A 144179-nucleotide genomic window follows, 5' to 3' on the forward strand; every position below is an offset into this window, starting at 1 on the left:
ACCACAACATAGGAGTAACTCGAGGCCTCGTGGATTTGGAAAGGAATGGTAGAGGATGTTTCGGGGTTGGGCTCGCAGTTAGACAGAGGTTGAAGAAAGGCCTCGAAGTCTGCTACAATATAGGCAGGATGCTTCACCATAGCACTGTGCATGCGAAAGCACTCTACTGCACCAGGTTCGGGCAGGATAATTCGTGCAGGCTTGTTGGTACCACAATAGAGCATGTGGCGAGCTAGCTTCTCAGCAGCAATGTTGGGTCCTCTGATGCGCCGGTAATCCTGCTGTTCTCGATTATGAAATATAGACAAGCACCTGCGACATACCTCGACGTGGCGACTATCACTGCTCCGTTGGGTCGAAACAAGCCGAGAGAGGGAACGGATAAGGGTGTAATGGTGATGGGTCTCGTCCTTGATGAGCAGGAGGTTGATTTCTCGTACCTCGTTGTTGTTGCTCACGTTGCTCACCCGGATGGGGTGGACCTCATTTTCGTTCTCGGTGAGACCGTAAACATTGATGGCTAATTGCAGGCCCAACAAGTCACGAGCACGAACCTCAAACTTGCGAATATGCGAGACTTCTACAGGGTAGGCAATCCCGGCCATTGCAACCTCCAGTTCCGACTCATACTGCGTGTAGTGGTTAACACGGCGTGGATTGTTTTCCCTAGGTATAGGGTGCAATGCTGCCAGCACCGACCAGAGGAAGCATTTGGTGTCTTTGTTCTGAATATTGAGAACAGCTTTCCTTGCTTCAACCTCGGGTGGCAGGGCAATATAGCTAGACCCTGCCAGTGGCAGGGACTTGCTAAGTTTCAGACGAAGTTCGTGGGGGTCGCCACACAGCGAACCGCCCGAGCCTTTAGCCTGATGCTCCTCATGCTTTGCCACAAACTCCTCGACAAACTTGTCGTAGATGCTGTCGAGGTCAGTGACATCTGCCTGATGCAGTGTTTTTGCTTTTGTGGCATGGAAGAATTTATATATTTCATCAGACGGTTTCTTATACTTGCAGCATAGCACAGCATAGAATTTAGTGGAGTATGTAGCCAATGCATCGTTGAGGATGGATATTATCTTAGCTCGCTCGCTCTCCAGAAAACTACGCACATCGCAGAAGCTGTCTGATGTTATGTTAAAGTCTTCTAATAAATGCTCAAACGCAATTCGGTCTGCTTTCTTCGTCAGCTTGACGCGTTTGGTAGGTGGCGATGCATCGAGGGAGGTTACTTCTACCTTTCGCTTGGAAGGTTGCGGTAGAGATGTTCCAGTGCTCTTGCAAGTAAGCTGGTGTCGCTTGAAGTTGTCAATAGAAAAATTTATTCCACACTTAGAGCACAGTTTGGTCGCACATATTCGCTTTCCCGGCACACAAGTACGACAGTGTCTTTGAAAATGTTTACTTGACACAGCAATTTGGCACGTAGGGCAATTTTTTTCAGAACGCATAATGCAGAGATTTTTTTGGGGGTATGTTATTTAATACCTAATGCTGTGCAATGCAAAATATAATTGTTCACTTTTTTTTTTAACTATTTTCTATGACCTTACTTGGTTTTTTTTTTTTTTCGCCAAATTATATGCTTCTAGTCTCCTATACAATACAATATACGTACAATATTGTCAACAGTATCATATTTGAGCAGGTCGCTTGTCACCTAAACACTACAGCTCACAGGTTGGGAAAATCTGACATGAAAGCAGATAATACGCTTATGCCTTATTTATATATAATTTTCACGGGGCGTTCAATATTGTCAACAGTATTACGTATATTTGAGCGGGTCGCTTGTCACCTAAACACTACAGCTCACAGGTTGGGAAAATCTGACATGAAAGTAGATAATACGCTTAAGTCTTATTTATATATATAATTTTCACGGGGCGTTCAATATTGTCAACAGTATTATATTTGAGCGGGTCGCTTGTCACCTAAACACTACAGCTCACAGGTTGGGAAAATCTGACATGAAAGTAGATAATATGTTTATGCCTTATTTATATATAATTTTCACGGGGCGTTGAATATTGTCAACAGTATTACGTATATTTGAGCGGGTCGCTTGTCACCTAAACACTACAGCTCACAGGTTGGGAAAATCTGACATGAAAGTAGATAATACGCTTAAGTCTTATTTATATATATAATTTTCACGAACGTACAATATTGTTAAGAGCGTCAGTTTCCGTAGAGCTCTCTTTTTCCATCTTCCCTCTATACAGTGAAGCTGTAGAAGACACAATTAGCTAACCTAGCATACAACATACTTTCCTAATTAATATGGATATTGTCACACATTCCTCTTATTTTATACTGTTGTAAATGGAAAAGATTATGTACGGTAAATGTTTTGTACATTATAGGGAAAAAATGCAAAATATCCCCCAACTTTAATTCGATCCACCTCTGAATCGAATTTTTTACATATTTTCACGCCGCCATATGTTGTTCTATTTTGCTTCTTTTACTTGCCTTGCTTAATTAACTCTCGCTAATTAGCATTTTGTACACGCAAACATTCACATGTGCTTTTTATTATTTTGTGTTCGGTAAGTACAAGTATATTCTTACATAAATTATTGTTTAATTTAATAAATTGTAAACTCGGAGCCTGCTATACTAACATTCCTTCTGTCTATTGAAAGCAAATGTTGCATACATGCGGAAATAACACAGAAAAAAAAGCGGATGGAAGCAATTTAAAATCAGTAGAGCAAGGTTAGTATTACGAGAGCGTAAAAACATGTGCTTTCATTCAACTTCGAAAAATAAGAATAAATATATGCATACAGAACACATATGCTTTCTTTTCACAGTTGTAAAATCATATAAATTGTACATGAAGTAAGTTACGGGAAGGCTCTCTCTTTTATGTCTGTGTATATGTTGTACAATTAGGTACAAGTATTGTACAATTAGGTACAAATTGTTGTACAATTATTTTCCCCAGTTGTCCAGTTGGAGTTGGGGGCATAACACTGGTACTATTTGTAATCACAGTGCTTACTCATGTATTTTGTTTAATATTTTATTTCAAATTCACTGTCAGAAACTAGTGTTGCCAGTTCCTGGATGTAGGTTTACCTACTCTGTTGGTTGTCACTGTCAAGCTTCCAGTATTCGTACAGCATAAAAAAGCTATAACCCCCCTCTCAAAATATATACATTGTATACGCCAAGATGCTCAATAGCCTAGCAACACATCATGAAAAAACATGCCAAGAGAACCCAATGGGTTTATAAGTCAGTGCTGCCAACTCATATTTGAGCAGGTCGCTTGTCACCTAAACACTACAGCTCACAGGTTGGTAAAATCTGACATGAAAGCAGATAATACGCTTAACTCTTCCCTCTCTTTCTCTCCTCTCTCTTTTTTTTTTTGTAAAAAGCTGTAGGTAGGCTGTCGGTTGTTTAACTCTTCCCTCTCTCTCTCCTCTCTCTTTTTTTTGAAAAAGCCATGGCAAAAGTACCAGTAGGTTGGCAACCTTGCTTTAGGTTAGGTTAGACAAAAAAAGCTGTAGGTGGGCTGTCGGTTGTTTAACTCTTCCATCTCTCTCTCTCCTCTCTCTTTTTTGTAAAAAGTTATGGCAAAAATACCAGTAGGTTAGCAACCTTGCTTTATGCACTGTAAGGCAAGCCTCAAGCAAGGTTGCCAGCTCCTTGCTTTAGGCTAGGTTAGACCTGGTTAGGTTAGGTTAGGTTAGGTTAGGTTAGGTTAGAGTAGGTTAGGTTAGGTTAGGTTAGAGTAGGTTAGGTTAGAGTAGGTTAGGTTAGGTTAGGTTAGAGTAGGTTAGGTTAGGTTAGGTTAGGTTAGAGTAGGTTAGGTTAGGTTAGGTTAGAGTAGGTTAGGTTAGGTTAGGTTAGGTTAGGTTAGGTTAGGTTAGCCAGTGAAAGATCATATAGTAGAATTTTTGTAGAGTGGGTTGGCAACACCGACGAGCATCAAATAATGATTTCAAGCCTCAAATAATAATTTCGAGCCTCAAAAAAAGGAACATCCAATAAAATTGCCAAATATAAAAAGGGGGCAATAAACCCCCCCCCTCATAAAAAGCTACAGTAAAAACCCACAGTGTCGCCAACACTAGGCCCCCAACAGTATTGCCAGACATAAAAATACATGGACCCCTCAGGTCCTTTTATGAAAATTTACAGTGAAAAAGCTTTCATTTTTCATGATGTCAAGAGCATCTACCTCTAGCGCAGGTTGCTTGTTGCTGACTTACAGACTGATAAGAGCTTATGCAAGAGCACCCTGCTTGGCGAGCTGTAGAAGCCACAATTACCTAACCTATTTTTTTAAAAATATATTTGTAAAATCCATCTAATGTCTGAATTTAAAAAAAATATATATTATATTTGTTAACTGTTTAAGGAAAATTTTTGCAAAATACCCCGACAACGTTTCAGCTACTAGGACCTCATTACCATGAGCCTAATCCTAGTAAGCCACATACACACCTGTTCTTCGTATCGCATATACTAGTAAGTCAGATGACATCATGGGAGAATCACATTTCCCCCAAGAAGCCCACCACAACAAACGTCGCACATGCTAGAAGAAACAGGATCAGGATATTTTATGCTAAATTTACGGCTGCCTGTATGCAGTTATAGGCAAATCATTAAAAGAGCGCTCTAATATACAATGATTTCTCCTACCATGTACCCTAACATACAATTTAACATAACAAGTAAAATTTCGATTCGTCTATATATACCCAACAAAACTCAGAAACTGTCATACGCGAGAGCTAATATTTTGCAACAACTGTAATTACACAACACTAGCAACAAGAACAAAAAAAAATATATCAATTATTTGTATAATATTAATTAGTAACTTTAGATAATATTAATTATTAGTTTTCAGTTGTAATTAATTTTAAAAAACAATTAATAACATGTTAGGTGATGATAACCAAGTGCAAAAAGCATTGCATTTTTTTTTACACACAAACAAAACACCACATAGTTCACAAAACCTCTAACAGATGGCAGATAGTTACATGGTTCTAGTTAGGATGATTTTTGGGTTGTTGGATTGGGGTTGAAGAAGACTATTTGTTGTAGTGACCTCAGTATTGTTTTTTTTTGTGTGTGTGTGTTTTCTGTTCTCTTACGAGAATTAATATAGGTTGTCATAGAACCCTCCAATTCATGACTTAGGAAAAATCTGTTTGGTGATTCATCACGTACACCTATATGTGAGAAAAAGTATGAATAGTGGTAGTGTTGCCAGATGTAAACAGAGGGCAATAGACCCCCCTCAGAAAAAGGCTACAGTAAAAACCCACAGTGTCGCCAACACTAGGCCCCCAACAGTATTGCCAGACATAAAAAATACATGGACCCCTCAGGTCCTTTGATGAAAATTTACAGTGAAAATACCCAGTAGGTTAACAACACTGTCAAAAAATCTACGGTAGTGTTGCCAGATGTAAACAGAGGGCAATAAACCCCCCCTCATAAAAGGCTACAGTGCCCCCACAGTGTTGCCAACTCTGCCCTCAAAATATACATCATAAAAGGCTACGACGAGCGCCACAACCTTGGTGATTTTTTCGGGTAAGGAGTTGGCAACACTGCGCCTTACGAGAGAAATCCATTAAGGCGATCGAGCCCCACGAGCCCCAAATGATGATTCAGTACCGGGCCACTTGTACTACTCTTGTTTAATTTGATGTTAATTAGTTTGGGGTTTAGATTAGACATTGGAATGCCAATGTCACCGGTTGCTGGAATACCAGCATACCATATATATATATATATTTTTTTAAATTACTATCTATTTTAACCTGGCTTCCGCCACTCTCAACAAATAATCTTTGTGCTTTTCCCCTAGCATCCGAACAGGAAGAATTCTTCTTCTTTCTGCGGCTTCCCGTCTTCCAGTTGATACCACGTAGTGCCTTCTTCTTGATACAGTTGGTGGTGCCTCATTGTTCTTCATCATTCTCTTCCTCCTGCTCGAGGGCCGGGGTGATCCTTTGTCTTTGTATTCTCGTACTTCTCCTAGGTTCTTCCGGTGTTTGTTGGCTGTTTGTGGGGGCCGTGTTACGGTGTCGTGGGTTGAATTTCTTCTTTTCTTCTTTTGAGACTTCGTCAGCCAAGATCTTCAGATTTTGAATTTGCTGCTCGCATAGAAGTGTTCTAATATCAAACATAGGAAGTTCTCTTCGCAAAGTTTTGATCCTGTCAGTTGTTTCCGGGCAGAAGAAGACTTTATGCTCGGGAGAATCCTCCGTAGCTCCGCAGTAGGTACATTTCGGTTCCAGGGCACTGCCAATTCGGTGAAGATATTTGCCATACGGTCCATGTCCCGTTAGAAGATGCAACAGGCCCCCTGTTTAAAATATTTTTGTCTGTGTGCTGCTTCGGACATCCGGGATAAAGGTATATGTCCGTCTCCCATTTTCGGCATTGTTCCATTCCTCTTGCCATCTGTCCAACAGGGATTTTCTCATTTCATGCAGGGTTGGGGTGAAGTTTCCTATGCAGGAGATCATTTTGTCTTCATTTCTTTTCTTAAAAATGTATCTACCCGCCCTCCATTTTACTTCTAAATCTAAAGGGAGATGTCCAGTCAGGGTTAGCAATGCTTCTGTGGAAGTTGTTCCAAACGCGCCTGTTGTTCTTAACAATATTCTTCGTTGAGAAGCCCTGAGAACTCTGACGTTCTTTTTCAAAGCTAGACTCTCAAACCAGGTAGAGGCTGCGTAAGTCACAATGGAGTAGTATATTGCTCTGATATATACTTCGATTGTGCTTGGTTTCAGCCCAAACTGTTGGGATGCCACTCTGGTGAGTTTACCCATCGCCATTTCCGCCTTTGCTGTAATGTTTTTGATATGCTCTCCGAATTTTATACCCTCTCCCATGGTCACGCCGAGGTATTTAAAGTTGACCGATCTCTGTATAGCTGATCCCAGTATCCTAATGGATGGATTCCTGCTGGTGCTAAGATGGCCTTTAGCGATAAGATATTTAGTCTTCTCTGCCGAGACAGTTCTAGTTTAGCGTCTCTGCACCAGTCTCCCAAGGTTTTTAAAGCATTGTTTGCCTTGCGTTCCACCTTAGCTCTCGAGTCGTCAGCGCAGACCAGGACGATATCATCCGCGTAGGCTATAACTCTGATCACGTCCGGATTCTCACCCAGGGTACGAAGACAAGGTTCTAAGTTAATATTCCACAGGTGAGGACCCAACACTGAGCCCTGTGGGCATCGCTTCGTCGTGGTTTTTGTTAGTTTGTTATCGCCTATCCTCAGGGAGACCCTGCGATTTCTAAAATAGTCCTCCAAAATTTGAAACAGTGTGCCTGGACAATTTATTTTCTTTAAAGTCTGAAACAGGTTAGGCCACCAGAGGTTGTCAAAGGCTTCGTTTAGAATAGCGAACCTCTTTGCGACCGTTTCATAGGGAAAAATCCTGTCTGCGAGCATAGGCGCCGACTCCATGGGGCTTAGGGGGGCTAGAGTCCCCCCAATGTTAATGATGTGGGGGCAGAGCCCCCCCAAATAATTTTGCTTAACAGGATCTAATGTATTATTTTGCTTCTTATAAAGTTTACTGTGAATTGTGCCACATGAACTTAACTTTAAATACACATTTGAAATGTTCTAGACCATCAACTTTGGGGGGCTGAGACCGCTAAACCATCAACTTTTGGGGGGGCTATGACCGAAGACAGCAAAGCACATGATTTATTACTATATACTAAGTATATAATTATTATTTACTATTATATATATATATATATTAATCAGAGACATATTGAATTTAGCCAACAACTTGTTAAAGACTGTTTAGGAATCCCCTAAAGGAATGCAAATATTTAGGAATATTATTGATGTAAATGAGAAGGCTGGCCATACTGGACTGCGACCACTTTGCCCTCGTCGGTGGACGTTGAGAGCCTCCAGTATGCAACAGATTACAAGAAACTATGAAAATCTTCTCAATTTTCTTGAGAAATTTTCTGAAGAAGATTCTATTGACGCAACATCAAAATGTGCTGGATACCTGGAGACAATGCTTCACTTCAAGACATTTTTCTTTCTCTCCCTCTACTGCCATGTGATGGGTTCAATAGAAGAGGTAAACTGTAAGATTCAGTTTCGACGCATGGGTGCCACAGAAGTGGAATCAAAACTAAAATACTTGACTGACATCTTTCAAGAAAAGCGAATGTGTTTTGAGCAGTTCTGGCTCAAATGCACAGAGGGCAAACCCAGCCTCGTTGATGAGCCAGAATTGCCCCGGCAACGTCAAGTCCCTAAGAGACTTGAAAATCCTGATGTTGCCAAACATCACAAGTTCTACACTCCAAAATAGTATTATAAATCAATATAGACTGACGTCTGTGACTCAGCAAAAATCATGTGTTAAACAAGGACATGAATCTACAGGACTACTAAAAGGAACAGCCGTAGAGAAAGAATGCATCTCAGCTGTGAACAGTTGCACAACAAACTTTCAGCAAACGCGAGAATTCTTTCAACAAGATTTGGATGCCGATAGGCTCTCCTTACACATGTCCATAATTAACTAACTAACTAACTCTCTAGCCTTCTTAAACCCGAAGGTTCATGGCTGTAGCAACACAGGCCTTCCATCTGTCCCTATCTTGAGCAAGATCTATATATTCTTTTCCATTCCTACCGATTTCCTTTAGGTCCATCTCAACGTTGTCCCTCCATCTTCGTCTTGGCCTTCCTACAGGTCTCTTACCATCTGGTTTCCCAACAAGAATCCTGTAAACTCCTCTTTCCTCTCCCATTCGTGCCACATGGCCTGCCCACCTAAGTCTTATTGATTTAATTATTCTAATTATATCTGGACATGAATACAAATTATGTAGTTCTAAATTATGTAACCTTCTCCACTCACCTCTCCCCTCATCCCTTTTAGGTCCAAATATTTTCATAAGGATCTTATTTTCAAATACTCTCAATTTATGTTCCTCTTTCAATGTAAGGAACCAAGTTTCACACCCATATAATACTCCAGGCAAAATTACTGTTTTGTATATTTTAACTTTTAGTTTCTTAGATATTAAACGAGAAGACAAAAGTTTATGAAGAGAGAAGTAACATGCATTTCCTGAATTAAGCCTATTTTTTATTTCCTCTTTAATATAATATACATTTGTTAGCATTCCTCCTAAGTATTTGAATTTGGAAACTGGTTCAAACGAGTTGTTATCAATAATTAGATTTTGATTATTACCTAACACTTGGTTTCGGCCTGTAAGCATATATTTAGTTTTCTCTTCGTTAACTTCCAAACCTATCTCTTTAGCAGTTTTGAAAAATATTTTAGCATTATTCTTAATTGTATTTATATCATCCCCTAATAAGTCTACATCATCTGCATATGCTAACAACTGAGTCATACCATTTAATTTTAGTCCTTCGTTAGTTTCTTTTACCTTCCTAACAGCATATTCTAAGGCAAAATTAAAGAGCAATGGAGATAATGCATCTCCTTGTTTTAATCCATCATGAATTGTAAATTTGTCAGACACATTAATACCCACACGAATTTTACTTTCTGTTTCACTGGTGCATACTTTTATCATACTAACAAGCTTCTTATGTATTCCAAACTAGACTAATATATTATATAATTTATCTCTTTTGACTGAATCATATGCTTTTTTTAAATCAATGAATAGCTGATGGACATTTTGATTATATTCCCACAATTTTTTTCAAATGTCTGTCTCATGTGAAAAATTTGATCTCTAGTTGATCTGTTACGTTTAGATCCACTTTGATAATCACCTATAATTTCATTAGCATATGGGGTTAGTCTTGTTAAAAGAATGTTAGATAATATTTTATATGTTGTTGAGAGTAGAGAAATTCCACGGTAATTATTGCAGTTCATTTTATCACCTTTTTTAAACACAGGAACAATTATGGATTCTTTCCACTGTTGAGGGATTTCTTCTTTATTCCATATTAAACAAATTAATTTATGAATTTGACATATCAACGAATTTCCACCATATTTAATTAACTCAGCTGGTATTAAATCAATGCCAGGTGCTTTGTTATTCTTTACACATGTCCATGCTTGGTGATATCGCCAAACAGAAGAAAGTGGTTCTAACTACCATGCGTGACATAGGGAAGTTTCTTTTGGAAGACAGCACCCTCCAGTAGACAAATTCATGATGATCCTTCGCACTGTGCCAGTGACGACAGCCACAGCCGAAAGGTCATTCAGTGTTATTAGCCGACTAAAGACATATTTGAGATCTGCAATGAGGCACAATAGACTAAGCAGCTTAGCGGTACTCCACATACATCAAACTGTGCTTGATAATTTGTACCTGAGACCGCTCGTTAATGAGTTCATAAAAAAATAACCCACTGCGAAGAGCAACTTTTTCTTTATTTTTAAATCGTGTTCATATGTTTTTGTTGTGTATGTCACTTTATATCTTAGTGTACATGCTATTTTTTTATTATTGCAAAATTAAATTTAAAAAGTAAAATATTGTAGCAAGAACATAAAAGTAAAACTATTTTCCTGCGATTTGTGTTATCATTTATGTAATGAATTAAATAAAACTGTTAAATATTGTAAATATTCGTTATTTTATGGGTTATTTGCAACTCATCACATGTCTGTTGCGGACATTAAAACACACCAACGCCCTCGCCGGGACCCGAACCCGAGACCTCTGGATCAAAGCGAGTTGAGTCGACCACCCAACACGCTCGGCTACAGAGGCCGGCATAAAACTGTTAGGTTGGTATGTTAATGTAAATACATACTTTTCAATAAAAATGTTAATTGTTATCTAAAAAACAAATGAGCAGACACAAAAGACATAAAGAGACTTTGAAACATTTTCTAAACGTTTTTCATGTTACATTTCATTTGCATGAGGAATATAATAGCTGCTTAAAAACTGCTATACGAAGACGTATTTTTTTTTAGAAAAGGGAGGGAGTGAGTTATTCATTCCTTTATTTCAGTGATCAGAGCCCCCCCCAAATAATTTTGACAAGTCGGCGCCCGATGAGCTGATTTGAACAATCACTGGTAGAAAACTTTCCACTCTGAAATGTTCACTAGGCGAGAGATGGATTTTGAAGTTCATTTTCATAGTCAAGAGGATTCAGTCAGACGTTTCTCACCCGCTGATGTGTGTGTTCCTTATTGTACTCTTCTGAGCCACTTTTTCTGGCTATCTCCTCATATTCAGAAACGAGTTCCTTTTTGATTCTACGAACTTCTTTAAAGATCTCAAAATGTCAATGGCAGACTGAAGAACTAACCTTGGATCCTGTAGTGTTTTGCTCGTAGCATCAAATCTCTCTAAAATGTCATTCCAGAAAACGGCTAACAATGCGATTTCCAGGTACGAGATCTGCCGTGAGAGTCCATTCGCTTCCCTTCTTACAATACACTTCTCTTCTTTGTCATTGCCTATTTCGACAAGTTTTTCCTTACATTTTTCGTAACCTTGGACTACCGCTTTTGTGGCATCTGCTCTAAATGCCCACCGTGACTCACTTAAACTCTTGGGAACATAGTCGGCTATTTTCCTTCTGCTTGTCTTAACTTATCCACCAATGTTTGATAACGGTGAGATGATGCTGTGAAGAACACATAAAGCCGTTGTACAACATCGAAGAAATGAACATCTGCAGGATATGCATTGATTGAATAAGTGTGCCTTATTTCCACACGACAGCCAAATCAATCCATGGTATAAAGTACACTTAGCTTCCGTTATCTACAAACAGATCGACTGAGAGCTGTGCTACAATTGGATCCAGAGGAGTGTAGACATGCGACAATATTGAAGTTCTTTTATTTTTAAAATACAACTTCTTATTTAATTTTTACAAGCATAGCCAGTTGAAAAAAATATTTTTTTCGTGGAGGCTTTCACAGCTTCCTTTTGGTGGGGGCCCCGGGGCAATAGCCCCAGTTACCCATAGGTTAAGTCGGCCCTGCTTATACCATAGACCTTACGACTACAAAAGACATAATTCTACCCGATACTCACTTCCTTCACCTGTAGAAAGTAACACAACACAGCCAAGGATAATAGATAATCCTTGACACAGCTGCTCCCGGTACGTAAACAGGAGATGCCTGTGCTCTATGACAAATAAGTAAATCGCTCTAGAATGAAAATTTGGATCATTTTGCACTTTTGGTCACTGAACGCTTAACATACACAATCCTGAAAGTCGATCATGTGACATGGTTGATCCCAGTCTTTACGTGTTGCATTGCGCTGAAATATCTCTCGATAGAGCACGTTGTAGCCGGTAAATAAAGTCAGAGTCACTGCATGCTTTTCGGCAGTATCTGCAGAAGGCTACATTGAAGCGGTATTAATCACGTTTTTTCAATGTTGACGACATGAGGGAATCTTTGCTTGCATTGGTCAACTTAAAAAAAAACAAAAAAACAAGCTTGTAGCCTCAGCCTCCAGGTTATTGAGTATGTAGGAATATACAGTATTCAATTTTGTTTCCAACATGCTGTACTCGTCGAATGACAATAGTCTGAGGTATTTTGGTTTGATTGATTGATTTAGTTTATTTTACTTCGCGTTTTGTGCCTCTTGGCTAATTTGCGAAGATGGGGATGAGTGATGACATGATGAAATTGATGAATGGACATTCACAAACAACCAAGCCCGACCGGGATTCGAACCCGGGACCCTTGGCGTCGCAGCGCGATGTGCTAACCACTCGGCCACAGGGTCGGGCTGAGGTATTTTGGGATGATAATGAAAAATTCCCGACAATGCTGGTTCTCGAGTGAATATCATAGATCCAAGGCAGCAATAAAGGCTTGTAGCTAGAGGGGGGCGGGGGGGCAACTGTCCTCCCTGAGAGCCTGCTTTGCCCCCCCCCCCCCTGTGAAAGATACAGAACACATTCCTATCTGTAATTCTCAATAATCTTTACAATTATATCATGTGATACTCTAGCAACATAACAAAGACACTTATTGATTTTGTGATTTATTACGGTGGGATGCCGTATAATGTCGTACCAGGATTGGGGTAAGAAATTTCCTTCCAGATTCAGACTTCAGGAAATGATTTCTCAATTTTCAGTATCTAGAACCATTGTGACATTTTGAGTAGTCTTGTATTAAAGGTGCCTAATGTGTTTGGATGTGTTACTATGAAGTTTGAACTGCTTAAAATTTTTGTTTCCCAAGTCTAACTTTTGATTGATTAATTGATTGACTTTGTTTATTTTACTTCGCGTTTTGTGCCTCTTGGCTAATTTGCGAAGATGGGGATGAGTGATGAAATGATGAAATTGATGAATGGACATTCACAAACAATCAAGCCCGAGCGGGATTCGAACCCGGGACCCTGGGCGTTGCAAACTTTTTTTTTATTATTATTATTTATTAAAGGTATACATACTCGTATTCGGCAGTATCCCCCGTCATTCACACATTTTTCACAATCTTTCACACATGTCAAGTTTCACTGTATTCACATTGGTTCTCATTATTCGGACAAAGGCAAACATCCAAGCCCGAACGGGATTCGCGATGAGCTAACCACTCGGCCACAGTGTCCGGCAAAGTCTACCATCTGGTAATAGTGATTCATATGGTAGAGGGAGGTTTTTTTTTTTTTGTTACTTAGCGTTGCTTTTCAGCCACTTCTAGCTAATCACAACAATGAGTGATGAAGTGAAATTGATGAAGAGACAATCATACTGATCACATAACCCCCACCTTCGGCCGTGATCAAGAAAGTGTGTGGCCCTAACCCCACACCCCTATACGCCTTCATGGCACAAGGGGAACACTGTACCTTTTTTTGTACTTTTGTAGTTTCAAGATATCATCCCTTTTCTGTTACTTATCTCTTTTGGGGGAAGGGGCAAGTACTACCTCTGTGTACCCTGCTATATGTGCAATGTGACACAAAATATTAAAAATTTGCCCCTCTAGGATTGACTTCGCACCCCCCACAAGGAATTCCTGGCTACGGGTGTCTCGTGGTCTTCTATCTCTTAAAAAAACTTCCCTTAGTCAACAACATACTTTATTATCACAAGACCTCTACAAGCAATCTGTCTGCTCTCTCCGATCCACACCTTCACCCTCAGCCATCTTCCTCTGACAGTGCTGCCAGTTCCCCCCGACTCAAGGCACTGTAGATTACACATATGTTACATCTTCCCCTTTACAATAATTCTTTATACACAAATTACTAAACATAATCATGAAGTCTGACTGGCTGTTTTACAGTTCGACCAGACCTGGTTACATACATATTTTTACTGCTGTTTGTTTCAGTCTCAGTTCCACTTTTTACAGAGTTTGGAGATTCTACTGACGTTCTGACATTACAAGGTTCATATGTTGGACACACTACAGATGTCTTGACATGACAAGGTTCATCATCTAAGACATTTTTAAAAATTGGAGCATTGTTAGATTTTCTTAAATGTACCTTATTTCTTCTAAGCAATTGATTGTTTTCATCTCTAACCATGTATGACCTTGGAGAATCATGACTTGCAACTACCTGACCTGGTACCCACACCTTATCCCTCTGAATTAAACAGTTTTCACCAGGCTTAAACTTAGGTCTTTCATGAGCTGACTTATTATAGTAACTCCTAGATTTATCCTGTTTTTCCTTTAGTACTTTTTTTACATTCAACTGTACTTCCGGATTTAATAATTCTTTATGAATAGGGGCTATCCACCGGAAGGACGTGCCTTCGCGCGGACGCCATACTTGTAGCACAACAACTTCCGGTTCGTAGGCTCACAACATGCCGCTAAAGGGAGCTGAGATTGTGTCATGTATGAAAGGAACGAATGAGTGTGTACAAGGAGGATGTAAACTACGATCAGGGCTAAATAATCTTTCATGGATCTCTCTTGATCCATTTCCTCGAGATCTAGGCGCCAAATTATTGCATTCAAGCTGTCAGGCGTGAAAATTGGAAGGCCATTAGCAGGAGTAGACACCGCAGTAATGACAACGGATGTGCAGGAACCCAAAAAGTCGGGACCTGAAAAACAATCCCGTTCCGATCCAGGCTTCGGAAAAAATGATGAGTTCCCTACATATTTTTTTTGTACTAAATGTCCGAAATTTATTGAAATTAGCAGTTTTTATTCCAGAAATGCAAAATAAATCATCACCCGAGGGTGAAATTGTGTGTATAATTATTATTATTTTTCTTTTAGTATCGGGTAATGTTGAATATTTTCCGCTCCTATAATCTCCCAATTTAGTTGGGAAATAGCATTATTTTTCCCGTTTTGAACGTCAGGACTTTAAAAATATCCCGTCCTGTTTCCTTCCCAACCAAAAATTTTGCGTCCCGCACCACTTGCACTTCATTAAAAGTAGAAGAGAAATCATTCAAATCTCGATTTTCTCTCTGTTTTAGTGATATGAGGAAAAATATTACTTTACCTTTCAAAAGATTCTCGGTCATGGCCAGATAGGTTACACTTTAAGTTCTTGAAGTACACACGAACTGTATTAAATTTTTGTGTAACCAGATTTTTTTTGTGTGTGTGTAACCAGAGGAAATAAATTTTTGTGCAACCAGAGGAAATATTTTTTTGTGTAGCCAGAAAATTAAGTGCGGGTACTATTATTAATTTTCGTCTTTTGCAATGGAAATCTTTTCAACATTGATAGATAGAGTGCCTCCCCGATGGCGCAGTGGTAGCCTCGTCGCCTTGTAATCAAGGGGTTCCGGGTTCGATTCTCGGTGGAGGCATATTGTGGTTCGGATCCCAATTTAAACTGTAGGTCCAGTCCCGATTAGCCTTACTGTGCACAAAATGGGCTTAAAACACCAACTCAATCAATCAAATCAACATTGATGGAGAAGAGGTCCTAGGTTTGAACACCGTGGTGAGGCAATGGTGTGTCATTGTGTTTGTCCCATCATTAATTTTTCCAGTTTATTATTCATCTTCATCGTCATGTTTAACACAAATAGCAGAAAATTGACTTAAAATAACAATGAGCGTTTTGTATTTCTGCGTTCAAACGAGAACGAAACCAGCAAGTGTTCATTATCGCATCCCTCTGACTCGTCCTGACTGAAGAAAGAAGAAAAGAAGCTCCTTTTTCCGTTTTTTATATGTCCGTACATCTCGCACTTTTTCACTTAAAACATAAATGTATGCATTTAAGCGCTCTCGCTCTGTAGGAAAAAATACTTTCTATTTAATATGTAGGCTACAAATATCGCCAATGAAACGACGATCAGCAAAAGGATCTCATCTTGGAATAATGCCGTATTACTTCCTAGTTGCTCATCCAATTGATATGCAAAGGCTTCTACTTTGCCCTGATATATCTTATTCTTCTCGTCGTCAAGTGCTTTTATATGATCCATTTCATCCGGTATACAAAACGAGAAGAAATGCCACAAGTACGCGCTTGAATTACCCGGCCGCCGTGAACCGGAAGTTGTTGTGCTACAGTTCGATAATCGATTGTGCCGTTCGATATGTTTTTGTTTACTCGTGGATAGCCCCTATAGGCAACCTAGTTCTTACTCTTCGACTCATCAACATCTGAGCTGGTGTTATATCTAAACCAGCTACAGGAGAATTCCTGTACTCTAGAAGAGCTAACAACACATCACTGTTTTGTTCATTACATTTTTTTAACAATGACTTAGCAATTCCTACAGCTTTCTCAGCAAGTCCATTTGATTGCGGATACCTGGGACTGCTGGTTATAAAATTAAAATCCCATTGTTTTGCAAATTTTTTACACTCTAATGATCCAAAAGGCATATTATCACCAACTACAACTTGTGGAATCCCATGAGTTACAAATATAGACTTCAGTTTATCTATTATTTCTGTCGATGTTTTAGACTTTAGTGGCCTAATTTCCAACCACTTAGAGTAATAATCCATAACTACTAGATAAGATCTACCTCCATACTCACAAATATCTACCCCTAACCTTTCAAATGGCAATTCTGGAATCGTATGCGAGATTAATGGTTCTTTACAATTTGACCTCTGATGTTTTTCACATACTCTACAATTTTGGACTAAATTTTGAATATCTGTTGCTAGCCCTGGCCAATATACCACTTTTCTTGCTTTCAGTTTAGTTTTAGCAATGCCAAAATGACCTTCATGCAGTAACATTAGAACCTTTTCTCTTAAGTTTAATGGTACAACTACTTTATGTCCCAAAAACACTAATCCACCTTCTACATGAATATCACTACGTAACTTGTAGTACACTTTTACTTCATCTGGCACATATTTCTTTTCCACTGGCCAACCATTTGTATGGTACTCCATTATTTTACAAAGAGCTGGATCTTTTTTGGTGTGTTCACAAAATTCTTGTTTTCGTGATTCACTGATTTGCAAATGGTTGGTTACACTATGGACAACTTCTGCTAAGAATGGATCACTCTGTACTTTGTCCTTTATGAACGACCTAGACAACAAGTCTGCAATGTGCATATTTACACCTGGAATATACACCACATTCAGATTATACTTCAACAATCTCACCTTCATCCTTTGTAACCTATTTGACATAACATTTGCTACATATTTCTGCATTATAGAGACTAATGGCTTATGATCTGTATGAATTTCAGTTTGCCTACCATAAATGTAATAATGAAACTTTTCTACTGCAAACACAATTGCTAACATTTCTTTTTCTATTTGAGCATATGACTTTTCAGTCTCTGTTAGACTACGAGAAGCATACGCTACTGGTCTACCTTCTTGCAATAAGCAACACCCTAGCCCTTCGCTAGAGGCATCGCACTGAATGACAACTTTCCTTTTGTCATTAAACACGGCTAGCACTGGAGTTGTAGACACCTTGTCTTTTAACTACCGTAATGCTTGACTATGATGAGGTAACCATTGCCAATGAACTTTATCTTTAAGAAGTTCTCGTAGTGGAGCTGTTACAGTAGACATACCTGATATAAACTTACTTAAGTAATTCACCATACCTAGAATTCTTTGTAATTCTTTCCTACCTCGGGGTTCCTCAATGCTGATAATGGCTTTGACTTGTTCTTGATCTGCCTTTACACCTTCTTTGCAAAACACATGACCCACATACTTCACTTCACTGACCTTGTATTGTACTTTTGCTGGATTGAATTTTATATTCAACTTTCTAGCTCTATCTAACACTTGTTGCAATATTATATCATGCTCAGTCTCACTTTTTGCAGCGATTAACAAATCATCAAAGTATATACTTACACCTGAAATATCACCAAAATTCTTTTCATTGATTTTCTGAAAAACCTCCGGTGCTATTGACAAACCAAATGCCAATCTAGTAAACCTGTAGCACCCAAAAGGAGTATTGAAGGTACACAATTTACTTGAATCTTCATCTAACTCTACATGGTAAAATCCATCTTTCAAGTCAAGTACTGAATAAAGTGACTTGTTACTTAGCCTTGCACTTAACTCTTCCACTTGCTGCAAATACAGCAGTAACACTTAACACCTCACCACCACTGTCTGACGTGTCATCTTGCAATTCCACATTTTTTACTTGTTTCACTTTACACCCAACTGCAAAATGATTATACCTATTACACTTTTTACAACGCTTACCAAATGCTGGGCATGCTGCTTTTTTATGCTTATAACCACACCTCTTGCACTGATATACTTCCTCTTCATTTTTCTTATTCCTGTTCGTCTTATTCTGGTACGACTTATGAGGATTTACCATACCTCCTACTGGACGAGTTTCTTCTTCCTTATGGGCTTTCACGACCATCACAGCATTCATACCTGGATTCCTATTCTGAATCGTGGTTGCTTGTTGCTTGCTTCTTTCTGCTGAACGTCCCATTTCCACAGCTTTTTCGAGTGACAAGTCTCCCTCTCGTAACATTCTTTCTTGTAGGCTTCTGTCATGAACACCCAAAACTATACGATCTCGGACCACGCTATCTGCTTGATCACCAAAATTACACGACTTTACCAGTTTTTTGAGATCAGTTACAAAATTATCGAAGAACTCTCCTTCACTTTGTACACGAGAGTTGAAAACATACCTCTCCACCACAGTATTTTTTCTCGGATTTGCGTAATTTTCATATGCTAGCAAAACGTGTTCATAATTACTCTTGGACTCTTCCGACAAACTAAAAGTACTCAACAAGTCAACAGCCTCCTCACCTATTACATTAAGTAATATGGCAACTTTTACGTCACTAGACTTCGTGTTATGCCCTGCTGCTTTCATATATATTTCGAAGTTCTGTCGAAAGCGACGCCAGTTTTCACTTAGATTACCCGAAAGCTGCAATTCCTTGGGAATCTTGGCCGATTCCATGACGGCGAACAAAATTCACACGTAGGCACTCAACTCACCCGTTCTTCCGCCTGTCTGAAGCCGAAGTTTTATTTTCGGTTCGCAACATTTCCACACGACTGCGCCATGTCTCGTGGTCTTCTATCTCTTAAAAAGACTTCCCTTAGTCAACAACATACTTTATTATCACAAGACCTCTACAAGCAATCTGTCTGCTCTCTCCGATCCACACCTTCACCCTCAGCCATCTTCCTCTGACAGTGCTGCCAGTTCCCCCCGACTCAAGGCACTGTAGATTACACATATGTTACAACGGGCCTGCAGCAAAAAGTGAATCGATGTATGGCACAAATATTTGCCGACGAAATAACTCTTCCACATTTTTTGAGTTTAGGTTTGACTTGGTGTTATAAGTGCACTTTATGCACAGTAAGGCTAATCGGGACTGGACCTATAGCTTTTAAAGTGGGATCCGAACCACTATGTGCCTCCACCGGGTATCGAACCCAGGACCCCTTGGTTACAAGGCGACGACGCTACCACTGTGCCATCGGGGAGGCACCACATTTTTTGATGAGTACCTAATTTTCACGATAATGTTGCCATGAAGTGCAGAGAGATCATGTTGATACGACATCAATGTGCTCACAAATTTGTTGAATTCGAACGTATATCTCTGAAGAATAGTCCATATGTACTAAATAAAATAGAACACACAAAATTAAAACAAAGGTTTTTCCATTTTGAAAAATGTACCTTCATATTCCATATTTTTTTGACAATCTGCTACTGTAGAGGGATGCATAAGTATTCCTAAGAAAACTGTCCCTCACCATGTTTATTCCATTTGTTTTAACAAAACGATACGTAAAACTTCAAACAAGATGCTGGCAACCTCTGCACCTGCATACGTATAAAAATCGATGACAGTAAACCCTCGTTAACACAAACTCGCTTAAGACGAACACTCGGTTAAGGTGAACAAAATATTGGTCCCGGCAGTGATGTATTATATTTTATAGAAAGTTTTATCGGTTAACGCAAATTTCGGTTACCACTAATTACGAACTGTTTTTTAGTCCGTTACGTCATTAGATCTAATTTAACACCAACTTTCAAAGTTTTTCATATTTTTTTCTGTTGTTCCTCTGCTAGGTATGTAAGAAATCGCTCAACAATCTCTATCATCTTGTCAACAATCAACTTATACAGTATTGTAACCAACATATTCAGATCAACAATGTGTTCAAATGTGTTTTTTTCTATTCTTTAAAACATAGCCAGTACGAGTAACATCAAGTTGCAAGCAGTAAGATGGGAGTCATGGCCAAGAGGAAGCAGACAGGTATAGATCTGAAAACAGAACTGAGAATCTTAGAGGAAGTAGAGCGTGGTGCATTGAACAAAACGACAAATGCTGAACAGTATGGATTTGCCAAATCTACATTATCTACAATACTTAAATACATAATACGTATTGTAAATGGTTAATGTGTAGAGAGAACTGTATTGCAACAATAAAATTTGAGTCCCCGTTTAGCACGATTTTGTTTTAACACGAACTTTTGATTTTTCGGTCCTTGGGATAATTGTTAACGAGGGTTTACTGTACATGTATCATAGTGGAATGCTCATATCCTTGAATTTATTCCAAAAGCTTCTCCAAGTCATCCAGGTTTTAATATCTATTTATTTATTAGAACCTTTGCAACCTTTTGGGGCAGTTCAGGAGCACCATTAGCACAGTGAGATCTTTATAGAAGCGTCTAAGAAACCCCCATTCCCATCTTACAAGCAGTACCATATATTATATGGTGTCGATCTCCATGGTGGAGCGGTTAGCACAGCGGTATGATACCTGGGATCTCGGGTTCGAATCCCGACATAGGCATGGGTGTTCTTTCAATCAATTTCAGCAATCAGCATATCATCAATTATCTTCATCATCACGATTAGCCGAAAGTGTTAGAAAGCGATGTAAAATAGATCAATCATTAATTGGATATGGCTTTGCTGGATAAGGATATGAGGAAATGAAAATTTTGATAGGTGTAAGAAAATGTTAGTGTGAAGTGAAATTATGAATATTAAATTATTTTAATATTTTCCCCGGCAGGGATACTTAACAGAATAATGATTATTACAAAGCATAGCTTTCGCCCGAAGCAGTGTTTCCACAATCTGTAAGCACAATTTCCCTTTCCAAGGGGTAAAATTTCCCTTTTTCGCCCATTTTTTCCCTTCATCTAAAGAATTATTATTATTATTATCAATAATAATAATAATAATAATTAAATATTATCGTTGACCCATGTTCGTATGTATGTATAAAATGTTAATCAATTCAACTTTTAAATGCTACGACGCCAGGGGTACCGGGTTCGAATCCCGGACTGGGCATGGCTGTTTGTGAGTGTCCATTCATAAATTTTATCATATCATTACTCATCCCCATCTTTGCAATTAGCCAGAAGTGGCAGAAAAGCGAAGTAAAATAAACCAAATCAATAAACAATAAAATCAATACCTTTTAAATGTTTTGGAAGATTTAGATTTTATTTCTAAACCAAGCTAATTTTTTTTATTTTGAGATGAAAGCTAAAACTATGTTATAGTTGGCAACTGAAGATTTTCATCAGTAAAAAGCAAAACACACAAGCAGAGATTGGATCGGAAGAAAATTAAAAATATTCTACACAAAATGCTGTTCTAGTAAGGGCGCACATATGAAGAGTTTGTGTGGAAAATCACATTTTTGCCTCCCCATAAAAATGTTAAGTTCGGCGCATGGATATACGCGTTTTATTAAAAAAGATATATAGTACATAACCTGAGCAAATGTTCTATTCTGGTAAATTTCACATATTAGGTGGAAACTTCTAAAACACAGCAAGTTTTTTTTATTAAAATTTAATCCATTGTTGGTCACTTCTTGCCACTCTGCACGGAATTTTTTAACGTGGTGTTTTTTTCATCTTCCGATAATTCTCCACGACGTTTTCTAATATATTCTGGAGTTGCAGATAGTTCCCTTTGCTTCCCTTGTTCTCCCGTCGTCCAAGACGGACACAGCCTTCCACCAAACACTCGCACACGACGAATAACCCACCCAGTGTCCAATGAAGACTGAAGTAAAGATAGGTTTACGACAAAGATAACTTCATTTTTTGCACGTGTAATGTTTGAGGCAAAATTCAGAGACCAAAGACCTCCGGCCCCAAACGGTAGCCAGATGTGGGTCAACCCAAATTCCACCCTTCCTCTCAGAACAAAGTATACGACAAAATAAAAAAAATAATACGTTCTCATTTTCAAAACTGGAATCTGTTATAATGTTTAATATAATTAATGTTTAGTTTGTCTTAAAATTTCCCTTAAAATTCGCTATTTTTCATCGAATTTCCCTTTTCACTTAAAATTAGCTCCAAATTTCCCTTCAAAAAAGGGAAATTTCCCTTCATGTGGCAACACTGGCCCGAAGAGCAGACGACAAACCAGCTATTACCTAAATAATGACGTATTAACATGGCGGATCGTGTTTTGAACACAACGCTAATATGTACCATTTTTCTATGATGTAGTTTTAAAATCGCTGTAAAAAAGGTTAATGTCGGTCTTATTCCATGATTTAAATAACAGACAGACACTACTAGAGAGTCAACCTAACATTCGACGGCCAACACAACATGACGGAATGATAAAATGCGACACTGCAGGAGTTAACAGTTCTCGGTTGAAGAAAATGGGTTTTCAAAAAGGGGTGCTGAAAATTAAGGGACTCGCAAGCATTCCTTCGCAGCCGCCTTGGCGACGCCCCTGGCAGACAGGCAAAGGAATGTCAAGCCTTTATATTGTAATCTTTATTCATTGGAAGTGGCAACAGTGCACACCAAGTTTGTGACCGGAAGACGTTTATTTGAACAGTAAATCTAGTTTCACGTTGTTAATTTATATGTATATATTGTAAGTAGGAAAACACGAGATTCTGTTTAATATTAAGTAATTATCAAATTGAACGTGCAAAGTTAATAAAGAATTGATTATCTGGTTTTTATGATGAAGTGGTTATCTCCTTATGAAACACTTGCACGAGTTATGGATATTGTAATGTTTTTAGCAAAACCAACAGACCACGGACTATTTGGAAGTTAAATAGTTTTAAAATGGCACACTCGGTTTTTGTATTAGTTCGAGATCGTTGTTCAACGAATGGGGAAGTTGTACAATAAACAAGGCACATGCAGCGCTACTTAACGCGTCTTGAGTGTCGAAGATGGTTCTGTAGAAAGTAGGAGGAGTAACGAGAAGACATGAAAAGTCCTAGGCTGTTTTCACTGTTCCTTTTCTTGAAACTTTCGTCTGTGTTTGTGGTTCAGACAGCTCATGTTCCAGATGAGTATTGGCAGTCGCTGGAAGTAGCTCACAAATTGGCATTTGGCTATGGCCACTTGACGTGGGAATGGAAGGAAGGTCTTCGAAGTTATTTGTACCCTGCAGTGATTGCATTCCTCTACAAAACTACTGAGTTTATTGGACTTGACACAGTCATTATTTTGACTTTGCTTCCTAGAATTCTACAGGCAGTCATTAGCAGTATTGCAGATTACCATTTTTGGTTGTGGATTTGTAAACAAACAGGAAGTCAGGGCAAATGGGCTGCATTTAGTGTGACAACATCATGGTTTTGGTTCTACTGCTCATCGCGGACTCTTACTAATACATTGGAAACAGCATTCACTACTATCGCTCTCTACTTTTATCCATGGCAAGGAAGAGTGAGAAGAGGGTCTTTCAGTTTCTTATGGCTAGTCGGTTTCACCTGTGCGTGCCGTCCAACAGCTGCAATTATCTGGCTGCCCCTGTGTGGATGTCACATATTATTCTCTCAGGATAGATGGAAACTACTACTTACAGAGTACCTACCAATCATTTTTGTTGTAGCTGCTTTAACTACATTGGCTGACTCTTATTTTTATGGAAGTCTTATTTTTACTCCATGGAATTTCTTGAAAGCAAACATTTTCTCAGGTGTAGGATCATTCTATGGATCATATCCATGGTACTGGTACTTTACACATGGTGTTCCCACTGTCCTAGGAATACATTTAGTGCCTTTCCTGCTTGGGGTATGGAAGGTTGTTGAATCAAGAAAAGTCCTACCAGAAATAGTATTATTATCAGTCATTGTTTTCACAGTATTCATTTACAGTTTGCTGCCTCATAAGGAATTCAGGTTCATTTTACCTTTGCAGCCAATGTTGCTCTATATTTCGTCTGGTTGGTTGTCTCGTTGGAGTCGAACTGCTAGCAGGTTGCTGTTTTGGATTGTGACTGTGGTGTTATTTGTTGGATTTTTGGTACCTGCTGGATATTTTGGGGTTTTTCATCAGCGGGGAACTCTTGATGCCATGTCTTTTCTTGCCAAGGAAAGTGCAAGTAATGAAACCAACACCAGTATTCTTATCCTGACCCCCTGCCATGCAACTCCACTGTATAGTCACTTACATGTGAATGTTCCAGTTCGATTTTTAACGTGTGAGCCAAACTTGAGTGGAGTTGATGATTACCTGGACGAAGCTCACATTTTTTATCAGGATCCGAAAGCTTGGTTGAAGAAAGAGTTTTCTACAAAGACATCTGTTCCATCCCATGTTGTTACCTTTGATGTCCTTCAAGGACACATGGAAAAATTTTTTGCTCAACAAAACTTTACTTTGGTAGGAGAATTCTTCCATGCCCATTGGCCAGATGGCAGATATGGACAGAAAGTGTTAGTTCACCAGTTAAGCAGGCAGTAGCAAGTTTAACACATTAAGTGCTGTAATACAGTTGAAGAAAATCTCACTGTATAAGTATTTCTGTGTACTCATAAGGGTTTTTAACAGTTCACATTACATCAGAATACCAAATTTGTTCACTTGTTTAATTTGTGTTTATTTTTGCAATTGTATGGAGAACTATGTAAAGAACTAATAGGCAGCTATCGTTTCTTTGCTTTCTGGATAGAAAGTAAAATCTTGTAATTTTTAAACAGAAATGTAATGTGTACTTTTCAACATGTTTACTATTTTCATTATCAGGATGTTGGAATGAAAAACTTGTAGATAAATGTAATTGAAACTTAAAAATAACAACAACTAGAATAAGATCGTTCAGTTTATCCGCAGTTGTAATTTTCGGTAACGGTTCCGATTGTTTTATGATTTCTCCTAGCAAAAAGACTAATGCCCGGTTCGCTCAACCATGTTTAAAACGTTTTTAACGAGTTGATAGTTAACGCATCACTAAAATCTTAGCAGCCTGTTAAACTTTAAATGTTTGCTGAAGCGATTTTATAGGCCCGTTAACTAACGACATGTTAGAGATGTTTTGCTTTGATGCCTTGCTATTTTCATACTTTGATATGAGAAATGCAACGTTTTCATTGGTTGCACCGTGGACAGTAAGCGGATTTGGGCTTTTTGTATGAAATCCCAGGAACAACAATAAATAAAGTAATGTGTAACACATAAATATATGTTTAAGAAATGAATGTTTGTTAGGTATTTACGTCCGCACACCGAAAATGGTATGTATTAGGATTAACAGTTACATTGTAATTTCGTAAGTTAGATTTAAATGAGTGCCTACCGACTGCCAATACACGATCGTAAATATATAAATAAAAACTACTGTTCTAGGTTAGGGTAATCTGTTTGAAGTTTGATAAATTTAATTATATTAAAATGGCATTGAAAGAGAGGCCTAAAGCTGGAAATGAACGTGTGTTTGCTATAATAATTTTCCTCAACAAAAGAGAACATTTCACGAAATGTACACCATGCATAACTTAACTTACTGTGCCATGGCAATTAAATAATATGTAACTATTGCAAGTCACTTCTTTTGGCATTGATGTGAATGTGGCATTGCAAACAAGAAATCTACTGTTTCCAAATAATCACTGACAAAAAAAGAAGGCACGTAAAATGTTTACCGTTCATGCATATGTACAAGGGACGTTTCTGAATGGTTGTGTTTTTGTTTCGTACAAATATTTTTTAAAGAAAAAATATATATAGTTCTACTATACGATATTTTATATTTGATTTATCATAAATGGTAAAAAGAAGGACAAGTACACTGTTAGACAGTATCCTCACCACTTGTACAAACATACCGTGCGAAGAATAATTTCCGAATGCATGGTAGTGTGTTTTACAAACAAATATGCATACTTTTACAATGTCCATGCACGAAACTACATTACCAGAAACAGCTTAGGATTAAGCTGTTTTCTTAATGAAACATAGGCCTACATGTGTAGTACGGTACTTTACATTATGTTTGGTTATTCATTATGTGATGAAATTGTAGTCATTCAGAAAATGTACCTTGTACATGGAACGGTTGATTAGTACGATATTTTACATTTCATTTATCATAACTGGTAAAAAAACAAAAACAAGTGCACTGTTAGACAGTACCATTACCACTTGTACGTATGTACTAGGAATAATTTCCGAATGGATGGTAGTGTGTTTTTCAAACAAATATGTATACTTTTACAATTTCCATGCACGAAACGACAACACCTGAAACTGCTTAGGACCTGAAGCTTTTTTCCTTAACTCTTTCGCTGCGGAATTCTCTGGCACACAATATCCCTTGGCTGTGTAATTAAATTTGAAAAAATATTTTTTTTTATAAACAAATAGTTTTCACAATTACATTGAGAGAGAACTTACAAAATTCATTCTTGCACTGGAAAACCATTCTGTAGTCCCTGCTGGTATGATATTTTGAAATATTTTGAAATTTTGAAAAACAATTTTTAGAAAGAATAATTTTAAAAAAATACATTGCAAAATATGTTATAGAGAAATTACAAAAGTCATTCCTTGCACTGGCAAACCATTCTGTAGTCCCTGATGGTATGGTATTTCTCAAAACACGGGATGACACAGAGTGGTGGAGTGGCGTGGAAATTCGTAAGTAGTATCAAGATACTGGGTGGTGAAAACTTCAGTTTGTTCTGCTGTGTGTTCAAATACTGAGTGGGGGAAATATTTGATAAAACAAGAAAATGGTGTGCTAAATACTGTACTGTCACCAAGTAACTTAGCACTTGCCTGTGTCGAACTTCCAGCACCTAGATCAATGCTGCTTTGCACTCTCCTCCATGATGTTACGGACGGCGGTACAAATTCTTCATCAGACACTACACAATCACTGTCACCAATTGAAGTCTCATAAAAACTGTCGCTATTATCGTCACAATTTAATTCACCTTCTGATTCAACAGTTGAGTAACATCATTATCAGACAAGTGTTGACGACTTGACGAAGCCATGTTGTTTACATTCGAACATGCATTTGAAACTGACATGTCAGAGCACTCAACGCTCGTATTCTAAACGGAGGCGTAATTAGCGACATCATACGGATATAAACAAAACTACAAGTTCAAATAGTTCCAAATAGTATCTACAGATGTCTGAAGGCTACTAAAAGCGACGTACTGCAGAAATGCGACACCCGCATCGAGTGGAAGTATGAACTCGCAATAATGCGACTTCCACAGAGCAAGGCACCTGGCGTGCTGTGCATAAATGCGACGACCGCAGCGAAAGAGTTAATGAAACATAGATGTGTAGTACGGTTCTTTACATTATGTTTGGTTATTCATTATGTGATGAAATTGTAGTCATTCAGAAAATGTACCTTGTACTTGGAACGGTTGATTAATATGATATTTTACGTTTATCATAACTGGTAGAAAAAAACAAAAAAAACAAGTGCACTCAGAATAATGTGTGATGATCACGATGCCATTATTGACAAAACTTTAAAAAGTACATTGATACAATATTTCTCATTTAACTTACATGTGATTTCTGATTTGCAGTTCGAATTTATAATATGAAATACGAAAGGGGAAAATTATTTTTGCTGTAGAAAGACATGGTATGGAGATAATGTGTTCAAATCGGTTTGGGATAACATTTCAACACAACAGCTGGCATACGCAATTTCCCCATCTTATTTCCGACACAACACAACGTGCTGTTAAGCACTTTAATGAAGCAAAAGAGTGCCTTTAGATTTAACGACGACATTAGAGGTCTGTTAGCCTTAACCAAGGTTGGAGAAATGCCTCGATGTGCTAATGTAGCGTTAACTTGATTTAACGCTTCTTTAAAATTTAACGCACGTTGAGCGAACCGGGCATAATTATCATAGAGTTTTGGAAATCATTGTCACACGAAATTTGAACCTTCCTTAAAGTAATGAGCACTGTTTGGACTCGAAAAAAGTTATTTATGTTGAAAAAAACAACTTGAAAATTACCTTACGCACTTCTCATGCACAATATATTCACAGTCGACAAGCGATAGTAAATATCGTAAAAGCGTGGGAATGAATGTAGAAGTAAATCGGAACCTTAGAATAATGCATTTAGGGACTTTATTTTAATGCCAAGGGAACCAAACCTAACCTGCCTAACCTAGCCACGAAAGCATATATTGAACAAAATATTAAGTAATATCGCTAAAACTCCGCAGTATGTGTTAACAGACATACATTGATATCGAACCATGTAAAAGTTGCATTCGTAGCATGATGAAATCGCAATAAAACAAAAGGAACTTGGGCCTAATCTTCGAACATAATGTTGCAAGAATAGTGCATTTTATTGAACAAAATTCATTATCTTCATGTTGTACCCACCAAAGGCCAAGAAAAATTGAGTTCATGTAATTCTAACATTGCCTGCCCCAATAAATAATTTTAATTATGTGTGAATATTTTTTTTTAAAATTAACTCTCCCTGGCAGCAGAGGGGTGGCCACGGTGGCTCAGTCGGTAACGCGTCTGACTACCATGCTCAAGGTCCCGGGTTCGATCCCCGGCCGGTTCAAATCCGGGAACTTTTCTAACGGTGGAAGCGGCCCCGGTGCCTACCCAGCGTCGAATAACATGGGTACCTGGGGGAAACCCTGGGGGGTAAAGGTGGTCAGGGGCGTGATGCTGATCACATCACCCCCATTCACGACCGGATCAAGAAAGTGTGGGGCGTTACCCCCACACCCCCTATACGCCTTCATGGCGTGGTGCTATGCACAGGGGAATACTTTACCTTTTTTTTACCTTTACCTGGCAGCAGAGGCCTTTAAATACCACCTCTATTCTGACATAATTTTAAATTAAATTAACATAAAATACATGCAAGTGTTGCAAGTATATTTTTTCTTAGAAAATTTTTGGTTTCACATAACCACTTTTTGTAGATGCCCTACCATTATTATTATTTTTTTATATATTTTATTTTTCATGCAATGTTTCCTCGTGGTTTCCCAGAATATTCTCAAGCCAAGATAACCACACATGCAACACAGAACTTTACATTTCCAGAAGTGTAGAGTGACTAGTCATGTAAAGTTATGTGTTGTATGTGTGGTTATCTTGGCTTGAGAATATTTTGGCAAACCAGGAAGAAACAATGCATGAAAAATAAACACTGAAAATAACTGTGTATTATTTTGCATCAGTTGAAAATTTTGATTGATTTGGTAGATGTAATCATATTTCATACCTTTTTAGTGATTTTAATAGTTTTTCTTGTGTGATTAACATGATTTTTGACTATACCACTGTGTATGGAGAAAGGACTTAGAGGTCCAATATCCTTCTATTTCTGTGCGCTTAGCAATTCCTGTCATGAAGAAGATTCCTAATTATGTCCATATTTCATTTGTTGTGACATCTTTGTAGCTGCAATCTGGAATTTGAAGATAATGATTGTGTACTCAAATTCTCATGTGCATACAGATTTTCTTCTTTAGTAATATTTGGAAATATTGAAATGGATTATTTATGTTTGTAGGTCAATTTTGATTTCATAATCTCACATGAAAAGGATAATTGTTCGCACAATGTCACTATTTGTCCAAGTAATAAAAACATCAGGAGCAAGTTCATATATCCTCTGTCACTTTCATGTGATCTGTTGTAAGATATTTCATCATCTGCAGAAATTCCATTCACCACTTTTTCGATCCTGTAAATTGATCATCTGCTTTTTCTTACGAGATGCCATTCTCCTTCTATCTTGCCCTGCTGCGGACATGCTAACATGAAAACACCAACAACAAGATGGGACTTTTCCTTCTTGATACAATGACTAAACTGGTCCCAAGGTCAAGAACAACCTTCCCTCACAACACAGTGAGGGTTTCGCAGTCATACATTTGGTTGCTATGCAGAAAGCATCCAGAACAAACACGTGTAGCAGGACATCAAAACATGCTTATACCAGGTAATTGTTGGAATATCTTTGGTGTTATAACATGGTGACTGCAGAGAAAGTGTTACATGAAAGCAATGATACATGTTAAATACAAGTGAAAAAAATATGGAAATAAATGCATGTATCATTGTTTTCACTGAATTGTGATAAGGACTAACTTTTCAAATTCTTCCAGTAAAGTTCACATGTATTGCGATTTTCTGCGAAATTATTTACAAAATTATGAAATTATTTTTGTTGTGGAATTGTTACGAATACAGTTTTTGTACTGATTTGTTAGAACTAGATGGTGTGAATACTTGTACAGTTTCCTCATTGTTTCTAGTATGTAAGAAAAATGTACATTCAGTTCAATTATTAGACATTGTAATTCTCATGCATTGTGTAATGCATCTCACAATGTGATGATTGAAAGGAAGCAAAAATCCATAACATTCACATAAAAAAACCAGTGGACTCAGGTTGCTTGCTTCTCTTGACTGGAACATATTAACCCCATGCCACACGCGCGAGCAATTGTAACCGTGTCGCATGTGCGCGGAGTGTCAATACTTTCAATACTTTTGTTACGAGGGTAATTCTGAAAGTAACCCCCGTTTGTGGCGCTAGCAATGTGTGATTCAGTAAGCTTCCAGCTGTGCTAGTGAGAGCATCGTAGTGCTGCACATGTGTTGGTTATAACATCACAAAATGTGTGCTGCCATTGAAAATCCCATCAAATGCGAGGTACGCGGAGTAATAAGATTTCTTTGGGCAAAAAATCTGCCAGCAGCAGACATTCATCATGAATTGTGTGCTGTATACGGCCCAAAAATTATGGGTGAAGGTGTAAGTCAGTGGTTCAGATTTTTCAAAGCAGGCCTTCTGTGGTGAGTAATGATCTCGTCAAGAAAAGTGACTACTAAGTTCGTGAGAACAGTCGATTCACAATCTCGGAACTTTCTGAAAAAGGTCCGAACATTTCTTGGACTGTGTTGTACGAGGTTGTTACCAGAAAATTAGGCTACTGGAAGTTCTGTGCTCGGTGGGTCCCAAAAATTCTCTTGGATATCAACAAAACCAGTCGAATGGTCTCTGCCTTAGACTTTCTTTCCCTGTACATCACGGAAGGGGAGGAGTTTTTGAACAGAACAGTGACTGGCGATGAGACTTGGGTGGCGTATGTGAACGAAAACAACAGTCGATGGCATGGGGTCATATGAATTCTCCAAACAAGCCGAGGAAAGCCCGTCAAACTTTGTCAGCGAGGAAAATTATGGCCACCATGTTTTGGGATTATAAGGGAATCTTGCTTGTCGAATTCATGGGACATGGTACGACAATAACTTCTGAAGTTCACTGTAACACTTTTCAGAAACTGAGAAGAACCGTCCAGAACAAACGTCGCGGTCTGCTGACATCTGGGTTGTGTTCGTGCATGACAACACTCGCACTCACATTGCTCGGCAATCACAAGACCTTTTGCGCCAATTCAAATGGGACATTTTAGATCATCCCCCATACAGCCTGGACATGGCTACTTGATTTTCATCTGTTCACTCACATGAAGAAGTGGCTTGGGGCACAGCACTTCGCTGACAATGAGGATCTCCAAAATGCTGTGACAGGTTGGTTGAATTCCCAGGTGGCCGAGTTTTATGTAGAAGGGATTGGTAAGTTGGTGAAATGCTATGACAAGTGCTTGAATTTTCATGGCGACTATGTTGAAAAATAGAGGACAGCTGTACCTTTCAGATGTAAAGTAAAAATCTGTTGTATCTAAGCGGGTTTTTTATTTACAGCTAAATGGCGGTTACTTTCCGAATGACCCTCGTTTATAATATGTTAATATTCATGCAGTTACCATTCAACATATATTTAAACATTTCGTTACATATTTCACATGTTTGGGCTGTACATTTTCTATTTACAAAGTCATTACATTTTGTATACAAAGTTATTGTTTATGCTTAAAATACAAGGTGGCAGAAAAGTCAGGTTTTCCAAAAAGCACATTGATAATATGATAGTGCATGTGCTTCTTATGCTAAGTAATATTTTTTAGGTATACAGTTGGTAATATTGTTGTGTGACACTGGCAACAGTGCCCTCGTTATTCTTTTGTCGACAGTTGTCTCTGGCTTGTTGTAGTGTGGTTGTTTTGTTGTTAGATGACACATTTGAAGAGTTGACGCCGTGGTACCATTGATTGGCTTGCGCATTCTTGTGATTTGACGCCATGCAATTTTGCTTTGTGTGGAATTGTTAAGGATATGGTATACTCATCATCACCGGCAGATTTGATGCACTGAAAGACTCCATTATCAATGCGTTTCATGTCATCAACAATGATACAAGTTTACTTCATCGTATTTGCAATTCTTTTGTTGATCCTTGCACACAATGTATTGCAAACAATGGGGGACACTTTGATCAAAACCACTGAAACTGGAAGTTTGTGTATCTACTTGTATTTTGTATGTATACTTGAATTTGTATATGGGTAAACTGACCTTTGAGCCACCTGGTATAAATGAATATTTGGAAAAGACTAAATATAAGTATTACTACTAATAATTATCATGATAACAATGATAGTAATACGACAGGGTGGCTCAAAAAGTCACTTAACACCCTCGGTACAAGGCCATTGCAGCGTGCAACATGGAAATGGTGATGACCAATCGTTATCAGGCCACATTGACCACATTGACGCCACCCGCACGGTCGGCGGCCAACTTGATGTCCGCCATCTTGAATTCAACTTCAGAATTTTAAATGGGAAGGGAGTGATATGATATATCAAATCAGGCTAGAATTTCATGAGAAATGCAATGGTGAAGGTTTTTTTTATATATCTTGATGTAAAAAGTTATGACTGAATTCTTGTACCAATTTGCTTCTTTTCGAGGTGTTACAAAAATGCCTTAAAATTTGTTTAGCGCATTGGTAATGCTTCGAGATCAAAGTGATGTCTAGGGAGAGAAGTTCACATGCCATTGCGCACGATTTTAATCGGATACATCCACGAAGAGCTGCGCATTATGAATGGTTGTCACGAACAATTTATAGTGTGACGCTTCCATTGAATTAAAAGTCCTTCATAGTGACAAGGCTAATGTTTATGTTCGTAAGGAAGTTCATAAACAGAATATTCAATGCTTTTTATCTGATAACTCATTTTCGACAGATCAAAGCTGAATGGTTAGTGCTGGTAAGTTAATGGTGTGACGTGCTGTGTGGAACACGATTGGTTAGTCAATTTTTTCATCAACGGAACCTTAAATGCTTAGGGCTACTTGGATTTGTTAAATAAACAGGTTTTTTCATCCTTGCTTATGAAAGAAGGTACTTTTTAAAGAGTTTTTTTTTTCAATAGGGAGGAACACCAGAACACTATGGGAACGTTGTGAAGCAGTTTCTGTCCAAAGTTAGTTATCAGATGACAAGGGACGCATATTCTGTTTATGAACTTCCTTATGAACATAAACATTAGCCTTGTCACTGTGAAGGACTTTTAATTCAATAGAAGCATCACACTGTAAATTGTTTGTGACCACCATTCATAATGTGCAGCTCTTCGTGGATGTATCGGATTAAAATCGTGTGCAATGGCATGCGATCTTCTCTCCCCAGACATCACTTTGATCTCGAAGCATTACCGATGTGCTAAACAAATTTTTCTAACACCTCAAAAAGGAGCAAATTGGTACAAGAATTCAGTCATAACTTTTTGCTGGTTAAAGATACATCAAAAAAACCTTTACATGCATTTCTCGTGAAATTCTAGCCTGATTTGATATATCATATGACCCCCTTCCCATTTAAAATTCTGAATTTGAATTCAAGATGGCCGCCGACCATGTGGTTCCCACTTGGCCTGATAACGATTGGTCATCACCATTTCCATGTTGCGCGCTGCAGTGGCCTTGTAACGGGGGTGTTAAGTGACTTTTTGAGCCACCCTGTATTATAGTAATAGTAAAAATTAATAAAGCACAGGATACTGACAAAAATGAACCAACTAATTTCTTTTATTAATTATCTGAATGACAGTCCATTTCCACCCTTTGCATATTGTTATCACATTTACTGTCCCATATATATATATATAAACATAAATTGTAGAAAATAAAGACATGAACTAAAAATAAGATACAAAGTGAAACGTAACATGTCGCTCGATGTTGCCTTTGTGTAAAACATACCTTGAACGTGAAAGTTATACATGTAAGTGGACCAAAAGTTGCTTTGATAACTCTTGAAGCTATATTTGTACTTTAGTATTATACAAACTACCTCCAAATCGTATTCTGCCAAATACGATTCCCACTTATGGAACCTAACCTAACCATATGACTTATGTTTGCGAGGGGAATATAATTTAATGTAGACAAAAGAGGAAGTCCGTATAATACAAAAGTACCGCTATATTTTTTAGGAAACAAAATTTAAAAAAATGTATACTTACTTATTTCTATATAAAACCAATAAAACTGATGAAGAAACAAAAAATTACCTGATTTGTAGATTAGATAAATCACACGGAGTGAAATTCGGCAATATAAAATACACAGAGGCACGTGCGCGGAGCATCACTCTGCTTTCAAACTTATCGACACACTGTCAACTACGGACTGAATGTTTATTGCTGTCAGCTGCCCCAGTACCTTCGTAAGAGTAGGCCTCCTCTCAAACATGTTTTATTACACTTTATAAAACAAAATTTCCTAGTTGTGGAGTCTCACTCATGGGGTGTGGGTTAATTTCGAAGGCCTCTTGGATATAAGTTATGTCATGTCCATTTAGTTTATTTTAAACAGTAATGCTCCTAGTGGAGAATTAATTGTTATTTTGACTGCTTGGAATAAAATGTTAAACAGAGTGGTTAGGTTTTAAGTTATTTAGGGATGCATAAATTAACATAGCTCTTAGCTCTTACATTGCAAGATTCAAGAACTTGGAACAAAGTGCAAGAAAATCAACTGACAACCTCTGCACCAGCATTACAGCAATTCTATACCTGAACAACATATAGGATGTAGCAGAAAATGAATGAAAAAGCAATGAACAATTTCCCTGGTAATACTATATGTAGGAATGTGGCATATTAATCAGTATTCGCTGATACAGGGATATTGGTGTATCAGTTTATCAAATTTATCTATAGCAATCTACACCAATGAATTTATCTGTAAATAACTTGTAATTTAATGTAAAATTCTGCACTTTTTTTTAAAAATGAACATGTAATTCATAATCATTCATGACTTATAGGCATGGCTGTCGGCAAGGGGGGTCGCGATTGGTCGACCCCCCTTGGAAATTTCCATCTACTTTTTTTCAATTTATGGCAATTTATAAACGAAGTACTTTATTTCACTTCATTTTGCGTCATTGTTTAAAAATGGTCTTGAGATATCCAATTTGTTACGAAACTTTCATAATTTGCAACACTGAAACTCTGTTAATTTGTAACTTTCACATGTTTTGAAGCTTCTTATACTACTGCGTATGGTGCTGCTGCTCGTACTGCTACTAATGTTAGAAGCAGAGGCGTGGCGTGTATGTAGCCGGTGTTACCGCAGGTAACAGCAAAATGTAAAGAATTAAAAAGTTGTTTCAATAAAATGACAACATTGTTAAAAACGTTAATGAACATCGTTCCCGTCGAGTAGATATTGCCTAGGACATTTTTTCTGCAGCCGACAGAAGGGAAGAGGGAGGCTGTTCCGCTACCCTGAAGAGGCAACAAGGGAGAATATGCCAATGCAAGGAAAGAGCGGGGAAGGACTTTATGGGGTTATTCATATGCCTGTTAAGGGGCCCTGTTGCCGGTCAGACCTACCGGGGCAGCCAGTGTTGTCACATCGGATTGGCAGAAAAGAGCTGAATCCATCCTAAAATAGGAATACAATTTCTGTGAAGCAACTAGAGGTAGACTGCAGAGCCAAGGCTGGATTAAACTACAACTGAGACCAGTTAGATAATAGACGAAAATATAGTTCCTTGGTGTGATTCGTGATTTGGACAAACCTTGCTCCAAAATACTAAGTTGGCAACAGTAGTACGTATACAGCTGGGCTTCCTTTCCACCTTTCCACAAAGGAGCGGAGTTCTGTCATCTGCTCAGTGCTCACCACACAAACGTCAAACTGACCCGAGAAAAGTGTGGTTCTTCTTCCCCTTCGCAGCTCATTTCAAAGAAACTGAGACATGAAGAATTGACAAAGGTCTACCACTATTCATTGGATTTTTGTGTTAACTGTCTCGTGAGTGGTAGTTCTTTCTAGGAGTGTTTGTGGCTACATCACTGGGCTGATTGCAAAACAAGAATGAAATGAACAAAAATCTAGCTCGACGACATGTTTTCTTTACCAAAAAAGGGGGGGGGGGTGTAATAATGTCTAGCAGGCATAATTGTCATACTGATTGGTAGCCGGTAACACTTTTTAAAAGTCACGCCACGCCACTGGTTAGAAGTAACTATTATGTAAACTTGGTTGTAACAAGTACTATATTATTCATATAATAAACTTATTGGATGCTAAAATAAACTAAACTAAAACTACTACTGCTGCTACTACTAGTAATAACAATAACATAATTTAAAATACCAATAATGCAATGATTTTAAAAATGAAACCCTATTTAACAAACTTCTGCATATACCGCTGGTCTGTATCACAATATTTTTGAAGGGAGGGTGTGGTGTGTCCTTGACATCTTCGATTTGACCCCCCTGCCAGGAAAATTTGTGGCGATGCCCATGCTTATAGACAAAACCTATTGCATAAGAAGATCAATGAATCAATTTTTTAAAGGAACATTTGTAATTTTATATTGCTGTTTAGACTATCAGTTGTATCAGTAAATTTTGCATAGGTATTTTTTCAGATTTACATAGGCATTTTTTCAAAATTGACATAAATGACATAAAATTATATTCTTAGCTTTAGCCTTTATGTATTCTTAAAAACTGAAAATTATGAAATATTTAAGGTATTTCTGGCCCCCTTTTTTCCTCAAAGCTCCCCAAAACTGAAAATTTTGAAAAATGAGTAACAGAACTGAAGATTTGCTTAAATGTTTGAAAAATGCTAAAATTACGCACATGGCTAATTCAAATTGGCAATCATAGCCAAATGCATTCCTGAAAATTCCAAGATGTTGAACACCTATAGATTAGATTATTAAGTGCATAAGTAATTATTTAAAAAGTAATGGTGAATCAAGTTATTAATTTATTGGCTGAGTTGGTGCGTCGAATGACTTTTTTTTTAATAGAACAATATCCACTCCTTTCACTATTTTGTGGTATACTTGACTGCAGAGACTGCTTTTGTTCTTCAATTCATTTTATGTAGAAAAAACACATGCTCTACATTAACAAATTCTCTTCTCTTTCACAGAGTCCTTATTTTCCCGATTCTTAAAACACACTCTTGCCAATGACTGTCCGCAAGAGAAATGCTGCCAAAACTGAGAGCGAGGGATCAACTGAACAAGCTGCATCTCCAAATGATGAGGTGACCAACAACACATCCTTCTGTTTAAGAAGCACATATGACTGGAAAGCAGACGAAGAACAAAAATTCTTTGATGATGGAACTATGACATTTTTTTGGTAAGTGGCTACATGATAGAGGTGGTAGTATTGAAATAAATTTTCAGCTTTGATACCCTGATGTTATTTCATGCCAGTGCTCACACCCAGAGCTGTCAAAGTAAGGAAGAATATTAGATTTTGCCATATCATACATACATATAGTGTGGCTCATTCTTACAAATCAAGTGTTTAGTTCTGAAAGTTCTATCATGTAATTCTGTTGTTATAATTTCAAGACACTCATTTTTATGCTGAACATGAGTCATATCGTTGGTCATGTGACAAGTAGAAGTAATTACCCTTAACATTATTTTTGTGTTTTGTTTCTTTGAATTAAGTTCTTGGAATTTATGTATAGAACTTATGTATCCTTATTTATAGAAACAAGGGCTGAGCCGATACTGATACTTAAAAATTGTTCAATATATAGATTAATATTAGTATTTAAGTATGCATCAATTTACCAAGATATTTGCTTTAAGTATTTGTGAATTATGAAATATTAAATTACATGTTAACGTTAACGCAAAAATTCAGTTTTTCCACATAAAACTGGTGCAAAATCCAGAAACTTCGAAAGACCAAAATGCCGGACAAGTATCGTCAGGTATCTGTAAATAATTTCTAACCGATACTCCAGCTGATACTTTTCCAGAATTTTAGTATTTCATGTGCTCTGCAAAAATGCCACATGACACTTTCCTGGAAGTTATGCAAAATTCAGAGTTCCTTTTTATTTTGCATTAGTATTGTGTGAAAGCAATTAATTTTGTGATTACATAACATGTAATTTAATATTCTGATGTAGTTTGTGAATATTTAAAAGCAAAAGTCTTGGTCATTCTATGCATATAATTAGAGTGGAATATTTCCACACTAGTATTAATCAATATTTTGAACAACTTGTAAATAATACAATTTTCAAGCATCAGTATCAGTTCAAAGTGGTATTGGGGCATATTACATTCATATAATCACAGATAGTTTCAAAAAATCGTCAGAAAAATGACGTGTGCCACTTATTTGTAACACATCTGTATGTGTTGTTTATTGTGAGAAACAGTCAGTATGAAAATAAAAATTTAATTTTGCTATTCAGTATGTAAAACATGTTAAAAGGAACATTTTTCCTAGTTGGTGCAATACAATTACCTGAATGAGCCATATTTTTATTTGTCTAAATGCATGGCATATGTTTTTACACCAAACATCCTGTTTGCTGATGTCTTTCTTCTTCCCTTGCTGTAGAAGAAAAAATTGGGATTGATATTTCATATAGAGCAGTTTTATTCAAACTGTGAGGCACCAAAGTTTCGCAGGGGAGATGCGAGAATTCTGGAGAAAATATTATTTTATTATGAAAGTTTAAAATATGTTAATAAAAAAATACCAATTTCTTCTTCTGTATTACTGCAACTCACGTTGGTTGTCTATCGGTAATGTCATGTCCCATGTTTTTGAACTGAAACAGAAACTTCACTCGTACTGTGCCTTGTAGAACAACCATGCAAATGCTGAAAACCTAATTGATAGTGCTTTTGAACAGAAATTGGCATACCTTTCTGATATTTTCCACAAATTGAATGTATCTCTACAAGGTACAAGGGAATCCTGCACCTATTAGGCAAGGTGCCAGCCTTCAAAAGGAAGTTGCTGCTTTGTAAGAGAAAGATTAAAGATGAAAGCATTGACGATTGTTCTCGTGCATGAAGCATGTTAGGAGGAACAGGACTACAATTAAATGAAGAAATCCAATGTTGCTGCATGCCTGTTTTTAATATTTATTATCCAGCTTTTCTGTCTGTATTTATCCTTTTTATCTCGTGAATATCGTATTGCTGAACGAAATGACACCAGCTTATAAACATTAAAAATTGCACCTCACTTGTATTAATCACGTACATTATATTTTCATTGTAAATAAACACATGAAGATATTTTGTGTTGATCTTTCATGGTCACTCACATCACATGTATTCATCTAATATTATTTAGGGGAGGCACATATAGATTTTGGCAGCGGAGGGGAGTCAAGACAGCCAAAAGTTTGAAAATCCCTGGTATAGAGAGAAGTTATTAGACATTAGACTTTAGAATGGAAATGAATGTCTTCGTACAAATACAGTTCTGAAACTAGAAACAGTAGACTTTTAACATTTTGCCTAACAGAAATTAACATATGTGCCAGAGGGGTGTAAGGGGCGACCTTCTGATAAGGTGCCCAAAAGTCAACCTCACTTCCACATAGTACACCCTAGACTGCATTTGAAGAACTAGGCTCTGGCGACTGGCACCGTGGCCAGTATAATTCTGTGTGTTGTCCTGTGTTTGGTTGCTATATGTACTGAGTGCCTCTTTACAGCCTCAGCTTTTAACCAAGGTAAGGATATTTTAGTTTTCAGACACAATTTTATTTTTGTTATGATAAGGGGCTGGACCCCGCATAGTGTGACGGGTGCAAAATAGCCTTAGTGCTGATGCACCCAATTTTTAATTTCAAATTCAAATTCATATAATATCTGCCAGACAGTTGTTCGTCACTTCTGACCTAAAACTTCCTTCAAGGATGGTTGAAATGTTCAAGCTGCAGCAGTACTCTTCAATGCACTGATTGTATTTTATCTCTTTCTAAACTACTAATATTATTGCCCTTACAGGGTTTTCACCCTTCCCATATGCAGAGTAAACATCTGATTGCAAGATCGTAAACTGGTAACATCATCACCTTGTCATCAAGGGGTCCTTGGTTTGATACTCGGTGGAGGTACATAGTGGTTTGTTCAGATTCCATTTTCAAATGTGGGTCCAGTCTTCCCTACTAGCCTATCTATGCATAAAAGTTGGCTCAAAACAAAACTAAAGAATGTAAACGGTCAACACATTCGTTGATTTATCCTGAGTCTTATGTTCCTACCTACAATTTCAATTTCCGATATATGAATATTAACTAAAGTTGGTACACTCCTGTTCAGATAAAGTGACACATACTTTAACTGTCCATCCTTATAAAATGTGCCACTTTACGTGAACAGGAATGTACATTTAAACTGGTATCACAATAAGTAAAGGTCTGATATTTAATTCGATTCCAGTCATGGGCGTCTGGAAAGGGGGCAAGGGGGGGGGGGCATCCCCTTCCCCCCTGGAAAATGGAAGTCAACCAAAAAATATGTACTTCACACATATAATTTCATTTTAGCCACAATAATATGTGTTAATTATTGCATGAACACCATAAATTCAAATTTTAGCAATGTTTTTTAGGGAACAACACTATTTTTGGGGAAAATTTGCCTTCCTTTCCCCCCTGAAAAAAATACCTTCCTTGCCCCTCCCTGGAAAAAAACCCTGCGGACGTCCATGATTCCAGTACTCAAATTTCTTTCTTCCTCTGATAGAAGAGAGAATGTTTTGTATGGTACAGTATTGTATTGTTCTACTGTAAGAAAATAACATGTAAGCATTATGAGTTTTAAGTTATTTTCTTGAAATGCTTACAAATCTACCACACCCTTTCTCTTTGTTATTACATGTGAATAACTGTTTCTCCTAACATATGGGGCACATAAACTAATTTTGCAGCTTGTATATTATAAATGCTAGAAAGATTGTGCCATTGGGATTCTAGTAAATAGTGATAATTATCAGAACCGGTTTAATTTTTTCAGGGGACCAAGGCACAAAAAACTTGAAATGTGGGAAAATGTAAAATCCATAAAAATAAATTATTGCACGGTGTCTACAAGTCAAGAATGTCAAGATAGGTCAATAAATTCTGCCTTTGGTCAAGAATAATTGCTATTTTTTTTTACAGTATAGTGAACTTCCATTGTTATATACCTGTACTGGGATTTGATAAAACTGAATATTTGGAAATCTCAAATTAAATTGAGTTGTGGTTAAGGTTTGTTCACTTTGTGTCTTAACAATTACATTCTTGTAAATACGGAGAAACTGCTACTCACTTTATCTGCGAAACTGTTTATTCTTCTTCGTTCTATTAATTTCAGTGGCCACTGCCACCATCCTTGTTGGATCTTGCTGTACTGTTGCTTGGCGTGCGTTTTTTGTTTGTAGTTCTCCGGCTGCTGCTAGGTGCGCTGTTGTTAACTGTACGTTTGCATCCATGTCATCTGCTATTTCCCAGTGTTTTGTAGAGGGGAATCCAAGTGTGGTGTACCTCTCCGCTATCAATGTTTAGCTCGTGCGGGAAGTGCATTATGGCATGTTTCTCCTTGATTTTGGTGTCTATGAGTGTGTGTGTGTGGGGGGGGGGGACAGTGTTTGACTTGTACCTTTTGAATTTTATGGCTATGGTATTTGATGTGTTTGGCAAGACCAGTAGTGGGTTGTGCTTTTTTTCGTATCTGTTAGGTGCTGTTGGATTCTTTCATTGACAGATCTGATGGATCTCCAATGTAATGTACCTTGCACTCGCACTCTGCATCGTTTATAACTGGGTTATCAAGTAGAGGAAGTACCGTTGGTGTTTGTTTAGTTTAACAGCTATTTTGGCATTCGGTTTGTGTGCTACTTTGATGCCATATGGGAGAAGGGCTTTGGATATGTAGTTGGATGTGGTGGGATGGTAGGGGAAGGCAAACATTTATATTGGTTGTTGGAGGTTGATTGTGGCTGGGTTGCTTGTGGCTGGTTAGGGTGCCTGACCTGTATTTCCACTTTACTGCACCAAGTGGAAATTGTGCTTCTGTGTAGCCATGTTTCAGGGCTATTTTAGTGACGGTGACTATCTCTTCTCGTAGATCCTCTTCTCTGCAACTGTAGGAGAAGGCTCTGCGATAAAAGTTCAGCCACACATTAGCTTTTGTTTGGGGGGATGGCTAGAGAGAGTGTGTATGTACTGGTTGCTTGGATCTGGTTTTTTGTATATAGTGGTTATGAATTTCTTAAGTGCACGGCTGATTGTGATGTCCAGGAAGTTGATCTTACCATGTTTCTCTTGTTCTACAGTGAAGTTGAGCCTGGGATGGATGCTATTTAGCTTGTTCACTAGAAGGTGGAGTTCTTCTGCCCTTTTGTGCATGACTATTGTGTCGTCCGCGTACCTTCCATATCAGATGTATTGCAGTTCTGGAGTGTGTAGTATCTCTTTTTAAGCCAGGTGCATGGCAATGTTGGCTAAAGAAGCTGATAACGGATTGGCCATCGCAAGGCAATTACATTCTTGTATGCATGAAGTTTTGTAAAAAAAAAAATATTAAATTAAGTAATGTGGCCATTCCTCATCCAGGATGAAATCTGAAAGCATTAGCCTTTACATGCATTAATAAATAAGGCAAGTCTAAATCTCTTGTTAAAGTACTGCTTCAGTTTTCATCGTAGCTGGCATTCTGGTAGGGGTTTTTCATTGAATAAAAATATCTATTTTCTTAATTTTGCAACTATACCTGAGTAGGAGGCAATTAAATAAATGTTTAGAAAAAAAGGGGGGGAATCAAGAATTTTGGATTTGTTGTTTTGGTAGACACCCTACCCTGTCTTGGGACCATGAAAATGCAGGAAAACCTAAAATCTGGGTAGCACTGTATTATCATCAAAATAGGTAAGAAAATTACCAGTCGTACATCAGAATTAATGAATATCTTGCTTCTTCACTTCACCAGTGCAGTGTATTTTGCTGCTTGTATTCTGTATCGTGTCCCCAGGTTCATGTTCAGCCTTTGGTTGTTATCATAGGGTTATTGCAATAATACTTTTTATAATCAATATCTAGTAATGTATTTTGTAGTATCAAATGCATTTGCATTTTAGTATTTTTTATTTTATTTTGTCATTCCTGGTAATGACTTGCATATCCAGAACAATAAAACTGCTTGATCAGTGTTCATTCTTTCAGTTTTTTTAAGTTTTAGAAGTTGTTTTGGGAATCGTGTTTTACATGGTGCTGAAATACACAGTATCCTTACTGTACAGATAAATACAGGTTATATTTGTAAAATTGTTTTAATTTATTTTATTCATTTAGTTTATTTTAATTCATTTTTCTGCCACCTTTGGCCAATTGTGAAGATGAGGATGAGTGATGATATCATGAAATTGATGAAAGGATAATCACTAGGAACACCCATGCCCAGAGCAGGATTCGAACCTGAGACCATAACTGTTTAAATGAAGATGAATGACATTGTACATAATGTTAAGTTTATATTGAGTCTCCTTTATGAGTATAGTCTAAATCGGAAGCAAATATTCCATAAATCATTATTGGTAACTAATTACCACAACCACTAATGCTCATAACCCTAATATGAAAATAATTATAAATCATTAATAGTAACAGCAAATTGTTATTTATTGCATGCATCATGGTGGTTTGAATTTCAATTAATTTTATAACGTTTTCTTTCAGGAGAGCCCACACGCTTACCGTTCTTTTGATTCTTGTTTGTGCCCTACTGTATGTTGCATTATTCGAATCTGTTACATCTGATTCAGAATATAACACTAAGAGGTAAGAAAATGTTTGTATTCTCTTTACGAACGTAGCATGTAAAATAAATTTTAAATTAACTAAATTTCTTCATTTTCTTAGGCAGAACTCATTGAGACTATGTTCTCTACCAACTGGGAATACTGAAAATTTTGCTTGAAATTTTTTGGGCCAGGAATTCTGCATGAATTGAGAAATTACCATATTTTAAGGCTTGGCTGGACCTTTGACCAACACCAGCAAATCCATTTTCAAACTTCCGTCTCCTTTCAAAAAACCACTATGATATTCTAAATTCTGAAAAATTGCATATGCTTTGTAATTACTTCTGTAGCATTCACGTGAATCTTTGTGTAGTTTGCTTTCACTGTTGTCTATATATTTTCAATAGGTTCATGTCGATGTAATCCTACTAAACTATTGAGCATATCTAGAGAGTAGTGAAAGCATAGCACATGAAGATTCACATGAATGCTCTGGAAGTAATTCTAAGAATATGTAGTTTTTCAAATTTTGGAGTGTCATAGTGTTTTTTTTTTCAATTAGAGGAAAATTCCGAGCCTTAATTGTAATTGCATAGTCGTTGCTCTATCTTTAAGGAAGGTTTTATGTTATTACTTTCAGAGAGTTACAAAAAAGTGGAGATGATGGTTATTTACTCTTTCTTACTGTGGTGCAATAACTCTGAGAGCAAGTAGTCCACATGTGCTCTTTTTTTTGCCCCATACCAATTTTTAAAATGTTTTGTAGGTTTGGTGCGTATTACTCACAATTCCAGAATATAAAAGGACGTTAAAAAATTAATGTTAAAAACTGTACTTATGTATGCGAGTATGTTGTTCCTATTTCTCTTTCTTTAGAAATACGTTTCGGAGATTAACTATCCCCTTCTTCAGGTTCGTATGTAAAAAAACTAGCTACTTAGCATAGTACCACGTCGAAATGTAATATAAGGATTGTGGACAAGGGTTCACGATAAAACTAACTAACTAACTCTCTAGCCTTCTTAAACCCGAAGGTTCATGGCTGCAGCAACACAGGCCTTCCATCTTTCCCTATCTTCAGCAAGTTCTATATACTCTTTTCCATCCCTACCGATTTCCCTTAGGTCCATCTCGACGTTGTCCCTCCATCTTCGTCTTGGCCTTCCTACAGGTCTCTTACCATCAGGTTTCCCAACAAGAATCCTGTAAACTCCTCTTTCCTCTCCCATTCGTGCCACATGGCCTGCCCACCTAAGTCTTCTTGATTTAATTATTCTAATAATATCTGGACATGAATACAAATTATGTAGTTCTAAATTATGTAACCTTCTCCACTCACCTGTCTCCTCATCCCTTTTAGGTCCAAAGATTTTCCTAAGGATCTTATTTTCAAATACTCTCAATTTATGTTCCTCTTTCAATGTAAGGGACCAAGTTTCACATCCATATAATACTACAGGCAAAATTACTGTTTTGTATATTTTAACTTTTAGTTTCTTAGATATTAAACGAGAAGACAAAAGTTTATGAAGAGAGAAGTAACATGCATTTCCTGAATTAAGCCTACTTTTTATTTCCTCTTTAATATAATTTTCATTTGTTAATATTACTCCTAAGTATTTGAATTTGGAAACTGGTTCAAACGAGTTGTTATCAATAATTAGATTTTGATTATTACCTAACACTTGGTTTCGGGTATAGGGTTCACGATGAGCTTTTTATATATGTCTGGGGCAGGGATATAATATCTTAAATGTATCCACACCAACCCTTGTCCACAATCCTTTTATTACATTCCGATGTGGTACTATTCTAAGTACTAAGTTTTTTCATATGAACCTGAAGAAGGGGATAGTTATTCTCCGAAACGTAGATCTAAAGAAAGAAAAATTGGAACAACATACTCACATACATAAGTACAGTTTTTAGCGTTAATTTTTAATGTCCTTTTATATACCAATTTTAAATTATTGCCTGTTGTCTCTTGCAGATTGCCTGTGTGGCCGTTTTATAATAAATACCCATGTAAAAAAAAAGTACTTTTATGGTTGAAGGTATTCTTATTTGTATATCTCTTACGTGACTTTCTAAGTCAGAATGTAGCATATCTGTTTTCAAGTAGCGTTGCAAAATCAGGTCATTGTCACAATTGTGGAACTCTCACTTGGGGTCAAACCTGAGACCATTCATGCCGAAGGCAAGAACAGTGACCATTCAACTTTGCTGGAGTATAAATCACCAATCAGCAATGGGAAATTGTATTGAAATCTAAAGATTTCATATTGATCCACTCCCAGAATATATTTTATCAGGAACTTGGAGGAGAAAGGGTGAGTGATTTTTCTTTTCGCCCTTGATAATGTGTAAGATTTATACTCCAGCAAAGCACAATATCCCAATAAAATCCTATCCTGAGAGCCTTCTTTGACTATAAACTTTGTTTTCTCACATACAGTTTGTCACATTCACCCTAACTCCTCACAAGATTCTGATATGTAGCTTTGCATACGTTGAGCAGAGGTATGAAAAATATTTAACATTTGACAAGTACACTCAGAAAGTGGTGAAATTCACCCACACAAAAAAAAAACCACTAAAAATTCCACTTTTATTAGGGTTGACTGAAATGTACGGTCCTTAGTTGTAAGAGTGTATTTAGGTTACAAGTTTTATATGTAGAAAGGAGGTTCAAAACAACAGCAACAAAAATCTCCTGTAATGTATATAAAAAAAAGTTTTACAGTGTTATTATTTCAGATTTGAATAACTCAAACTTAACATTTTTTTTTTCAATTGCAGAGGTTTGGTGGCGTGTGTCCTTGTTTTCATTCTTCTTGGTGTTACCGTCACACCAGATGGACCATTTAAGCGACCTCATCCTGCACTCTGGAGATTCACATTTTGCTGTAGCATAGTGTATGAGCTGAGCCTTATATTTGTTCTTTTCCAGGTATGTAAGTGTGATTTGAATTTCTTAAATGTTCATTTGTTCCTGCAAAAATAATACTTCATAATTTCTTCTTAGCTTTCACTTGAAAGTGAGTATGTGTGTCTAGCTTATGTACATACGAGCATAGGATAATTTTCAATATGAGGAATGAACTGGATGTTAGATCACCACAGAAAATGATGTACAGATGATTAAGCTGACCCTCATGGCAGAGTGGTCAGCGTTGATTGATTGAATTGGGTTATTGTACGTTGCTTTTCTGCTACTTTTGGCTAATTGCGACGATGGCAATGAATGTTGATGTGATGAGATAGATGAAGGGACAATCACAAACACATATGGACGTCACGACACATGTCCTACAGAGGATTGTACTGACTGCAGGCCCAGACACCAGAGCCTCGTTAGACTGCAAAATTCAGTCCAGGGTGTACTATGTGGAAGGGAGGTTGACATTTGGGTGTCTCACCCAGAGGGAGAGTGGTCAGCATAATGTGGTATGAAGTCAAAGATCCCAGCTTCAAACCCTGGTCAGACATTATATGCCACATCATCAGTTCAACACCCCATCCTGCACTGTGACTGCATGTTCTAAGCTGTCATGCGTTAGTCTCCGGCTAATGGACATATGAAGGTTCGATTCTCCTGAGGGAAGTCTGAGATTTCAGCCTGTGTATGGGACACAGATAACCTGACATATTTCTGTGCAAATCCATGTTTTTATTGCTGATTTTATTGCTTCCTTACATGTTTTAACAAAAATTAAAGTAAATGGAAGCACATTTATTTATCTTCCTCATTGGTTAAGTGTATTGAGTGCTGGTTTATCAACGTTTCATAACGTGGGGATGGATCTCCTTTCTGAGTGTCCCATCATCAGTTTCACGGAATCATCATTCATCCTCATTATTGTGATTAGCCTAAAGAGCAATAAAAAAGCATGTAAAACTAATAATAACATTTTGCATATTTGATATAATTTGTCATGATTCAATTAAACCAAAGCATATGCCTTCACCTAGATTGTGTCATTTTTGCTTCTAGACAAAAGAAGATGCCAGGTTGTTGCTGAAGCACATTGATGGAGATCTGGGCAAGCCCTTGGTGGAAAGAAGTTATGGAGGAAATTGTAGAATATATGACCAAGATGTTCCAAATAATCCTTTTCATAATGTGTGGGTAAGGCGAGGCAATAATGTATTTTGTGGAGAACTTGGAGTCTTTATATGTTGTCATATCTTGTACCTTTATTTCAGGACACTGCAAATTACATTTTCATGTTCTCCATAAATGAAGATTAATATGTTGTAGGGATAGGTCCGATTAATCGGTACTCTATCGGTATCGGCCGATATAAGCATATCGGTGTATCGGTAAAATTACCGTTTATTTTACCGATCTGATATATCGATTGTTATCTGATAATTTAGTGCAAAATTCTGCCATTTTGTTGTAATTTTTATGGATAATATCCATGCCCTACTTTCTAAAAAAGTAAATGTCTAAATATGCAATTTATCTTGCACTGCAGTCACCTTGAAACACACATTTATGAAAGAGGTCAGTGAACCTTTCAGCTTCTTCAAGGACCATTTCATATTGACCCATCCCTAATATGTTGTTTTGTGGAATAGTTGCTAATCTTGACATAAACTAACATATTTGTGAGGAATTCATGCTATTGTAATTTACTGTAAAAAATGTATGTACTTTGTGGAAACATCCACGTGCCCCGTGTGCTCCTCCCCTCCCCAAAATACACCCATACCCAAAAATATGTGGTGATTCTTATAGAACCGTCCTGATGCAGCAGGTGATGCATATAACAGCTCACAATTATGACATAACAGTCCGTGGGCTGTGCTGAGTCGAATGGTGTGCAAATGATGTGTGCAAGGTTAAAGGACACCCAGTGGTGCACATACGAATGTGTTTACAGTGTCCAGGCATGAGGCCCCCAAGACCCTACCAGCCCAGATTTTTTCTTGTGGGGTTTACTGAAGGACAGGGTGTATGCAAACAAACTGTGTATGTTACAAACTTTAAAGGACAACATTTCGGCTGAAATCAGGAACATCACCGTGTGGCAAGTCACGCAAATATGCAAACATGGGTGGAGGCGTGCCTTCTTGAAAACAGCTGACACTTTCAACACATGCTCTGATCACAATGAACAATCAAGGGCACACTACCCAAGGTACATCATGTATAAATTACATTAATATCTGTATGGTATATTTCATATTACAGCTCATTTTGTTGAGCCGGTTCTATAAGAATCACCCTGTAGAATAGAACTTCAATTTTACAATTTCAAAGGACAAAAAAATACATATAATAATAATAATAACTGCAGTGAAATCTAAAATCTGTGAAAGTTTTGTAACATGCTTTATTGGGGCTGGGAAGACAATGAAAAATGTAAATTGTATATGCCCAGGGTATCATGGTACAACACTGACAGCGTTCACAGTATCTAGAAGACATCAGGGTGAACAACCTTCCTTTATAGGAAAAGTTAATGTGAACATTTTTGTTCAACCAGAGATCAATCAGGGTGATCTGTGCCAATGCTGTACCACTGAGCTATGAAGCCAACCTCTTGCCTGTTCACAATTTTAATTGACTTTTTCAGTAAATTGGTATGTCTTCTGTGTGGTGTAAACTATTGCAGATATCTGGTTCAGTTACCTTTATAACAATTTTCCTAAGGCAGAGCAGATACCCTTATCGATTCTTGCCGCTTTTGTTCAACAGGAAGGAAAATTGCAAAGAGCAACCGTGCTTCTGCACTGCATTACATAAAACTAAAACTAAGCTCCATTGTGCAACATCCCTTGAAGGCCCAGGACCTGCTAGTGTTTTTTTCATTGGGTGATGCATGGTCAGTGCACCGAGTTGCATTGCCACTGTTTTCTGTCTTTCGTCACCATAGCCTGCTGCTTCTTTTCAAGTAGCTATGATAAAATATGACATTTTCAAGGCTCGTAGCGTCAGAACTGGCATTCGTTATGATGAAAACTTGCTAGCCAGAATGCACTGTATATGTTATGAAGGTTTGTTAATGATATGCAACAATAATTTCTATGTTTCATTTGACTTTACCAGTAATTAGATGGTATGCATGGAAAGATAACTGTTTTTGGGACACAGACCTTAAACCATTTCACCCAACAATATTGATTATTATTATTATTTTTTACAAAAAGACCCGGTACTCATGGATTGCATTGGCAGGGAATTTGACCTTGACATTTTTGTCCTGTGATTCTAGAGCTGACAGATAAGCTATATTTCCTTCTATCATCACCATTTGAAAAGATGGAAAGGAATGGGAATCAGTTTCTAACTCTTCAGGAAAATAATATTAAATTCTCTCGAACACTATAGAACATTTGTGCATTTTTCCCCTTTTTTACTATTTTTTTTAAAATTACCTTTCTTCTTTCAGGACAAAATGGATTTGTTTGTTGCAACCCACTTTTTGGGTTGGCTGTTCAAAACTTTGGTTTTGAGAGATTGGTGGCTTTGCATGCTGTATTCTATAATGTTTGAAGTTCTAGAGTATACACTTGAACATCAGCTGCCAAACTTCAGTGAGTGTTGGTGGGACCATGTAAGTATTATTTAATGTGGTTCTTGTTAAACTATTCGACTGTCTATTACACGAGTAGAGGGAGCTTAAAGCTTCCAGCCCCTACCCTGGAACATCCTTCTTTGCCTTCTTTCTACTTCTCTGAACACAGTGGTCTTGCCACAGTGTTGCCAGTAACATATTAGTGTTTGTCACTAGATCATATCCAACCTAAATTGAATAGACACAATCAAGTGACAAGTTTTATGCTGGCTCGGTGGCCAGCCAGTGGGTAACCTTCGATCTCGCCACCAAAGTTCCCAGGTTCGATTTGTGGTCTGGGGATTGGTGCTCTTTGCGAGTGTTCTTTATCAGTTTCAGCTAATCATCATTCATCGTAATAATCGTATTACACTCGAAAATGCAATACTGAATTCTAAAATAAATGTATCACTACAGAATTTCAATGTTGCTCCCATACAGACCAATATTTAATTCATAAATCACACATTTCTTTCTCCACTCTCACAGGTGGATCAAAGATCTGAAAATTAGAGGTGCCATTCTCACTTTTATACGAGGGGCGTTCATAAAGTAATAATTATTGCCAAGAAAGAATACAGTAATGCACATGTGTTTTTGTGAATGAATCAGTCTTTAGTCACATAAACTCCACCCAGAGTGACACACTTCTCCCATCGATGTACCAACTTGCTGATGCTGTTGTTGCAGAAGTCCTGTGCCTGGCTGTCATTCACTGCAGAAATGACATCATCGCCTCCATCGAAATGCCTCCTACGTAGAGGCTTCTTCACTTCTGGAAAGAGTGGGAAGCTGCAGTGTGCAAGGTCCAGGGAATACAGAGGGTGATGGACAATTTCGAAAATCAAAGGGGCTGCATAAGTCACCATCTCCTGAGTGAAATGGGCAAGTATGTTGTCTCGACATACTCCTTTTGTTAGAATTCCATGGGTTTGCCAGTTGTGGACGTATGGACGTATTCTCACAGGATCACACCGCGGCGGTCCCCAAAGGCTCTCGGCATCACCTTCCCTCGCGATGTCAAGACCTTGGCTTTTTTTGGGAGTCCGTGACCTGGAGTGCTTCCACTGCTTGTTTTGTATCTTTGTCTCTGGGTCATAATCAGCACTCATCCAAAGTGGAAAATTTGCAATTATTCCTTTCAAAAACAAAAAGCGAATCACATCTCGAACTTCAGCTGGCTTCTCGGGCTATGCCAGTTTGGTTTTCTGGTCCTCTAGCAGTGCTCTGCAGAACTAATATATGCGGAATGTTTACCGATCCAGTAGCTTATGGACCAAAGGCTTCCCCACAGCGCAAATTCTTGAAACAAGCATACAAATAAAAAGCAAAAATTATTACTTTATGAACATCCCTCTCGTATGTGTGATGTTTATTGAGTTAACAAAATAATTTTGCAACATTGTGAAATATTTGGAATATAAGTAACTCATTGCTCTGAAATGCAAGCTTTATATAACAAAAGCACATGACTTGCTGATAAATTTAGAAGAACATAACAGTTTCCTCCACAAACTAATCACTTCAAACAAATATTCTTGAGTTAGCAGCTAGGTCAAGTCAGTGTTAGCATCCAGTGTTGTGAGCTGATACAGTCCTCTCTGGAGACTATGTGTAAGTTTAAATATGCATGGATGAGGAGGGGCAGTTTAGATTCTTTCCTGTGATTGGTTCGCTCTAGATATCAGTGTTTTATTGGCTGATGTCGTGCTTTTATGGAGAAGTGGATTTCAGACGTGAAAGTTCTTTGGCCCTCGGTTTATGTTGCGTTCTGCTCATCTTGAGACTATTCTGGTTGGAACAGTCTGATGCAACTTTGATGTTCCTTTCATCACTGTTCTATGATGCATCCTAACTAACTAACTAACTCTCTAGCCTTCTTAAACCCGAAGGTTCGTGGCTGCAGCAACACAGGCCTTCCATCTTTCCCTATCTTGAGCAAGATCTATATACTCTTTTCCATTCCTACCGATTTCCCTTAGGTCCGTCTCAACGTTGTCCCTCCATCTTCGTCTTGGCCTTCCTACAGGTCTCTTACCATCAGGTTTCCCAACAAGAATCCTGTAAACTCCTCTTTCCTCTCCCATTCGTGCCACATGGCCTGCCCACCTAAGTCTTCTTGATTTAATTATTCTAATAATATCTGGACATGAATACAAATTATGTAGTTCTAAATTATGTAACCTTCTCCACTCACCTGTCTCCTCATCCCTTTTAGGTCCAAAGATTTTCCTAAGGATCTTATTTTCAAATACTCTCAATTTATGTTCCTCTTTCAATGTAAGGGACCAAGTTTCACATCCATATAATACTACAGGCAAAATTACTGTTTTGTATATTTTAACTTTTAGTTTCTTAGATATTAAACGAGAAGACAAAAGTTTATGAAGAGAGAAGTAACATGCATTTCCTGAATTAAGTCTACTTTTTATTTGCTCTTTAATATAATTTTCATTTGTTAATATTACTCCTAAGTATTTGAATTTGGAAACTGGTTCAAACGACTTGTTATCAATAATTAGATTTTGATTATTACCTAACACTTGGTTTCGGCCTGTAAGCATATATTTAGTTTTCTCTTTGTTAACTTCCAAACCTATCTCTTTAGCAGTTTTGAAAAATATTTTAGCATTATTCTTAATTGTATTCACATCATCCCCCAGTAAGTCTACATATTTGTCGAATATATGGTGTTCCACATTCACGAGGTATGTGTAGAGGCACATATTTTTGGTAAATAATAGGGCAAAATTTCGGTACAAAACCAGAGTCAATTTCAGGTTCAAAAACAGTAAATAAAATAAAATTTCGCTGTTCTAGTGGTAAAAAAGCAGTATATAAATTACATTTTGGTTTTAAAAGATGTGAATTTAATCCCAAATTTGATTTAAAAACTGCACTTACTACACAAAATAAACATATCCCTTCTAATAGCACATTTATGTCGTTTCCAGTTTATTCCTGTATAAAGGGGTCCATTTTTGCTTCTCAAATATTTACAGCAGAATTAATCAATTTCCTGTAAATTGCGTAACTCACAGGATAATTCTCACTTCAGAGAGTCACGTCGGTAAATAAACTCTGAATTTCGTGTTTAAAAGTCTTATTTTGCATTTTGCAGTTCATTTCGCATTATTTCGTGACAAAACAAGGTAGGAAAATGCACCTCACATCTTTCAGAAACATGAAAAATTAACATTACAATGCGTTATTTCACATTTCGTGTTTTCGTCAAAAACGAAATATGCATGCCTCTAGCTATGTGGTGTACTCTTGGTATTCTGAGTTGAGGTCATGTTTGAGTAAGTGGTATAATACTGGGATCCACGGAAAACTAAATCACAGGACGGAGTCTTAAGCTCCATCTTCTCATCTATGCATATTCAACCTTACACTTGGTCTCCAGTCTTAATTCCCTGAATGTTGGTGTCTGCAGTAGAGTGGTTAGTACAACATGCTATGATGCTAGAAGTTCTGCGTTGAATCCCAACCTGGACATGAGTGTTCTGTGCGAGGATCCCTTCATCATATAATCACTCATCCTCATTGTCAGGATTGGCTACAAGTGGCAAAAAAGTGACAATAAGTAACAAAAATGCAAACAAATACAAAATCATTCCCTTGCAAGATGAGATGCAACGAGAGCACTCAAAATGTTGGATGATTTAACCTGATTGGTAATCCCAGAACACTTGTTTGAATTCCATCACCAGGAAAGCTATAATTTATATTAACTAATACCTTCTATAAGAATGTTACCAGAAAATTGGTAGGAAACAATAAACTGGCAACACTGCACTGCAGTGCATGAGGGAAAAGAGAAGAACACTAGTTGCAAGTTGCTGATTCTTAGAATGTGAAAGGTGGGAGAATTTGGTATTTACCCACGTATTAATAAGTATCAGAGAGTTCCAGTAGTTTTGTAGTAAAATGCTTTAGTCAGCCTAGTTCCTCATGGTAATATCATGAAAAACTCAAATGCTTGCTATGAATATTACTTCCATACTTGAAGTGAACAGTTATTCAAGAGCTTTTTATTGCTGTCAACATATGTGTGAATTGAAATTTCAAGTGCATGAATTAGAGTAGAGAAAGAATTGCATATGAACATTTAACAATAAAAAGTATGAAAAATTTCCTTCCATGCCAAAACATTCTCTCTTCAGTATTGAGAACATTAGTATGCAATGTTTTTAGTTCCAGTAGTTTCATTTAATTTATGAAACATTATGTAATTAACTTTGTGACATTCCTAAACCTGAAGGTTGATTGCTGCAACAACAGAGGTCTTTCATCTGTTTCTGTCTTGGGAAACCTGGAACCTGAAAACTTTGTTAATCTCTCCCATGCATGCCACATTACCTGCCCATCCAAGTCGTCTTGATGTAATTATTTTAATCCTGTTTGGACATGAATACAGAAAATACTGTGTAACCTTCTTCACTTACCTGTTTCTTTATCCCTCATGTTTAAATATTTTATTTCCAGAAGCTCATAATTATGTTCCTCTTTCTCATCCATACTACAGGCATAATTACTAGGTCTGAGACGATATCAGTATCAGTGGCACTACTTTTGCAGATACCAATACTTGAAAATTATAACAACAGTTCAGATCATTTATAAATTTATCGTGTAAGTTTTCTGTTGTTGCCAAAATTATGAATTTTGCATAATTTTCGAGATATTTAGACTTCCACAAAAGCGTTACATGGCATTTTTGCAGACTCCATGAAATAACCAGACTCTGCCAAGTATCGGCCAGTATTGGTGATTTAATTGCAACCAGTACTTTCTGATTCCGACACCAATAGAAAAGTAACCTGAATTAAGTCCTAAACTTGTAAAATATTTCATTATATATTCTAATTCTTTCTTCCATTTCAGTGGATCATGGACGTTTTAGTCTGTAATGGACTTGGTATTTACTTGGGGATGCAAACTCTGAAGCATTTTTCCATGAAGACATACCACTGGAGAGGATTATGGAACATTCCAACATACAGGTATGTTTCATTGATAATGTCAGCTTTCTCTGTTTTTGTTAGACTGGAATCATTTTGTAAACTTTGGGGCTTCTGTGTAGGTTACCTTCAGTGTGAGGAGTCCTGAGTTCAATTCCTGGTGAGAGCCCCCAAAATTTCTATGTTGACCCAACATCATGAATACAATTGGTTAGCTTCTTGGAATGAAGAGGTAGCAAACTCGAGTCTTGAAAGCTAAAAAACAGTGGTGATGTGACTTGACATGCTGACCGCACTACAGTCAATGAAAAGCTATTTGGCAGGCCCCTACCCTCAGAGCATTGTGCCATGAAGAATCAGTGGTGTATGCTGGGTTTAAAACCTGGGCTACCTCTTTTTATAATGTTCAAATGGGAGGCTCTTTTTCGTTCAATTTCTCGGATTTTAAGGTGATGTGACATTGCGATTAAAATACATACATTACAATTTACTAATAATTATAAAAATATCACTGTTTCATTAATATAAAAACAATAAGGAAAACATTTAAAATATTTCATGGTTATTTATAAAATATAGAGGCCCATCTTGTGAAATATTTATGTAGCCTACATGCGAGAATAAAATATACGCTTATAATAAACTTCTTACCTTCAATATTTAATTTGGACAGGAACTCCATTCTTCTCTTGGCAACCTCTGTGGTAAAACGGTTATTAGCACAGTGCACTACAACGCCAGGGGTCCCGGGGTCAAATCCAGGTATGGACATGGGTATTCTTTGTGAATGACCCTTCGTGAATTTCATTGTATCGTCACTCATTCTCATCGTCGCGATTAGCTAAAGTGGCAGAAGAGCAACGCAAAATAACAAATCAAATCCATTTTTCTCTTCTTTGCGATGCCAGAGGCCTGCATATCCTCATGATTTGAAGTTTATCCTCATGCAAAAGCAGAGTAAATTGTTTCGGCAATAATTCGTTAATTATCTCATTAATTTTCGTTCACTACACGACGCAGCACAGATCATTCAAAACATATATACGTAATTCACTCACTCAATACACTTACGAAAATCCACACAGTAAAAAACCTAATTTTCTTAAACTTCCTTCAACGTGATTTCCACTCGCAAAATGCCCTTTGCCATGTCCGGCCAGTCAGTCTATCCCAGGCAGTCATAAACAAAGCAGCAGAGGAGTTGAAAACGTCGTTGGTTGAAGGTCAGCAGCCTGTGAGTTCTGCATGTGTTCGATGGGACAGTGTTGTTTTGGCCTAGAGGACAAATTCCCTATCACATGCCAGCCACTCTTTTTCCCGTTCCTGTAATAGTAGTTTAGTTTCAAAATTTCCCTTACCTGGGAAAATCCCATGCTGGTTAGCGCATTGGCATCGCTGTAAAACCACCGTTGTAAAACGAAGAGTTTCCTGTTTTAAGAAGCCACTACAAATACGTCACCGGCCGCCTCCAGGTGCTGGTCGGGGAAGAATTTAACCACTGAAGTCTGGTGGTAGTTTTAAAGCAAAGGAGTCCATCCCCATGTATAGAGCGAGCACATGGAAAACAAATCTTGGACGAAAAATCCTCACGCAGCCTTTTCTTCCATTGAGCTCGGGCCATAAGGAAGCATGGTCCACTCTCCCCCTCCTCTCTTCACGGGAATATGGTGCACAGGAGTCGCGGGTTTTATACAGTCATTGTTTGTGAGTGAAGCATCAGTCACATTTGATAGTTGATTATTTTCTGTATTTAATCTGGGCTTCGGCGATAGCCTAGGTAGCCTAGAATATACGCGCCTGTGAAGAATATAATCAAATCCGAGGATTTCTTCCTTTTTCTATTTTGGCCCTTCCTGATAATGTAGTGGTTAACAATATTGCTTTGTAACGTAAAGGTCCATGCATCCCTGCTCTGCTGGTTGACGAGACTGATCGGCTCTGCTTTACTGAAATCAATGGATGTCCCCACAGCACTTCGGTGTGGAGACATGCATCAGTCTGGCACAATGCCTATTAGTAGTTGACAGCACACGTGAAATACTTCGTGAAAATGTATTATGTGGAAGATGAACTTCTAACAGCTACTTCTGTAATTATTATTGCTGTGCTATCAAACATCCATGGAGATTTTGGAGTCACCCAAGTCTGAAAAGTCTAAATAAGTATAGCGAAAGTGGTTTAATCAAAAACTTGATACTAGGTGATATAGAGTATATATGTGATGCTGGGTTCATAAACTTTTTCGGTATGACAAGTTGTGACTTTGAAATTCTGCTGACTTAAGATTGGAACCAAAATCAGCAAGAAAGATACAAAATTCAGACTATCTATTGCATTCCGTCCCCAGCGAACATCTTGCTTTACCTTTGCACTTGCTTGCAACAGGAAATTATGCCATTCACTTACGTATACATTTAATGTTTCCAAACAAGTGATTTCTGCAACTGTTTGATTTTTATAATCCTGCAATCTACAGTCCCATAGCAGAGGGTGACCACAGTACATTTCTATTAATGTTATAACTTATTTCGGGTTCGTCCACTCCATGATTAAAAGTGGAACAAACAAGACTAATCCTTCCTCAACCTGTCTAAACATGCTTGGTGCATCGGCACAATTTCCTTTGGAGTAGACTGCTCATAGTCTGCTTGGAATCGGTATGTTGATCGGTCAGTCGGCACAGGGTGACTGCATGTACCCATTTGTTTGGCTTGGCTGCCCGACCTAGCCAACCGGCATGTTGGGAGTGCACCTTTAGGGTGTCCGGTTTGATTCGCACTAGTGGTTTGGATAGCACTTTAAACTAGGAGTCCACTCCAAATTAGCCTGTGTGTGCATAAGGTGATCTTATAATATACCCTTCCTGCTCTCTCATTTTCTAATTTTTCACATCTTTGTTGAGTTTGCAAGGATTCGTGCAATGTATCTTTTCACTTCCTGTCCTGAAAGATGTGTGAAGTTTTGTTACTTTAGAAAATGTTCATTTGTTGTGGTTTTTCCTATAATGATATGCGAAAATGTATATGCATAGACATGTTTCCAGATATTATGCTGGTACTTTGATCAGCCAGTTAGGCAAATTTATACTGTAAATGCCTACCCTCTCATTGAGTGGAAACAGGGAAATCATTCAATCCATGAAGTCATGCAAATTAAATGTTTTTATTTTTTTATTCCCACGGAAAAACAGACTAAGAATAGATTTTTCATTGACCAGCTTTTTGATTATAGCTGTTTTACCTTTTATATTTCTTCCATTTTCAACGGTGATGAATGAATTTGATCCATGTGAATAGCATGAACAGGGTGGCTTCTCCGGGAATTCTGCGTCAATTTTTCTCCCTAGACGTGAAAAATTGTAACTTTTATTAATCCAAATCCCATTGAATTTATACATATTTTTAAATGATCTAAGGCATGTTTTTCACAGTTTACATTTTATTTTCATCGAGGAAGGAAATGAAAGCTGCCTGGAAAATAAAACAGAATTCTCTTTGTTAGTGTCCTTTGCAGAACAATCTATCTGACAGACGGAAGATTACTGCAATATAAGATATATACAGTAGAAGATGATTAGGTAAATTTGAGTTTGAAATCCTTATACAATTAATTAACAATTTTTTGTGCATTAGTATATTCTGTATTTGTAGATGTATTATCATGGATTCATATTTTGGATGTGTGGGACTTAAGCATAAAATCAAAATTTGTTATTTACTTACGTACAGTGAGTATATACTTGCCAAAGACAACGTTTCGGTGGGAACTGCCCCCTTCTTCAGGTCAAGAAGTCAGCTTTACGGAAATCCACAAAGCTTCGTCATTTAGAAAGGATATAGGTTTTTATGTGGACAGGTTGAATGCTAGGATAACAAATGACTAAAATGGGACTATTCCCATATTTTAAAATCCCTTAAAACTCATATAGAAACTGTTACAACCCGTGTTGCTATCCGATCACAATTCACATGTTGACTGGAACTGGTATGTACTCAAATGTGAGAGGTTGCGAGTACCATTTCCCGTTAGCCATCTATACAAAAAGCTGCTGATTGCTTGCATAGATGGCTAATGGGAAATGGTACAGATGTAATAACCATGTGGGAGTACGTGAGGTGGTTTAACATAAGTACAGGTTATAATTATTTTTACTGCAATGATAAAATCTTTATGCAAAAGGAAGGTCTAGCAATGGGGAATCCCGTTTCTGGGATAGTTTCAAGTATCTTCATACACTATATTGAGAATGCAGCTTTAAGCGCATTAAGTAATGGAGTCAAGTACTATGGGAGATATGTAGATGACATTTTACTGATTGGGAAAGAAAAGGTGCTGGATAGCCTGTACGCGAACCTAGAAGAACAAGAGGCAAGAATTAAGTTCACGAGGGAGGATATGAAAGATAATAGAATTAGCTTCTTAGATATGGAGATCAATAGGACAGGTAGGAAAATTAAAACAGGTGTCTTCCATAAGCCCTTAGCAGGAGATAAGTATATAAATAAGGAATCAGCACATGCTATGAGGACAAAATATAATGTCTTCTCAAGTGTCTTTATTGGAGCCTTAAGATTATGTAATTGTAAGACGATGCTGGAAAAAGAAATAACATGGATATTTGGAATTGGTACAAAGAAAGGGTATAAAAATGAAGAAATATGGAAGAATTTGAGTAGGGCGAGAAAGATATGCTCCAAGGACGATAATAAAAACAAGGGGGAGAAGAAAGTGGAGGAAAATATAAATGAGAAATTAGGGAAATGTAAGTATGTGGCTATCCCGTATTTTAGGGGAGTATCAGAAAAAGTGGAAAGAGTAACAAAAGCATATAGAATTAAGTGTGGGATGAAAGCCCATAAATGTTTAGAGAAACATTTTATGAGTTACAAAAGAGAAGGATTGAGAAAGGGTGATAATGTAGAGGGAAAAAAGGGCGTATACAGAATCAAATGTCAATGTAAGAAAGAATATGTAGGGCAAACTGGTAGGAGTATGGGGGTTCGATGGAAAGAACATGATAAGGATATTAAAGATTGAAACCCCCGTACGGGATTATCCGAGCATGTATTGGAAGAGGAACATGAGATAGTCACACCGGAAGTTATACGTGAGGAAGACAAATTATTAAGTAGGAATGTTTATGAGACCTCATTTATATGTAAAAATAGATAGAACAAGCTGAATAGAGAAGATGGGAACATTGATGAAATATGGCTAGGAATGTTGAAAAAATGGGAAAAACGTGAATATAAAGAAATCGGATTCAAGGTTAACCCAGACATTGAATGGGAGGCAAGCATCATATGCAACTTCTCGTTTGAAATTACATAATGGAAGGGGAAGTTAGGGGAAGGAGGAAAATTGACTGACTCGCAACTTCTCGCATTTGAGTACATACCAGTTCCAGTCACCATGTGAATTGTGATCGGATAGCAACATGGGTTGTAACAGTTTTTATATGAGTTTTAAGGGATTTTAAAATGTGGGAATAGTCCTGTTTTAGTCATTTGTTATCCTAGCATTCAACCTGTCCACGTAAAAACCTATATCCTTTCTAAATGACGAAGCTTTGTGAATTTCTGTAAAGCCGACTTCTTGACCTGAAGAAGGGGCCAGTTGCCACTGAAACGTTGTCTTTGACAAGTATATACTCACTGTACGTAAGGAAATAACAAATTTTGATTTTATGCTTATGTATTATCATGGTCCTAGAGTGGCCACCCTGATGAAGAGTTTCAATACACAATGCTAAGTTATTAAATTCAATCATGGAATTGGCTTGAAATTTATTTTACAATACCTAGAAAAATTAGGGAATTTGTTTTGGCAAATTGAGGATAATATTCCTGTTTTTTTTTTTTTTTTTTATTATTTGGTGTTTTAAGTCTCTCTTTATGCACACTAAGGCTAATCGGGGCTGGACCCCTACAGTTTAAAGTGGGATCCGAACCACTATGTGCCTCCCAATTAGCCTTACCGTGGATAAAGTGGACTTAAAAATCACCATTCTTGTTTTGAATATGATCTGGGCAAAATAATGTAAAGAAATATGATGCAAATGGTAATGCACAGAGTGAAAGTTCTTGTTTTGGTATATGATGTGCAAGATAGTTTATTTGGGTTGAGCCAATACCATTTGTTGCTGATGTCCTTTCTGATCCTCTATTGTAACCAATACTTGAACATTATAACAATTAAAAGTTATCGTGCTCAATTTGTGTGCAAAATATATTCTGCTGCCTCATCAGTCCACTAGAGTTTTGCTTTACAATATTTGATGAATTGCATAAGACATAATTGAAATATTAAAATGATGAAGTGTATCGTGGCATCTTTGCAGACAGCGTGAAATAATCAAGACTCCAGAAAGTATTGTCAATTGAATTTTAATCGATAACTTTCTGATACCCTCAGTCATTACTGATCCATCAGCACCAGTAGTGTTTCAGCCCTATACAGTGGAACCTAATTTTACATTCCCAGATTTTACATTTTCCCGTATTATACATTCAATCTTGATGTTTCAACAGAGCAATATGTTATAAAATTTCCCTCAATTTTACATTTTCCCTCATTTTGAGTTTTTTCAGCTTGGTCTCCCAGAAAATGTAATATCGAGGTTCCACTGTATTTAATGTAGCACAGTCTAAGGCGTACTTTTCTTCCTTGCAAAGTTTATCATTTGTAGGTAAATGAAACAAAATGTCTTGTGTTGTTTTGTGCATTCTGTGTTTCTTGTAATCATGGAAATTTTCCAAAAATTCAGGAAATATGTTTGCAAAAATACTAAAAAAAAGAAAATACAGATCCATGTACTCAATTTATAACACTACTTTGTAGTAGTTTTTTATAAGACTACTATGGTATAGTACTACTAAATTATTGTTTCTTCCTTAGGGGAAAGTTAAAACGTATTATTGCTCAATTTGGACCATACACATGGATTGATTTTGATTGGAAGTCAACATCAAGCCTTGGGAGGTGGTTGGCTACATTGGGCATCATGTTTGTGGTAAGAGTCAGTGGTTTTGGAGAAGTCTGGATGTCTAAATTCACAGAACAAACATGAATATGTTTGTATAAAACTACATAAATAAATGATTCCTTTTTAAAAACAAGTCATTACTCATTGTGCTTATTTTTCTTGAAATAAATTAATCATGATTCGACACATAAGCGCTTGAAATACTTCATGTGTGTTCTCAAAAATATAAGTACTTGGGAAATGTACTGTTTGTATCGTAACTTTAAAAGCGATCAGAAAGAGCCTGAAGTCACCCAAAAATGGGTATCCTTTCGTCAGTTTCATGCAATAATCATTCATACTCATTTCCGCAATTTGCCTACACAGGTAGAAATTCAACACAATAAGAAGCAGCAAAATATAGTAATAGCTTAAAACAGATGGCACATTGTAATTTATTGAAAAGTAAGTGAAAATTGAGACTCGGTTAAGCATCACACTCTGGTTCTTAGCAGCTAAGCCACCAGGACAACCTTTAGTTGCCACACCTTAGCTCTTTAATTTTTTTTTCCTATTGTTAGTATACTGCATTGTCTTGTGATGTTTCACCTATGCAGACATGACAGTTCATCTTCTAGAGTCAGAGATATTTTAATTTGTTGCTTCATTTTGAGGCAGATGCCATTACTCTTCAAGTGCCACAAATTAGCAATGTCAATAATTGCATTGTTGACAGTAATTAAGAGGTGGGGTTTTGGTGGTTTGTTTTTTAAAGCTTTTTGCTTGGAGCACAGGATGTGAAGAATGTAGCTTTATACACTAGTCAAGCCACATGTTTCAACTGTTCTTGTCAATGTGTTGTTTCAGTTATTCTGCACATTCAAACTAATGCAACAGATTCAAGCTTATAACAATTTCATATTTGACCATTCTTGTTGAAAGAACATACAGATACATAGCTGTCAGATGTGGATTAACTTAAAGGCAAGAGATACAGTTTCCTTCACAGAGTGGAAGAAACTAACGAGAGGGAAGTGTGATTGCATGGTGTCAGGTGGAAGCTAAAATTTACTGGGCACTTTTTTATTTATTGTACGAATATGTTACTTAATAAACTGCACAGAGCATATTAACAGGGAGAAGAAAGGTCAAAGGAAATTACATTAGACCAGAAATGTAAAAAATATGGCAGTGAATGGTGAAAACATGGTAAAGATTATGTTTTCATTCTTCATAAGAAATACATGGGATATAAACATTTGCTGATGTTACTTTTAATAGCAATTATGTAGCTTGGTAATTGACATAAAAGGCTGCTTGCAACTGCTATATGATGAGAAATACTTATTCTAGAATATGTTGGAAGCTCTTTTCAATATTTGAGTGCATAGAGAAAATTTCTTCCGTTATGTGAAACCAGAGCCTCCCTGATGGTGTAGTGATAATGTCATCACCTTGTAAGCAAGGGTGGTTTGAATTGGTTTCGAACTGTAGGTATAGTCCAGATGAGCCTATATTTGCAAAATGTGAACATGAAACTAAAACTCAAATCAAGTTACGTGAGACTGTACCTCATGTTCTTAAGTCATCATCACCATTTCTTACTCATTTCTCACTGATCCCTGCCTTCTTTTCCACTTTGGAGGTGAAAGTATGGGGTAGGACTTGCATCTGGGTTTGTTGCACCTGTGAGCTGGGGGGAGTGGTTTGGAAGGGGTGGGAGTGTTTCGGACCAAGATGTTTTGGAGGTTGGGGGATGACGGAAAACGACCCTCGGTTTATCCTGAAAGATATCCCTGGTGTCAGGATCACTGTGCAGGATGGGGAGGAGGGAGTGGAGGGTATGTCTGATTTTCGTAATGTGGGGTGATATTGGGTGATCAGAGCTGGAGGGTTGGTTTTGGGTTGTTTGGAGCAGTTGTGGGAGGTGGCTCTAGTGATTTTTTGTTGATGAATTTCCTCATTCCTTCTATCACTGATCTTCCGTATGGTACTCCTTAAGAATTTCTTCTACTACCTCAATCTCACTTCTATCCGTCTCCTTCTTTGTCCAAGCCTTTGCTCTAGGGCTGAGTTGTTATCGATACCGATAACAGAGATACCAGCTGATCCTTTTCTGATATCCGGCCCTACTCTGCTCAATACATAATTAAAGGTACAGTGTAGCAATTATGCTTCCCAGATATTTGAAACTCTTCCCTCTCCCTCCCCAGCTCTACATTTTCTGGCATTAACACTTGTAACTTTTGTGCACTGAGTTCCATTCCATCTCTTTGAGAAGTAAAATGTGTGCCGTGTTTACATATATTAATATACTTAGAAAGAAAGAGCATATAGTTGTGTTTTTGTAATTTGACATTCTATTTAGTAATCCTTATTTTCTAATATTACAGTTCCTTGTTGCTGAGTTGAATACATTTTACTTGAAATTTGTGTTATGGGTTCAACCAGAACATTATTTTAACTTGCTACGGCTGATTCTGTTCCTGTTATGGGGTGCTGTGTCCATGAGAGAGGCTTTTCAATATCTAGATGATCCGTAAGTGAAACTACATCACTGTAGTATACATTTGTTACAATATAGGTTATACTGTTTTTCAGTTACAATTTTTTAAAGGTTTATGTGAACCAACAGTAATGATAATTGGGTATTCTGTCACCTAAGTGTACATTAATACTCTCACTGATACTAACACAAATTTGGACATTTAATAATTTATTCTGATGAAGCAAGTCACAGAAAAATTGAGTAACAAGTATTATATTTAATTACATCAAATATTTTAACACTAGCTGGTGTCATCTTTCGGAGGGGATTAAAATTACAAAATTTGTTAATATATAGTTATAGAGGAACCCCATTCTTTTTTTTTATGTCTACTTTTTAAATGTTCCATTTTATAAGATTCATGTTTGTACTTTCGAGTCTTTTGCATATGTTGATTTGTCCATTCTCTGACCATTTCCCTGTAGTGCATAAACGTTAAGTCACAAGTTTGAGAAGAAAACAGGCTTATTACATCATTGGTAGCATTTAAAATCTGTGCCCTAGTTATGGCTGGCATTATATATATATATTATATATTAGATTCATATACCCATAGGTAGAGAGCACACAAATCTGGAGCATTGATACATGGTAAATCACAAAATCTTCAGTAGCAATAAAAATTCTCTGCTCAGAACACATTACACATTAATACAGTGGAGCTTTGATTTTACGTTTCCACGCATTTTAAGTATTTTCACCAAAGTTCCCTGGAACGATTAAAAATCATGGTTCCAGTCAATAATAAATATAATCATTTAATTAACTCAGCTGGTATTAAATCAATGCCAGGTGCTTTGTTATTCTTTAGCCTTTTAACAGCATCTTTAACTTCAGTCAAGTTAGGTTCTGGAACTAAAGGTTCTGCTGTGTGGACTTCATTTACTTCTGATTTATCTCCTACATGAACATTTAAAAGGTCATTAAAGTAGTTCTTCCATCTATTTAGAATATCACTTGGGTCAGCTAGAAAATCACAGTCTTTATCTTTTATCAAGTTTACTTTAGGTTGACACCCCTTTCTAAACTCATTTACACCTTTATATAAATCTCTGATATTTTTATTTTTGCTGTTTGTTTCAATTTTGTTAATTTTGCTTTTCAAGTAATCTCTTTTTTTTACTTCTAAACGTGCGGTTAACTTCTCGCTTTATTCTATTATAATTGTTTAGATTTGTATCATCAGAGTTATTTAACCACCTAAGTCTAGCCTGATTTCTTATTTCTATTAGATTATGACATTCATTATCAAACCATGGCTTACTTTTTCTTGGTTTATGGTATCCTATACTTTCTTTAGCTGCTAATTATATTGCATTACGTATGTGCTCCCAATTCTTATTTACGTCTGTTTCATTTATATTTTCATCATCATTTAAGTCCTGCAAAACATCAAATCTATTTGACAGTTTAATTTGGTAACCTTTCTTAATTCTTTCATCAGTAAACTTTCCTATATCAAATTTTATAACTTTTAGATTTTGTTGCTTATGATTTATCACTGAGAGTCTTTCTCTTAATTTAGCAATTACTAAATAATGGTCACTGGCACAGTCAGCACCTCTATGTGTACGAACGTCAATTATACTAGTATGCCTTCTCTTATCAATGAGAATATGATCTATCTGATTATGAGTTTTACCATCTGGAGAAGACCAGGTATATTTATGGATATCTTTATGTTTAAAAGTGGTACTTTTCACAATTAAATTCTTTGAGGTTGCAAAAGTAATCAATCTTATACCATTATCATTACTTAATTCATGAAGACTTTCTTTACCATTCTTTGCCAATGTGTGCATTACAGTCACCTAACAGAATTTTCATATCATACTGAGAAAATTTATCAAAGACCTGTTCTAACTCTGTATAAAAATCATCTTTAGTATTATCATCTTTATCTTCTGTTGGTGCATGTATGTTTATTAAAATAATTTTACACCACCTACCCTGTAAAACTGCATATGATATCCTATCATTAATAAATTCTACTGTTTTAAGAGCCGAGATAATTCTATTATTTATGAAAAAGCCTGTTCCAAAATTATGATTTTCAGTACCACCATAGAAAAAAGTATAATTTTTAGTTTTACAATTCCCTTCACCTGGCCACGTAACTTCCTGGACAGCTACTACATCTAATTTATACTTAACTATCTCATTGTAAAGAACATCTCATCAAAAGCCAGTGGTTTGAATCCTTCTTTAAACTGTAGATCCAATACCATTTAGCCTTAAAAACAAACTCAAATTGGATAAATTCACAAGCCAAACTGAAACACAAGAAATGACAAAAGATTATTCCCCAGGAACTACAGGCATGACAAATTATATTGGTGTACAAGAAGGTTTGTTCCTCTTAATATTTTTTCAATATTGAAAATTAAAGGTTTCAGCTGTTATGAATTCTAATAAATCAAACTGTTTCTCGCACTGCATGTTATTTTGTTACAATTTCTGTGACATGGTACGTGCTTATTTGGAATGTAATTACAGGAAAACCTCGTTAATACGAAGTTCAAGGGACCAAAAAATGTCAACTTTGTATTCAACGACTTCGAGTTATCCAAACATTTCAAGATGGTGTCTGTTTTCAGGTGAAAAAGTAGAGTATAAATTACCCCCCCCCCCCAAAGGATGTTTTATACTTGGTGGTAGCTCAGAAAATAAGCTTTATATGTACTATATAATAATATTGTATGTTTTCAAGAAAGTGTAAAAAATGTTACGCAAAATGAGAACATGGAGCTTACGCGGATACAAAGATTCCAAGGAGACGCTTAACACCATTTATCCTGCCTAGTTATACAACCGGTTATGCACAGGATGCATGTTGTGGCAAAAAGTCTTTTAAAAAATGGCATTTTCTTTTAATTGTGCAAAGTCGTTGCTCTTCCACGAAATTCTTACAATTTTAGTTCATAAGAAACCCGTTTGCACGGAGACCTAAGGAAAGGAAAACAATCTCGTTTATTGCAAGAAGTGAAACTCGAAAGAATCTTGACAATAGTCCCACTGGCGCGAGCAAGAGACGGGAGATAATCGGACAGAATGAATATTGGATGTTATGTGCGTTCACTTGAACATTGTCCGTTACAGGATTAACTGTTAAGAGAAGATTCTCTTGGGAGAGAACACAACCTTTCCCTGGCACAAAACAAAACAAAAACAAAAAAAAAAATCGGGGCTGTAAATTTCGTTCTGGTTCAGCTGTCTAAAACACATCGTAAAAAAAGTCACGTATTTTTTGCTTCAGTTAACTTCATATTCGCCCCCTCCCACTTTGCAGGGATCAGTTCAAACTCTTCCTCAACTTGCATTGTAATCCACTGAAAAAGTAAACACACAACTTGCAATCTGTTTGCACCGAATGTGTATCCTAGGACACATTAAACAGTGCCGCACTCGATAATCACTCTGGTTTGGATCCCACTTTAAACTGTATATTTAGTCCCGCTTAGCTCATCAGCATAAAATGAACTCAAAACAAGCTTTACGAAACTTGCATATTTTCAGATTAATCGACAATTTATTGTAGGTTTCAGGAGTATTCTGGAGGTCAAACACTCGCTCTGCTGGTCTCGTATTCCTACATTGAGCATTGCGGTGCTAATGGTTCTGAAGAAAAGCGGGAATTATATGGCTTTGCAGGATTCAAAACAATGAAGCTTATTCCTTCGCACTGGATGAGTCATTGCAGTTATCGGCAAGCGACAGCTTTCCAGACGCTAGACTAAACACTGGCGCCAGCTGCAGCGTAAACACAATTAGACCAGCTGGAAGTTAGAGCAGCAGGTGGCAGAAGGGAAATCATCGGCATTTTAAAGATAACACAGTTGTCGAAGACCGAACTTTTATCAGCAGTGTGAGAAAGAAAGTTGATCTTTGCATTACCTTATACCATGCAACAGACAATAATACGGGCAATATTTCCTATCCAGACAGCTGCATTCAAACAAGAAAGAGGGACCTGAATTCTGCAATTATCACATTACCATGCACACCAGTGGCAGATAATGAGCTGTTGTAGGAGAAGGAAGGGGGTCACTTTTCTTTTACTTATCATGTGGTTTTTGTTTGTTTTGAAGAAGGTATTCAGAACTGGTTGCTTTTTTTTAGAAGCCAAAGGAAAGGAGCCCGTGTGTGCACACGAGCAAGAAAATCGTGGCCGAAACAATTAGCAATGGACCCCCCCCCCCTGTTTGCTGATAGAAAAAGGGGAGAAGTCACTCAGACAACAAAACACTGTTTTGGCAAATTTTATGACCGGCACAGTAGTTGGGAAACGTATGAAGCGGGAAACCTAGATGACAACGCATTAAGCAGATTGACGATATTTAGTTGGCCTATGCAGCTTTGATTATCTGAAACAGTTTCCCTTTTTTTATGAAGTTCTACAGGGCACAAAGAACATGCTTTTAATGAAAGTGGTTACCGGAAGTTGTCGGCTACCAGGCCAAAAGTTGCTCGCTCACGGGAATTTGCTGTATCTCGAGCTCAGAGCTAGACAGATGGGTAGACTTCCAGGTGCCACGCATCTTGTATTTTGGAACATTCCTGCGATCTTATCTCGCATTTCTCATCTAGCACTGGTAAATATTTCCAAGGTGGCGCATTCAGCGAGGAAAGAGCTTGACCTGCTATGCACATTGACAAAGAATGTCAATGTCCAGCAGGCATTTCCAGCTGCTTTCCTCGAGTTGTCAGCAGCTCTTAGGACAAGGAAACATGTCAAGGTGAAGTTAAAATAACGTCCAAGCTCTCTCCACAATCGATCTTCTCTTGTCGACTTATGCAGGTGTCTACTTCGAATTAAGCAAAACCAGTATTGCGGAAGGGTCTTCTAAACAACTTCCTATTAAAAATTATCCGTATTTCGATTTATCCGTACTGAAATACATTATAAATCCTATCTTATTGGCTGGGGAATGGGAAGAACTTCGGATTAAAGGGTACTTCGTATTAACCAATATCGTATTAACGAGGTTTTCCTGTATAACCGCAATTCTGAGAACTTGAAGTGATTTCCAAGCTAACAGTTTCCATAGTGGACATATCACATGCAATTTAACGGAAGTTGCCATCTGGCCAAGTGCCAAGCTGGCTGCCAACAGGCGCACAATGCACGTAAAACACACTGTATTAACTTATAATAATTTTATGTATTTTTTTTATTTGGTCTAGGAATTAATTCGTGTGGTTGTTACGCACACATTGAAGCTGTAGTTCAAGCACAAAATACATAAATACCTTAAGAAAAATATTGTCCATCGCGAGCCACCACTTTCGCCCATTTGTCAGGCAAGTTACGGATTCCGTGCCGAAAGAAGTCCTCATCCTTTGAAGCGATCCAGTCAGAGACCCATTTTTCGATATCTTCTGAAGAAGTGAACCGCTTTCCAATCAAATCGTTATTCATGCAATCGAACAAGTAGTAGTCCGAAGGAGCAACGTCTGGTGAATACGGCAGGTGGGGTAAAACTTCCCATCCGACATTTTCTAAATAGGTTTTGACCGGTTTTGCGACATGTGGGCGAGCGTTATCATTTTGAAAAATAAGTTTATCATGTCTGTTCTCCCATTCTGGTCGTTTCCTGGCCAGAGCTTGCTTCAAACGCATTAATTGTCGTCGATAACGTTCTCCATTAATAGTTTCACCCGGTTGCAGCAGCTCATAGTACACCACACCTTTCATATCCCACCATATGCACAGCATAACCTTTGCACAGTGAATATGTCGTTTCGGTTGTGATGGACCTGGTTCACCTGGCTTCACCCAGGCTTTTTTTCGTTTCAGGTTCTCGTAATGGATCCACTTCTCATCGCCAGTAACAATGCGATGCAAAAACCCCTTTCTTTTCTGTCTTTGAAGCAGCAATTCGCAAATGGTTTTTCGTCTTTCAACGTCTCTGTCTTTCAATTCATGTGGAACCCAATGTGACATCTTTTGAATCATTCCCATGGCTTTGAGGCGTTTGGAAACTGTTGTTTGATCATCGCGTAATGCTTCTGCAAGTTCTTCCTGCGTTTGACACGAATCCTGATCGAGCAATGCTCTCAATTCTTCATCTTCAAATTTTTTTGGCTGTCCAGGTCGCTCTTTGTCTTCCAGGCCGAAATCACCACTTCTAAACCGTGCAAACCACTTCTGACACGTTCGCTGAGCTAGCGCATGGTCACCATACACTTCCACCGAAATACGATGACTTTCGGTAGCACTTTTCTGCATGTTAAAGTACTGAAGCAGAACACCCCGCAAAAACACTTTATCTGGCACGAACTGCGCCATGTTCAGTTGACTACAAAATGCTGTTGTTGACGCATCAATCAACTGCCCTATGCTACGAACAATGCGCACTGACAGGAGTTTTCAATGCATGTGTGGATACACGGAACTGTGGGACGATACGCTCATTACGCCATCTCTTGTCCAGGTGCACGAATTAATTCCTAGACCAAATACATTTTTATTTTTCTATCCCATTTTTTATTGCATGTGCTAATTATTATCAGATGATTTCATATGTAAGTTCCACAACAAAACAGTCAATAAATTGTTTTACTTCTGTTTCAGTGATTGTACAAAAATTGGACGGCAGTCTTGGATGACTTTGGCAATAATTGCGACAGAGTTTCTAGTTGTTGCAAAATTTGATGCAGAAACAATTACAAAGCCTGTTCCCAGGTATGTAATTATTAATGATAAGAACTGTAAGTTTATGTTTTGCTCATGTAACATTACCAGATGGTGCAGTTAATTTTATGCATAACGCAGTTAGTATAGCTCCCAATGGTCCATCCATATCAAGCTGTCCATTTTTTTTTAAATGCTTTATTTGTGTGAGTTAGTTATACCCTAAATGGTAAAAGACCATTATTGTCCCGATATGTACCAAGGTGAATTGATTAAAATCAAGTTGATTCAAATCACGATCACTTTACAAAAATAATATATATAATAATGCAGGGCGCGAAATTTCCGGTCGCCAGATCGCCATTGGCGACCAAAAGTTTTGGGCTGGCGACTAAAATTTCGTTGTTTCAAATGTGTGTCAAACGCACCTCAAGTCTTCACCTCTTGAGAGAAACGGCAGAAGTTATAGAAGAAATTCTAAAACTGAGTGATATCCACACTATTATGTGGTTAGCCAGCAAAGAACGTGCAATAAGAGCTCTCTTGCAATCATGGAAAGCTGTTGTGACCCATCTTGAACAGGTGGCCCATAGAAAAGACAATGATGGTGCTAAAGCTAAGGATTTGCTGAAAAGTTTGAAGCTATTTAAATTTGTTAAGCTTCTGTACTTCCTTTTGGATTTCTACGGGAAATTTTTTGATTTCATCTCTGAAAATAAGAATTGAACACTGTATTTCAGTTTTGGCTGACCTGGAATCTAATGTTGGACCAAGCGAACAAGATTTCTTGGACCATGTATCCATTTCAGGGAAGATCAGGGATGTGCAAGAGTTTCAGACTGTTAGAGGAAACTTAATTAACAATGCAAAGGTGTACATCACAGAAACATTGCCGTCTGTGTCAACAGATGTGATTGTATCTCTGCATGTTTTCGACACCTTGGGTCGGCCTCCCAAAGAAAATATTCTTCAGTTTGGAATAGAAGAAATAAAGAAGCTCTACATATACTTGAACCCGAGCCTTTATAATGAGAAAATGGATGTTCTGTCAGCAGAGTGGACAGAATACAAACTTTTGTTTCCTTCTCCAGCTTTGAATCAGACGCTGGAGAAGATCCACAGTGCGGAGTGTTCAGTAAGATTCCCCAATTTGCTCCAGATTTTGACATTTTTTTTGCTGTTCTACCAATGAGCACAGCCTCATGAGAGGGAGGTTTCAGCTGTCACAACAGACTCAAGACTACTTACAGAAACTCTCTGAAGACTGAGACACTGGATGATTTGCTCAGAGTTTTCGTAACCCCCCCCCCCCCCCCACAATCCTCCCTGTCAGAGTTTGACTCAGCAGCTGCGATTGATAAGTGGTACTTCAGTGCAGAACGACAGCGCTACACAAACATTAATTCCTAACTTTTTAATAATTGCTCATATTTTTATTATTTATCCATATAAAATAGTGGCGACCAAAGATTTTAGTCCGGCGACTGATTTCAAACTTAAAATTTCATGCCCTGTAATAATGTACATAAGGATTTTGTAGATATCAAAATCACTTTTGTTGAAAGTACATTAATGGTGTTTATTAGGCTATAAGAAAGGAAACAAGAAATTTGTACTGATGGGGTGAAGCTGATAGGAAAGGAAATGTAATATGCAAACAGTAAACACACTTAAATTTCTCTTGATTTTAAATTCAATAATTCTTATAGGTAAAAATGGCAAACATTTGCATAGAATAATATACAAAACACTAATGTTAAACCATAAATAATGTCATTATCATTAAACTGTAAATAAACATGCCAGCTGATATTTTGCAAACTATCATTAAAAATTTGCCAAATTTCAGCTACAAAGACTTTAAGAAATATTTTAAGTTACAATTATGTAGTACATCCTGTCGTGTACCGACTGAAAATATATGCTGATCTACGCCAGACCTGATCTGCATTATCTGTGCATGCCAGACCTGGTTATTAAGTGTTTTTTGCCATCGGTATTCTGTGTAATAGTTTCCGTCATGTATGCACCAAAAATCTATACTGTCCTTCATGACGAGACATCTAGCATTTATGCCATAATGTAAGTTGTATTAATTCTGTTATCTTATTCATGAATTATACACTTTTGTTTGTGTCCATACTCCAGTCGTATTCTTTACTCCATTTCCTGGATTACCGAAGAACAGGAAGAACTAAAATTCAACAATGGTGACGAGGATCTTGGGAACTTCATTTTATACTTATTTTTCGTAATTCTGCATATTTCTCATGATTGTTCTTCATGCTGTCTGTTGGAGGTAAGAATTTCTCTACACAATGCAAAAGTTGTCACAATTTTCTGAATTCTGCAGGGAGCAGGAAAGTATTAAACAATACTTCGATAGATTCCACCATTTCTGCAAAGCTTCAGACATTCCCGACGATAAGGCTAAACATGTTCTATTAGCAGCAATAGGGCATAGAACGTATACTGATTTGTATAATCTTATACAACCTAAATCAATATCGGAGCTCAGTCTCGCTCAGATTAAACAAACATTGATATGCCATTAATGTTGAAGAATCTCATGCTTGAAAGGCATAATTTTTTTTTTCATTAAACAGAAATGTAAAAAGGTAAAGTGTTCCCCTGTGCATAGCACCACGCCATGAATGGCGTATAGGGGGTGTGGGGGTAACGCCCCACACTTTCTTGATCCGGTCGTGAGTGGGGGTGATGTGATCAGCATCATGCCCCTGACCGCCTTTACCCCCCAGGGTTTCCCCCAGGTACCCATGTTATTCGATGCTGGGTAGGCACCGGGACCGCTTCCACCGTTAGAAAAGTTCCCGGATTTGAACCAGCCGGGGATCAAATCCGGGACCTTGAGCATGGTAGTCAGACACGTTACCGACTGAGCCACCGCGGCCACAGATTCCTGATTTCATTGTGCAAATCAAAGAACAAGCCTCAAAATGTGATATTGGTGATATCATTGATTCCATGTGTTGTGACGTATTTATTCTTGGTATGAGAAGTGTACGTGTTAGAAATAGACTGTTGTCAGATCCTGAATTGACCTTGAATAAGGCAATAGATACGACTAGAATTAAACGAAGGAAATGTTAACCAAAGTTAATCAAAGAATGCTGTGGAACATTCTGAAACTCTGACTGAGTTCACTTTGCTAGTCCAAAACAGGTACAAGGGCAATCTTCGAATGAACATCAGACAAAATAAAACTGATTCAAGGAATATTGGTAACAAATCAAACAATGATTCTGGTAAACCATGTGATAATTGTAATTCCTTTTATCCTAATGGAAAATGTCCAGCTTTTGGGGCTACTTGCAGATGCTGCAAAAAGAAAAATCATTTCTTAACAGCCTGCAAAAAGAGAGAATATAACAATTCTAGCACAAACATTGTACTTAAGACACATGCTAATGAAAAATCTATCAATGTTCCAGCTTATTCAAAACCTACGATTGTACCTAACAATCACAGCAATTTCAAACATATGTTCCAAGAATCATCCATGATTATTCAGATTTTGATGTGCAGATCACAAATCTGCAGATATAGACGAAGATAAATCTGAGAGCAAACTTGTTGATTGCAGCGCTGCTGGTATCCACTGTAATGCTCAGTGTCCTGAAATTTTCACGTCTTTCGTTACTAAAGAAAGTGAGTCTGTTTGGCATACAGAGGGATCATTATTAATCGACTTAGAAGTCAACAATTCTAAAATTCCATTGCTAGTGGATACAGGTTCTGTTTATACTTTAATTGACGGTAGACAATTTGAGTTTTCATTGCGAGGTTGCACTATACACAATTTTCCTGTCATCTTTAAAGTAGCAAATGGTAATAATCTTGGTGTTTTATGAAAAGTTAACGTTGAAGTTGTATTTCAAGGAATGAAACATAACTTAAATCTGATTGTTGTAAAGACAAAATTGAATCGTGCTATTATGGGTTTGTCTTGGATTGATATTTTCATACCTGAATGGCGAAACATTTTTGTTTCACATGTTCCTCAAATGATTGCAACTACCATTGAATTATCAGCAATATTGATGGTGACATGTCCAAGTCAATCAAGCACGTCGAGATAAACTTGACATTGAAAGACGATTCTACACCAGTGTTCAAGAGATATTATGACATCCTGTACTCGCTAAAGTAACCAGTCAAAGATGAATTGCAGAAGTTGGTTAGTGACTGAGTCATTGAACCGATCAACCTCTTGTTGTTCATAAGAAAAATGTTGAATTAAGGCTATGTGTGTCCTACAAGAACACTGTGAATCTGCAACTTAGGAAGATGGGACATCCGTTACCTAAAATAGAGGACCTCTTCAACAAGATGGTTGGTTGCAGTTGTTTCGTTTCATTTGATCTTCGAAGGGCTTACCTTCAGTTACAGGCTCAGATGGTCCGTGTCTTCAACATGGAATTCGGGTTATTCAGACAGTTGAAGCTTCCCTTCGGAGAAAACTCTGCCAGTGCTATTTTCCAAGCCACGATGGAGCAGATATTGATGGGTGTAGACAAGGTTTCCATTTTCCAAGATGACATTTTAGTAGGAGGAGTTACTCTTGAGGAGTGCTATGATAACGCACGAATGGTGCTGAATCTTCTCCGATTATGGCGTCTGCATAAATGAACAAAAGTCTGTGTTCTTCGTGCAAAATGTGAAGTATCTGGGACATTCTCTTTCACAGGAGGAAATTCATCCTCTGAAAGAAAACATTGATAAAATGATTCAGTGTAAGCCACCCACTAATGTCGGCGAATTGAAGTCATTTCTCGGTATGGTCACGTATTATGCTTCGTACCTGCCAAAACTAGCTGACTGCGTTGCCAGTTTATATGATGTGTTGAAGAATGGGGTGTGCTGGTCATGGACAGATGTTCATCAGAAGGAATTTCAGGATGTCATGGATCTGCTGTCTAAGGATTTAGTACGCACGGTATATGATCCTAACAAAGACTTATACCTGATGTCGGATGCATATCCTACCGCTATGGGAGCAGGCATAATGCACAAGATAAACGGAGTCCGAAAGCCTATCATGTGTATGGCCGGTACTTTATCTACTGCGGAAAGGAACTACACTCAATTGGATAGGGAATCACTTGCATTAGTCCTTTGAGTAAAATACTTTCAGAAGTACCTCATTGGACGACATTTTGTTGCATTCACTGACTCAAAACCTTTGCGCTGGAATCACGACATAATCCTGAGCTTTAAAAAGTCTTCGAATATGTTCAAGTGAGATGGCTGCAGTTCATTGGGAGAACAAAAGGGCATCCTCTCAGAAAAATATTCGACAGGCGATACGATGTCCACATACAGAAGGGATGTCTTTTTGAGGGCGAAAGACTGCTCGTACCTGAATCTTGCATCCAAAGTGTCCTTTCTCTGTTGCACAAATTCCACGAGGGAATGTGCAAAATGAAAAAATAGCTCTATCATTCTTCTGGAACACGATGAACGATGACATTGAAAGGCTCATGTCTTTGTGTAACACATGTTTGCGTTACAATAACAGGCCGAACGTACCCGGTACCGGATTTGAAACGTGGCCTATTGCATTGCAACCTTTTGAGCATGTCCATCGTGATTTCTTCCATTTCTCAGATATGAATTTCCTGTTACTGGTTGACGCTTATTCTCATTGGATATCTGTGTGGAGAGTGAAGAATATGCAGTTTGACACCATGATTGGTCATTTAGATGAATTTTCTTCATGCTTTGGATATCCGAAAACCTATGTGACTGACAATGGCCAACCATTTGCATCTTCATAGTTTAACGCTTATTGTTCAAAGAGGAATATCAAGCTTCTTCACTCAGCTCCATACACCCCCCCCCCCACCACCCCACCAATCAAATGGTCTAGCTGAAAGGAATGTTGGAGTAGTGAAGAACATGCTCGAAAAGAACTTTTCGAATCGTTCGTGCATCACTTTGCGAGACATGGACAAGTACGTCCTTGAACTACTAGGTAGACTGAGAAATACTCCAGTGCACGGGTATAGTCCAGCTGAACACTTGCTAAAGTTTCGGCCAAAAACGGATATTTCCACTTCTGACGCATCAGATGGTTCCAATAATCAGCCTACTGGTCCTATTCCATTTAAGCTGGGGGAAAACATTCTAGTGGAACGTTGTAAGAAGAAGTTCAGTCATGGTTCTAGTAGGTTCATATATATATGCAGTATCAGAAACAGAAATATGTATATTTACATGTAATTTTTTATTTGCTTTAATCAAATTGTTCAAATATTTTACAGGTCCGTTGACCAGACAAAGCCTTTCTGTAAAAAAAACATATATCTATATGTATGGTGCCAAAAACCATACAGTCAATTTTGAATGTGTGTTTTTTAAATAAAAAATATTAAAAAATCAAATTTAAATAAAAAAATCAAAAATTATTTTTAAATAAATGGCATGATTTTTATCCACCCTTATACATCTACCTTCTATATGCTTGCAGATCTCCATCTTGGTCACATTCATTTAATCCAATTTGCACTAATTAAAAATATACCTTTACATTTTGGTGCAGATCCTTGTTATTACTCAGTATTTCAACATAACTTCACATGTGTGTTTTCCAAAAGTTACATAGAAATGGAAATGCAATGTCACTTAAAACAAATAATCATAAGAAATGAGGAAATGATGTACATCCTTATTTGCCAGATTCAAGGTGGCTTACACCTGGACGAAAATCAACACTCACTACCCTTCCACACACAACAACACTGGTGAAAGTACTTTTTTTTTGCCCAATGCATGTTGTGTCATCTTCCGTCATCTGGCTACATTATGATGCCATCTTTAAGTCTAAAGTGAACATGCTGGCAGCCTGGCCATGAAATTTAAAAAGTTTCATTTTGTGTGGTAAGTGTTAATGTTCCCCTTCCTCTCTCCCTCTTGTTCTCCCTGTCTCCCACACACACACATACATATATCTATCTATCTCTTGATTGCATGGTAACTCCATGTTAGCACATGCCACTGTTTTTTTTAGATACATACCAGGTTTTCCAGTTAGGACTATAATAAAAGAAATTATTGTATTTACGTACCATTATTTTTTTCAGAACTTCTCACATACTTACTTACATAAACCCAGAAAGTTTCTTAAATTCCTAGTTCACTTTAACATTGGCAAGGCAAATGTCACGTGCAAATCTTCGCCGATACGCCCGTTGAACTGTAACAACTGAATTAGACCTTGCGAGTTCCAACACAAAAAGATTTATGCTCGGGAGTCACCATATTTACGAATGGCTCCACCAAGCGGCAGAGTTAGGAAACAAATTTTGCGCATGCGTAGAGTCGAAACTTGGTGAGTTACTCTTTCATTCCATATATGGTTCATATTTGTAATGTGTATAGCATAGAAAATATATAAGTTTAAAACTCCGATATTAATTTGTGTACACCCGGTATTGGATTGATTTGCTTCTTTGATTTTTGCAGGCATATTACCATATTTTGGATAGTTGGAGTGTCCATTGTCCTTGGATGGACAATTTGGAAATTTTTCTTGTCATCAGGATCTCATTTTAAGTAAGTATTTTATATATTTTGGGGGGGATTTTTCTTATTTTTTGTTTCTTTTTTGCTACCTTAGATGAGTTGTGAAGATGATGATTAGGATGAACCAATTTCAATGTTTCTTGTCTAAATGTGAGGCCCTTAGGTTAACTGTGGTGGATTTGTTGTCTTAATTTGTTAGAATGGACTAACCTAACCTAAAATAGCCCTTGAATAAGTTGAAACTTGTTTCATATCTGGCTGTAGTTGTAAAGGCCAACCACCACTGTGCATTTTGTTATTTTCATAATGCCAGGATATGTTACAACTGTTTTTTGAACTTCAAACCTTTAAAGGGGGAAAACATGCCATTGAGAGTTGATCATTAGTGCATGCAACTTATTTTATTTTCGTACTGTATGCTGCTTCATTATAAATTTGTTCTTGTAGGAGGAAGAGTCCGTTTGATGTTGCACAGCGCCGTAAGAGATGGACTCTTGTAAATTCCCATGAGGTTGGTCTGTATGATCTCAGTGATTCTCTGTCAAATGGTGATTATAGTCCTGTTTCATCCTAGTACCACCACTACAACCCAGATTGTATTTTTCTTTGTTACAACATGATGCCACATTCCTGATAAATTACATCTTATTGGTTTACAATAACTAAATCGTCCGTGAAGATTTTTTTTTGTTTTCACAAACATCAATCATAATGTAAGTTATGTTTAATGTAAGAAGTACAAAACTTGTAGTATTTGTAGTATTAAAAATTCCACATTGTTGCTTTTGGTATGAAAAGCCAGTGAAATATATATTTTGATATATTGCATACAAGTTTATTGCTAAAGAAAAATCAGTATTATGCAAATGTTTGAAAGTTTTCTGAAGGTTTTTTGTACGTTGGTAGTATTGATGAAAATTTATATTTTATTTAATAGTCAAAGAAATGTTTGCTATAAAGTAGTGAAATGTTGGTACTGTTTTTTCACATTTTTAAACAAAGTTCTGATAAGTGTTTTTTGAGTACTGGTAAACTAGTTCATGTTGTTTATTATTTAAAGATGTTGATGGACATTTAAATTTTAAAATTGTTGGTTGCAGTTTAACTGAAATTTACTTTCTGTTATAAAAAGAAAATAGTATATTTGTTTCAATTGAATATTGAGATTTAGATTTAAATTGCTTTAATTATTTGTTGTTGCTGACCATGTGTTCCTTTTTATCATATGTGCCACATTAACATGTTTTCAACTTATACTTTTGTTTCGTAAACAAATCGGTCTTGCACACAATTGTTACAATTTTGTTTCCTTCCATCATAAATTATTTCAGTCTTTTGTAAGAACTAGTAAAAATTGTGCCAAACTGCTATAATTTTTTTCTAAGAATTGAATTTTTCTTGTTATAAAAAGTGTTGATACTTTTATTATTATTCTATGCTCTTTACGATTGTGAAAATTCTTTCTGAATGCCCATGCTTAGTGTCTCTTACATATACAGTATACAGTATTACTCTTCTTCTATGAACCTCTTATTTAAATCTTCCGTATAAAAATCTGGTGTGAGAGGTGATTAAGAAAGGAAATTCCAGGGCAGAGTACACAAAGTATAAGAATGTGTGTTTGAAATATCTTGGGTGAAGTGGAATCAGGTTGAAGATGGAAGAGTGATGTTAAACGTATGTAAGAGATACTAAGTTATATACATTGCCAGTCCCTAAGTATTGTAAAGTATTTATTAAATTTCCCTGGCGGGTATCTATGGATTTCCATATTTTTCTCCCTCTTCAGTTAGGGACGTGATGAAACCAATTTCTGATGGAAGAATAATGGTCGAAAGTGACATATTGGGATCTGTGAAATTCCAATATTTAAAATGATTCTCATATGCAATTTCTTAGTATCACAACACATATTGTTATAGTTTTGACAAAAATAGTAAGGATTGAGTTGCTAAACACATTTTCCCCCTGATATATAGAGACATTCAGTGATGGACACTTCTGGGTTGTAACAATCTGCTGACTTCCAATGGGTTCATTACAACTCAAAAGTGTATACAATTGTACTCTTGCCAATGCTGTTACTTTTTTTACATTCCAGCATTTGCAGTTCTCAAGAATTGTATATTGTATTGTGTCAGATTCATTCCTTATGCTACACGAATTTGCTGTGGAATGTATCAGTTTTTCTGGAACTTCACAATACAGCCAAATTGAAATACTCAGTATATGTAAGGATGAAATCACCCCTAAAGTAAACCAAGTTAACTTTTCTGCTGTTCGATTTTATTGTTGATGAGAACTAAAATTAGGTGTGCATCGGCACAAAATTTTTACCAACTCTGATAGTATACTGATCTAGTATTAAGAGGTAAACATTTCATGGAAGATATAAATGATTCACTTGCATCCTTAGGCCTACTTGAGATGAAAGCACTTTCCTTAGCATTTTTCTTAACATTTATGTCATGCCATTTCTCAAGGATAGAATTGGTCCTAATTCTGTAGCATAACCAATCAGAAGCAACCTCTAGGTCACGAGTGCAGATGTAATGCGTGAGATCTAAGCAATGTATCACTTCACATTTTTAAAAGGCCATAACTATGCAACCAAGAGGAAAAATAATTCCTATAAAGAGGAATCGGGTACAAATCAATGGTGCTGCTTAAATACATACTTTCTAGCAAATACAGTACATGTATGGAAGAATAAATTAGTTGTTTCAATGGAGATTTCCACTACTTTTTTTTTAATATCATTTTTAAAATCTACACCATCGACAAATAATCCCTGCAATTTCCCACGTTCATGTGCGTTCGTTTTTAGGTAAAAAATCGAGTTTCTAATTACATAGCCGACCGTTGCATGCAAAACACACCTACGCCATGTTGTGACGTCATCATTCGGCTCATTCTGTCGTCTGCACTTCGCGTTGGCTGCATTTGGTGTTAGGATGTGTGTGTGTTTGCTATGAGGTAATGCATTAGAAAAGATACGTAACTACTAGAACAGGAAATGGTCGTTACCACTAAGCAAGCACTAAGTCAGTGCTTTACCACAGTTTTCTCTGCTGAGTTAACATTACAAATATAATTTTTTGTTGCCTTGTGCCGAAACAAGTTTCCATCTTGTGAGTTACAAGAGCAGAGCAGCCCGAATTTTATAGCTGGTCAGGTCAGTGTTGTGGATATCACAGTGAAAAATAAAAATTTCACCTTTTTGAACAAATAAGACTACCAGATGCTCCAATATGATATTTCTCTGACGACTTGTTTGTGTGCGAGGCCACATGAATGATAAGCTACAAGAATAATGAAATTGGTCTGTGAAAGCTATATAAAAGTGCAAGTTACTAAAAATACTGTTCTATTTGATTACATTGTAGTGCATTACCATGGCTGTAGCCAGAAATTTTTGTACGGAGAAGGGGGTTCAAGCTCTGATAAAAGTTGAAACATTAAAAATAATAATAATGGTTATGATTGTTATTGCACAACAATAACTATTATAAACTAATAAAACAAAAGTTTTTATTTCTATAATAATTTTATTACACCCTTCCTTGGCCAGGCTCTTCTATTTGGTTCACCAGATGAGCGAATATGCAGCGGAACTATTTTTTTTTAATTTTTTAAATTTTTTTTTTTTTACATTTCAATTACATTTAGTGTACTGAAATGCAAAGTACTATATTTCGTTATTTACGTTCACACACCTTGTTCAATGAAAAAATTAAGTAGGAATAAAATTTGGTCATATAGTGTGACCTCTCTCATAAGAAGTCTAATTTTTGGAATTTTGAAAACTTAACCACCTATTCCTTGGATTAAATAATAAAAATATTGATCCTGCATTTTACACTCAACTTTTCGATCTCGCGCATTTTTTACTTTGATTATTCTGTTGGAATCATGGGCGTCGAAAGGAAAATTGGCATTGTTCATTTCAAGTAGAAAAAATGTTGTTAATAGGAGAAATAAAAATCATTTAGTTAGTATTTGAACAGAATATAGCGATAGTAGAAAGTGTGTTACGTAGATCAAAAAATTAAAGGAAAATATAGGCACCAAGGTGTATCTCCCATGTTCTACCATTTAATTCAAGAAATAAATAGTTCCACAGTTTTCAATATTCCAAAAAATATGGTTTTATGGGAGAGGTCACAACATAAACCTTAAGAGTAAAATTTTCCCCTACCTTTTTCAGCCTTTTCGCCAAATGATGTATGCAAAAGTTAATAACGAATACAATAACTGTGAATTTTAGCACACTGAGTGAAATGTGAACAAAAAAAGTATGAAATAACTTTGTACTAGATATTCACTTATCTGTTTATTTTTATTAGTATATAATATTTATCATTGTAAAATAACAATTTTATTATTATCAATTTTTATTATTATTATTATTTCTAGTATTCAAGTTTTATCATTTCCAGAGCTCCAGCAAAAATTCTGGCAACGCCCATTGTTGGAATAATATCTAACTGAAACTTATTTCTGTTATTACTATTTACAATAAAAGTAATATACTTTCTGCTTTTTTTTTTTAACTTCAAATCAACGATGCCATTTTCTAGGAGCTGGTCAACGGACCAGTTCAAACCCCCACCCCTCACGATGCTCATTTTCATTACATACATTTATTTTCAGCTATGCAAGAAAAAAGAAAAAATGCTGGTTTATACCGTCGTGTAAGAAGACCCTGACACTTTTCTTCAAGTACACTTATTGCACAGCACTAATACCAGCACTACTAATAATAACTGAAAATTAGGAAAACAGAAAAATCTTTCAAGCAGAGAGCAGCGCTAAGCAGACGACCGAGTTCACTGTCGAACTGGCATATTTAATCAGAGGCAGTTCGGTTTTCTTGACGTACTGCATCAATTTGGCACAACTTGTAAGGCCAATTTCTCGCAAAGTATTTCGAATTAACAAAAACTATTTTGTACAACGTTAATATAAAATGAATGGCATGTAGTGATATAGTTAAAAATCGTATTTTAGATTAGAGTGGAAATGTCCATTGTAAACACATGGCACTAGCTTATCCCATATGCCTTTCTTACTGTGCAAATATTATCTAATGTTCTCTGCATGCTTCACATCTTAATGACAAATGCTAACCAGAATGTTACAGAAAATGCTTCCATGTAAAATATTGTGTGCTATAAAAAATGCTATCAGATTTTTAGAAGCATTTATGCTACCAGAAATAAGAGAAATGCTTCCGTCTGAAGCGGGCTTTTACCTAATGTATGTGAGGTGATCATGACCACGGTTTTAAAGGGCCTCCTCGATAGCATAATGGCTAACTTGCCTTGTAATTAAGGGGTCCTGGGTTTGATAACAAGTGAAGGTACATGGAACAGTGGTTTGGATCTCACTTTAACCTGTAGATCCAACTCAATTAGCCTATCTGAGAATGAAGTGGACTTACATGTTGCTGTTACTAAAGCATTTACCCTAGGAAAAGAAGCTGGATGTTAAGAAATCAATTTTATGAAAACAGGGCTTGTTAGTGATAATGACCATTTAATAAAATGTTTCTAAACTGTTTGTACAAAAGATAGACTGATATGAAATTTTAACTGATCAGATATTAAATGCCAAACATTTCATGAGCACTCTGAATGCTATATTAATCTCCTTAATACATGTAAGCAGGTCTCTGCCATGCTCCATATTTGGAAATATACTTTTTAAAACCAGTGCACGTGAAATGTATTTTTATATAATAAACAATAACACAATGGCAAAATTATGCACTAAATTAGTCTCTAATAGAAATATCAGATTGGTAGACTGATTTAACCAGTGATCAGAACGCTACATTTTAAAAGTAGCTTCTCTACAGCTACCGCTACTGTTCCAAAAATGTAGCTTCTCTACAGCTAGTTACATTTTTAAAAAAGGAGCTCACTATGCTACTCATATGTGCTGCTCGCTACTTTGCTATTTTTGTGCTACTTCTGCATATAAAACAAATCTTGAAACAACCACATGGATATTCAAAAGAAGCCCCTAGTATGATAGTTGTACTTACTGGAAAATAGATCGTTATTTATTATTATACGAGCGTAATTCATTAGATGTTTGCTCTAACTTTGCGGATAGCTGGGTGGTGCTTTTTTGGTATAGCTAAATGAGCAACAGGGGGAGATAAGCTTTACATAAGTTTCCTGTTGGGAATGCTTCCCTGAAGACACAGTGGAAATTTTGTCACCTTGTAATCAAAGGGGCACTAGTGGTTCAGATCCAGTCTAGATTAGCTTATCTGTGCATAAAGTGGACTCAAAAAAAGAACTATGAAAGATGCCTAGTTGGGATGATAGATCCTCCTGCTCCTCCATTCCCCACACTGCTCATCATTATTATTCACCATTCTTCCTCATTCGCACAATTAGCCTAAAGTGGCAGAAAGCGACTCTAGATAAGATAATAACAAAATAAACCATTCATCCTCATTGCCATGATTAGCAAAAGTTACAGAAAAGTGACGTAAAAGTAAAATAAATTCATACATTTGGAAACTGTATATTAACTAAAGAAAATTATCATTTCTGCAGAAAAGTCAATAACTCATACATAATTTTTTACGTTATAAAATATTAGGGATGGGCAGATATAAAATTTACCGATAACCGATATTCTACCGATCCGATATAAAATTAGAAATGGTCCTTGATAAACATGAAATGTTAATTGATCTCCTTAATAAATGTGTGTTTCGAGGTGACCACAGTGCAAAAGAAGTTGAATATTTAGACATTTAATTTTTTAGAAAGAAGGGCATGGAGATTATCCATAAAAATTACAACAAAATGGCAGAATTTTACACTAAATTATAAGATATTTATCGATATATCGGATCGGTAAAATAATTGGTAATTTTACCGATAAACCGATACACTGATAAGCCTATGTCGGCTGATACCGATAGAGTACCGATTAATCGTTTCCATCCCTATAAAATATATTGAGGAAACTGATGTGTAAACTTGAGTGATCTAAACGTATTGCAGTTTTAAAATTTCTGAACAAATATTATGACAAATATAATTGTAGTTCCAGAAAGTGTATGTCTATCATTCTTGTAACAATAATTTCTTGCTGGTGAGATCCTATATACTAACAATGATCAATGCTGAACCATTTATTGCTGGCACTATTGCTTTGTCATTGCAGTGGAGAAATATCTCGTTTTTGCACTGCAAGATGTGTTTTATACAGTAATTAATGACATTTACCTGCCTCTTACACCATGGATATCCACAGGATTTGTTCCTGGGGTGGCACAAACTAGTTTTTTTTTTTTTTTAGGGCTGCTGCAAATGAGGCACGTTTCACCCCAAAATAGTGATGCATCTCAAAACACGTAGCTGTTAGCCAGAATATATTCATATATGTCAGTTCAGTTTAGTTATCTGGATATTAGATTAATTGTATACTAATGAAATAAATTACGCAGATATCTATAATCTGTGATATCAAGATATTTATAATCTAGATTGATTAGACTGTTTTTATGAACATCCTGTAAAAGTAAGCGTTATTGTCGAATTTATTTTGATGCTGTGGTCACTTTCAAAATTTTCCTCAAAATGCAGAGAAGAAATGTAGCTGTAGTGAAATTTTTGCTACAACTACAGGAATTTTGTAGCTTCGCTACATCTACAATTTTCAAAATGTAGCACTGCTACAGCTACCGCTACAAATAGCTAGCTACAGTAGCGATGCTACAAGTAGCGCACTACTTCCGACCACTGGATTTAACTATATCTGCCAATGCTGATGGTGTACTAGTTCCCTAGTTTATAGGAAGATGAAATCTGTAAAACATCAATTTGACCATGGCCTTACAAAAATACTAGAGATGTAACAAAACTGAATTCTGATGTGTGACTATCAGCTGAAAAAGGCATATTGGGATCTGCAAGAATACGATATTTAACTGATTCAGTTATTGATTGTACAAAATGAGATTATTAAGGAACTATATCACTAACTAAAGAAGAGTGAAATACTAAATGTGAGTTATATATTCTTTGGTATTTCTAAAAATTAAAAATACAAAATTATTTACTACTTACGTAAAGTGAGTATTTATTTTGTACACCGACAATGTTTCAGGAACCACTGTTCTCTTCTTCAGGTCAGGCTATCTGAATATTGCCATTGCCAAGTCAATTCTTACTCTCGTCATGGAAAGGATTAGGTATCATATGGTAAAGGTAAAAATTTGGAAAACGCTAGAACATTAGCTGACCCCATACTCACTGTTATGAAAATAATCACTATAAAACCTTCCACTAAAAGACCCTCGTGCAAGTTAAAACTTTTAAAAAAAAATATATATATGTCCTCTTATCGCACTTTTCTCATGTGGACTCATGAGTATGGGGTCAGCTAATGTTTTAGCGTTTTCCAAATATTTTACCTTTACCATATGATACCTAATCCTTTCCATGACGAGAGTAAGAATTGACGTGGCTATGGCAATATTCAGATAGCCGAAATATAGGACCTGAGGAAGGGAACAGTGGTTCCTGAAACATTGTCGGTGTACAAAATAAATACTCACTTTACGTAAGTAGTAAATAATTTTGTATTTTTAATTTTAGAAATACCAAAGAATATATAATATAAATAGTAAGTCGCACAAACCTGAAATATGAACTAAATGTGAGATACATTTATAATAATAAAGTTACCTTGAAACTAAATCACTAGTTTGCCATTCTTAACTTGGAACAGTTGCTTCATAGACATTCTATCATACCTGCTAATCAATAGTTTATAATGTTATACCAATAAAATACTGATGCCAATATTCAACTGATCCAATATAAAATTGTGAATATTCCATAAAGAGTCTTATAGTTCATTAGCCATATTAATTGATTTTGTAACAGGTGATTGTTTTAAATTGGGAAAAGAAACTGCATGTTTAGTTACTTGTTTTACGAAATCAGAGATTATGAATTATGCATTTATATTCATGAAAATGGTAGAATTTTCAACTATAATACTTATGTTGGTAAAATTATTTGTACTTTTCCCTATATGTCTATAATGCCAATACCAATAGAGTATTGATGTATATCATATCATAATCAGTCGGGCTGAGCCGATGTTGATGTATTCATGTTGATGTTGGAATTCATCTACCGATACCAGCCAATACTTTTCCGGCATTTTGGTCTTGCACAGGGTACGCAGATATGTTGTGCAAAATTTTTGTGGAGTCTACTAATCCTCAAAATTATGCAAAAATCAAAGATTCTCTTTATTCTGCACCAATTTTACATGAAAAACTGCATTTTGTGATTACATAACATCTATTTTTAATATTCTGATGTAATTCTTGAATATTCTAAAGCAAATTTCTTCGTATATTCATGCACTTAATTGTCGAAGAATATTCACACACCAATATTGATCAATATTTTGAACAATTTTTTATTATTGCAAATTTCAAGTATCTGTATCGGTATCGGTTCAAAGTGGAATCGGCTCAGCCCTAATAATCAGTTGTAAAAATTATCAGAGAGTATATTAGTGTCAAGATAACTGAAACCTCGGAAAATTTGTGAACTACGTGCTGCTCTTCTTTCACCCTGGTGCTGTTAAAACAACGTCCTTACCACCTCCGTGGCTTATACTAGCAACACTGGTACCACTGCTTCCATGCCGATGTTTTAAATATGGTCGTGGATCTATACATCAGAATCACTAAATTATGTGCTTCGTCATATCACTCAAAAAAATACCCATTGAAAGATTGTGAAAATCAATTTGTCTTGTGTTTGTATCCTAGACTGAGAAATTATGAAATGCATTCCATGAAAGTTTTTTTTGTTTAAGAAATATCACAAGATTGTGGTGATGTATTAATTGATTTAGAGAATAACACAAAGCATTAATTAATAATATTATTTTTTAGGCATTGAAACAATCATAAAAAATTACATACTATGTATTTGTAGCTATTATACTTATCAAGTTGGAGATTATAGAATTATTGGATGGTAAAATTACCAACAAATTAAATATTAAATCATTATTCTGATATGTCATTATTGGTTTATAACCACTAACGATGGACTAACGTGTTCCATCCTTATTTTGTATTATATCTTTGCTACTACTACTGTATTCAGTACTGTCAGAGTAATATGTATTTATTTTTCAAGAACTTTGATTTTGAACTGTAAATTTACATACACAATAACCATGTTAATAAGGCTGAGAATTGCTTGGTAATAGTTTTTAGACTGTACGTCGTTTGTTGAATGTAAAACCTATGCTAAAAATAATTACATTCCTTATTATTTGGTATTTTTTGCAAAATGTTTTTAATAATGTAATAAGGTAAGGAAAAAACCTTAAATATGATGAAGATTAGATCCTTTGAAAAAAAAGTAAAGATTCTCCCATTGTAATCAGACAGAAATGTTCATATATTTTTTTTACTTTTCTTCACAGTGGATAAAAACACAACATTAGAAACACTGAAAGCCAGTTATCAATATTTTGAAAACCTCAAAATTTATGTTTTCGTTGATGTGTGTTTTGTAAAATTGAATGGAGAAAATAAATATATTTTTAGAGCAGTAGATTCTGGTCCACCAGTAGATTGTCAATGAAAATGGGATGGATTAAGATTTTGTCCTTTTGTAAATATTGTCAAAGGTGTAAAATATTCCAAAATACATATAACATGCATTGTGCTGCACTTTAGAGCATGATCAATGACAGTACTAAGTTGCTGTCTAGAAAAGGCCAATTTTTTGCACTATTCCAAAAACAAAAGGGTGGCAGTGTAAAGACAAGGCATGAAGAATAACACCAATCATATTGTGTATAAATGTATGTCTTACTTAACAACATGTATTAAATGTCAATTGGATGTTTTCATTTAAAGTTGTGTGTGTACTTTGTCGAGTACCACTCTTATGTTTTTATTTTTGTGCAGCACATTCATAGTGAGTTTGACTATATTGTAGACAGCCATGCAACAAACCTTGTTGCTCATCCAAGTCTTTCAGAACAAACAAGAATTTCTTGCAAATCAAAGCACCAATGTATATGTACATATCTGGCATTTGTTTGTAACATTATACTATGCCTGAAGTTCATTTATTGTAACTAAAAATATGTACATTCTCTTATCTGTGCATGTGTGTGTGTGTTGTACATATATATTTGCATAATGTTTGGTGTTTATATCTTGTAGCTTTGGTTGTTTAGAAGTGTATATTTCAGAAATGGTAATATTGGACCCAAATGAACCAACCAGGTATCAATCAAGGTGATGTATGGTTAGAGATTAAATGGTATCACTGGAAGATTCTGCATCAAATAATGATTGTGAATAATGTACATTGATTTTAATAATTTAGTCTGAATCATTCAATTGTTGTTAAAACTTTAAATGATTTTAAAATTAAATGTACTGATTTACCTAGAGGAGAAAACCCTCTGATGCTGTCATCAAATTTCCAATCCCAAGCAAACAAAAGAAGCACTGAAGATTGAATGAGCTACTTGCCATGTAATACCACCCCTGCATTCCCTAAATATGTAGCATTCTTCAGCACATCATTGTCACCTTCATTCAGTATCAAATGTTTGTACCGTGATACTACACAGCAAAAGCAGACACAAAAAATATTAAATGATGTTGAATTTCTTTTCAACAATGAAGCAAGGGAGAGAAGTTATAAACATCATGACACGGGGGCATTTGAGCACAAGCAAAAAAGAAGGGAAACATTTTCAATTGTTGTGACTGCAAGAGGGACCCACGAATGACTGTCCACTTTAGTCATATATATGCTTAATTTTCTTTTCCTTACCGTGTAAGACTGGATATTATAAGTGATCAGAGTAGGCAGATGTAGTTGAAAAGTTCTCAAGAAGGAAAGGAAGGCTTTATTTCTCCAAAAATGTAGTCCTTTAGGAAAGAGCCTAGCATAATTGTGACTAAACCAAGGATCATCATTAGTCTTGCTCTACCACTAAGCCAACCTCTGGCCTTCTCCACAATTGCCAAAGATCCATGTTTGATCCCTGCTTTAGCCACAATTTTCAGACAAACTTTTGTGTAATTATTATCATTAGAGCTCTTACAAAGAAAGAAATCTGCAAATGTGTGTAATTGTTCTAAGGTTTTCTAACCAAGGACCATGTGATGAAATCAGTTTTACATTCCTCCATCACCACAGGGTTTTAATCAGTGATTTAAGTCCCATTCCTTTTTTTGTGAAACATGTGAACCGATCCCCACACTGCTTCCAGCATTCGTTTGTTACCTGGAATCCAATATACAGAATAGTTGGAGTAATTGTTGCAACAGTGTCTCTAAAATCTACTTTATACACAGATACGATAACTGGTTAGGGATAGGCTAATCCTAGTTTAAAGTGGGATGTGAATCACTATGTACCTCCACGAGATATCAAACTCAGGATCCCTTGATTACAAGGGATTGTGACATCACCACTATGCCAATGGGAAGCCCCCAAGCATCCCTAATGTGATCCTTAAAATCCTGAAGAATGTTAGCTCTGCCCATACGTGTTGTCTCAACATGGGGCCAGAGTTTATGAAATCCAACACAACTAAAGTTACTAACCTTCAGGACCTTAAGAATCATGTTAGGGATGCTGATGCAATGATTTCTCCAGCTCTGCTGTATAGTAGTATATTTCGTGCAACAAACTAATATTGAGAATAGTGCAGGTTGTCATGCCAAAGAAGACTAACCTAAACTACATTGTCATGAACATTCAACAGCATTGTAAAGTTTCCATTCTATTCTTTCACATGTTTCACAAAGATGGATTGGAACTTTATAATCACCCTGTATATATGATTCATATAGAGAATTACCTTCCTCGTTTACTGCTATCTCAAGCACAGACTGCATTGTTTCTTCAAGAAAATGGTTACTTAGAACTAAAAGAGAGATGCAGTTGGAAAAAATGTAAATGATGAACTAGTTGTAATGACTGGTATTGTTGTAGTGTTGATGAGGTTTTTATTGTGATGATATAGTGTAATTGATGTTCATATTTTCTTGAGTTCTTGATATATTGCCAAAGTTTTTGGTGTGAAACACCACATGGTAATCACATACTTAATTATTATATGTTTAATTAATTAATTGTATTCAGATTTTTTCCATTGCTTGAAGGATTTTAGTGGAATGTCATTTGTCAAGTGTGGGAATAATTCTAAGACTTTGATGGTAATTTGGAGACCAAAACTTTTATGTAGTATAAGCTGTAAGATATTTAATTAGAAACATGATTAAGGTCACTTATTTATAAAAAGGCATATTATGGGTGATACAAATTGTTAGTGTTTTAATCATAATGCTTCATATCAGATATATCAAAATGTGATATTGTATTTGTTAATTTCACATTGAAATGAACATATGTTGTAAAAATATTCTAACAAGTTTGAGTTTCCTGAAATCTGTATTTTTTGAGTCCTATTCATGTTACAGTGAACATGTATGTTTTTATTTTCAAATCATATCTACAAGAAACAGTCCAAAAATAAGTTTCCCTAGACTGACATCTACTGGAAGTTTAATTTTAGAAATTTAAAAGAAAAATAGTATGGGCAGAAAGAGGCATGCTGACACTATTTTTTGGCATAGTTTCCACAAACGTAAGACATTTGTTATACTGCTTCACAAGATTGAAGAACCCCTGGTCATGAAACTGCATGCTCTGTTTATGAATTGATGAGAAACCCACTGTTACAACACTTTAGAGTACTGCAGAATGTTACGACAGAGTTTTGTTGTCTCCCACTGATGTTACCCACAGACAAATCCCATCTGCAGTGGAGGTTAGCAAATGCCCAGGTTTCTGCTCATCCATCACACTTTCATGTCTGTCTTGGAACTGATGACACCGTTACCTTTGACATTACACCAAGCATGTACACTTGCATTAGCCGATTATGAAAGTTGGCACCAAAATCCCACGTGTCGATTTGCAGAGAACAACAGTCCACGAATGACTGTTCCATCTTTTCACAACACTACTACACTAAACACTGCCTACGCAGTCAAGGATATATGTTGCAAATCAACAGAAGAGGGAAATGCCTGCATAACTGCATCATATTTTGTTTTCTAAAATATATACCTTTTCTGAAACCTATTTTTGGACTGTGTGTTATGTTCGGTTACTGTATAGTTATCAGTACTAAGTATTGTACGTATTGTACTTCTTTCTAATCAACATTTGCCAAATTTTTTATCAACAAAAAATGTATTGCATTATTATTAAATTAATATAACATGTTTTTTTCTAAATAAAACATTTAATGTTTAATAAAGTAAAAGCTTATCATATCAGTCTGTATATTAGATGAAAATATATTCCTGTATTCATTTGCAGGATAATCACAAGTTTGTTGTCACATAAATATAAATGCTTTTTTCATACATCACAAATTGTCCGTACTCTGTAATAGTATTAGTCTCATGTGTGGTAAAAGTTGAGTATGTTCTTTCCTATGCATTGGTGGAGTCAAATGTGACAACTATATGTTTACACTCACTACAATATTATAACTGTATGACTTGCATATATACTAAGTGTTAAGTACTGTACTAAGTATAACTGTATTGGCAACAATTATCTTATTACATGTGTGTACACATATAAATCAAAAATTGGACATAAAATTATATATATATGCATATTACATGTATATAGTACTGTGTTCATCTTGCCGATCAGGTTACCATAAGTGCTATACAATCAATATGTCAATCTAGAAATAACATACGTGCCAAATGTATACATGCTTGCAGTAAAGAGCAATATTTTCATGAAAAATTATACATACAAAAAGTAGACAAAAATATTTGCATTTCGATACAATCATTACATGATAGTACAGTTCTATTGTAAAATGTGACAATATCCTACTGCATTTATTTACAACTTTGGAGCCTTGTGTTAGATTTGATGTTTGCATTTAGTATAATTATGACTGCACAACAGTGTAGGAATGCAACCAAACTACATATGTGACAGTGTATTAGCTCATAATATTATAACTAGGGACATTGAATTTTCGCGATGCGCGAAATCGCGAAATGTGAAAAAAAGATTCAATTTTGAACATTCTGCACGTAACTACACCTCCAATGATGAAATATGCATGAGTTTTATTCGCGAAGTAATGCGAAATGTGTGCTTTTCCACGAAATGAATGCTTTTTGGCGAAATAACCGCGAAATATCATCAAATTATGTAGAAAACAAGCAAAAACCGGCAATCGAGGTTGTGTGCGCAAACTGTCGATTTGTAACGAAACGTTTGCCTAAAGTTTCTTATCACTTGCAGCTGAAAAACGTTATATCTTCTATCACATCAGGAAGATGCTGCAAATTGGGATTTCCCATGGACATAATCTCAGTTTGAAATCTTTGCTCCCTGTCAAGCTGCATTCCTTTCTTCCCCCGAATTTCCACTCAACTTCCAGATTCATTGAACTTGTTAGCTGTAGCAGCGATAAGATTAGTCTGTTCCCGGACATCAAGGGAAACAATGGTGTCATTTGTGTTCAGTCATGACTGAATTTTGTTTATCATCATGTGATTTTCAACATGTGTTTGTGTATGTGCAGTAATGATTATTTTATTTGTTGGACAGCAAGGATATCCTTTAAATACATACAATGGATAAATCACTTAAGATATGCAATTTAGAAATGAAGTGATTTTGTGTTGATGTTTTCTTTTTGGTTGGACAGCTAAGTACTTGTGTATGTGTACAGTATATAAAAATGAAGTAGTGTATCAATTCATAGCTCTTTTGTATGATGTTTCCTCTCATGATGAAAAAGTGTGTACCAATTTTTTTTTTTTCCACCGCTGGTATATACCGCTAATATAACATTTTATTTACTGCTCTCCTCAGTTTTTATTTACCATAAATTTGTCTCCCTAATAATGACCAACCAGAGATACAATTTAAAACCATGCAATGCAGAGGTTGTGTTAAGTGTACACTTTAACTGATAAAAGGTAGGTGCAGACTACTTAACTTTGACTTTTATTTACCGCTTTTCCAACGAAATGATCTTTTTTCGCCGCTTTTATATACCGAAATTGTAACTTTTTAAATGCGAAATTCATGAATTTTATTTACCATAAATCAGTGTCCCTAATTATAACATTATGCATGCTCTGTTACAATTACCAATTTGTCCAATATAGGCTATAAAGGGAGTTTACTAAAATGTGAGAGGATAGTTGATGTAATTGTACATATTAGCAGGTGGATATCAATGGCTATATATATGTAGAATCAATCTTGTTATATTGAAATCAATAATGAAATTATACATTTGTGTCCGAGCTTGCTTGATAACTTCTTGTATTTGGTGGTTTCTTTGTGGGAAAATCTAACTAGAGTTCTGAACATTATAACTTGGCAGGTTAAATTTTCTCCTTACAACTAAAGTGAAAGTCCTTAAGAATGACTAGGAGCATTTTCGTTCACATTTTCTAAGGTGGGCTTCCCCAATGGCGCAGTTGTAGCATCGTCACCTTGTAATCAAGGGTTCTGATATGACTATATCAGCAAATACCAATAGATTATCAATTATTATGCCTCATCCCTAACTAGAATATTAAAATTGTTGTCTTTTGATCACAAAATCCATTATATTTCCATGCAATAATGGTGTAAATTTAAAATTTTGAATAATTCCCAAGATATTTACACTGTGAAAATGTTATGGGACATTTTGTGGACCCTACAAAATACCGCGACTGAAAACAGTATGAGCAGGTATCAGATACCCTTACTTTCCAGTACCTGTAATCGACTGCATCTGTAGCACTGTAGGAGATACCCCATGATTTTCAACTCTACCTTCATCCGACAATGAGACCTTTGAGCAAGAAACATCCATCCATAGAGACAATAGTAGAGCCCTTTTTCAGATGCAATGAGCAGTCCTTTCCTTAATCCTTGCAACATGAATGGGAGTGAGTCATTATTACGGAGTGGAGTTTTAGGTGCTAAAAAGCTGAAAAATATTTATGTTGAAAAACAGCAGTGTATGTGGCTAAAAGTCAAAAATATTTTTATTCAGACATCGTAAATAGATAAGAGTGACAAAATTATGTCAGTTGCTTATTGCATTCCACGGATTACAATGAACAACAAAACACATTTCCAAAGTGTTCTTTGAAAATCAACACCCATTATCTCTGAACAATGATTTGTATTGTGAAAACGGATTTACCACATCATACATAGTCTCACGTGCATATTTGAAGTGCAGGATGTCATACACACTTAACACCATCAAATTCACCTACACGATCACTCTCCAGAACCTGAACAACTTTACACAGTTTTTAGTATCCCATATTTTTTCTGAGCAGACTTCGGAATTTGTCTTTAGCACCTGCAAGCAAGTCCCTGGTAGATAGATCAATTTCAAATTTCGTTCATCACTGTTTTGCAAAGCAGTTGTGTGAAAGTTTCCAGTTTTTCTATCAAGCCACCACATGAAGAGTGTAGATTTGTAGACGAGAACCCCAAATCATTTTGTGAACATCCATCTTTCAATAAATCTTGAAGTATCTCAAAATACTTAGTCTATTCTATTTATTAGCTCCGAGATATGCTTTTACAAATATAGTTCAGAATGTTTATTTTGTTGGAATATCTAAAATATGAAGATTTCATGTTCTTTTCCTAGAAATATGTGTAAAGGTAAAATTATACATTTTTATGTGAAAAGACTTTGCGAATAAAATTACAGGGACATGGTCATCACTCCTACCTAGTATGATGAACTTCTGAATCAAGAAAGAAAAATATGTTTTTACCTAAAAATCCGTTCCCTAGTATGTAAGAGCAGTCTGAAACAGCAGCAACCTTTCACTCATTGTAAACATATTTGTATAATCTTATACAAATGCCAAAATGAATAACTAAATACAGATACTCTGGAGATTGGCAACTTTAGTTAGTCATGTCTATGTAACATTTAGTGGAGTGTCCTGCTAGAACGTACAAACTTACTTTCATTTTCCATTTCCTTGTTACAGATAAATAAGAATAACTATCCTCGAAATTTATGCAGTTATCGAATTGAACATATTCTATGTACAGTCACTGACACTTCTATTTGTAACGATTCCATTGAAAGTAAATGGGAACATTACAACCCAGAAGTATCCGTGACTGTACATATTCTATGTATTGTAGTGTTTGTATTCCCAAAATCACACTGTTCACATGATAGACATACCTCCAAAACTTAAAGAGTAGAACAATAGTAACATGATTCCCTCAATGTTTTAATTTTTAAAATTTAAATCATTGCAGGAGAAAGTTACTGTGTTACATACTCCAATATTATTAGTATTTATTCATGAAGTACTGTTGAGGATAACAGTTCAATTTCTTAATGCATGTCTTTTTTTTTTCTCGTTAATTTAGATGTGTATTGTCTTCATTATTCAGATTAAAATGCTAGAATGCTATTGAAACCAGCCTTCTAAGAAAGGAAGATATCAAGCAAGTACATAGATAAATTAATAAAGTTATTGAATGATAAGGAAAATAAACCAAAAAAATGATAATTTTCTTGAATAGCGCACTTTTTATATGATTTTTATTCATATGTTGCTATTACATTTATTTGGTTGTAATCTTTTTATGTTATGTTTACTGTTATCAAAATAAGTAAAACCCTGAAGAACATTACTTTTAACTTTTGTGTTGTGTCACAATAATGATTTTGTGTGTGTATGTGTCACTACATTTGCATTTATTACAACCACCATATTGTATCAAATCATATTTATTCTGGCACAGGAGTTATAAAACTCACTTTTTACTGTGTGATCAGTTGTATACATGTTTACATTTTCTCAATCGGACAGTAAACCAAATTATATTTTTAGCGTATTGTTATAATAGTCAGTACAGTTATTTGAATAATTGGTTTCGTAGAGAAAATTGAAGTACAAATTGTTTTTTTCAAATTCCTTATCATGATGTTAATTGCTATGGAAGTAGCATACAGGTAATATTGAAAAATGAAAGTGTATATTTACAATTAAATGTGTTGCCAAATACTTTATAGTTATATGCACATGTTTATTATATTTTATATAAATTTTCTTGTATGTTATGTAAAATAAAAGACTTGTTCTTCAAGTTACATGCATTTTTTTTTATAATCGCTGTTCTTATAATTTTAAAAATTTCTGTAGGAGTCTTAATGTTTTCTGATATCTCAACAGGTAACAACAAGTACTGGGTAACTTGTTGATAAAATTTATTTCTGCAGATTGACCTTGCAAGAAAGTAGAAATCGTTTAAATATTTAGTTATGTAAGATTACTGGCATACGCCAAGGGGAGCTGATGGGGCTACTGCCCCTCCCGAAATTTTGACAAAATCAAAATTTTCAAATGAAATCAGCAAAAGACTCGGGCAAAACCAAAGTGTTGTAACTGAAACCCCATTTTAAAATGACCCCCGATTGCAATTTTTTGATTTGAACAACCTTTGAAACGAATGTTAACAATGGTAAGTATGAAATATTTTAAAGTGTGTCCCACCCACCCTGGAATGCAGCTTTTTAATATCCACCTGTACAATTCCAGCCCACTCCGAAAAAATATCTTCCATACGCCAATGTGTAAGACAGTTGCTTTCGTTCATTATATTTGTTTGCAAGTGTTGCTTTTCCACACTTTAGGTTAATTATGATTATGAGGATGAATAATGAACAGATGAAATAGATGAGTGAGTGAACAAATACAGTGGAATGCTCATGATCTGGCTTGGACTTGGGTGCACAACCTTCAGAGGGAAGATCATGAATCTGTCACCCAACAGCATGTTGCCTGCCATCCAAATGATATTCACCTGGAGAATGAATCAGGGTGGATAAAAATCATAATTTTCATTTAAAAAATCATTTTTGATGATTTTTAATTTAAATCTAATTTTTGTTATTTAAATCTATATGATTTTTTTAGAAAAAAATGCTTAAAATTGTTTCTATGGTTGTTGGCACTATACATATAGATTTTTTGTAGAAAGGCTTTTTCTGGTAAACGGCCCTGTAGAATATTTGATTACTTTGATTACAGTAAATAAAAAATAATGTAAATATACAGTTTTCTGTTTGAGACCCAAAGGAAGCCAGAATCATTCTCTGGTGGGCAGGCCTGTTGTAGTTAGTACATGCTTCCACCACTACATGTCTTTTGCCGGGATCTTTCTGCATCAGTCTGCCGACCGGTGTCATTGAGTGAAGTCATGGTGCCACTCGCTTGTTCGTAGTTTTTTTGCGATGGCTGAAAAGTTTGAACAATGTGGGGCTGTGAAATTCTGTTTTCTGTTAGGGAAAGCAGTTGTAATGCTTGAAACAGCTTAGGAGGAAGCTGCTCTGGGGAAAACACAAGTTTACGAGTGGTTTTTCCCACTTCAGGAATGGTAAATTGTCACTTGCAGACCAACTTCGCTCAGGGCAACAAGTCAAGTCAATGCAGTTTCCTTTTTCTGATGCATTGTTCACGCAGAATTCATACCTAATCATCAAACTGTTAAACCAGGCATTTTACCTACAAGTTCTGAAATGTTTGCATGACGCAGTTAGACTAAAATGCCCCGAGTTTGTAGGTAAGTGGGGACACCATGACAACATGCCAGCGCGCAAAGCCTTGAGTGTGAAACAATTTCACTAGCCTGCAAATGAAAACTTTTTTTTTTCTGTGGTATGAAGTTCAATAGGTGACTTTTACTAATTGTGATACGCTGATTTCAAAAACTTATTCTGTTTTATTGTATCACGTCAGCGTATTTCATAATATGTTATTTCAATATTATATAAATTTATCGATAACAGCAACCCTCCCCCATTTAGTACTTTTAGTTTTATAACCATTTGGGGGGAGCATGAATAAATTGATTTTTAACGTTACTTTTCCACCACAACATTACAAATCTTCAATTGTGCAGCCAACGGCAGTCAAAGTGTCCATCACTATTTTTATTATTTTTTGTATTCTACATCTTGTGTTGTTTTAAGGGATGGAATTCTGTTGATATTCGTACGAAGCAGATGTTGACATCTGCTTAGTGGCGTTTTAATTTCAATCCATTAATAGGCACACTGTAGACTGAATGGAAATATGGACAATTCACTTTAGCCGTTGGTTGCACGCTTAGCTCTAACCGCAATATTACCATAATATGTGTGGTCACATCTAGTACTTCAACAGCATTTCGCCGACCACCGTGGCAGAGTGGTTAGCACAGCGACATGGGCCCCGGCACAGATGAGGTATATGAATAGGGTCCCGGGTTCTAATGCTGGCCTGGGCATTGAATGTTGCTTCATCAATTTCATCTTATCATCATCATCGTCGTCGCGATTAGCCAGATATGGCAGAAAATGATGTAGAATAAACTAACTCAGTCAAACCAACGCATTTCGGATCTGCCCCACTCCCTTCAAACAATTCCTGGGTACGGGCTTGATCGTTGGTATGCAGAAAATGCGTCTATCTATTATTAGAAAATTACATGACAAACGGAGACTTGTATTTGAGCAACCGATCATTCTACAATGAACCGCTGCGCTTAAATCTTCCCCGCCTCAATATTACAACTCTGTCCCGGGAATATCTGGGACGAGCGAAAGAAAGCAAGTATCTGCGCAAGTACTGACTCGCGAGAGCTCGACCAATGAATACATGGGATTCCGTGGAGGGGGAAGAGCGACAGCAGTTACCATCCTTTGCAGCAGCGTTCGCTCCGCCCACTCGCTTTCTCCCATTCTCTATCGTTATGCGTGGCCTTGCTCTAGAGATTCGCGGGATAAGCATAGTTCGTATGTGTTTACCTAGCAGACTCGGAATCATGGCGGCTCCATCCGATGATATATATTTCGATGACGTCAGTGAAACGTACCTATTACATGTTGAGTTAATGCTCGCTCACCTTCGCCGGCTCTGTTGTGATGAAATTACCATTATCCAGATTCAATTCTTGCCACTTTTCGTAACCTGTTTACTGCTGTATGTCTACACGCACAGTGTTGTGAGATAAGAAACGGCCTTGGAACGCTTGACTCACGTTTGAACTAGCGATGGCCAGATCCGGTTGGTTCCGGATCCTTGGGATCCGGATCCAAAAGTTTTTCGGATCCGGTTCCAAAGGATCCGGATTTTTCGGCTAAAAAACTGTTTTAGGGGGCACCCCCCCCAAATGTCAAGATGAGGACAAATTGAAGTGGGAATTGACCCCTGTGTCCCCTTCCGATTTCCATGAAACTTGGCAGTGTATAGAGGGGCCCAATGGAAGAAATACGTGTCTTTGTGTTTCAGCTAAAAAAAAAAACTGTTTTAGAGTGCCAAACCCCCCTCAAATATCAAGATGAAGACAAATTAACGCGGGGATCTGACCCCTGTGTCCCACTCAGATTTCCATGAAATTTGGCAGCTGTATGGAGGGGCCCAAAGGAAGAAGTACGTGTCTTTGTGTTTCAGCTAAAAAAATGTTTTATGGGGCAACCCCCCCCCCCTCAAATGATAAGATGAGAAATTGATGTGGGGATCTGAACCCGAAACCACATAAATATGGCATAGAAAGAAACAGGGGACATTGGGCGTCTCTATGCACCTGCCAAATTTCATGGAAATCGAAGGGGGGCACAGGGGTCAAATACCCACTTAAATTTGTCCTAATTTTTACATTTGAGGGAGGGGGTTGTCCCCTAAAACAGTTTTTTTTAGCCGAAACAAAAAATCACGTATTTTTCCTTTGGGTCCCTTTATGCACCTGCCAAGTTTAATGAAAATCGTAAGGGGACACAGGGGTCAGATCCTTACTTCAATTTGTCCTCATCTTTACATTTGAGCGGGTTTTGCCCCCCTAAAACAGTTTTTTAGCTGAACCAAAAAAACCCATATTTCTTCCTTTGGGCCTCTCTATACACCTGCCAAGTTTCATGGAAATCGAAGGGGGACACAGGGGTCAAATGCCCACTTAAATTTGTCCTTATTTTGATATTTGAGGGGGGTTTGCCCCCTAAAACCGTTTTTTAGCCGAAACAAGAAAACACGCATTTCTTCCTTTGGGCCCCTCTATACACCTGCCAAGTTTAATGGAAATCCGAGGGGACACTTAGATAACCTCCCTTGTTAGTCTTACTTAGACTTTGTAATTATGTAACACCGCATATATTATAATGTTTTATTTTAATTTGTAAAACTGTAACTGTAGAACAATTGTATAATTTTTGTATAACATTTCTATCTTGTTAAATGTGTTAAAGGTTTCATCCTGGAATGGAATGTCTCACATTTATGTGTGTTTCCATTTCCAATACATTCGAATGAATACATATTCGTTTCAATGGCATTTACAAAATCACCTCTGACATTTTATGTTAAACAAGTAAGATTATTTTTGTGCACGAGTGTGTTAGCCGATGCGTAGCAAATTATTTTAGGAACAACACTTGAAAAAAATCTTGAAGGACTAACTAATGAAAAATTTCTTTGTAATCGAAGATCATAATACCTTTTAAGGTGTGGTAATATTATAATGGGATTGAGATACGAAACTCTCGGATCCGGATCCAGACCCGAAACTTTCGGACACGGATCCAGATCCGGATCCAAACGGATCCGGATCCGTTTGGCCATCCCTAGTTTGAACGTGAACAAGTCAGGCTTGCAATAGTGTAATGCTTGTGACTTCCCTTGAAAAACATGTTATTTTGTTCATCGTTTCCATTCCAAACGTAGAAATACGTATATAGTATACAATTGAAACTCTACCAGCGTTTCTCTGTAGTTTAAAACCAAGTATTGACTACTAAACAAAAACTTTGCGATTGTCCATAACGCAAGTAACAAACCTATTTGAACATAAGGGGACATATGCAGCTAATAAAACTTATCAATAATTAAACTTAATAAAAATATTTTCCAAATTCTCCCATACCGTGCCCGTGCTGTGTAAGATGTCAGGCTTTGGGCTCGAGCGACGGGGCGCGCGGTGGATGGAGTCTTCTGATGGTAAGCACGGAAAGGGGAGGATAACAACTTTTCTCCTGAAATTTCAGCCACCCACCATCGTGAGGAAATTGGGGAGCTACAAGCGAGTAGCGTAACCCGGTCATGGAAACCTATAACAACAACTGGGGATTCCTCGTGCTGACCACACGTCACCCCGTAACTGGTTGGCTGATCTTCCACCTTGGCAGTATTGAGTCAACACCATCTTGAGGTTAGATAGATAAGATAATGATTGAGGCCGGCAGCCAATGGGTAGGGCCTGTCCCTCACGCCAAGGGTTATTATTATTATTTTCTAAACGCTTTCTTCAGATGTTTACGTGAACACCATATGCAATATTTCGTAATATTATCTTTGTTATTATATACTCAATTAAAAGAATGTGTGTGAATTGAATAAGATACAAAGAAAGAGGAACGACTGGTGGTCGATCTTAAGAATTGTGACTCTTTTCAAGGAAAAACATAACAATTTCATCCAGCTCCTACGAGTCTCTATACAACCTTTCGGGTTAACGTGATGTCTTATGAATCTATTTTTTAGTTTGTTTAGTTTTTCACCAGTCTGCGAACGTTTTTGCATATTTCGTATTTTTCTTACATAACAACAAATAACATCCCATAAGTTTTTTCAGGACATAAAATTTTCGTCAATACACAATAGTATTGCCCACGGGACGAGACGGGACAGGCTTCTAAAAATTCGAGACGAGACGAGATTGACCATGTGTCATAAGACAAACGAATATTTTCGAGACGAGACAGCATTTTCACGAGACTCCACGAGACGAGACAGGCCAAAGTCTCGTCTCGTGGGCAACACTAATACACAACAATTTCGTCCATTTCAGTACTGTATTACAGGCGTTCTACAGTGTTGAAACCTCTGAATATTTTCCTTTAATAATGTCTAATCCAATATATATATAGCCCCAATCCCACCACTCACTCACTCACTGACATAAATGTTCTCCATGAAGGAAGCCCCGGAGGCGAAAAACACTCGATTACGACCCCCCATGAAATCGTCCCAAAAGGCCCAGAAAATTCAAAAATCTCTCAATCGGCCCTTCCTTAAGGGTGAAAATGCCCTTTTCTCACGTCCTTAGCAACCGTTGCCACGGGCATTTCTTTTGCACACATTGTTTCCTTCAATTCTTAATTGTCTAGCTGCATTATATTTCTCACAGATCAATAGCACACAGATGAATCAACTCATGGTTTTGAAAAGGTGCCTGAAACAAGGGTGACATCTACATGATAAGGAGTTTCAGCCCAGATACAATTACGTATATATTGTTATACTTAATGCGTAAATATCTACATCGTGCTTGTTTTAACTAAATATTTAGGGGGTATAATGACATGCAATTCCTTATAGCTTGCCGTGCCTGTTGTTGTCCATGGAAACGGACGTTGCTAGGGAACTTAAAGAAAGTTTATTTTCGACCCGAAAAATACTGTAAGGGAATTATGCTAGAGTTTTCGAATTTCAAAATACGAGCATCAGAATTTTATTACAGAGGCAACGTAGGAATTTGAGGGGAATGACGGAAAACGGTCATTATCCAATTACGTTCAAAAATGTGAAAATAACAAATACGTAAATATTGCATTTTCAATTTAGTCGCTATTCAATTCGTTAATGCAAAACATCCAACTACTTATCTTGAAACGGTTATTACTTACTCAGTTCATTATTAAGAAAATATACAATAATAGTTTGAATATTTGTACCTTATTAGAGCCCATACACACATAAAGTTACTTTCTAAACTTTTCAAATTAACGAACTTGTACACATGTTCCTCATCATCCAATACAACATGCAGACATTTTCAAAGTCATTAAGATCATTAAGGAACTCCATCTAAAACATGATTGCGTTCACAACGTGGCCGAAGGTCACGCATGCGAGCGTACAAGACGTGGCCAAAGGCCACGTCGAAAGTACGCGAGTCCAATATATATAAAGCCCCAATCCCACCACTCACTCACTCACTGACATAAATGTTCTCCATGAAGGAAGCCCCGGAGGCGAAAAACGCCCGATTACGACCCCCCATGAAATCGTCCCGAAAGACCGAGAAAATTCAAAAATCGCTCAATCGGCCCTTCCTTAAGGGTAAAAATGCCCTTTTCTCACGTCCTTAGCAACCGTTGCCACGGGCATTTCTTTTGCACACATTGTTTCCTTCAATTCTTAATTGTCCAGATACATTATATTTCTCACAGATAAGTAACACACAGATGAATCAACTCCTGGTTTTGAAAAGGTGCCTGAAACAAGGGTGACATCTACATAATAAGGAGTTTCAGCCCAGATGCAATTGCGTTATACTCAATGCGCAAATATCTACATCGTGCTTGTTTTAACTAAATGTTTAGGGGGTATAATGACATGCAATTCCTTAGAGCTTGCCGTGCCTGTTGTTGTCCATGGAAACGGACGTTGCTAGGGAACTTAAAGAAAGTTTATTTTCACCCCGGAAGCTACTGTAAGGGAATTATGCTAGACTTTTCGAATTTCAAAATACGAGCATCAGAATTTATTACAGAGGCAAGGTAGGGATTTGAGGGGAATGACGGAAAACAGTTATTATCCAATTACGTTCAAAAATGTAAAAATAACCAAATACGTAAATATTGCATTTTAAATTTAGTCGCTATTCAATTCGTTGATGCAAAACATCCAACTACTTATGCTGAAACTGTTATTACTTACTCAGTTCATTATGAAGAAAATAGACAAAAATAGTTTGAATATTTGTACCTTATTAGAGCCCATACACACATAAAGTTACTTTCTAAACTTTACAAATTAGTGAACTTGTACACATGTTCCCCATCATCCAATACAACATGCAGAAATTTTCAAAGTCATTAAGGTCATTGAGGAACCCCATCTATAACGTGATTGCGCCCACAACGTGGCCGAAGGTCACGCATGCGAGCGTACAAGACGTGGCCAAAGGCCACGTCGAAAGTACGCGAGTCATAAATATAGGTTTGAAGAAATAACTCGTATATTCTCGTTTCTCTGCACCACTTCGAAAATTATTTCCCACAAAGCTGTAACATTATAAGAAAAAAGGATCTCAAAATGAAATTGAAAGTTTAAATATAAATTTCGAACAACATTTACAATATTGAGGCGACAGAATACTGAAAATTGTTGTTGCAATGTATGTTAAGGACGTGGAGCTCAAGTTAGGGTTAGACTCCAAGCGGTCCCAGGTTCGATCCTCGCTAAGAGACGTTGTTGTTTAAAATCTCCCTCGTTTTATTAAAACAAGAAGCTTATTGTTATTGATTTGATTTATTTTATTTCGCTTTTCTGCCACTTTTGGCTAATCGAAAAGATGACGATGATTGACAGATAAGAAAACAGAGTTGCCTACATAGCAGGCCCGTAACCAGGATTTTTTTGAGGGAAGGGTCAGATACGAAAATATGTTTATATATATATATATTAGATAGATAGATATACCAAAGGGATATAAAATATATGTGATTAGTCTTGCATTCGTGCCGGTCCCCGTGGCGGAGTGGTTAGCACATCGCGCTACAACGCCAGGAGTCCTGGTTTCGAATCCTGGCCTGGGCATGGATGTTTGTGAGTATCCATTCATCAATTTCATCATATCATCCATCTTCGGAAATTAGCCAGAAGTGGCACAAGAAGCGAAGTGAAATAAAGTAAACCAATTAATCTAGCATTCGTGTTTTATCTCTATTTATTTTGAATATGTTGCTACAAGGCCCTTGCCCAGGACTTTTTCTAAGGGAGAGGAGGTAGCAGGATATATGGAACAAAGTGAGGATCAGAAATGCTGTGAAGTTGATTGAATTATGTTATTTTGTGTTTCTTTTCTGTTGGAGTATTAGATGCGGCCACCAATGTTATGGTAGTATTGCAGCTAGAGCTAAACGTACAATTGTAGAGTTGCAACATTATGGTGCAAAGTAACAAAAAAAAATTAAACTCACCGATACACACACATCTCACCCCAACAATCAGCCACACAGTCGCTTATAGACAAAGACGTCACGTGGGCAACTCTTCATTGTTTACATTTCTCCAGGAAGAGAGGGCAGCTTCAGTAGGGGCTGGGATTTCGGACGACGAAAACCGTCGTCCTCCCAGCTATGGTCCTCCCATGCGTGTTATTCTTCCCAGCTGCCTCGCCTCGCTCCTCGCCCGGCCTCACCAGAGAATGTTGACAGCAGAGACCTGCACAAGACCCGGAAAAAACCGGCTGCGAGGAGGCGCGCCTACAAGGATATGCAACACGCACGTCAAGCCCAGGTGTTCGACATCACGCAAGCGAGCACGTCACAGTTGTGCACAGGCATCGATGCCTGCCAGGTTTTACTATTACCCGGGTCTTAAGAAGACCCGTGAGACTCGATGTAGTTCTTGCAAGTAGACGCGAGCACTACTGTCAGTATTGCCAACGACTATTATATTTCACTACGCATGGAAATATTTGAATTTCTGCTAGGCGCAGGTGCCTTGAGGTTATATAACCATTGGCGTAGCAAGGGGTGGGTGAAGTGGGCGACCACCCTGGGCCTCGCGGATGTAGGGGCCTCGCGTCCCATGAGGTTGATACGAAAAACGTAATAAATGGAAGTGAGAAAGATAGAAAAGGCTAATGTTTGTGGGCAATAAAAATAAAACCTTTTTTACCTGGCTTTTTATTCTAGTTTAACGTTATAATTTGAATGAATACGTCAAATCAGAGGCGGGCGGGAGCTCTAAGCCTAAGGGGCCCCGAAAAAGACAAAATTATTCTCATTTCTCATGTGAAACATCAACGCAAAAATTGCTTGGACATTTTTATCCATTTATTATTTTCTTGAATAAAAAGCGCTTTGTCTTAGCTTTTCTTCTGTCTCGTGACCTTGCATAGCCTACTCGATTTTAGGGCCTCCCCCATGGCGCAGTGGTAGCGTCATTGCCTTGTAATCAAGGGGTCCCGGGTTCGATACCCGGTGGAGGCACAAGTGGTTCGGATCCCACTTTAAACTGTAGGTCCAGTCCCGATTAGCCTTACTGTGCATAAAGTGGACTTAAAACAGTAACTCAAACCCTACTCGATTTTAATATGTTAATGGTAAAGTACCTCAAACTGCCACGGAGCAAAGTATGGGGCATTTAAATGCTTCCGGTGTTCTAAACTGAAGAAGGGTATGGATAATATTAGCAGTTCTTCCTTCGTTCCTACAACTTCAGATGTAACGGGCACGAAGATGATTTATCTTCAGAATTTCCTGATCAAGTTCTACGTTTCAGGAATGTGCGTAAATCTGAAATCAAGTGCTTTGGCAAAGTTTCTTCTCCTTGATAGCTCTACACTAGCTTCCAGTGTTCTCTGTATCCTGTACCACCTTCTGTTTGAGGGGAAGGGATAAGTAAGTATTTGTATTTTCTTCTTTTGAATACATAAATGTCAAAGAAAGATATGTTGTAATATGTGAAAATTCAGATGTAGAGCATCGATTTGTATAATTATTAATGTAAGTGCAGCCACAACCAGCCATTCTAAGTAATTACATAAATTTCCTGAAATAATCTGACTGTACTTGAGGGACCCAAATGTATTTCTTCCGGACCCAAATTTTACGATTTTGTTACGACACTGCGTCAAATATTTAATATTACAAGAACATTAAGACGTAACAACAAAATGATTATTAATATCATCTAAGTTCTAAAATGAAAAGTTAACTGGTACAATTAATGTGCAACAAAGTCAAAACTTCTAATTAAAGAAAGTCAAATTAGCTGTACCAATTGATTAGACCAAAGATTTCACACTTATGGTACAAATAACTATCGTTTTAAGATTTGTTGATGTTGAAACTGATTGTGTTGAAGAGCTTGTAGGTAGATACTTTGGACCCCTAGACAGGATTGTGACTTAGCGCACCCCCCTTCCCACCACTCTATCAAGCACCGACATTTTATGTAGGTCCTTCGATATTTTATACTTAAGCCATGGTTTACATCCTATAAACTTTGAAATGAGGAAATAAAGAACGACTCATTAAATAATATTAGGTTAGTCAAAAAGTAAATGCAATGTTTTTCTTTTCTTCCGTAGGTTGGCTGTGCAGCTTTCTGCGCTCGCAAGCCGATAGATAGTATCGTTGTCTTCGCCTGTGGCAGGTTACAGCGTCATCACTTGAGTTCGCTCTGCAGTATTGCCAAGTAAACATGGCTGCGCCACTGTCCGTGTGCACCACAGAAGAAGATCGTTCTGTAATCCGTTTTTTTGTGGTCTGAAGGTGTACCAGGAGCTGAAATCCATAGAAGACTTTCAGCACAATACGGTGACAATGATTTACCGCTGCGAAGTGTTTACCAGTGGATTGAAAAGTTCAAAAGCGGTCGAACAAGTGTGAAGGACGGGGAAAGAGCAGGTCGTCCAGCCACATCCACTACTGATGACAACATTGAACAAGTCCGTGAGCTGGTTCTGAATAACCGACGAGTGACTGTTGATGAAGTGGCAAACCATATGCACGTTAGTCGTGGTTCTGCATATGAAATGATCCATAACAGGCTCAACTTTCATAAAGTCTGTGCGAGATGGGTCCCTAAAGAACTCACTGACGAGAACAAGCGAAATCGTGTGAGAATCTGTCAGCAATTATTGGGCAGACATGCTAACGAAGGTGAAGCCTTTTTGAAACAAATCATCTCTGGAGATGAAACATGGATCCATCACTTCGAACCTGAGAGCAAACGCCAGAGCATGGAATGGAAACACCCTGGATCTCCAGTGAAAAAAAAAGTCAAGCGTCAACACTCTGCAGGAAAAGTGATGCTCACACTTTTTAGGGACTTAGAATGGATAATTATGGAACATTATGTGGAAAAGGGGACAACGATATACAGTGAACGATACAGTGATATGCTTTCGAACAAGTTGAAGCCTGTAATTAAAAGCAAACGACGAGGTCGATTGTCTGAAGGCATTCTTTTGTTGCATGACAACGCGCGTCCCCATACCGCCGTCAACATCGCTCAAACTCTTCAGAATCTGGGCTTCGAGGTGTTAGAGCATCCTGCATACAGTCCCGATCTCGCCCCGTCGGATTACCATCTGTTAGGTCCACTTAAAGATGCTTTATGAGGCCGTCGATTCGACACAGATCAACAGGTGAAGGAAGCGGTGCATACGTGGCTTGCTGCTCAACCGAAAACCTTTTTTTCTCAGGGTATCGGAAAGCTTGTGGAACGTTGGACCAAATGTATTGAAGTGCAGTGGGACTTTGTTGGAAAATGATATCATTGTAAGTTTTATATTGTTGCTGTGAAAAATAAAAAAAAATTATTGCATTTACTTTTTGACTGAACTAATATATAGGTTATATTTCAAGATTCTTAGTTCGTATTTCTGATTTTTTTAAAAAATAGTTTAGCACATTTAAGGATATTTCAGTTGTGTTACTGCCTAAAGAACATATTAAAAACGTACTATTACTACTTCTTTGATTAATGAAAATTCCAGCAGCGTGTTAATGTAGCTCTGCCAAGTGTAAATTTCTCTGTCGCGTACTATTAAATATAATTTTCGTCAGAAATTAATTATTATTATAGGCTATTATATAAATATGATAATTTACTGACGTTTCCTTGATGACTGTGTTTCGATTTACATTGATATTTCAAACTTATAGAACGGATGGGGCCTTGCATTCTAATCTCGCCCAGGGCCTCGCGATATGTTGCTACGCCACTGCACCTAAGATTTTGTAACTTCTCAAACTTGGGTCATTATTATGTCAAACCAACTATCACATATTTTCCAAATTTGTTTCGAAGGTCTTGAAATAGGTTTGTGTGTCTTGTTCATTTTATGTCACTTTTCTGGTCTTGAAATCGTAAATCTTCTCTCGGTTTCATTTTTACGTTGTTTGTTTGTTGAAATCTGTAAATAGCATTGCCTGCTATTTGCACCCGTATGAAAATACAAGCTAACAATTATATTTTGCATCGTATTACTATCAATGCGGTCTGTAGAACTAGATAACTAGCATCAACATGAGTGAACGACGATTTGTTGAAAGAGATGGCAATATTCAAAAACCTTTTATAATGCAAATTCTGATTTCATGTTCCATTTTATGGACCATGCCTTATTGTTCGGGGCGGGGGAATCTTGAGTAAGTAATTCGGATATTGAATTGGCAGAATTACACCAGAGAGAAAATCTGTTTGAATGATTGATTCATTTATTTGCTCAATTTATAAGGCTAATCGGGACTGGGCCTATAGTTTAAAGTGGGATCCGAACCACCATGTGCTTCCACCGGGTATCGAACCCGGTACCCCTTGATTACAATGAAACGACGCTACCACTGCGCCATAGGGGAGCACCCCCCCAAAAAAAGTATAATGTAGAACAACCACCAGTCACACAAAGTTCCAAAATATTTACGATGGCACTTTTTGCGAAACTTGGTTCGTATTACAGGTGTCAGCAGTGGCGGCGATTAGGGACAGGGCCGAGAGGGTGCAGTGGGCCCGCCACTTTTTTCTACTTTTGCACCACGCTAACCTCATGTACCAAGGGAAAATAAACTGTCCTTGCCCCCTACTTTTGCACCTTGGCCCCTAGTTTTGGAACCCAATCGCCGCCACTGGGTGTGAGTGATACAGATGTTTTCTACCAAGGAATAAATGCCTGCAATTTCAAATTGATAAAAGTGATGAACATTTTAAGTGCTCTTTGACCATTTTACAATCTAAAAGTTGGCAACGGTGACTGCGTGACTCATGTATCTGGAGACTGTGCAAAACCGGAATGAGCGTTCGCTGAAGATAAGCGAGCTTCGTCTTGCATGGATGGCCTTCCAGTTACCCGTGGGCTTTCGATGCATGGTGGGTCAAAACTCAGGTCTATAGTTTTAAGCCCCTATCACACGGAACTGGATTTCTATTTGGAATGCTCTAGTTGACGCTGGACTGGCTACCCATTTGCTAGTTTTCGCCTCACACGGTACTTGTTATACAGTACTTGTCGATAGTCTTTCGTTCCCATAATGGCGGCCGCGCGAGATGTAAACAACGTATCACTTCACACTTTTAAAATACGATAACTATTTAACCGAGAGGAATATCGCTTCGTATTAAATGGTTTTAGGTAGAGAAGAACGGCGCTGATAAAATACGTACTTTACAACGTTTACTATACACGTATGGAAGAATATTTTAGCTTTTTCAATTGTAAACATGCCTTTCGTGTTGTATGCATTCGGAAGCCACAGACAAAAAAAGGCTGCTTTACAAACTCACAGAATATCTTCACATGGCCAAACTTTGCTCTGATTGGCTGTTCCACAGAATCTAGTCGAAGAAGTTAGTAGCAATTAGAACATGTCCTATTCCTCGAAACCAGTCAAGCAGTCAGCCAGGCGGCCATGATTACTACCCAGAAAGTCAGTTCATCGCCAACTAGGGCATTCCAACTAGAAATCCAGTTCCGTGTGATAGGGGCTTTACTCGCCCGCCCGACCAGCCAGGCGGACCTAGCCCCTTTACCGCGGCAGCCTTGAAGAGAAGTTCGACCAAAAAAAAGATCGTCTACATATAGACGCCACCGCAAAATAAATTCATCATAAATAATAACTATATTTAGACTCTCCGCAAAATGAAGTTAATCAAAACAATCTATATATAGACTCTGCCGCAATTTACCATTATATATTAATTTTTGGATTCATAAATTATTTTTATTTTTATATTTTTAAAATGCACATATTTTTAATTTGTACTTTTAATTATTTTCATAGGGTAAAATGTGTAATAGTTTTTTGTTTATTGAAATTTTTGTTTATTTTATCAATAACAAAGAAAATACACGTAATTACAAAATTAATATTAGTGAATTTTTTAATATTTTGATTACAATAATGCCACAAAAACTTTTGTTGCTATAGATTCAGTATATACCTAACTTACAATAAGAAAAACTAATAATTGCAATTGTGATCTACATTCAATATATAATGTCACTTTCAATAGTCCATCTTTTTTTCTCAGGTTCATATTTACTTTGGTAAGTTCTCCACTGTATGATACTCTTTAAAACATGGTATGATGCACAATGGCAACTCGCATACATCAGAGCAATAGATACTTCTTCTAACTTTGTTTTGTAGTGTGCAATACACGCATCTTCTTTGAAGCTTCTTCTTGAGACGAGGTGCATCACCTGTAAGAATTTCGACTGGGAAATGTCTTCCTGTAAGCCTTGTGGGACATGTTCCTAAGTTGAGGGGACCTGTTGGTTTTCTAATCCAGTACACATCTTTTCCATACGCACTGATGAGCTGCTCAACGAGATCCATTTTGAAATCAAGAAATTTCTTTCCACCTCCATTGCGCCTGTAAATGATGTGGCTGTTGAGAAGAGTTATCTCAAGCAATCTGAAAAATATCTTCTTGTAGTATTTCTTAACTCCTTTTCTTGTAGGCAAGGAAGCAGATGTAATTTGGTCCATTAGATCTATTCCTCCCATGTGACACCTTTTATACTGTACACACACTGTGGGTTTGCTAATGGGTTTTCCTGCAACCTGGACTTCTTCCTTCGTGTCATCATAAATTGTGCTCAGCATATGTACATATTTCTTGTCTCTCCACTTCATGTGCATGAGCTTACTCTTAAACCTAACAATAGTTTCGCCTTTTTTCAACACTTTGTCATTTACTTCCTTGCAAAGGTTCTTCCTCGTGAAACACACTGTTCCTATGGCATTTGTTTTGTTAGTGACAAGAATCTCATAAAGCTCAGGAGAGGCATAGAAATTGTCTATTCCAAGAGTGTATCCCTTATTCAATAATGGTTCAATAAGACTCAAAACTATCTTCGTTGGCTTGGTGAATCCTTTGCTAATTTCTTCAGATATTCCTAGAATATTACAGGGATAAGTCGTTTTTTTACCCGTGTAAACTAGAAGATTCCAAACATAGCCAGTTTCTGCTTCTGCTAATATGTAACATTCAATGCCAAACCTGGCTCTCTTGAGAGGGATGCATCTTTTCCACCTGAGTCTTCCTTTCCACAAGAGCAATGATTCATCAATACTTATATTTTTAGCTGGAATGTAATGGGATTTGAACTTTCCGAGAAGAAAGTCTAGCACATCTCGAAATTTTATGGTTGGCACATCTTGTTCTACTTTATCAGACAAGTGCAAATATTTCGTAAGTAAGCTGAACCTGTCCCTACTAATGCACTTGGAGAAGAAAGGAGTGGATATCAGAGGATTGGTAGAGTGGTAAGATTCGATTGTCGGCTTTCTGACAATCCCTTGCAGAATAATGATAGCTAGGAAGACGTACATCTCACCAACACTTGTGTCCTTCCATAAAAGGTCTCTGCTTTTCCGTCTCATTTTACCTGATCTTCTTTTGTCATCTCCTACTTTACTAGCATATTTATTTGTTTCGCTCACAATATATTCCATCAGAACTTTATCAAAAAAAGACTGAAATATATCCAATGGACTTTGTGGATTGGAAAGCACTAACTTCACACCACTGTCACCTGTGAATGGGAAAGGGTCTCTGCTTACCATTGAAGATTCAGTCCATGTATCAGATGCAGTTTCATCTTCCAACTCACTGCCGCTAGTTTCACCATCTTCTTCTTCAATTCCTGTCCTATCGTTTTGAGCATCTTCATCACTTGAAACAATATCTTCACTGCAAGTACCTTCACTTTCAACATCAGAGATTTCATCCAGAAAATCATCATCTAAGTCATGCTCCAGTAGATGCTGAATATCTGTACGTCTGAGGTTTCTCCCCGCCATTGCAAAAATTCTGTGTGCAATACAAAAAATAAATATGTACCATTGCACAATGTACACCACTAGCTAACGAAACTTCCTCTTGGGAAGCAGCTCTCGAACTAAAAGAAAAGCCACCTAACATAAAGCAGTATACGATAATGAATAGAGTCCATATAGTAACAATGGTAAACACACAATACAAAGTTGTTGTTTTTTCGGTACCAACAGTGCATAAAAATGGACTGTTTGCTTCCAAACTTCTTGCACAGACCTGTAAAAGCATTAAAATGAGGGGCCTATAAATATGACTTGCCGCAATACAACAGCCGTTAATTTTCAAACACCGTCTATATATAGTCGCGCCGCAAAATAGTCCCGCTTTTTGAGAGTCTATATATAGTTCCGCCGCGGTTAAGGGGCTAGTAAGCGATTCTGGCCGATGTGCAGCCCTCTGGTTGACAGGGACGAAAAGTGCATGCGCAAGATTTCTCTCGCTGCAAGAGTCAAGTCTCGCATTCCCGCAATGGCCTGCAAACTTCACAACTACGCGCGATAAAAAAAAAAAGACAAAACCGACTACCCAACGATCTGTGAGGAACGAAATATTCGCAATGCAGATAATGCGAAAACCATACATAGATGTTAATGTAATGTCTGTTCACTTGTGGTTACACACGGCAGTGCGGCATCCGTATCGTCCTTATGGGCGGCCGCCACTGTTCATGGCACCGTGCTATATGCACAGGGAACTTTAACTTTACCTGTATACAGCGTAAGTCAAAATGATGTTCCCGATTTCGTTCATTTCTTATACGAAAGGTAATGAGCTTTTCTTGCATATGTAATTTTTTTTATGGAATATAATCTCAAAAAGTTTTTTTCTTTCTATTGCAAACTCGTAGTTGCGCTGTCCGCCACCAGGAGGCAGTTTAGTCACAGTGAGGAAAATGGCTACCACTCGACAGCAGAAAGTGTTCTGTATTCTCGATTTTCATACCAATAAGTCTGTCGTGCTTGTTCCGTGGCATTTCCGAACAAGATTTGGGGTTGAACCACCCTCTGGCAAGTCTAGAACTCGGTATTCAACAGAAAACTGTCTGGCGAGTCTCGCGGAAACGTCTTGACATGAAGCCGTATCGTCTACAGGTGGTGCAAGCTCTGAAACCGAAAGACTTGGGATTGAGGGCGTTTTTCTGTGAAAAGTTACAACAGTGCACGGAACAGAAAAGTCACATGCTGTTTTGCAATATGAACGTGATTCTCCAAAATTGAATGTATTTTGTGCCATTTCGAACAGGATGGTTTATGGACCCTCACATGCTAGGAAGAGTGTGGCAGGAACTTGATTATAGACTAGATGGGTGTCGTGTAACACGTGGATCGCACATAGAACATTTATAATATGCCAGGAAAAACTTTTTGAGTTTTTCTATCTGTGTGTGTAATCTCAGTCATTTACGTACCATTACAATGAAATAAATAGACACTGAAATCGGGAACATCATTTTGACTTACGTTTCTGTACCCCTGAGAAACTACGTTTATTTTTTACATACACATACGAACCCTCTACTATGTCAATGGCTGAGGGCCCCTAAAGGCTTACTTGTCTCCGAGTTCCCCGGAAACTGCTGGGTTTTGCGGGTTTTAGATCCGGCACTGCTCACGATAATACACAGTGCAACAATGCGCACGTGATAGTCGTTTCCGTAGAGTTTAGCTTACAAAAATGGCAAAGAAAAAAGTTGATGTGTGAATACTTGCAGAATTGTTTGGCTTTTTACAATTCTCAAAGCCAAAATTTAATCAACAAGAAAACGAAAGTAAGTATACAGTAGCTTGTATTATAATTACACGTATAGTCTGTACTCATTCAAACCAAGAATTAATGATCAGTAAGCACAATAAGTACCAAAATTCGCGGAACGTGTTGCATTATCCACATATGAAAAAGAGCACAACGTGAAAACCTGAAGTCTAGTAGAAAAATGCTTATATCTTGATATGTCAGCGTAGTTATGGTTCATAATCACTCAAATTTTTTGTAATTTTTCACTTAAAGAGGTTTGAAAATGCTGATTTTCATATAGAAATGTAAGTTTTCTGATGAGTATACGAGAATACAGCATTAATGTTTTCTGCAACTATTTTACACAATCGATGCCAAAAGTTAAACAAAATAATGTGGAAAGAGGAGGAAATTAGAATATTTTCATTCCTAGTTTAAACCTAAAAACAATAGTTGTACATAGGCTATATTATCATAACTTTTACACCTTGTTAGTAGGGTGGAATGAGGATATGACCAGGAAGTAATTACTAAAGAAATGATCTTTGGAGGTGTTGTTCATCTCGTACTTCAGATCAACTTATAGCCAGAATGCTAAAACCGTACGCCTTGGGCAAATCTAGATATCCAAGGAACAATAATTGAGACTAATGAATATTATGAAGAACATAAAGCTCTATCCAAAGGTTGTTTCTCATTCATGAATTGTAGCAGTAGCTGGAATGTGTTGCATTTCAATGTATGAAGGTATAATAGAATCTAAAGTCCGAATTGTAGATGTACAGGGTGGCTCATAAGTCAGTTGACCAATGGAACTAATGAGGAAATAATGATTGAAATAGTTCACAGATAGTGATATTTCGTGATCACTGATAGGTTGGGGTTGCCTTCAGGAGTGCCCATCCCCCCCAAGGCCAATGGCGCATCACCCCCAAATCACTGTCATGCGTCCCCCCCAAATCATGTCATAATCCCATCAAGTATTTAATTACGACAGCGTGTCTACTGAAATTAACATTTTTAAAATTTTATTGACACTATACTTGAACCGCACCCCCAAATCAGGGTGTCCATCCTCCCCCAAGAACGTGCATTCATTACCCCCGAAAAATAGTTTGGATGAATACGTAAAAATTTATTGTTATTTGAATACCTGTTAATTCCCATATTTTTTTAATTGTTGAAATTTCGAATTAGCGGAAGCCTAAATGTCATAAAGTAAATTATATAATATGTTTTTAAACAGTGTTTGTGGGTGGACAATTAGATTTTAAAGACCCACAATTTGCGTATTTAACACAAATTGTTACACAACTCAAAATAGAAAATTCAATCTGGGCAAACCAAATAATTTACTGCAGTTATTTGTTAACCAAACACTGACTTGTTCATGTGACAGATTAAATTATTGTTTCACGAGACGTCTAGCTAGAAATACCTAAGGTCGGGACGAGAATATACAGTGGCGGCGGGCAGTTGCCTTCCCCACGTTTTGCCACTTTGCCCCTGCACTATGGCCTCGTCTACCAAGGAAAAGTAAACTGCCCTTCCTTCTCTAATTTTGGAACCCAATCGCCGTTACTGCCGTTACACTAAGCATTATATTTTAAGAAATGTTATTAATCAATATCGAGAATATTCTTTATGCCGTGCGGGCCAGCTATAATATATATCTTTCTTTCTCACCACTTTAGAAATGCAATATTGCGAGCGAAGCGATCAAACAAAAAAATTATGTACATTTCTTTACAGGCTTGCAAGGTTATTAATTCAATGGGGTGTCAATACTTTCATAGTTTCCATCTTTCCTTTTTGGGCGTTCGGCACCGAAAACGTGTGCATACCATATCGTTGAATGTAGTTCCTAAAATATAATGTTCGACCCCTCCCCCTTACTACAGACATCCATTGACCATCTAAGAATTGTTGTTTGAAGTTCACTTTATGCACAGAAAGGCTAATCGGGACTGGACCTACAGTTTAAAGTGGAATCCGAACCACTATGTGCCTCCACCGGGTATCGAACCCGGAACTCCTTGGTTACAAGGCGACGACGTTACCACTACGCCATCGAGGAGGCCCTTGACCATCTAAGATTTATTAGCTTCATATTTCCCCCTCAAATTTAATATTCAATATTGATTTATTGAAGAGTAGATATTACCCCTACAAAGAGAAATAATAATAATTCTCAGTCTCAACACCAGATTCTCCGCAACAGTCTCAGACGTAATAGCAATACACAAGAGTTTGATATCTCCTCAAATTTAATGCTCCCCCTCAACTAGAATTCCCGTCATAGTCTAAGACATAACGCTGATATTCAAGAGTAGGATATTGTCCCCCCCCCCCAACTTCAATTCTCAACAAACCCCGCCCAGGATTCTACGTGTCAATTTAAGGCATTGCCACCAGATAATATTACCTGTTACAATTCCCTTGGCATCTGCAAATTCCTATTTACTCGTATAGATATAACAGCAATGGTTAGTTCATAACGTAATTCTGCTTGTGTCCAATTCTGAACTTTTCACATCAAATTTCCATCACAAAAAATCCCCCATCCCCCAACAAATGGGTGGATGCAATGTGCATCCATAAACTCGCCTGTGGGCACCCCTGCCTATAAATACTTACTTTTCTTCATCTAATGGATTAAATATGGCGCACCTAGGGTGTAAACGTTTTTATATATTTTTTAGAAAATATATAAATGTTAAAATTTATATTATTTATTTTAAATCCCCCGCAAACATTTCGATGGCGCAGTCTGCGCCATAATCCCCCCCCCTGTGGACACCCCTGCTTGCCTTGCAATTTCGCTTAGTGAGGAATGGTTTCGGAGATGGTGTGCAAATGACAAACGTAGCGTGATTGTGACTGTTTTGGGGAACTGAATTTTGCGCCACCTTGTATTAAAGTGAAAACATGTAGTGGAAACGTATGTGCTGGCACGTTGTAACACGAATGATTTTAAATGTTTTAAGTCTATGTGGAAATTTAAAAGTCTATGAGCATAGGCCTAGCGTGGCGAGCGCAAGGTAGACACTACCCCCTCCCCCCCAATGTCCAGGTTTTAGAAAAATTTACACGTAATGGTACTTTTGTTAATCTCCTGAAACCTGAGAGAGTAAAGTAACAAAATTGTTATGATTTTGCAAACGTAACCGTTATTTATCAAAATAGTCGTGGATGATATTTCTATGGGTTTCAACACTTTTTAATTCTGCCTCCTCCCCCAAGTTAGATTCTGCTCCCCAAAGTTAGGTCCCAAGCTTTCACCTATGTCTATGCAAGTTACATAAACAGAAAAAAACAACATGAGAATATTGTGATATAAAAGATCAGGAGGCACTAAAATATTGCTTAGACACAGTGTAAAAGATCCGTGCTTCTCAGAAATCTAAAATAATTGGTTAAACATTGCCATCTCCTCCCAACATGAACGATAAGGTGTGGAGAAGAATCGAAAATTGAGGACATTAAAAACAGCGCATTCCATAAGAATGTGCCGAACATTTAAAATAACATTAAATACACTGCAGAGTGGAGGGTCCAACTTTTGCAGATGAGAACTATGGGCGAGACGGCAATGTCCAATGAGAAGCCGACTTAGTATTGTCCCTTCTCTGCGGGGAGACGGTGTGAGAACGGCATGCACCAATGATGGGATCGACTCTGGCTCTGTCCGAAAGGTACGAAGTACAGCCGGCAGCCGACGAGAAGATCGCTGAATGAAGGGAGACGGGGCACAGAGGGAAAGGGAGGGTCAGGTTCATTTGCAGAATTTGGGGGTGGTTGGGGGTGTTTTCTTCTTGGCGGGTCATTGTCAAGCTGACGACAAGAGTTCTGGTGGAAGAGCACCTCCCCCACGCGAAACAGTGGAGTCGCCTGGCAGTACGTCACACCTCTTCTGCCAGCGCTCTTCTCGTCGGCTGCCAGCTGTACGTTCAGCTCACCACTCACGAGAAGATCCCCAAATGAGGGGAGAGGACGTGTGGAAGGACAGGGGAAGAACGGTCTATTTGCAGATTTTAGGGGTAGCAGGAAGTCTTCCGCTGCGATCATTGTCGTTGTGGAAGTGCTTGTGCGTGGGTGTGTCATTGTGATTTTGGGGGGGATTTTGCGTGGTTTTCGTGGTGTTTTAAGGGTTATGGCAGGTGTAAGGAGGAAAGGTGCTACTGTGCATAGTGTAGCGCGTGAGATTATCAGCAAAGTTATTGAATTCTGAGATCGTGAATCTGAAGAAAAGCAATATTTGCTGTCAATTACGCAGAGCACCAGGCGTTCGTCTGCAGCAACAGGTTTGTCGGAGCCGACAATCAAGAGGATTCGGAAAGAATCGAATGAACGGAATGATCGGCCACCGATGAGAAAACCTGTTTCCCCCGGAATGATTAGGAAAACATCACTTCACCGTAATGGGACTCTCAATTCAATTCGTTTTGAATTATGAATTTGTTTATTTCTCATTGGTTGCTGTTTTTTTTCTTTTCAGTGTACAGAATATTTTTGTATTGCTTATCCTGTACATTATTTAGCCGTGTTGTGTCGGAAACGTTCGAATAAAATAAATTATCAACAATGTCGATATGAATCAATGAGCCCAAAAGTTTTCATGCCAAACCTAGACCGACAAAGTAATGTTTACCATTGTTGACATTTGTAGCTCTGCACATTGTAAGTGCAAATAAATGTTACCTATTTTTCTTTGCCATTTTCTTCCAACGCCAGTGCTGTAACAGCCAATTCCGTCCTTAAAAATATCTTAAACATTGTAGTTAGTACAATCGTCAGGTTCTTTATTAACAAAAAATCAAAAGAAAAAATAGGTATACTCTCAAGAAATCAACACCAGGTTGACGATGATCATACCTTGACCGCTAATGTGGATACCCCCTGACCGCGCACGGACATTCAATTGAGCGTGGATGTGAATCAAGCCTTACAGCTTACAGCGAGACCAAAGCGCTTGTTTCTGACCCAGGCTGCACTCCCCCAACGTTAATAGTGGGGTCGCCTGCTCCTACGTCACTTGACTTCCGGCAGGAATCTTCTCCTGAGCGGTGAGCTGTACTCGAAGCATGGTTTTGGCGGAAGTGACGTCACCTAGTACAGTTCGAAAGCGCCAAGAACTGGAGTACGCAAGTGCATAGCTCGCATTGGCGATGGAAGCTGACTCGGTCACGTGATTTCCACACTCGTTGTTCGTTTGTTTAAAATCGCGGAGGTAGAAAGCCAGCAACACAGGTTAAATATACGTTATGGGTCAGCAAGTTCTTGGTTAAAGTGCCTCCAATGTGTGGAAATGTATGTGTACGAACATTTGAAAATGCAACGTGATTTCTATGGTGAAAAACAAGTGTTTAAAACGTGGGGAAAACAACGAGTACTCAGTTTTATCTACTGATCGTATTTGGCGCTGCAGTCGAAGTGCAATTCGAAAGACTTCCACTTCCAGTCCACGACTTCAAGACCGCACTCCAAGAACATACTCGGAGGATGCTCGCTTCAAGTACGTTCTTGCACCTTTGGGACACGGCCTGTGTTGAGCTTGTTCCCTGTTACTCCTGTCAACTCAATCAATCAACCCATCTTGCCAAATCTCAAGGAGGAAATAACGGAACCATAGGCGCCGACTCCATGGGGCTTGCGGTGGCTCGAACCCCTCCAATGTTAACGATGTGGGAGAAGAGCCCCTCAATAATGTATTATTTTGCTTCTCTTGTAAAGTTTACTCTGAATTGTGCCACATGAACTTAACTTTAAATACGCATTTGAAATGTTCTAGACCATGAACTTTGGAGGGCTGATGCTGGCAAACCTCACAAGTTCTACACTCCAAAAGAGAAATATAAAGCAATATACACTGTGTGACACAGTAAAATAATGTGTTAAACAATGACATGAATCTACAGGACTACAAAAAGTAACAGCCGTAGAGAAAGAATGCATCTCAGCTGTGAACAGTTGCACAACAAACTTTGAGCAAACGCGAGAATTCTTTCGCCAAGATTTGGATGCCGATAGGCTCTCCTTACATCTGTCCATGCTTGGTGATATCGCCAAACAGAAGAAAGTGGTCCTAACTACCATGCGTGACATAAGGAAGTTTCTTTAGGAAGACAGCACCCTCCAGGAGCTTCTGCCTGAAGTTGCCAAATTCATGACGCTCCTCCGCACTGTGCCAGTGACGACAGCCACAGCCAAAAGGTAATTCAGTGCTCTTCGCCGACCGAAAACATATTTGAGATCTACAATGGGGCCGAAGAGACTAAGCAGCTTAGCGGTACAGTACTCCACATACATCAAACTGTGCTTGATAATTTGTACCTGAGACCGCTCGTTAATAAGTTCATAAAAAATAACCCAGTGCGTAGAGCAATTTTTGCTTTATTTTGAAATCATGTTCATATGTTTTTGTTGTGTATGTCACTTTATATTTTAGTGTATATGTGTTTTTTAATTATTGCAAAATTAAATTAAAAAAAGTAAAAAATTGTAACAAGAACAAATAAGTAAAATTATTTTCCTGCGATTTGTGTTATCATTTATGTAAATAATGAAAAGGGAGGGAGTGAGTCATTCATTCATTTATTTCAATGATCAGAGCCCCCCCAATAATTTTGACAAGTCGGCGCTGTTGAACGGAACACATTCTGAAGGTCCCTGACCTACTCGTATATAAGGTGGAAAGCACTTCGGAAGACTTTGGCAGCAGCTGCAGCCAAATGCCTATAATGCGACCTGGGCTCTACGGATCAGTTTTTGCTTTACAACAGTTTTTATTACCTATCGAATAATGCAGGGCTGCCCACAGGAGGTGATTATGGCGCAAGATGCGCCATCGAAATTTTTGGGGGGGATTTTTTGCCTTCAAATAATATACAATTCAACATTTATATCTCTTTCCAAAATATATATAAAAATTTTATACCTTAAATGCACCATATTTAATCCATTAGATGAAGAAAGCAAAGTGTTTAAGGGTATTATCGAAAAAGGGGGAGAAATATCCAACTCTTACATATTAGGCCAGGCCTTAATTGACACGTGGGTTCTGGAGGGGGGAGGTTCTGAATTAAACTTTGGGGGTGGACAGTATCCAACTATAGGTCTTAGATTATGGCGTGTATTTTAGTTAGTCTAAAATTGGCATGGAAATTTTGGTGGAAGGATTGAGTATTAAATTTAAAGGGGGAGATAGAAAGCTCTTGATAAAGTGTTAAATCTTAGATTGTGAAGGGATTTCTGTAGTGGAGAGGGAGTTCGAACATTAAATTTCGGAAACTGTATTTACACGTTACCCGAACGTGCCAAAGGAAAAGCTGGAAAAGAATAAATATCTCTGGAATGGATCTTAAGAAAGTATTGATACCCCATTAAATTAATATTCTTGAAAACCGGCAAAGAAATGGATGAAAAAAATTTCATGCTCGCTTCGCTCGCATTTTTGTGTTGCGAGCATGCGTGTTTGGCTCTTTAATTAGGTGAATGTGAAGTTATTATGCTATAGCTGCATTACAAGACAAGCGATATTCTCAATAGTCTCGATTATGATCAACGATTTTAGGGGTGGTCTTGAGTGATGGACATCCCTGTTTAGGGAGGAGGGGCAGATCAAGTATACGTGTGTTCAGTAAAGCTAAGGAAAAAGTTACTTTCGGGAGACACGCTGTCGTAATTAAATACTTTGTGGGGATTACGATATGGTTTGAGGGCGCGAATGATTTGATTTGGGGGGGACGTATGACATGATTTTAGGGGGTATGCGCCATTGGCCTTGGGGGGGATGGACACCCCTGGAATAATGTTAGTGATACAAAATTACACCAAAAATAACTGTAGTTTCATGGTATGAGCCAGACGTTAATAATACAATTTATTAAAAAATATTTTCTCCGCATTGTACTTGATCCATTTAGCTCTGAAGGGTAAAACGGATCACTAACGGGTCAATAGGGACCAGTGTAAATATGCGCACATGCTGCATTATATTGGGGGATCATGACATATGCTTTGTCCCAACAGCATTTACTATAGCTCATGTGTCATGTCCAGTCTTACGACGGGCGGCTTACATGCTGGCAAGGGCAGTCGGGAGCGACGAAACGACCAATCCAGCGCGATGTGAAATACTGCAGCCTGTAGAATGAGGTGCACGCAGCACCTCCTCCCGCGACGTCGTAACTCTCGGAGCCACCGCTGTTGTCTGGTGGGTCTCTGCGGCGTATTCTCCGCTTCCCACTTCTCTTGCCAGCATGTAGGTCGCCCGCCGTAAGATTAGAGAAGAGCTATAGTGTGGTTGGAAAGAAAGGGAAAGTGGAGGAATATTTCACTTCCGCGAAGAACGTGCCCTTTTGCGTGCGGATACCACATTCATTCCTGAATCTAAAACGCCACAGACTCCAAATTTTTAAGCCCTCTTTTGTCTGTATTCTGTAATGACGTCATCAAAATGGCGGTCATGACGAAAATTTCATTCCTGAAACCTGTTACTTCATTATAGTTATTTATCATTCGTGGCATCATATTTTCACCTAATTTTCAGTTTATAACTCCCTGTTATGATAACAAGAAATTAAAAAGAACCACTTTATCATACAATAGTAGATATGGCGGTAAATATGGCAGTGCAGTGAAAAAAAAAAAAAAAAAAAAAAAAAAAAACCTTTCAGCTATGTGGTCATGTTTCGGATCAAACCCTGTTTTGGAGGTTTCAGAACTCAACAGTGGCTTCAAAATAGTGCCAGATTAAGCCCATGAAATAATAATAGTTCATTTTTTGACAGTCTGTATACCTATATATAGGGTGATTCAAAAGTCTGACACCACGGCAATGCAGATGACCAAAAATGGAAATATGGGAAAGTAGTTGGAAACATGGGGTTTGCTACGTCCCACGTAGCGGTGCACTTCACCAGTACACTTACCTTATAAGCTCAGCAGAGCATGCTGGATAATCCCAGGGATCGGGCTGAATTACTGCGTTCCTTCCCCTTGGATCCACAGGTGAAGTCCAATGACAACCCACGAGTGATGCAGGTATCCACAAGTACGAAATACACTTTCGAAATAAAGAAAAACCGCAATATGTTAAATTTTACGTTTATTATAGATACGCACGTATATAATGTAATACGAAAATTACAATTCAAATACTTTTGAACGGTACAGCACGAGATGCGTAAGCCTATCTTTTCCGTAACGCGAAGCACCTCTGGCTACTTCAAATCTCTCCGCGCGACTACTAACCGTTTTCCTGGAAGGCTAAAACACCTCCTCAGTTACACAGTGTTACCAGACACAATAACCCTTTTAATACTAGGAAGTTCTATAAAAGCCAACAGTAATATATTAGAAAAGTACAGTAATCTGGCACAGTGAATTTAGGTATGTGGTGGCAACAATGCAATGAAAAGCACGTGATCTTCTCACCCCACAAGAATTTAAATACATCAACAATGGCTTTCAAAATATAAGAGAAACGAACGGCGTTTGCCAGAAACATGAAACAACAAATAGATATACGGAATTTAACTCAGAAATTATTAACTTCGGCTTCAATTCACTGATCAAAATGAAACTTATAACACTCCTTAGAACATTTAAAAGCAAATGAAACGATTAATGTTGAAACTATGTAAATTGCTTAAATTTGCCGCTTTTCATACTTGTAGATATGTGTATAATTTTGATTATAAAGGCGGCCATATTTATGAATATATATATATGAATTATTAACTGTATAATACTACTAATAATAATAATATAAAATATAATAATATAAAACCACGAAGTAATGGCAAACTCGGGGTCATTACAATATCCCCCCTCTTCCAAATAAAAAAAATCTTTAATGAGAAAAGCGAAGAAAAGTTTTTTTTTTTTATATAAAACAAATGTAAAACTTGTCTGTGCCAGAAAACGTATAACAACGAAGTATCTTAACATTGATTACACAAATGTTTTGCAACGTATTCACAATAAACAGATTATGGAGATAACAAACCAAAGTTAGTGTACTATTCCATTCTTGTACACAAAAAAAAATCATTCCATCTTTAAATATCTTGTTTTTTCACTCAAAGCATTGTTACAAAATAAGCTTCCAAAAGAATTTACATTTGCACAGAGCTTAATCTTTAGCTTGCAATATGTTATTCGTGTTTTTCTTTGACAATCAAAATATTCTAGTTTTAACTTACATTAGAAACATATACGATTCGTAAATACAAGCGGTTCTACAATCACAGAAAACAATTACAAAAGGAAAAGTTGTCGGCACTTTGACAAGCATCGCCGAACATGAGAAAAAGTTACCAATCTATATGCATTGTTACAGTCATGCTTCTCCACAAAAGAAAACAAAACAAAAGAAAACATACAAATATTTACAGGAAATTACAGTCGCAAGCTTCATTCATTGTTACAGGCTTTTACAGAAAAAGCGCGTTCTTGCTTTGAAGAGAAATAAACAGATATCTTTCTTATACTCTCAGTTCTTTTTTTCTTCTTCTTGCATTTCAACCTAACAATGGATTCTTTTGTTCGACAGTATTGAGTAATATAAAGAACAAAACAACAATTGAATCCATAAGTTCATTTGCACTTGCGAGTTTCCTTCCTTCATTCAAAATGCATCCATTTGTGAGTTTTCGGGCAAGGGTTGGATGACTTGTGAGATCGAATGTTTGGGAGCCAAAACAATATCAATGATGAAATAAGACCACAATCGCTGATTCGTATGACAATAAAGGCGCAATAAAACATTTCTTGATTAACTCTCCATTCCTTCCACTGTTCTAATTCATTGTTGAGTGCAGCACGTTTAGCGATGGGAATCGGATAATCCTTCCGAAATACAGGAATTTGATCTATTAAATTTTTTTCACATTCCAGTCCTTTGACCGTTCCTGGTCTGTCAGAAGACGTCGGTTGATATTTTAAAATTAAATATAACAGTTCCTTTCGTTCTGAAAAACTCAAAGTAATACTTTCATCGACCTTGCACTTCAAATCCTCCTCACTAGCCATCCACTTGTCATACTGAACGTGGTGCACAGCCTTCCTTTGCTCATTTGCACCCACGTTAAAAACTATATTCTCAGACAAGGATGATTTATCATCGAGGCGAAGTATCAGCTGATTGGTTTGAAAGTCCACATTAGCCTTGTAGTCACGCAGAAACGGAACTCCTAAAAACATATCTGCCGGAATGTTTTTGATCACAAAAATGTCCACTTGAACTTCCTGTCCATCAAATGATATTGTAAGTTTTCGTTTTCCACACACACGTACGTGCTGTTTTCCTGTAAAGTCTGTCAGCCTAACTTGTGGTTCTTTTGTAAGTGTCATACCACTGAATTTCTGCACTAAACGTTCCCAAATTTCATAATTCAACAATGATACCTCGCTTCCGGTGTCGATGACACAAGATACCGGAAGTCCAGCGATGTTACTATTCACGATCGGAGTGGTGCTATTTGAAGATAATTTTTGAATTTTAAATACGGCACCTCGGATCACAGCCTTTTCAGTTTCAGTTAAATCAATCGTCGTGGTCACTCCAAAAGATCTCGAATCACTAACGTGGGATAGCTCCTCAAGATGCCCTTGCCCAACACGGAGCTGATCAATTAAGCAAGGTGAGAGTTTTCCGGAGAATTCCCACCTGCCTGATTCATGTTCCAGTAGTAGTTTCGAGTGTCATTTATGGCCTGTTGCTGTTCGTGACTTAACGGCGGCTCATCAGTGTTTGTTTCAGCGTTCACCATCGGGTTATGACGGGGAGAGTCCGATCTTGACCGTTGGTAGCTCGGCCTGTACCGCTGTCGTCGACGAGCAGGTGGTGTCCATTGCCTCGTTCTTTCTGACCGCTCATCTGTTTGAGACGTCCGGTTCTGTTGATTCTGCCGTCGAGAAGTATTGTACGGATGAAATGAATTTTGGTTTTGATTGTTAGGACGGTTATTTTGTCTTACCATCCTTACTTGTGGAGCTTGGTTATTTTGTGTACGACGAAAGTTAGAGTCTTCCTGTCGTCGTACGCCAGCCGTGTTGTCATACGTTTGCCAACCCATCGGCTCTTCGCACACTTCGTAACTTTTAAGAAATGTTGTCAGGTCACGAATGTTCCTAGGAGCGTTGGCAAGGCACAGATGTCGCACTCGAAAAGGGAGCTGTTCGATTATCAAAGTCACCACTTCATTTTCTCGTAAACTGTCAGACAAGTTCTTGAAAGCAGCGTAGGTACTCCAGGCGTAACTTTCCATGGACGAATTAGTTTGCCTAGAATAACGACGCCGTCGCAAAGCAGCAAGTTGTCGTTGTTTAGCTTCCGGGGAAGCAAACTGTGCCCGGAACTGTTCACAAAAGTCCTCATAGTTTTGGAACTGGTCACGGTTCGCTGAAAGCCAATGTTCAGCCGTTCCCACAAAGATTCGAGACAACAAACCTACTCGACACTCATAAGGTACATGCATTAGGTGAAAGCTAAGGTTTAGGTCTGTCAGATATTTTTCCGCTGAGTACGCTTCAATGTTTCCGTCAAATTTTGGTAACTGATTTATGTCTGTCATGCGTGGCAAACGAAGATTCCACTCTCTTAAAGGGGCACTATCTGAATCGGACACTTCATCTCTTACTCGTCGTTCGTCAACGTCGTACTGTCCAACCCGAACTGTCTCTCGAGCAGGTACAACGAACTCGCGCAAAGAAGGTCGATGATCTCTCTCAATGTGCAAGGACTGCTGTTGTACGTACATTTCTGCAATGCGACGGGGCGACGAGGTAATGTTGTGGCCCATGTTTTCGCCTACGGGAGGGGTAACAGTTTCCTCTCGAACAACTAAATTTGTCACACGCTGCCGAAGGTCTGCAATGTCGTTTTGTAGGTTCGTGTGGGTCTCCGTCACAGTCTCCTTTAGCTGGGTTCGCAGACCAGAAATGTCCTGCGAAAGTTCAGTCAGTTGATCCTTCAACACGCCTACATCGGACTCAAGGACAGTCTGCTTGGACACTAGACCCTGTTGTGCTTCTTCGACTTGCCCAATACGTTCAGATGTAAGCTGTATTTGAATAGGAAGAGCACTTAGTTGTTGCATAATGTCACCAAACTTTCCCGCTATCTGTTCATTACTCTCCCTTTGTTTTTCCGATAATGCGGTGACGAACTGTTCTTGTCGTTGCCGGTCTCTCTCTTCCCGCTCACGTTCCTGGGCTAACCTGGTCTCTTCCCGCTCACGTTCCTTCTGTTCCATAGCGCTGACGAACTGTTCTTGTCGTTGCCGGTCTCTTTCTTCCCGCTCACGTTCCTGGGCTAACCTGGTCTCTTCCCGCTCACGTTCCTTCTGTTCCATAGCGCTGACGAACTGTTCTAGTCGTTGCCGGTCTCTTTCTTCCCGCTCACGTTCCTGGGCTAACCTGGTCTCTTCCCGCTCACGTTCCTGAGCTAACCTGGTATCTTCCCGCTCACGTTCCTGAGCTAACCTGGTCTCTTCCCGCTCACGTTCCTTTTCAGCAATTGCAGCAATCATCTGATTCTGTCTCTCCATCACGGCCTTTATCCAATCCGGGATCACTGACACGGTGCCTAGTACAGGTTCCACCGGCCGCATCCTCTGTTCAAAGCACGTTTGACACAGCAACTCCTTGTCATTCTCGCCGACCACAGTCTCTGCTCGTGCCACACACCCAGTGTGGAATAACCTGTCACAATTTTGACATCGGTATCCAGATTCTTCTGTCCAAGTAGTGCTGAAACACGCCGCTGTCGTCTCCTGTACTACGCTGCGTGATTGGCTCCTTAGGTTCTTCCTATCCATCTTCTGGGAAAGTGGTATAAATTTTGGGAGGACACAAAACACTCGGGACCACTGGGAAGCACTTCACACAATGAGAGAAAGGACAATCTTCACTCTTCACGAGCCCCGCGATGTGGCGCCAAAACTTGCTACGTCCCACGTAGCGGTGCACTTCACCAGTACACTTACCTTATAAGCTCAGCAGAGCATGCTGGATAATCCCAGGGATCGGGCTGAATTACTGCGTTCCTTCCCCTTGGATCCACAGGTGAAGTCCAATGACAACCCACGAGTGATGCAGGTATCCACAAGTACGAAATACACTTTCGAAATAAAGAAAAACCGCAATATGTTAAATTTTACGTTTATTATAGATACGCACGTATATAATGTAATACGAAAATTACAATTCAAATACTTTTGAACGGTACAGCACGAGATGCGTAAGCCTATCTTTTCCGTAACGCGAAGCACCTCTGGCTACTTCAAATCTCTCCGCGCGACTACTAACCGTTTTCCTGGAAGGCTAAAACACCTCCTCAGTTACACAGTGTTACCAGACACAATAACCCTTTTAATACTAGGAAGTTCTATAAAAGCCAACAGTAATATATTAGAAAAGTACAGTAATCTGGCACAGTGAATTTAGGTATGTGGTGGCAACAATGCAATGAAAAGCACGTGATCTTCTCACCCCACAAGAATTTAAATACATCAACAATGGCTTTCAAAATATAAGAGAAACGAACGGCGTTTGCCAGAAACATGAAACAACAAATAGATATACGGAATTTAACTCAGAAATTATTAACTTCGGCTTCAATTCACTGATCAAAATGAAACTTATAACACTCCTTAGAACATTTAAAAGCAAATGAAACGATTAATGTTGAAACTATGTAAATTGCTTAAATTTGCCGCTTTTCATACTTGTAGATATGTGTATAATTTTGATTATAAAGGCGGCCATATTTATGAATATATATATATGAATTATTAACTGTATAATACTACTAATAATAATAATATAAAATATAATAATATAAAACCACGAAGTAATGGCAAACTCGGGGTCATTACAGGTTTTAAATATAATGTGCTTGAATTTTCAGCTCAGCATATACCCTTGAGGCTGTACACTGGTACAAGCCTCAATGAGAACGGAACATCAGGGTTTCTCTCCAATTGACGTCAATTCTGCCAGTCACACAATAGTTTAGAATTAAATAATATAATTAGGAGGCAATCTGACACAATCTCACTCTCATTAAAAGTTCCACGCAACTTCACTAAAGTTATCAGGTAGCATAGGCGTGCGCATACCCTCTGATTAAGGGGGCAAAAGACTTGAAAGTTAAATCGGAGAAAGAAAATCTTCATTTCACCTCACTGTTTTATTGTATTGATGGATATGGAACGGGCGTATATAGAGTATGTCCGCACCAGCCGAACATCACCGTATTAGAAGAATTTAAACTTTCGTGGCACCAATGTTCTTGCCCCCCCTCCTTTATTTCGCCTCTCTGTGGTTCAGAGACTATTTAACATTTAAACATGGTTTCGTACAGCAGATTCAAAACAACCACACACAATTTATTCATTTCCAATAGTGACGGCGATTAGGATTTGGTGGGGGGAGGGCAGTTGTCCCCCACACTTTTTGACCCCGCTACGGCCTCTTGTCCTCCCCGATGGCGCAGTGGTAGCGTCGTCGCCTTGTGATCAAGAGATTCCGGGTTCGATACCCGGAGGAGGCACATAGTGGTTCGGATTTCACTTTAAGCTGTACGCCCAGTCCCGATTAGCCTTACTGTGCATAAAGTGGACTGAAAGAAAAACTCAATATGCTGACCAAGGCAGAAATTTATTTTATTCTAAAACATAAACTAAACGTAACGTTTCAACCTTCTAGCAAGGTCTTCTTCAGACTCTGCATCAAGTACAAATGTAACAAGGTAGAAAACAGGACGATATATAGACTATTAGAAAGTTGTTCTGGAACTTTCTAGCAGGTGGCTTTCCCTTGTCAACTGTACTTTCACCTAAAAGGCTAAACATATTTTCTTCCATCTAGAATGTGAAAGAAAAGTGTCTACAAAGAAAAAATAAACTGTCCTTACTCCTCCCTATCCACTTTTGTTACCCAATCGCCGCTACTGATTTCCAGTGCATGAACACTTTATTCTGCAAACACACAGACGAAGCACAACTAATGATTAAAGTGTGTAGGAGTGGTACGAACAAGAAATTTGCTAGAGATCGAAGTTGGATAGTTCAATTTCATGGGAAATGTTGCACCTTCCTCCCCTTCCGTAAGTGCTTGGAACATTCGTCGGCTTGAAAATACTAAATTTTTAAAAAGAACATAATATTATTTGATAACGGTAATTAGATTGTAAAATTGAAGTAAGCATATTAGGGGGGCAACTGCACCTTCTTGCCCCCTTTTGCTCCCCCCCCCCCCCCGGTGCGAACAAAGTAAGTATATATATAGTTGAGAAAGTAGCGCAGTCTTCCCTCCCGAAGCTGAAAAAAGAGGGTCGTGGGCGGTCCCAACCCTGACGTCACTCACAGGACAGGGGTGACTCTGTCACTGACCTTTCCGCTTGTTATAGGATCTGCATTTGTGCGAGAGAGTGTGAAAGTGCCTTGTTTTTCCTTTTTCTGTAGCTTGTGTGATAGTGGAGAATTTTTTTTTGCAACAACAATAACATTTAAGGAAGATGCCGTGCAATTGTGCTGTTGCTTTGTGCCCGAACAACGCAAGAAATACTGTAGGTGTAAGCTACTTTTCGTTCCCAAAGGATCCGATTACGTGTAAGATATGGGTTTCAAAGTGTAAGAGGTTAGATCCTGTTAACGCCAAAACAGCGACAGTGTGCTCATCGCATTTTCTGGATGCTGATTACCAACGGAACTTAAAAGCAGAACTGCTGAGCATTGCCTGTAGACCGCAACTTAATAAAAACGCTGTACCAAGTTTAAATTTGCCTGGTTGTGTGGTGAATTGTAGTAGTGTGCAACAGCCAAATGACATAATTGATCGAAGTGGACGTGCCAATAAACGTCAGATTAGAAAGCGAGCATTGGAAAAACTTGAAGAGTTGTCTCCTCGCAAAAGAATTTGCATGGCACATAATTCAGAGACTTTGAGTACTGGAAATATATCCAATCTGCAACAAGATAGTGAGTTCGAAACGCTGACAAAGAAATTAAAATGTGCTGTAGAACAAATAAGGAAACTGCAGACACTACATGATGAAAGTGCTAAGAAAGTAAACAAAGTAAAGAAACAATGCAATCGTTTATTACATAAAGTGAAGAATTTACAAATTAGCAATAAAAGTTTGAGGCAACAGTTAGTAAAACTTCACAAATCAAAGCAATCTGCTTTCAATGTGTCTAAGAAAGTAAGGGAAATTCTTCGACCAGTGTTTTCCTCCAACCAAATCGAATGTCTTCTTAGCCACAAAAGCAGACCGAAACTGTGATCGAGAAGTGATATTGTAAGTGCATTAGCACTTAGGCATGTGTCAAGAAAAGCTTACACCTACATGAGGAAAAATATGAAAATCCCTCTTCCAAGCATTTCCACTTTGCGTCACTGGACAAAAAGTTTCAAGTGTAGACCAGGCCTTCTGAAAAGTGTTATTGATGTTATGAAGAGTTATGGAGAATCACTTCAACCACACCAAAAGTGCTGCGTATTATGCTTCGACGAAATGAATATATACTCCAAAGTTGCGTACGATGCTGAGAGTGACACACACTATCATGGGACCGTTCAAGAATGCACAGGTAAATAATTTATTACTTTACTTACAAGTAGAATTAACAAGTTAGTTAGAACGTAACAGAAGTCAAATTCTAGCATAACGAATGAGCAAGTAATCATTTTCATTCATTCATCATTGAGAGCCTTTCCGATGGCGCAGTTCTGGAGTCGTCACCTTTCAATCAAGTGGTCCCTGGTTTGATTCCCGGTGGAGGCACATAGTGGTTAGGATCCCACTTTAAACTGTAGGTCCAGTCCCGATTAGCCTTACTGTGCATAAAGTGGACTTAAAACACCAAATCATTCATCATTGACAGTAGTCCAGTTTAGACAGTTGAACGACCTCTTGTGAGGAGCTGAAGTGAGGAGCAGTGTTGCCAACTCCTCACTCGAAAAAATCACCAAGGTTTTTGTTTTTGGGTATAACCTAACCTAAAGCAAGGAGCTGGCAACCTTGCTTGAGGTATTTTCTCGCAGTGTTGCCAACTCCTCACTCGAAAAAATCACCAAGGTTTTTTTTCTTGGTCTAACCTAACCTAAAGCAAGGAGCTGGCAACCTTGCTTGAGGCTTGCCTTACAGTGCATAAAGCAAGGTTGCCAACCCACTGGTATTTTTGCCATAGCTTTTTACAAAAAAAAAGAGAGGGAAGAGTTAAACAACCGACAGCTTACCCGCAGCTTTTTTTTGCTCTAATTTAATTTAAAGCAAGGAGCTGGCAATCTTGTTTGAGGCTTGCTTTACAGTGCATAAAGCAAGGTTGCCAACCCACTGGTACTTTTGCCATAGCTTTTTACAAGAAAAAAAAGAGAGAGGGAAGAGTTAAACAACCGACAGCTTACCCACAGCTTTTTTTGCTCTAACCTAACCTAAAGCAAGGAGCTGGCAATTTTGCTTGTGCAATCAACCCGGTTGACCGCCCTCAAGTGGAGATCAGCGTTGCCAACTCCTCACTCGAAAAAAAATCACCAAGGTTTTTTTTGGTCTAACCTAACCTAAAGCAAGGAGCTGGCAATTTTGCTTGTGCAATCAACCCGGTTGACCGCCCTCAAGTGGAGATCAGCGTTGCCAACTCCTCACTCAAAAAAAAATCACCAAAGTTTTTTTTTGGTCTAACCTAGCCTAAAGCAAGGAGCTGGCAATTTTGCTTGAGGCTTGTCTTACAGTACATAAAGCAATTTTTGCCAACCTACATATACTAAACAAGGAGAGCCGGCACTGCTGTAAAAGAGAGAGAGATGGGTGGATGGCAACGCAGTATGTGTGTGCGTGTATGTGTATAATATGTAGCATTATTAACTAGAGTGTGTTGGCAATTTACTTACAACTAAAAAAAAAAAAAATAGAAATGCCAACGTTGGTGTAAGATGAAGAGAGAGAGAGAAAAACTTATAGCTGGGAACAGTAATGAGCGAATGCGCCATATCGTAATTTTCCAACTCCGTATATCGCGACCTTTGTAAACCTCTCTCTCTCTCGGGGGAACGACGTGCCGCGCACACACACACGCACACGTGCACACGCACACACACGCGCGCGCGCGTACGTATTGTAACACAAACAAACAAACAAAATAATAATTGTTGTTTTTAGAATACCTGGCCCCTAACCCCGCCAGGGTGCGTGGTGCCCAACCAAAAATGTAAAAGTTTTCTAACGGCTACGGTTATAGATAACCGCACCTCTGTAGGGTTTCGCGTGTTTTTTTTTCTCAAACTTCTTATATATTTTTTTAAATTTTTTTACAGGGTTTATTAAAGTACATATTTGAGGAAAACAACGCCACCCATATATAAATAAACCCCTCAAACTAACACTAATTAGAATTAGCCTACAAAATTTTTCTCGTAAGGTATTTTTTTTGTAAACACTCTACCACCAACAGATCACATATAAATAAACATACCCCCCAAAAAAATGCGCTCCATGAAAAGTTGCCCTGTGTGCAAGATAACCATACCAAGCCAAAATTTTGCAAGACATTGTCGTACCTGCGCACCTGGTAAGCGTGTAACCGCTAAAAAACCATGTCCCGGGTGCGGTATACCTATTACTATTAATAATTTAAAGAGGCATATAACATCATGCAAAGTTGTCGTCGGAGCACCTGTTCCCCAACCGTCGACCAGCTCGACCAAGAGGAAAGCGGAAGCCGACTCGCCACCATCCGCCAAACGCGTCAAGTCTGTGGCGAAAGCTAACCAGTCTGCTTTCCAGCGGTTGTTAGAAGATTTTGTCATCACTTCGGAGGGCTCATGCGACGTGCGTAGCTTTTTGGAGGAGAAGCGAGCAGAGATTATTTCCATCCTCGGTGATACGCTTGCAACGCACTCCACCAAATTCTACGCATCGCTACGTTGCCAGTACAAGAAGCCGTCTGATGAAATTTACAGCTTCTGCCACAACACCAAGGCGAAGACGCTGCATCTGGCGGATGTCGACAACCTCGAGGTCATCTACAACCAGTTTGCCGATGAGCTGGTGGCAAAACAGGAGGAACACCAAGCTAAAGGCTCGGGGGGTTCGCTGTGTGGCGAGCCTCACGAACTGTGCGTCAAACTTTGTAAGTTCATACCTCTCTCTGCCTCCAGCTACGTCCCCTTACCACCTACCATTGTGGCAAAAAAGGCCGTCCTGAACATTCAGAACAGTGACGCCAAGTGCTTTGTATGGTGTGTTCTGGCAGCGTTGCACCCAGTTGAGCCAAAAAATAATCCAAAACGTGTTGGCCACTACCTACCCTATGAGGCAGAGCTGGAAGTTGCGATGGCTGGGATCGACTACCCGGTAGAGGTCACGGACATTCGAAAGTTTGAGGCTCGTACGCGGTTGGCCATCAACGTTTACGGTCTCACTGACGAAAATGTGGTGTACCCCATCCGGGTGAGCGACGTAAACGTTGATGGTGTGCAGGAAATTCACCTTCTGCTCATCAAGGACGAGACCCATCACCACTACACCCTTATCCGTTCCCTCTCCCGGTTGGTGTCGAGCCAAAAAAGCAAGCATGATGGTAGCATAGAAGTTTGTCGCAGGTGCTTGTCAACTTTTGACAATCAAAAACAGCAGGATTATCAGCACATCAGAGGTCCCAACATCGCTGCAGAGAAGCTCGCTCGCCACAAGATCTACTGCAATGCCAACGAGCCGGGTGTGGCAGTCTTGCCCAAACCTGGCACCGTGGAGCGTTTCCACATGCACGGTGCCATGGTAGAGCATCCCGCTATCATCATCGCGGATTTCGAGGCCTTCCTCAAACCCCTGTCCACTTGCGATCCCGACCCCGAAGTTTCTTCCACCACCCCTTACCAACTCCACGAGGCATCCAGTTTCGCATACGTTGTGGTGCGACGAGACCAGCACATCGCCCCCGAGCCCTACGTGTACCGTGGTCCCGACGCAGCCAAACACTTCCTCGAGAGGATGGTTGTCGAGGCCAACGAGATAGGGAAGGTACTGTTGGCCCCCAAGTTTATGCTCCCACTGTCCCCTGACGATCAGTGTAGACACGACGAGTCCATCGCTTGCCCTGTCTGCGTCAAGGAGTACACCGCCAACAACCGTAAAGTCCAACACCATGATCACTTTGACGGTAGGTATGTTGGCCCTTGGTGCAACAGATGCAACCTCATGGCCCGGGACCCGCGATTTATCCCTGTGTTTTTTCATAATGGCTCGGGATACGACTTCCACCATCTGGTGCCTCACTTTGGCTACGACGACATGCGAATCAACGTTCTGGCGCAGAACGAGGAGCGTTACATCAGTGTGAGCAAGTGGGTGCGAATCCCAGGATCACACTCTACCGTCGAGCTTCGCTTCCTCGACTCTCTGAGGTTCCTCCCGGCCAGCCTCGATGCTCTCGCAGGGAAGCTTAGCGACGAGCAAATGCTCATCACCTCCGCGAACTTTCCGAACTTGGACGCCGGCCTCTTCAAGCGTAAGGGGGTCTATCCCTACGAATATATTACAGACTCTTCCAAGTTCGCAGAGACGTCGCTACCCCCCCAGGCGAAGTTCTACAGTCAGCTGCGAGGCTCGAACATCACCGAGGATGACTATCACCATGCCCAGTCCATGTGGCACGAGCTGGGCTGTCGAACTCTCGGGGACTACCACGACGCCTACCTCAGACTTGATGTGACGCTCCTCGCCGACGTGTTCCAGACGTTCCGTGCGACCGCCATGAAGATCTACCAGCTGGACCCTGCCTACTTCTACAGTCTTCCTGGACTGGCGTGGTCAGCCATGTTTCTGGTGACGAAGATCGAGCTGGAGCTTCTTTCGGACGTGGACATGATGCTGTTTGTGGAACGTGCCGTGCGGGGTGGAATGGTCCAGGTGTCGCAGCGACACTCGCGCGCCAACAATCACCACATGGCCACCGGTTACGACCCCTCACAACCGTCCAGCTACATCATGTACACGGACGTCAATAACCTCTACGGACACTCCATGATGCAGCCACTCCCCTTTAAAAACTTCGAGTGCGCTGACCCTTCCAACTTCGACATCGAAAGCTTCGACGATTCGGAACATGGGTTCTTCGCCGAGGTGGACCTTGAGTTCTCCGAGAAGCTGCAGGATTTGTTCTGCGATCTTCCCCCTGCACCCGAGCTCAAGTGTCCACCCGATTCCAACCAGAAGAAGCTCGTCATGGACTTCAAGCCCAAAGAGTGTTATGTCCTACACTACCAGAATCTCCGGTGGTTGATGAAGCAAGAGGTTACCGTCCACGCAGTTCACCACATCCTCAAGTTCGAGCATTCTCCATGGTTGCGTCCATATATTGAAGTCAACACCAAACACCGCACCGCAGCCACGTCCGAGCTCGATAAGGATTTCTTCAAGCTTATGAACAATGCGGTGTTTGGCAAAACTATGGAGAATGTACGGAATCGCATGGACATAAAATTGGTAACGAGGAAAGCACAATGTCGCAGGCTCGTGGCAAACCCGTTATTCAAATCGAGGACCATTTATAATGAGCAGCTTGCTCTGGTGCATATGAGGAAGAGTGAGGTGAGGCTCGACAAGCCAATTTATGTTGGTGCCTCAGTATTAGACCTGAGCAAGCTGCACATGTTCGAGACGTACTACGACATATTACGTCCACATTATAGCCACAACATCTCGCTTCTCTACACGGACACGGACAGCTTGGTGTACCACGTCCACTCAGCCGATGCATACAGGGATATAGTCACGGTACCAGCTTTGGTTAACCTCTTCGACACCTCGGGCTATCCCCAGCCGAACCAGTACGGCATCCTGCCCCGCAACAAAAAAGTACCTGGCAAACTCAAAGACGAGAAGGACGGTGATGTAATTCTCGAGTTTGCAGGTCTTCGCGCCAAGGCCTATGCCATCAAAGCCGAGGGCAGCGTTACCAAGAAGGCCAAGGGTGTCGGCAGACAGGTGGTTCGGGGGCATCTCGCATTCGAGGACTTTGTCGATTGCCTCAAGTCCAGGTCGTCGGTTCTAAGAGAAGAACAGCGCATCCAGAGCGTCGACCATGTGTTGACCACAAACAAAGTTAGAAAAATTGCCCTGGATCCCAACGACGACAAGAGGTGCGTTCTCGAGTGTGGTATTCACACATTGCCGTGGGGGCACTATCGCTTAGCAGAAAGCAAAACCTGCAACATATGTCCATCTTCAACAGAAGATTCATAAAAACAAAACAAAACAAAAAAAAAATACTTTGACTGTCATTACAAAAAACTTTGACTGCATTCTTAAATAACCAGCATGCCTATGAATTTGTTCGGTTTCAAAAAACAGATCATTATGGAAACCATACCAGATCATGAAGTCTTACCTTCCGTGTTACCTAAACTCAACGGTCTGTTGATCATTCACCTCAACAGCATTTGGACGAAACTGAATGACGATGTGGGCAAGATGTTTTATGTTTTTAATAACAATTTACATTTCTACGAAATTCCGATCGACGGGAAACTTCAAATCACCGTGAATCCGGAAAACGCAGGCGAAATCAAAATTTCTACCGGCAAGAATATTTTTCGAATTAAGCACGACAAGATGCTTTCTAACATTACGTACGATGTTTCCGCAGGAGATTATCTTTACATGGAACTCCTCGGAGATTACGACAAACTTATTCCTCTCTTCGTAGAATTACGAATCGTCTATCCTATTATAAATAACCGTTAACCAAAAATGCCTAACGACATTTTCGGCAACACCAAGCGTGTAGACCATGCAGAAGAGATTCTCATGTTGGACATTCGAGTTAAGAAGTTGAGGACCGATTTGATCGCTTTGCAGGAAACCTTAAACAAAAGTTTAGAGTCGGAAATCGCCACGCTCCAAACGCAATGTCTCGACCCCATTCTGAAAATCGATTCCGAACTAAAAACGCTGATAAAAAATTATGTCGACGTACCTTCTTACGACAGCGTTCAAAATATACAGTTGAGCGTGGATTCGCTTCAAAATGATTTGGCCAAATTACAGCAATTTCAATCGAAAAATGAAGATTTGGAAAAATTGAAACTCGAAATCGAAGAACAAACTTCCGCAATAGAAAAGAATTTCTCCGAACTTCAAACCGTGGTGAACGATATAGACGCAGAACGCTTGCACGTCGTCGTTTCCAAATTACAAGAAGAATTCACCAGCACGTTGGAAGAAATTAAATCCAAGTTGCAGACTTTGGAAGATACAATGACGAACCTACCATCGTCGGACGAACTGCAGGTCATCGGTAAAAGCGTCGCGAACATAAAAATTCAATTGGAGGCCTATCAAGATTTCGAACACATTCAAATCACCATCGCTACGCTTCAGGCGTCTCTGGAATTGATCAACGAAGAAATTAAAAATATTCACGCTGAAGCGAGAGCGTTGACGAGCATTCAAGACACGTTGAGCACGGTTCAGCAGAAGATCGAATATTTAGAAAATTTGAACGTCGAAACGAATCTCGCTCATTTTCATCACGTACTCGACAACATACAGGGTGACTTGGAATTGTTACGGACGAGCGTGCCTTCGAGCGAAGATTTGGAAAAATTGAAAACGGCGGTGACGGCACTATCCGATTCGAGCGACATCAAAAGTTCTTTGAGCGATCTCGAGAGTAAAGTGGCCAATCTCCCCACCTCCAAAGAATTGCACGCTTTGAAAAGAAACATATCTCGAATGCTGAAACGACTGGAAACGGAAACGGCGAACGTGGAACAGATTCGAGACGAAATTAGTTCGCTGGTGTCGACGCTGCCCACTTCCCAGAGCGTAGCCGACCTTCACACGCAGTTTACAGAGATGCGAAGCATCGTGAACGATCTTACCGAAAAGAGCTCGAAATTGAATCAAGTCGAGAACCTTCAGAACATCGTCGTCAACATCAGAGATCAAGTTGGAGTGCTGGAATCCACGCAGGAATCGACGCTGGCCTCTTTCGGTGCCAAGTTGCAAGAACTCAACGAAAACTACAAGCAGTTGAACGTGGAAGTGAAAATCAAACCGTCGTTTTCTGCCGTAACGGATACCATAGTCGAGCATTTGCTGCCCATCGAAAATAAACTCGGACAAGTTCACAGTAATCTGCTCGGCGTCGACACTAAATTCGCTAAACTGCATTCTCTGCAAGCCATCGAAATCAACAGCGTACCCAATCAACAGAGAATCTCCACGTTCGTCGAAGGTAACAAACTGTACATGTTGCATCCTTATCATCCGTACTACAAGTTTCTCCTCGATGGCACGATTCAGATAAACGAATTTTCGTACTGGTCTCACGTTAGAAAAGCTAGCGTTCCCACCATGACTTTGATATCGAATCGTGGTGTCCAGAAAGCAGGAAACATTCCTCTGGCACGTTGGAACGAAACGCGCAACATATATGAAATACACGAAGACGAAGATCTCACCGTTTTCGACGTGAGTGCCGGCGATAAACTGATCATTCAAAACACGAGCGAAGTGCCACCCTCTTTGAATCCCATCACGCTTGTGCTTCTCTTGAAACGTAATCTCTAAAAAATGTCTAGGCAAGCCATCGTCGAAGAATTGCATAAACCTGCACGCCGCAACTACGAACGTTTGGCTGTGGTAACCAAGGGCATCGACGACCTCTGGCAAAGTGACCTCGTGGAGATGAGTAGCGGCAATTTGAAAAACGTACATAAATTGAACAAGGGCAACAAGTACCTCCTCACCGTCATAGACACGTTTTCGAAATTCGCATGGGCTCTACCTTTGAAGGCGAAAACGGGAACATGCGTCACGGAAGCATTCAAGACAATTTTTCGCGAAAGCGGTGTCAGACGACCACGGTTTCTGCAAACGGACAACGGTAAAGAATTTTACAACGCTGTATTCCAAAAGTTTATTCAAAAACATGGCATTCGACATTATTCGAGCTTCAGTCACATCAAAGCCAGCATCGTGGAAAGATTCAATCGAACCTTGAAAACACACATGTGGAAACGATTCACGCTTCGGGGGAATTACAAATGGGTCGACATCCTGCCGGAACTCGTCGACACCTATAATGATACGGTACACAGAACGATAGGCATGAAGCCAGTTGACGTTACCAAATCTGACGAGCAACGTTTAATTTCTACCGTTTACTGTCCAAAGTACACACCCACGACAAAAAAAGCTAAATACAAAATTGGAGACCGGGTGAGGATCAGCAAATTCAAACGCACCTTCGAGAAGGGATTCACAAAAAATTGGAGCACGGAACTCTTTACGGTGGTTCGAGTTTTACCTGGAAACCGACACACGTATATAATAAAAGATAGTAGCGGCGAGATTTTGAAAGGAAGATTTTACGAAGAGGAACTCTCTAAAACAAAACACCCCAACACGTACCTCATCGAGAAAGTATTGCGTAGGAAAGGTGACAAACTGTTTGTCAAATGGCTGGGACTTCCGGAAAAGAGTTGGATCGACGCGAACGAAGTGATCTTGTGAGTACGTGGAACGTGGTGAAGCGTCTACCGGATCCGGAAAGTCAAACGAAGAAAAAGAACGGCGAGTTGCTTCCCG

General features: G+C 38.1%; 1 protein-coding gene across 2 annotated transcripts; it reads left to right on the forward strand.

Moving 5' to 3' along the window:
• Positions 1-23199: 23199 nt before the first annotated feature.
• Positions 23200-83117, forward strand: LOC145990904 (phosphatidylserine synthase 2-like). Of its 2 annotated transcripts, none has more exons than XM_083126394.1 (12): positions 23200-23289; positions 38008-38222; positions 44575-44676; positions 47439-47589; positions 48634-48768; positions 51041-51205; positions 56093-56211; positions 63067-63181; positions 65527-65672; positions 72256-72366; positions 79801-79890; positions 80308-83117. In XM_083126394.1, the coding sequence occupies exons 2-12, from the start codon at positions 38047-38049 to the stop codon at positions 80432-80434; spliced, it is 1437 nt and encodes a 478-aa protein (XP_082982520.1). In that variant the 5' UTR covers positions 23200-23289; positions 38008-38046; the 3' UTR covers positions 80435-83117. The 2 variants fall into 2 exon arrangements, with proteins under 2 accessions (XP_082982520.1, XP_082982521.1); XM_083126395.1 differs by lacking the exon at positions 23200-23289 and adding an exon at positions 27950-27961.
• Positions 83118-144179: the final 61062 nt, after the last annotated feature.

Source organism: Lepisma saccharinum, chromosome 8 (assembly GCF_977018435.1).
Source record: "Lepisma saccharinum chromosome 8, izLepSacc3.1, whole genome shotgun sequence".
Lineage (NCBI taxonomy): Eukaryota > Metazoa > Arthropoda > Insecta > Zygentoma > Lepismatidae > Lepisma > Lepisma saccharinum.

What these genes read in the sequence shown, in the direction of transcription:
- LOC145990904 (XM_083126394.1), top strand. Translation starts at nt 38,047, where the DNA reads ATGACTGTCCGCAAGAGAAATGCTGCCAAAACTGAGAGCGAGGGATCA. An exon ending in TTATATTTGTTCTTTTCCAG is followed by an intron (nt 47,590 to 48,633) that starts GTATGTAAGTGT and finishes TTTTGCTTCTAG; the next exon opens with ACAAAAGAAGATGCCAGGTT. An exon ending in TGGAACATTCCAACATACAG is followed by an intron (nt 56,212 to 63,066) that starts GTATGTTTCATT and finishes TTTCTTCCTTAG; the next exon opens with GGGAAAGTTAAAACGTATTA.